The sequence below is a fragment of the Camellia sinensis genome, chromosome 3, assembly GCF_055761805.1.
Source record: "Camellia sinensis isolate YWXY chromosome 3, ASM5576180v1, whole genome shotgun sequence".
Lineage (NCBI taxonomy): Eukaryota > Viridiplantae > Streptophyta > Magnoliopsida > Ericales > Theaceae > Camellia > Camellia sinensis.
Genome location: NC_138963.1, coordinates 219,886,813 through 220,000,484, shown reverse-complemented (window position 1 = coordinate 220,000,484; position 113,672 = coordinate 219,886,813). Strand labels below are relative to the sequence as shown.

The 113,672-nt window shown below is 39.0% G+C and overlaps 1 protein-coding gene and 1 pseudogene across 1 annotated transcript; both read left to right on the top strand.

Moving 5' to 3' along the window:
* Positions 1–14,546: 14,546 nt before the first annotated feature.
* On the top strand, positions 14,547–16,384 carry LOC114259634 (myb-related protein 308). The gene is made up of 2 exons (XM_028199655.2): positions 14,547–14,905; positions 15,883–16,384. Exons 1-2 carry the CDS (start codon positions 14,643–14,645, stop codon positions 16,220–16,222), a joined length of 603 nt encoding a protein of 200 aa, XP_028055456.2. The 5' UTR covers positions 14,547–14,642; the 3' UTR covers positions 16,223–16,384.
* Positions 16,385–32,684: 16,300 nt separating this feature from the next.
* Positions 32,685–101,592, top strand: LOC114290210 (myb-related protein 308-like; annotated as a pseudogene).
* Positions 101,593–113,672: the final 12,080 nt, after the last annotated feature.

The following is a 113,672-nucleotide window of genomic DNA, read 5'->3' as shown; positions in this document are numbered from 1 at the left end:
AGAAATGGCTTCTCTTCTAGGGACATTAGAGGAGATGAACATTTTTGATTTTTGAAAATTAATTTTTTGCCCAGACATAACACAGAATTCAGATAATACATCCATAATGCAAGCACAATTTCTCCTAGTAGCTCTAGCAAAAAGGATGAGATCATCAGCGAAGAACAAATGGGAAATGGGAGGGCTATCCTTGGAGGCCTTAAGACCCTTCCATTCTCCATTATCCGTCTTTGCTCTGATCATATTAGAAAGGTTTTCCATGCAAAGGACAAACAAATAGGGGGAAAGAGGGTCACCTTGACGTAAACCTCTACCCATAGATATGTTAGGGAGAGTCTCACCATTCTAAATAATAGTAGAATTGACATTAGACACACAATTCATGATAAGAGTGATCCAATCAGGATTGAGGTTCAGCTCTTTGAGGGAATGGAGGATAAAATCCCACGATAAGCGATCATAGGCCTTCTCAAGATCGATTTTAAGAACCATTCCCCCAATTTTACCTTTTTTGCCTCGAAGTGTGTGCAGGATCTCTTGAGTGATGATGATGTTATCAGTGGTAGTGCGACCAGGGATAAAGCTGCTTTGGTTTGGACTAATGAGGTTAGAGAGAAAGGGCCTAAGTCTGTTGACTATAATTTTGGTGATAGTTTTGTAAGAAACATTGCACAGACTTATAGGTCTAAATTGTTTCAAAGACTCAGGGTTTTGAATCTTAGGGATGAGAACAATCAGAGATTCATTAATCTCAGGAGGAACAGAATAATTATGGAAGCAATCTTTGATAAAATTACAGACAGAAGGGCCAATAGTGGTCCATTGGGTATGGTAAAAAACCGCTTGGAGGCCATCCTTCCCAGGGGCTTTATAGGCTTTAATGCTGCGAATGGCTTTCCAAATTTCAGAATTGCTCACAGGGGTTTGGAGAAGGTCATTATCTTCTCTAGTGAAACCAGTTTTGGCAATGTTAACCCAATTAGATAAGAAATGAGTATCCTCAAACTGAAAGAGCTTTGTAAAGTGGTCCAGAATATGAGCTTTTAGTTCATGGCAATTGGAGATCCAATTCCCAGTATCATCTTTAAGAACCTGGACTTTAAGCTTTCTCCTTTTATTAAGGGTAGAGATATGAAAGAATCTGGTATTGCTATCTCCCATAGTAAGCCAATTTGTACGGGATTTTTGGTACCACAAAAGTTCTTCTTGGAACAAGGTCGTATTAAACTGCTTAATAAGGTCCTTTTCAAGAATCTGAAGATTATGAGAAAAATGATTATTTTGGGATTTTTGAATGCCCTCAATCCGTGCAAGAAGACTTTTCTTTCTTTTAAAAATATTACCAAAAACCTCCTTGTTCCAGATTTTAACAGAATGGGTGAAATTATTGATGGCTTCAAGCAGGTTAAAATCCATGTTAAGCCAAGATTGTTTAACAACATTAGTGAAATTGTAATGACAAAGCCAAGCAGCTTCAAAACGAAACGGTCTATTTTGAGGGTTGGGGGGGTGCATACCTTGAGTGTAGACTACTAGAGGAGAATGGTCTGAATAGGTTCTTGGCAGGGTTCGCACCGTGCCTTCAGGGAATAAAGCCCGCCATTGCTCATTACTCATGGCTCTGTCTAAACGTTCCATAGTGTTAGCCATGCCTTGCCTATTGTTAGTCCAGGTAAAGCGAGGGCCAACACTCCCTAGATCAATAAGGTTACAGTTGTTGATCCTTTCAGCAAACCTTTGGGTCCTGGATAGGTTTGAGGAGGGTGTGAAGCTCCTCCTTTCACTGAGATTAGCATAGTCATTGAAATCGCCCACTACAAGCCAAGCTTTATTCATACTTGCTGCTGTGTCTTCAAGGTCTTCCCAAAGAGAATCCCTAGTAGTTGGGTTTGGGCTCGCATAAACAGCATTCAAAACCCATTCCTCATAGTCTGTTTTGTGCACTGTGGCCTGAATGTATTGATTGGAGGCTGCTGAAGCTCGAACAGTGACCTGAGTAGGATCCCAAATGATCCATATACCTCCAGCTCGACCAGATGGGTCGACAGTAGTAGACGCCGTGAAGCCCAGGTTGTTGAAGAAGCTCCCCATGGAGCTGTAGGTGACTTTTGTTTCCATGAGAATGAGTATACCAGGATTATGCAGTCGGAGAAGGTCCCGCATGTGCCTTCTAAAGGTACTATTACCCGCCCCTCGGCAGTTCCAGATCAAGATTTTTAGAGAGTCCATAGATGGCATCGGGGGGAGGGGGTCAGTAGCTAACTTGGGAAGAATGCTACGAATTCTCCGATGATCCTGGTCGACTGATCTCAGAGATGCCATCTGGATTGAGTGCACCGGAGGGCCTGGAAAGGAGCTCCAACCTGGTTCGATTCTCAATCTTAGTTGCTCTATCCACCAGATTGTGTCGACGCGGTGAATGGCTTCGGTCCCTTGATCTAATAATAGTCCCATCGTATTCCCCTTCAGGCACGGGAGGGAGAGGGATTGCTTCGTCCTCCATGATTAGAAGGTGGGTCGGGAGGTTTTCTTGCTTTAGCTTTTTCAGATCGAAGAGAAGAAGAGTGGGTAGAGGTAAGGAGGTTTGAGGGTGGTGGATGTATCTGGTCTGCACTTCTCTCTTCCATAGGGATTTCTGGAGATTGACTGAAGGCCTCTAGGGGCCTAGAAAGGGTACTTTGACAAATATTTAACATACCAATGGGGAGGATGATGATGAATTTGTTTGATAATTGATCAAAGCAAAAGTTGGAATGTATTAATATTTAATTTCCAAGGCCCTAGTAAGTGAATGGGCTTGCAATATCAGGTGAAAATAGCCCAAGAACGTATAAAATAAAAACTTTATCTATTCTTTTATATATTTTTTTGTATGTAATGTGAGAAATCCAGAAAGAAATCAAAGCCATTTGGGTATTAAACAGAAAATTCGTTCTAAGTTTTGAATTTTTTTCATGAAAACCAGTTTCTATGTTTGGACATGAGAGGAGTTCAAGCCTGACATATTTTAATAGCCTTAGTCTAAGTTTATGTGATCTCAATCAAGATTTATTAATTAACAATTAACAATATTAATTAATTACCAATTAACAACGTCAATTTCATTTGACCTATTAATTTCAAATTTTTGACAGGTTTAGTTATGCAACCATATAATATAGTAATATTTTTATGCAAGATTGTCCTTGAAGACTTTGGCTTGATCCTTGCTATTTTGGAAAAATGGTAAAAAGTTAATTTTTTAAATTTTTTAACTTTTTAAAACTTTTTTTTTTTGTATAAAAAAATAAAGAGATAATGTAATCAAAAAAACTAAAAAACTAAAAAAAAAGAGCTAAAAAGCTAATCTTCTTAAATTGTCCAATCTAAAATTAATTAATTAATTAATTAATTATATTTTATATCATTTAATTCGATAATAAAAAAGGAGGAAAAATTCCTTGGTTGGCTAAACACTTTAGGATAATTATTTGATAATCTCAGAATATGAACACGTGATATTTTATAATATTATAATTGGTAGAGAAAATGAGTAAATGAGATATTATATTGGATGATTGAAAAACATAAAAAAATATATTAAATAATAATTAATTAAAAAATATAGATACATTATCCTCTAAAAATATTGAATAATTTCCGAACACTTTATACGATATCCTGGTAGCTGGTTCTCCTGTCGCATTCAAATGTTTATCTTTTTATATATATATATATATATATATATATATGTATATCTGACCCCCAGGTATCTTTTCCCATCCACTCCATACCTTCTTCACCAACCTATATCTAGAAGCATTAAGGGTTGCATAGCGCGCGCGCGCGCACACTCTCTCTCTATATATATTAGTCGTGTGGCTCTTAAGCCTTATTTGTCATAACCTAAAAAAGTTACTATCCTATTTAAATCACATCATCTTATTTAAGTCACATTATTTTATTGTCACATTATTTCAAATCCAACCCATATTTCATAAAAAGTCAAGAAGTACACTTAATTAGATCATATCAAACAACCCCTAATTAGAATTATAAAAGTTATAAAATTTAAGAAAAATTATGCAAATAGTTTATATAGTTTACACAATATGTCAATTTAGTCCTTGTACTTTCAATTTATTTGATTTAGCCATTTAATTTAACGGATTGTGTCATTTTAATCCAATAAATAATAGTTGTTAAGTTAATTTAACGAAAAGTCAAATAATGTGTCAATTTGGTCCTTGTATTTTTCACAATGTGTCAATTTAGTCCTTGTAAAAATTGAGAAAATTGAAACTACAGGGACCAAATTGACACATCTTGTAAAGTACATGGACTAAATTGACATATTGTTTGACTTTCCGTTAAATTAACTTAACAACCGTTATTTATTGGACTAAAATGACATAATCCGTTAAATTAAGAGGCAAAATCGAGCAAATTGAAACTATAAGGACCAAATTGACACATCGTGTAAACTGCAGGGACTATTTGCATAATTTACCGTAAAATTTAATGTGAGTTTGATTTAGGTAATTATATAAGGTGAGAAGTTATAGAATTTGATCTGTGCAGTTATCAGATATATTTGACAATTTCTAACTAATTTAAGCTTTCGTTTGGGATGTGAGTTGATTTTTTAACTACTTTAGCCTGGAGTTAAAAAGTCTCGTTTCGAATAGACCTTTTAGTATTTTTAACATTTGTAAGAGAAAAAATGAAATGATTTATGGTTTGAATGTGAAATTTTATTATATTTGACTAAAATAACAAATTTTGTCCTATATGACTATTTTAGCCCAAATGGGCATGCCAAACATAGCTTGTGTAGACTTTATGTATGGTCGGTTCTAATTTTTTCGAGATCCAAAGAGAACTTTCAATACACCTTTCATATATATATTTAAAAAATAATAATAATTATGTGTCCAAAATTTTTTTATTATTTATTTTTTGATATTTGACAATCGTCGTGAAAAGGTTACTTCAATTATACATCTATTAAAATTTACTTAAATATATAATAAAGTTTACAATAAGAAAAATCATCAAAATAATCTAAACTGAAATATCAAATTAAAAAAAAAAACTGCAACAAAAATCACTTAAATAGCATTCTTCTTGCATTTTTAGTTATAAAATTACTAATCTAATTCGCATAATCCAACTTGTAAGGTAAATCATTTTCGATGAAAAAAATTGCTAATCCATTTAATATTTCATTTTATATAGTTGAGCAAATTTAAGATTTAATCAACTTTATTTTAAAAAGAGCAACGGTAAGTAACGTAGTCAATCGTATTCTATACATAATATGTAGTCAATCGTATTTTATACATAATTTATACATTTAAAAAATAATCATTCAATAATTTCAAACAATTCACCACATCAATAAATTTTTTGGCTTCTTTCGATAAAAACGACTATTTGTTAGTTTTAATAATTTACCACATCAACCATCTATTAATTTTAAATCATAATTGGATTTTGTTAAGACACTTTAAATTTCAATGAGATTTTTTTTATAGACTAATATAATAATTAACAAAATTTTAGAGTCTTTTTTTAGTCAATTTTTCAAGACCCAAAGCGCCAACTTTCCCCGTTTATGCCCAAAGCCGACCTTGACTTTATGTAATGACATGGGTAAGCCCATAAAGATTATAGCCCACCATTTAGGGCCCAATACATAACTCAAATACTAAAGCCCAGTATTGCTGAAGCCCCACGTAGCAATAAGAACCAATGGCGGCAAGACACATAGCAAGAGAAGGGTAAGCCACATAAGCAAACAAAGATTTGCAAAGTTATTGCCACTGCACATCGTCATTAATAAAGCCCCTTACAACATTTATTGCGATAACCCCTCTCCGTCGAGACAGAACGCCTTCACCATAAACAAGGTAATCTAGAGCATAAACTTTCGGCCAAGGTGACAGGTCGGAAGGGACAACGAAATGATTACCGGAGGATATAAGCAGATGTCGAAGACAAGAAGAAGGTTAAGCTTTTCTATCTCTAATTCATCTCTACATGCCGCTTCTCTCTCTAACTTGCTCGTCGGAGGGTTCGCTGGGGGACTCTCCGTTCCCTGTTGAACTCGTGTGTAGGTCTTCTAGTGGGCTTGATCATTTGCACACCGGTTTGGGAAGCGTGGATCAGCCGATCCGTTCCATCTGGAACCCGCCGTATTAGCAGTTGGCGCCGTCTGTGGAAAGGTTTTTGTTCCGCGTGCCAGTTGTGCTCATTGTCGTCGGAGACCCTCTCCCAATAACCCTCTCCTACCACATGTGAAGGTGGATGGTCACAACTAGATCCATGGCTTCTCACCCCAATGTCCCCAATCATCAAGCCGACCCTCCCAATCCAAATAACCCACCACAGCATTTCACCGAGCTCACCAACAGGATTAACCGCTTGGCCGAGCAAAACCAAGCCCTGATTAATGCTCTACTCCAAAGAAACCTTTCTATGCCTCCTCCACCACCTCCAGATATTCCACCCAACCAAGAACGAGCCTCGAGCCATACTATCCTGTAACCTAACCCACCCAACTTGGAATGCTTGCGAGCTTCCCTCCCGGATATAAACCTGCCACCCCGGGCTCCGCATCCATCGGCCTCGGTACTAACCCCTGAGGGAGAAGCCAGTAGCGTCCAGCCCCCGCTCCCCTCTGGTGGTGACAACATTCCTCTCTGGGATGCAGAACTTCGAGCCATGAAGCTCCAGCTCCAAGGAGTCATGTAAAACATACAGCATAAACCATCCACCACGGTCAACTCACCGTTCGTTGCCTCCATCCGGGACAAACCTTTACCCCCCAAGTTCAAAATGCCCACCATCGACTCTTTCGACGATACAACGGACCCAATCGATCATTTGGAAACCTATAGAACCCTCATGATCGTCTATGCATTCCCCGACAAGATCATGTGTCGGGGTTTCCCCGTAACACTCAAAGGGTCGGCTCGACTCTGGTTTAGTCAACTATCAGCAGATTCTGTCTCCACTTTTCAGCACCTCAGTGACTCCTTCCTCAGCCATTTCATTGGAGCCCAGTGTCAACGACGTCCAATAACCCAACTCCTCAATATCCGTCAGATCGATGGGGAGTCGCTGCGCAGTTTCGTTACCCGCTTCAACACCGAAGCCTTGCAGGTAGCGGAAAACGATGACAAGGTCATCCTTACGGCTTTCATGGCCGGTCTGCGATCATCTGATTTCCTTTTTTTCTTTTCAAAAAATCCCCTGACCTCCATGGCAATCCTACTCTCTAAAGTCCAAAAATACATTAATGCCGAAGATTCCATAGCCGCCCGACAAGACCCAATTGCCAAAAACCCGACCTCCAGAGAGAAGAGAAAGGACTCAGAAACCAAAAATACCCAGTACACTCACCAAACACCTCAGTACAATGACCGACCACCCCGAGCCGACCGGTCGACACCAGCTCGACCGCCCGGTCGGTTCGAGCGGTATACACCCCTCAATTCCCCCATGGAACAAGTCCTCAATCAGATTCAGTGGGACTACCCTCTAAAATGGCCCCAACCATCACAGACTCCTTCCAATCGGAGAGACCAGTCCAAATATTGCCGCTTTCACCAGGACCACGGCCATAATACCGAGGAGTGTGTTAACCTCAAAGATCAGGTTGAGGGCTTGATTCGTCAAGGACGTCTCAGTCGATTCACAGATACTCGCCCTCAGCAGAGGCAACGGACTGAACCCATCAGAAACAACCGCCGGCGCACCCCTCCCCGACAACCAGCACAACCTAACCAATGTCATGATCGCCCTCCCCAACAACCTTGGGCACAAGGCAACCCCGCCCCACCTATTGGAGAAATCAAAGTTATTTTCGGTGGGTTTGCTTGTGGAGGACCATCCCGCTCGGCTCAGCGGGCAGAACTCAAAAAAATAAGGCAGGGTTCAGACAAAGAAGTTGCCACATTGGACTGACCCTCCAAACAGCCCAGGCAGTGGACCGAGCCTATCACCTTTACGGACGCCGACTGCACAGGCATCCGTTACCCCCATGACAACCTTCTCGTCATTTTCGCACTCCTCTCCAATTACAAGGTCGGGAAAGAAAGTTTGTCCCCTCTCCAAACCCCATTGGTCGGCTTTACGGGTGGTCGGGTGACCTCTATCGGCTCCATCTATCTTCCCATCACAATCGGTGAATACCCGCGGCAGACCACAAAGTTACTCACATTCCTTGTTGTCAACTGCCCCTCTGCCTACAATATCATCCTTGGCCGCACCGCCCTAAATTCCTTCCAAGTTATCACATCCACTTTCCATCTTGCCATCAAGTTCCCCACCGATCTTGGAGTCGGCACAGTGAGGGGAGAGCAGACCATGGCCCGAGAGTGTTATGTCGCCTCACTTAAAGAAGTCAAGCTTAAGGAGGCCATGATCATTGAAGGATTCGACGTCAGAGACGAGGACGAGCTGGTCAGAGGGGAACCAGTGGAAAAACTCGTCGAGGTCCTCATCGATCCCACTAACCCGGCAAAAATTGCCAAGATCTGCAGCCAACTATCCTCCTAGGCCAAGACCGACCTCACCGCCCTCCTTATTGAGCACAACGATGTATTTGTCTGGACCTACACCGACATGCCAGGTATTGACCCCTCCTTCATCACCCACCGTCTCAGCATCGAGCCCCATTCCTGACCCATCCGCCAGAAACAACACATCTTTCACTCGGAGCGCAATAACCTTATTGCTTCTGAAGTAGATAAGCTTCTTAAGGCACAATTTATCACAAATGTGGACTATCCCAGATGGCTGTCGAATGTGGTCCTGGTTCGTAAAAACAATGGTAAATGACGACTCTATGTCGACTACTCCGACGTCAACCGAGCTTGCCCCAAAGACAGCTACCCTCTTCCTCGCATAGATTTGCTGGTAGACGCGATGGCCGGCCATCAAATGCTCAGCTTCATGGATGCCTTCTCTGGGTACAACCAAATTCTGATGCACCCGTCTGACCAGGAACACACCTCCTTCATCACCGACCGGGGAACCTACCATTACCGTGTGATGCCATTTGGGTTGAAAAATGCTGGAGCCACTTACCAACGGTTGGTCAATGCCGTCTTTTATCACCAGATAGGCCGGAACATGGAGGTATATGTCGACGACATGCTAGTCAAAAGAAAGCTCTCCACTGATCATCTCGCCGACCTGCTGGAGACCTTCACTACCCTACGAAAGCATCAAATAAAGCTCAACCCGGGAAAATGCGCCTTCGGCGTAGGATCTGGAAAGTTCTTGGGTTTCATGGTCAGTCAGCGGGGCATCGAAGCTAACCCCGAGAAGATCAAGGCCCTAATTGAAATGCAGTCACCTAGAACGGTTAAGGAGGTTCAGAGACTTACTAGTCGAGTTGCTGCCCTCAACCGCTTCATTTCCCGCGCAACGGACAAGTGCCTCCCCTTTTTCAAAGTTCTTCGGCAAACTTTTGAGTGGACGGCAGAATCTGAAGAGGCTTTTTAGCAGTTGAAATAGTGCATGGCCAACCCTCCCTTACTTTCTTAGGCAATCACAGGCGAACCCCTCTTTCTCTATTTAGCCGTGTCAAACACCGCAATTAGTGCATCATTTATCAGGGAAGACAGCTCTGTCCAACGACCGGTCTACTACATCAGTCGGGCTCTCAGGGGAGCAGAACAGAACTACCCATTGCTCGAAAAAATGGCCTTAGCCTTGGTCATAGCCTCAAGACGACTCCGACCTTACTTCCAGGCCCACTCCATTATCGTCCTCACCGACCAACCGTTGAAGAAAATCATGCAACAACCAGAGTTGTCCGGCTGACTTATGTAATGGTCAGTCGAACTCAACTAGTTTGATATCTCCTATAGACCTCGAACGGCGATCAAAGGGCAGGCTGTCGCCGATTTTATCTTGGAATTCACTAATCCCATTTCGACCACGGCCCCACCACCTCCTCAACCCCAGACTGAGGCAGAAGACCCCTATTCTTGGACCCTTAACGTTGACGGATCATTCCGCAAAGAAGGCAGTGGGGCTAGTCTCATCCTTACCGCCCTCGAGGGCGATTATTTCAAATGTGCTCTCCGATTCTTGTTCAATGTAAGCAATAATGAGGCCGAATAAAAGGCATTGATAGCAGGTCTCCGCCTAGCCAAAAACATCGGTGTCAGCCATATTCGGGTGTTCAACGATTCCCAGCTTATTGTCGGACAAATCACGGGGGAATTCGATGCCAAGGAAGACACAATGCGGGCAAAAAAAAAAACAAACAAACAACCAAAACTCTAAGTACAAATTTTGTTCACACCAACTATTCCTCTTCACTCGAGACGAGGTCTTCTTCTTCAATACCCTCGTCTAAGGGGGTTTGGGCCACGTCGTCTTCATTAATCTTTACACTGCTGAAGTCTAAGCCTGGGAACAGCTCTTCTGCTTTACGCTTAAACATCTTCCAGCCACTGTCCCAGAACTCAGCCATCCCGTGTTTGTAGAAGTCCGACCACTGGAAGCTCTGGATTACTTCTTCTTCACTCCTGCTCCCAACGGTCAAGCCCGACTGGCCAGGCCCCCTAGACGCCTCTCTTGCCAAGTTACTGGCGATCGCAGCATCGATCGCCATTTGGAAGTCAGCAGACCCCTTGAACTGCTCTACTGCTGCGACGCACAAGTCGGGGTATGCTGCCCTCTCAGAGGCTGACTTGGTCTTCTCTTCCTCCAACTCTTTCTCTAACCCTGCCTTCTCCTCCATCGACTTGGCCCGCTCGTCCGCCAACGTCCTCTCCAGCCCAGCAATCTTCAGATCTAACTCTTCTTTTTCTTTGATTGACTGAGCGCGAAGATCTTCGTTGCTGGACATGGCCTCATCTCACCGTTCGTTGGTGACAATGCAGGCTGCTTGGGCCTCTTCTAGCTCTTCTGCTCGTTCCCCAATTAGAACTCAAGTGACACCACCTTGCGGCGTTCCGCCTCCAGCTCCAACTTGGTCGCAAGCAGTTCAGCATTAGCTCGATCGGCTGAGTATCCCTGCACCATCGCCAACACTTGCATCTTCTTGGCCTTTTGGGCCTCTTCCAACCCCCTAGCGCACACACTTCACGTGGTCTTCCTCCATCTAGCAGTTTCTCTCCTCAAACTTTCAAGTTGGGCCTTCGCCCCCTCCAACTTTACCTTCAGTGGCCCCACTTCGCCTTTGACAGCCGCCGCCTTTCTCAATAGGGCTCCTGCTAAGGCAGTGGCCTCCATTTGGGTGGAACACAGACCCCTTAGCAGCTCAGCCTCAGTAAAACAGGCCACCGAGCTTACGGCCGCTTCTTCCACTACCCCCAAAAGGCAATCTGCAACTGTCCTGGCTGGCCCTTCTTCTCTCTTCAGTCGCCCAAACGCTGCTGGCGCATGGTAGATGGCAGTCTTCAGCCTGACCCCCTCTCCTTGGGGCGCAGACACCCTCTTGGGCTGCTGTTCCACCCCCTCCTCAAGGCTAGATGACCCACTCTCTACTTGCATCTTGGGGCCCATGGCACTCATGGGCTCTTCTCATCCTTAGCCCCCTTGGCCAGTTGCCCCACTCTCCATCCCCTTTGTTTTCTCCAACCCCACTTCGGAGGTCTTCTCCGCCGTCACCTCCTTGCTTCTCTTCAGGGCTGGCCCCTCCTCCCTCACCCTTACCCTCATCTTTTTCTTTGCCACAGCCTCCACCTCCTTATTGGTCCTTCCCTTCAAAGGATCAATTGGGGGCGGTCGTGGCTCAAATTCACCAAAGTCCTTCTCCCCCAGCTGTTTGGGGCGCGGTCGGATCCTCTCCCTTGCGATTGGCTTCGGCGGCCGGTCTGCCTGTGACTCTTTGAATTTACTGGCCTTGGCGAGAATGGTCCTATCCTCCGCCTTTTGCGCCTTCCTTTTCGCCTCTAATTTCACCGGTTCCAGGTCTCCATCGGTCGGCTGAGGGCCCAACTTTGCGACAAATAAAGCTGACGGCTGAACGATCTTGTCCTATTTGGCGCCCTCCTTCTCCCTCTATGCCATCACCTTCTTCACCCTCTCCTCAGCTGCTGCCCCCAACTTTGGCTCCACAGACTTGGTGGGCACTCTCCACACCGTGCACACTCAAACTCCTCCGTTTGCGGAAACGTAGAACCACCGCGGCCTTCACCCGTTTATTGATGATGACAAACCCGCCACCAGGCCCCTCCCTGCCGCCGCCTGCAAAGTGACCCAAGTTTCTTGCTGTCCCGAGGCCTTGTAGCATGCAAAAAACTCATCCACTGTCATAGCCGCCCCCTCATTCGCCCTCGGCCACGCGCTTGTACAGGCAGGTACAATCTTCCACTCGTTGGGCATTAGTTGATCCGGCGCCACTTCCAACCGGTTTAGGACATCCACTACCACCTGCGAAAGCGGCAACCTCAACCCTCCCTTCAATGCCTTCTCGTAGAGGGCAAACTCTCTCGGTCGGGCGTCGGATGGCCTCTCCTTCGTTGTCAGCAGCTTTAACTCTATTTCTGCGGGAATCTGGTATTTCTCGCGTATACTTACCAACTCCTCCGCGGTAATGGTCGACTTATCGACTTTTGTATGACAGTGATCTGGCTCAACCTGGCTGATTGGCTGCGCAGCCACTATCATTGTGGACGAATGAGGTCACCCCACCGGCTCCCCCTCACTTCCCACTCGCCTCTCCGTCCGGTATTGTTCTGCCAAATCCACCGCATCGTCGCCGTCCAATGGATCGACCCTTGCGTTTGTTGCTTCCTCTTAGGCCATCTCTCTCGTATGTCTGTGAATAGCTTCAGATGCTGGTGCGAGATAGTTCACGAAGTGTTACAGGGGTGTATCACTAGCGACGGAGGAGTTTACACTTGGAATATTTTGGTTGTTTGCAAAAAGATACGTGAAACGGATAATACCAAAAGCCCAAGGTTTGCCTATATTTCAAGGTTCACAATTAAATTTTGCCAGTTTGAAATTTTTCAAAAAAAATCCGCCAAAACTGTCTTTTCGACACCCTATAATGACCTATCGCTTCACTTCTTGCCCAACGCCTAACCTTCCCCACTATAGGATCCTGCCACGTGTACGACCACGATTCACTACCCCCCACCTACCTTGTCTTTTCCACTTCAAATCACCACGTGCCCCGCCGTCCCCCGAGCCCCGCGCACCACCGCCCACCCTTCGCAGTCAGCCCTCCTCCTGGTCGGTCCCTCCGCTCGCCCACCTTTTGCGGTCGGCCCTCCTCATGGTCGGTCACTCCTCTCGGTCGGCCTTTACCCTGCCGGTCTCTCATAACCCTCGTTTTCTTCATTAAAGCTGCACTTGGGAATGAGAGACTACTGACATGGTTAAGCCCATAAAGATTATAGCCCACCATTTAGGGCCCAATACATAACTCAAAAACTAAAGCCCAGCATTGCTGAAGCCCCACGTAGCAATAAGAACCAATGACAGCAAGACACATGGCAAGAGAAGGGCAAGCCACATAAGCAGACAAAGATCTACAAAGTTATTGCCACTGCATATCGCCATTAATAAAGGCCCTTACAGCATTTATTGCGATAATCTTTCTCCGTCGAGACAGAACGCCTTCACCACGAACAAGGTAAGCTAGAGCATAGACTTTCAGCCAAGGTGACAGGTCGGAAGGGACAACGAAATGATTACCGGAGGATATAAGTAGACGTCGAAAATAAGAAGAAGGTTAAGCTTTTCTATCTCTAATTCATCTCTACATTCTGCTTCTCTCTCTAACTTGCTCGTCGGAGGGTTCGCTGAGGGACTCCCCATTCCCCGTTGAACTCGTGTGCAGGTCTTTTAGTGGGCTTGATCATTTGGACACCGGTTTGGGAAACGTGGATCAGCCGACCCGTTCCATCTGGAACCCGCCGTATCAACATGTAATATAATAGATATATATAAATAAATTTCAAATAAAATTTTAATACATAAAACTCATTTAAAATAATGCGAGAGTGATATTTCTACTACTATGAGCCCTAATGATGCATGTTTTGGCTTGTATTGAAAGCGCATAATTCTCTGTCAAAATTTTGTATACAAATTCCGTTTCTATAGCATCAACTGTATATCTAAATGCTAGGTGCTTAGATTAAACACTTAAAAAATATTCACAATTTGAATATATAATATAAGCTTAAATTTGATATAACGTGAGTTATAATTAAAAAATTTAATATGTAAATTTTAAATTTTAATATCTTTTTGATATGAAATATTAGTTAATTTTGATTACTAAACAAACTAATAACTAATAGGATATCTAGCATTTCTCTCTCTATATATATTATAGTTTAAATAATAGTATTAATATTTGCGATACAATCATATATCGATTGATAGTAAACCGTATCAATAAATTAATATCAAAAGTTCAAAAGTTTGATATCATATAGTGGTCATTATAGACAATATCAACCAATATATCAATATCAGAAATTCAAAAAGCTAGATGCATATAAATTGATATTTAAAATTAATATATATTTATATATATGTTCAGTGCACCAAACTCCACTACAACAACTAACAACAACAACAAGAAGAAGCAAAAAATAATAATATGCAAGTGAGAGTGATTGGTGAAGTTGCAGTAGTAGTGTGTGACAGACTAAACTTATCATTCATTCATATCCATGGGGAGGTCTCCTTGCTGTGAGAAAGCTCACACAAACAAAGGAGCTTGGACCAAAGAAGAAGATGAGAGACTTATTTCCTACATCGGAGCTCACGGTGAGGGCTGCTGGAGATCCCTTCCGAAAGCTGCCGGTCTCCTCAGATGTGGGAAAAGTTGCAGACTGAGGTGGATCAATTATCTCCGCCCAGACCTCAAGCGCGGTCATTTTACTCCTGAAGAAGATGAACTCATAATCAACCTCCATAGCCTTCTTGGTAACAAGTATGAAACCTCCCCAACTCTTTGTTCACTTTACTTGATTAACTAATACTTTCTCTTTACTACCCAAGTTTTCTAGATGGGAAGTTGTTCAATTTGTTTATTTTTTAATCTATGTCACACTAGTATTAATTGAACTAATAACGTTTAAAACTAGAATTGCCTGTTCTTATACATATTAATTTATTGAAACGAGTGATACCTTACTCAAACTTAACATTAAGATATTATTTTATTTTGTTAATTGGGGGTGTTGGGGAAGCAACTTTTTTGGCTTTTATTTTTTTTTACTAAAATAGCATTAAAAGACAACATAAGCTAAAATAATCAATAAGACAAAATGTCACATCAAATCCATAATTATTTTACTTTTTATCTCACAAACATCACATCTAATTACAAAAAAATCCAACTATCTTTCCAAACACAAAAATTTTAACCTCCTAAAATAGTCAAAAACTAAAATAACCTACTAAATAACAACTTTCCAAACACTCACAAAGTCATTTTTTAGCTATCTAAGTAAAAAATATTTAGTTATTTATTTCGACTGATGTAAATGACAAAAGGCAAGAAAAAAAAAAATCAATATTTTTAGTAGAATCTATAATATTTGACAAATGCTAAAAAAATCACATTACATATATATATATATATATATATTTGTGAATATTTTTATTTATTTTTAATTTTATTTTTGAGGTCCTTAATTGTAATTTGAAATGAACTAAAAAGAAATTCAAAATTCTACCTGAACTTTTCCAATAACAAAAAAGGCGTTTGTTAAATTTAAAAAAAAAAAAAAAATGGATGTTTGTCAAACCCTCTATTTTTTGAACTTTGGAATGTACTCAAACTCAGATTGTTTACATTTACCAAGTTGATTTCAAACGATCTTTTAAATGGTGGAACACTAGTTGAACTCAAGTAATTCCGTTTACAGTTGTGATTTTTGTGCTTATGTATGTATGCATGTATAGGTGGTCTCTGATAGCTGGGAAGTTAGCAGGAAGAACTGATAATGAAATAAAGAATTACTGGAACACCCATTTGAGAAAAAAGCTACTGAGCAGAGGGATTGATCCAGTCACACATCGGCCACTGAATGAGCCAACAACCACAACAACCTCAACCTCTAATTCTACAACACTAATATTTTCTGCTGTCGAAGATAAAAAGGAGGGGGAGGAGAATTATGAGGTAATAATTGGGTGCCAAGAACAGAAAAACACAAGCCAAGAACAATGTCCTCCTCAATTAAATCTCGAGCTTCGCATTAGCTTGCCTTCCCACCATCCACCACCACAGCTTCCATCATAGAGCATAGGGAAGAGTCTTTGTTTCAGTTGCAGATTGGGTTTATTCAACAATAAACAGTGCACTTGTTGTATTAACAGATATGATTTGGTTAGCCTAAACACTGGTGTTGTGGATTATGTAAACTTTTCTCAACAATGAAATTACTCTTTTTTTTTTTTTTTTTTTTTTTTTGAAGTATTTCTATAATGACCATATATTTTTACTATCTTATCTTATCGTCAGCACTGTGTTAGAGATATATATTAGTTGTGAAATCCATTACATTAATATCGTGACGTGACTCATTGGAGATATTTAAATTTGATCATTGTTTGCAGAATTGAAAATGTAACAAACTTAGAAAAAATGTCTAAAAATAAAATATAGTGTGTAGATTCAAACTATAGGGACCAAATTGACATATCGTGTAAACTTCAGGGACTATTTGCATAATTTACCCTAAAATTTAATGTGAGTTTGATTTAAGTAATTATATAAGGTGAGAAGTTATAGAATTTGATTTGTGCAGTTATCAGATATATTTGACAATTTCTACTAATTTAAGTTTTCGTTCGGGATGTGAGTTGATTTTTTAACTATTTTAACCTGGAGCTAAAAAGTCTTGTTTCGGATAGACTTTTTAGTATTTTTGACATTTGTAAGAGAAAAAATGAAATGATTATGGTTTGAATGTGAAATTTTATCATATTTGGCTAAAATAACAAATTTTGTCCTATATGACTATTTTAGCCCAAATGGGCATGCCAAACATAGCTTGTGTAGACTTTATGTAGGGTCGGCTCTAATTTTTTCGAGATCCAAAGAGAACTTTCAATACACCTTTCATATATATATTTAAAAAATAATAATAATTATGTGTCCAATTTTTTTTATTTTTTTTTATTTTTTGATATTTGACGGTTGTCGTGAAAAGCTTACTTCAATTATACATCTATTAAAATTTACTTAAACATATAATAAAGTTTACAATAAGAAAAATGATCAAAATAATCTAAACTGAAATATCAAATTAAAAAAAAAAAAAAAACTGCAACAAAAATCACTTAAATAGCATTCTTCTTGCATTTTTAGTTGTAAAATTACTAATCTAGTTCGCATAATCCAACTTGTAAGCTAAATCATTTTCGATGAAAAAAATTGCCACTACAACAAAAACATACTTTAGTGGTACTATACAAGTGACATATTTTTAGAAAATACCACAAAAAATGATATTTAGTGGCACGTTTTTGAAAAATGCCACAAAACGACAAATATAAAAGGCTCTAGTGACATTTCAATGAACAAGTGTCACAAAACTATAACAAAAACATACTTTAGTGGCACTACACTAGTGACATATTTTTAGAAAATGCCACAAAAATGATATTTAGTGGCACGTTTTTGAAAAATACCACAAAACGACAAACATAAAAGGCTCTAGTGACATTTCAATGAACAACTGTCACAACACTACAACAAAAATATATTTTAGTGACACCATACTAGTGGCATGTTCTGAAAAAATGTCACAAAAAGAATATTTGGTGGCATTTTTTAGAAAAATGTCATAGAGCCACAAACATACAAGGCTCTAGTGGCATTTCAGTTAAAAAAAGTGTCACTTCACTACAACAAAAATGTCACTACAAAAACTTTTTATGAATATTTGCAATGGCATTTTTAAAAAAATGTCAGGACACTAAGTAAGTGCAAATTATTTTTTATGGCACTTAGGTGAAAAATGTCATAAACAAATATCTTATAGCATTTTGAGAAATGCCACTAAGTCAAAAATTTTTCAAGCTTATAATGACATTTTTGAAAAAATAAAAAATGCCAATATATTTTCTAAATTTTTAAAATGCAATAAATGATTAAAAATAAAAGAATTAAACTCAATATACACTACAGGAAAAAGCATATTTGGCGACTAAATTTCCTGACCAAAATAGCATTAGTTGCCAAAAGTAAAGCTTTTTGGCGGCTAAACAATTTTAGTAGCCAAAAGTCTACTATTGGCGACTAAAACTAAGTTTGGTCGCTGATTATATGGGTTTTAGTGACTAAAAAATCTTTAGTAGCCAAAAGTCTACAATTGGCGACTAAAAATAAGTTTGGTCGCTGATTATATGGGTTTTACCGACTAAAAAAATTTTAGTAGCCAAAAGTAAAGCTTTTTGGTGCAAAAAAAAAAAATTTGTAGCCAAAAGTCTACAATTGGCAACTAAAAAATAAGTTTAGTCGCCAAAAGTGGTCATTTTTAGCGCGGAAGACCTAAAATCCTAAGGCGGGAATAAAATTTTTTGGTGACCAAAATTTTGGTAGCTGAAAGTGCATCTTCGGCGACCAAATCCGATTTTGGTCGGCAAAAGTTAAGTTTTTTAGCAACTAAAAAATAATTAGTAGCCAAAAGTATAGAATTTTTAGTCGCCAAAAGTGATTTTTTTTTTTATTTTGATAGTAAATAGTTTATTTTACATAAATTATATTCAATAAAATAATTATGTTTATACATATACTTTTATATTAATATGGATGTATGTACTATATAAATAATATATGTTGTATATATAATCATGTGGTGCTATAAGGTTTATGGTGCGGAAGGTTGGCGGTTCGAGTCTTCGCAGGAGCGGATCAAATTGTTCTACAACGAATTATGAGAGGGTAATTTTTGGGAAAATTGGGCCGAACTTCGGGTTTGGTTTTGAGGCCCAAAACGCAGTGGACTAGGTAAAAAGGCCATACAGAATACTCCGGCCCAGAAGGGCAAAATTACTCCGGCCTTGGGAAGACAAAGCTACTTCGGCCCAAGAAGACGAAATTACTCCGGTTCAAGAAGAGACCGTTACTTCAGCCCGAGGAAGAGTAAAATTACTCCGGTCTGGAGGCAATTCACAGTTAGGCCGGTCTCAGAGTTAGTCCGGTCGCAGTATGTTCTAAGAAGGCCGGTGTCGGAATTAGTCCGGTCGTGACTTATATTGGTTAGGTCGGTCCGAACTTGTTACTTGGAAGTTTGATCTAAGCGCATCAAGGTCGAACAGGGCAGCCGAAGTAAAGAGTTGGAGGAGAAGACCGAGCTAAGGATAGTTCGGCCTTCTGTGGCTCGGTATAGCCAAGTTTACTTCGGTCAAAAGGAAGTTCGGCCGTAAAGAAAACCATCCCACTTGGTTTGAGCAGTGGGGGAGGGTGTAAAAGGATAAGCATTATCCTTAGGAGATTGAATCCTAGGAGGACTCTGTATGGAGAAATACAAGTCCTACTAGGATTGTGCCATATGAAACTTATAAAAGCTCACAAACATCACTTTGGAGGAGGTAATTGAACACAATCTTTTTGAGAACTTAGAGCTTTGTCTATTTGTCAAGTTTTCTGACTTAGGCATCGGAGAGGTTTCCGGCACACACCCGCCGGCTAGCTCACGTTTGTGTTTTCAGGTGACAAAGCGACGTCGTACGGAGGAGCGTGGACTTGGTCAACAGGATTATACGAGGAGAATTATTTCCTCCCCGTACAATTGGCGCCGTCTGTGGGAACAACAGACAAGAACAAAAACCTCTTGACTAAGCTTCTCCTTTTCTCATTCAATGGCACACATTGAAGACTTGCCGCAGTCCGCCGTCGACGGACTAACTCCAGAAGGGGGCGCAAGGCGTGAAGGATTACCTGCCGTCCCTCCCATGGCGGACTTGGAGCCCCAACAACATAATTCCAGGAGGAGTGGCAGGGGAAGGCGGAATGGCAGCCCTCGTCACTCTCAAAGTCCCGACAGGCAAAGGAGGAGGATTGATCCTCAAGCCCTGGAAGATCGCGTAAAGGAACAAGATGAACTAATTCGAAGGATGGCGGCGGACATGGAGACTTTAAAACGCCAGATGAAGACTAAAGATGTGGCGACAGGAGAGGGGCACAAGCACAAGACGCCCCCTCGCCACTCAGAAAGTCGTAGTAGGAATACTACACCCTCCCAAGGAGAGAGCAGAAGCCTCAGGACGGGCGACACTCACTCCTTATCTTCAAGAACTCGTCACTCCAGGTCTGAGAGGACGAGATCCGAAAAATCATACACTGAAGGAAGCACGTATTGGCCTTCACATTCACACCAAACCAGATCCAGACAAACCGAGCTACCCAGGTCATCCGACTTACGAACCGTGCTAGAAGAAAAAGCACGATGCAAGGAGGATGCCAGGGCAAGGGATCCACACCGAGTTTCGGCCTTACAACGGTTGGCTCCTCGGACGCACGGAAGCGTCGAGGTTGGAATGCCAATACCGCGACCGGCCTACGAACCAACAGACAAGGCATTGGCAAGACTACAGACTTCGCCGTTTGTCCCAGCAATCGAAAACGCTCCCCTACCATCAGGCTTCCTTCAGCCGAAGTTCAATACATATGAAGGGAAGACGGATCCGTATTCTCACCTGAGCCACTTTCGCCAAGTCATGGCTGTGTACAGGCGAAACGAGGCCCTAATGTGCATACTCTTCCCATCAAGTCTGGGCGACTTAGGCTTGACTTGGTTCGAAAAACTCCCAGAGGGCAGCATAGCCTCCTGGGCCCAATTGGCAGAAGCGTTCGTAACAAGGTTTCGGACAAATACTAAAACACCGGTGGAGATAGACCAGTTACTCTCCATCGACATGGGTGAGAAAGAAACCCTCAGATCTTACAACAGTCGCTACTGGGAGACATTCAACCAGATTGGAGACTGCCCCACCAATCTGGCCATTGCGCAATATAAAAGAGGCCTACCAGTAGGAAATCGACTAAGAGATTCGATCACCATGACACCACCCCTCACCATGGAGGCCCTGATGGAAAGAGTGCATCAGCACATCAGGGTAGAAGAGGATGGCGCGCGTGCTAAAACAAGATCAAACACGACCGCAGCACCAGAAAAGAAAACCCCTGCCAAGGTCAACACGGTTGACCGAAGTAACAAAAACGGGCGTGGCAGACAAGATAACGGAGAAGACCCAGACAAAAGATGGTTAAGAATCCGCACTGCCATAACAACGGTGTTCAAAAAACCAATATATCGGATTCTGAGCGAAATCAAAGACAAGCCTTTTGTCAAGTGGCCAGCCAAGCTAGGAGAAGGTCAGAAGAATTACGACGACAGATCACGGTGCACCTTCCACAAAGAAAAGGGGCACCGAACTGAGAATTGCACGCCACTAAGACAGCACTTGGAAGAATTGGTGGCAGCAGGCCACTTGGATGAATACATTGAAGGAGGAGTACAGCCGGCCCCCCAAGATCATAATGACCATCCCAATGGAATGCCAAACGATGCACCACCTCAAGGCATTATCAATGTAATTCATGGAGTTTTTGAACCTGAGCGCGTATGCGAGCTTAGAGGTTCGATCAAGAAGGCTGAGCACTTTAGGGAAATATTGAGTGCCCAACCTGCCATCAAGAAGGGGAGGACAGAGGCAACAAACGTCATGACCTTTTCAGATAAGGACTTAGAACGAATTTACTGCCCCCATAATGATGCCCTGGTTGTCACTCTCCGAGTCAAGGATTTTGACGTCAAGCGGATTCTGATTGACCAGGGTAGTTCATGTGAGATCATGTATTACGACACATTCAAACAACTAAAGCTGCAAGACAAAGACTTGGCACCCGCAGTTTCTCCCCTGATTGGATTCAACTCCATGCCTGAGTGGCCTGTCGGCAAAATAATCCTTCCAGTCAGAGCAGGAAGTGTATCCAAACAGGTGGAGTTCTGGGTATTGAAGGTCCCCTCCACCTACAACATCATCCTGGGCAGAACATGGCTGCATGCCATGCGTTCAGTAGCGTCATCATACCATCAGGTAATGCGGTTCCCCAATGACGCCGGTATAATTGAAGAAGTCTATGGCGATCAGATCATGTCAAAACAGTGCTTCGCCACAGCAAATGGAAGCCGAGCTGCCAAAGGATACGTTCATTCGGTGGAAGAACCAGAGAGTAATGAACTATTCGCGGACGTCGGCAAAAAGGCTGATCAGAAAGCGGTGGAAGACTTGGTGGAGGTAAAAATAGATGAGAAGAACCCGGATAAGTTCTTCTTGCTTGGCTCATCATTGTCCAGCGCTGAGAGATTAGAGGTCATGGAATTCTTGACCTCTAATATCGAAGTGTTTGCCTGGACACCGTACGACATGCCAGGCATTGATCCAAACTTCATCAGTCACCAACTCAATGTCCACCCATCCGCCAGACCAGTCATTCAACGCACACGTAGATCGGCGCTCCACCACGCCGAAATAGTGGCAGAAGAGGTAGGCAACCTGTTGGAGGCAGGAGCGATAAGGGAAGTGCACTACCCAAAATGGATCTCCAACACCGTCGTAGTGCCAAAAAAGAATGGTAAATGGCGTGTCTGCGTCGACTACAAAACAGTCAACAAAGCGTGCCCAAAAGATAGCTTCCCTCTACCAAGGATAGATCAACTGGTGGACTTAACAGCAGGACATAACCGACTTAGCTTTTTGGATGCATACAGAGGCTACCACCAGATCGCCATGCACGAACCAGACCAAGAGGTCACTTCCTTCACAACACCAAGGGGGTTATATTGCTACAAGGTCATGCCCTTTGGCCTAAAGAACGCAGGGGCGACATTCCAAAGGATGGTCACCAAGATGTTTGAACCATTGTTAGGCAGAACAATGGAGGCATACATCGACGACATGGTGGTCAAAAGCAAGGATGAGAATGACCATCTGAAAGACTTAGGCGAGATGTTCCAGATCCTGAAGAAACACAAGCTACGCCTCAATGCGTCCAAATGCGCATTCGGAGTTGGATCTGGCAAATTCTTGGGCTTCCTGGTGACCAACCGAGGTATAGAAGCCGACCCCTCTCAGATCAAAGCGATCCAGGAGTTGGAGAGACCAAACTCAGTCAAAGAAGTGCAGCATCTTACTGGTATGGCGGCTGCACTCAACCGGTTCATAAGCAGATCGTCGGACAGACTACGACCGTTCTTCCAAGCTTTAAAGGCCAAGTTTGAGTGGGATGAAGAATGCGACCGAGCTCTGGAAAGCTTAAAGGAATACATGTCTTCCCCACCACTTCTTGTTACTCCAGTACCTGGTGAAGAACTCTTTTTGTACCTAGCAGTCTCTCAACACGCAGTCAGCGCAGTGTTGGTTCGTGCAGAAGGAATACAACACTTGCCCATCTTTTATGTCAGCAAGACATTATTGGGAGCCGAAACAAGGTACTTACCATTGGAGAAACTAGCATTAGCATTAATGATGGCATCCAGGAAATTGGCGCACTACTTTCATGCCCACACCATAGTCGTCCTCACGGCCTTTCCCTTAAAAGCTCTGTTTGAAAGGGCGAACTTCAGTGGGCGAATTTTGAAATGGGCAGTAGAGTTGGGACAATTCGATATCAAGTTCCAACCGAAGACCGCAATAAAAGCTCAATCTTTGGCAGACTTCGTCGCAGAGTTTACTCCTGGAAGTCATCATATCTGCCCAGTCGACCTGACTGACTCAACCGAACTAGGGACGGAAGTTGACGCCGGAATAGCACAACCCCTAGTGAAAGATAGTCCATCAACCGAACTAAGGACGGAAGTTGACGCCGGAATAGCGCAACCCCTAGTGGAAAGTAGTCCATCAAGCACAAAGGCAGACCACATTAAGGACGACAAGGAGGAGCCAAACGAAGGCTCACCAGCACTTCAAACAGAGGACGAAGGGCAGACAGCCAATATGGACTTTGAAGAAAACACCATCCTTGACCCCACGGCATCATCTGACCCTTCCACATGCTGGAAACTATTTGTTGGAGAGATGTGGAAGCTCTTTGTGGATGGAGCATCCAACCGACATGGTGCAGGGCTTGGCATAGTCCTCATCTCTCCAGACGGCCTGGTTATAGAGCAAGCAATCAACCTTGGCTTCCCAGCATCCAACAATGAAGCAGAGTATGAGGCGCTTATCGCAGGACTCAAGTCAGCACACTTCATGAAAGCAGCCGAACTAATGGTATACAGTGACTCTCTGCTGGTGGTAAACCAAATTTCGGGCGAATACGAAGCAAAGGACGACAGAATGGCCAAGTACCAAGAGTTAGTCAGAACAGAGATCAAGAAGTTTGATGTGGTAAGGATAGAACAAATTGGCAGGGAGGAAAACAGCCGAGCGGACGAGCTAGCAGGCCTGGCCTCAATGGCAGATACATCGATCCCTCATCCATTACTCATCGACTTCTTACCAAGACCAAGTATAGAAGACCCCGAAGCAGAAGAAGTATATTGCACTGAATTAGGCCCTTCATGGATGGATCCCATCATCCTGTTCCTAAAAGACGGCATCCTACCAGCAGAGAAAAAAGAAGCCAACAAAATAAGGGCAAAGTCGCAGCGATTTTGGCTATCTCCATCCTTGGCATTATACAAGAAGTCATTCTCTGGGCCTTACCTCAAGTGCGTTCATCCCAGCAAAGTAGAAGCCTTCCTGTTCGAAATACATGAAGGGGTATGTGGAAGTCATCAAGGGGGAAGGTCGCTCGCCTACAGGGCTATTTCGCAAGGATATTGGTGGCCATATATGCAAGCAGACTCAGAAAAATATGTGAAGAAGTGTGAAAAATGCCAGAAATTCGCGCACCAAATACATCAACCAGCAAGAGAACTCCTACCCTTAACTAGCCCATGGCCTTTCGCAATGTGGGGCTTGGACATAGTAGGACCACTTCCAACAACGCCCGGTGGCAGAAAATTCTTTCTCGCAGCAACAGACTACTTCACAAAGTGGGTGGAAGCAGAAGCATTGGCGTCAATCAAAGAGAAGGATGTGAAGAAGTTTGTTTGGCAGAATATTATCACTCGGTTTGGCATACCAAAAGCACTGATCTCAGACAATGGAACTCAGTTCGACGGCAGGATCTTTAGAAGCTTTTGTGAAGAGTACAAGATAGAGTTCTACAATTCCACACCGGCATATCCCCAAGCAAATGGGCAAGCAGAAGCATCAAATAAAGTCGTCTTGGATGGACTAAAGAAAAGGCTAGAGAAGGCAAAAGGCAAATGGGCAGATGAACTTCCTCATGTTTTATGGGCCTACCGCACCACACCTCGGCGATCAACAGGAGAAACACCATTCTCCTTAGCATATGGAATGGAAGCAGTGATCCCACTAGAAGTTGGCCTCCCCACAATTCGAAGCGAAAATTTTGATCCAGACTTAAATGGAGAAGCCATAGCCTTAGAACTCAACCTTGCAGAAGAAAGAAGAGAAAAAGCATTGGTCCACATCGCCTCATACCAACGAGAGTTAATCAAAAAATACAGCAAAAAGGTTCATCCAAGACAATTCAAAATTGGCGATTGGGTACTGCGCAAAGTAATGGGAAACACCTTGGTCCCAGGAGACGGCAAGTTAGGCCCAAATTGGGAAGGTCCTTATAAGGTGATTGGGTTAGCAGGCAAAGGGGCATACCACCTAGAAGACAAGGATGGCAAGGCAATCCCTAGGCCATGGAATACGGCCAATCTCAAGATATTTTACTTTTAGCTTTTATCCTTCAAACATTATGTAATTTTCTCTTCCTTCAATAAAATGAGATTCTTTTTAGCACAGATTACTCTTTGTAAAAGTTAGCTAGACTTGAGTATATTGCAAGCATTCCATTCTAAGTTAGCCAGAAAAACAAACTTAGAGGTTGGCTGGATTAAACCAACACCCTTCCTAAGCCCAGGATAAGGATCCAGGCTGCAGGACATTCGGTCGGAATAACCAAACACTCGAAGTTAGCTGGAAAAACTAACTTCAATTGTTGGCTGGAATAAACCAACACTTGTTACTCTTCAGCCGAAGTAAGTGTAAGGCTGAAGAGTGGTTGGCTGGAATAAACCAACACTTGTTACTCTTCAGCCGAAGTAAGTGTAAGGCTGAAGAGTGGTTGGCTGGAATAAACCAACACCTGTTACTCTTCAGCCGAAGTAAGTGTAAGGCTGAAGAGTGGTTGGCTGGAATAAACCAACACCTGTTACTCTTCAGCCGAAGTAAGTGTAAGGCGGAAGAGTGGTTGGCTGGAATAAACCAACACTTGTTACTCTTCAGCCGAAGTAAGTGCAAGGCTGAAGAGTGGTTGGCTGAAATAAACCAACTCTTGTTACTCTTCAGCCAAAGTAAGTGTATGGCTGAAGAATGGTTGGCTGGAATAAACCAACTCTTGTTACTCTTCAGCCGAAGTGTAAGACTGAAGGGTGGTTGGCCGGAATAAACCAACTCTTGTTTCTCTTCAGCCGAAGTAAGTATAAGGCTGAAGAGTGATTGGCTGGATTAAACCAACAATTAATACTCCTTAGCCGAAGTAATTATGTCGGCTAAAAGAGTGGTTGGCTGGTAAGTATAGTTTAACCAACCAAAAACCGAAATAACACTTGGCGTAATAGAAGACATTACAAACACAAGCATACACACAATAACCGGAATAAGAGACGTAAAATTTTTCATTCAAAGAGAAGTCATTACAAGGGAGCTTAATTCGGTTACAAAGGAGAAAAAGTAAAAAATCAAGAGAAAAGTTCATCAATTTCAGCGTCGAGAACCGCATCAGTGTCAGCTGGAAGACCGGTCTCTGGCGGCAGGACTCCTTCAGTCACAACAGTAGTATCGACCGGAGCCGCAGCTTCACTTGGCTGTGCAATAGTCAGATCTTCCACTCTGGACTCGGGCCGATCTATCTGATCCACATTCACAACCGAAGTATCTCCATGGGCAGAGTCTTCATCAGAATCTTCATCATCTGAGCCCTCAAGGAACTGCTGTTGCATGGCCGTGACATATTCCATCAAGGAGTTCGGTATGAAGTAGGCTGGAGGGTTGAAAACCTCGGTCTGAGGATCATGACCGAGCTTCTCAACGGCTCCCCTCCAGCCGCACTTAAAGAAGAGATCCTTGGCAGCATTGCATTGTAGGGCGTAAGCATCCTCTGCCCTCTTGAAACCCTGCTTGTCAGCCTCTTTTACCTTCTCCTTTATTTCGGCATCCTTCTTTCGTTCAAGTTTTAGCAACTCGCGCAAATACTTGTCCTTCAGAATTATGGCAGTCTTTTGTTTTTCAGCTTCGGCCGAACTAACCATTCCGGTCAGTCGGCCGACCTCACCCCGGAGTTCGGCCAGTTCCTTGCGAGCTTCTTCTAGTTCGGCCGATTTCGCCTCTGCCTCGGCCGCTGCTTGCCTAGTCACTTTCCTCAGCTCCAATACTTTCCTGTGGGTGATTTGGTTTTTCTGGATGGCCTGACAAAGCAACAACCTCAATTTAGCCGAAGAAAAAGTTGAGTAGAAAAACAGAAATACGACCGAAGTTACTTACCAGAATCATTGATTTAGTGGCTGACCGGATGGACTTCAGCTCGGTGGTTAACTGTTTCTGGTGGTGTTCCATGTCTTTGGGCAGACACACGCTCTTGGCCAGGTTGATGGCCAACAGGTGGTCTTTCTCAGCAACGACCGAGTCTGTGTCTAGAATGACTCGGTCGTTGAAAGTTAGTTTCGGTGCCCAGCAGCCGATAGTTCGGTCGGAAGACTCCGGTTGGGGGCTCGGTGGTAAGCTCGGCTGAATAGGAGTTTCTTCATCAATCAGAACTCGTTCGGGTTCGGAAGTTCGGGCACGTTTGGTTCGGCGGGAAGAGGATGGCTGTTGGGAAGGAAGGGCGACAACAGCAGGTTGCGGTTGGCTGGGAGGCGCCACTTCGGGCCTAGCTGTTTCGGTTAGAAGGGCCCTGACCCTGCTCTTTTTCGCCATCTCTTCTTCTGCGGTTAGAGGGACAAGTCTTATCTCGGGCAAAGTTGGGTCCGGTTCCGGTGCCTCTTCAAGAAGGAAGTCAGTCACCTTTGCTTTCCGTCGACCGCTGTAACGGTAGGTCGGTTCGAAATTTAGAAGCTTGGCCCAATCCCTTTCTTTAACTCGAAAAGCGGCTCGCAAGACTCCGAGGTTAGGATAGCTATACAGGGAATGGAGATGGGCAAAATCTGCAAAAAAGAGAGAAATGTTAGTTCGGCTAACAGACTAAACAACCGAGATAACTTACAAAGTAGAAGACCGAAGTAAAATTACCAGGCTCTCCCATTTTCCAATTTATGGGTCGGCCAGGAATTTGAGCTCGAAAATCCTCAAAGTTCCCAGAGACCCAAAAGAAATCGTCATCGTTAAGATCTTTGTCCGGAGTGTGCTTGATTATCTTCTCTCGGCGGCGGCGAATTCTAAGGTAGTAAACCCACCCAGCATTCTTTGAGCCGATAGAGTATTGATGAAAGATCTCGGCTAGACCAAGATTCAGTCCGGTTTGGTGGTTTAATGCGGTTATCCCCATTATAATACGGTATGTATTGGTGGATAGTTGGGTGGGACATAACCTAGTCTGTCTAAGAAATTCGCAGATTAGCGGTTGGACAGGAAACCGTAGTCCGGTCTCTATTATGGATTGAAGGGTAAAAGGCACAAAGCCTTCATTGTTCCAGGGGGTAGCATCTTTTTTGGCCAATACCAGTTGGACATCATCAGGAATCTGGTAGTCCTGCCTAAATTCGGCCATACCACCAGGGGTTTCGACTAAATATCTATACTTACCCATTTGTTGTATAAATTACGAATAAATTATTTCGGTACAAAAATTGGGCTCAGTAGCTCGGTTGAGCACACGCAGGAGTGTCTGGGCAACCTAAGTCTGCAAGGTAGAAAACAAAGGGGTTAAGCACAGATCGATTGGACCGCGCTACAAATTATAAGCAAGATATACAAATCCTACTTCGGCTTAGTGGGCTGGTTCTACCTCGGCTCTTCAGAATGTTTGTCAGCACGGTTTTGAGCACATTAGACCGGTTTAACGTCTAGGGGCAGCTTTCTAAGTTCGGTCTAAAAAACTAAGAAAGCTGGTCTAGTCCCAAGGCCTAAAACGGTTACAGTATGAGGAAAATTACTTCGGTTGAGCTCTTAGGGGCGGCTTTCTGAGTTCGGTATAAGAACTGAGAAAGCCGGCTTGGGCCCAAAATCCAAGCTCGGTTATAGACCGAAGTACCTAGTTCGGTATGAGCAAGCTTGTTCGGTGATCCTATCTTGGCTAGAGTGGGTCAAAAGAAACTACTGATATTCCTACAAGTTCTAGTCCGGTTATGTTCTGAATCTATTCACATACATGACACAAACAGTATCCAAGTTCGGTCGGGACGTGATTCTGGATCAAAATCGAAATTTTTTCTCTAGGGTATATGACATACACATACAAGTTCTACTGGTTTCTTCATAGAAAGTACTAAAGCAAATTAGAGATAGAAGAAAAATGTTTTGCAAAAACAAGCAGAGCATGGAAAACGAAATATGAAAGCAAAACAAAGGAAAGGAAAAAGGATTGCTTACCAGGAAAAGATGAAGCAGAGGACAGGAGCAACGGAACCAACGAAGAACACAGATTCAGGAGGCTCAGAGGCTGGAGAAGCAGAGGCACAGAGAGAGAAGAAGATGAAAACAACAGAGTAAATGATTCCAGAATCGAAAGGGCTGTTTTGTGTAAAGGGGAGAGAGAAAAAGGCGGCAAAAAGGAGCGGGAACAGTACAAAAATTCTGAAGGACGGCGTGACAGTTGGCCACAGCTTATCAGAGCTAGCCACGTGTCACTGGAATTGGAAGCGTTACAGTCGCTGTGATTGAAGAGACGTTTTGACCGGACATAGTGATACCCGAGGTAAACTTAGCTCGGCTGGAAAGGCTGAAGGGTTTTTAGCTCGGCTGGAAAGGCTAAAAGTTTTTTTTTAGCTCGACTGAAAAAGCATGACAAACTCTAGTTCGGCCAGAAGGCTGGTAATCCCAATCATGTTGCACAGATGGAATTAAGGGGCAATTGAGAGGGTAATTTTTTGGAAAATTGGGCCGAACTTCGGGTTTGGTTTTGAGGCCCAAAACGCAGTGGACTAGGTAAAAAGGCCATACAGAATACTCCGGCCCAGAAGGGCAAAATTACTCCGGCCTTGGGAAGACAAAGCTACTTCGGCCCAAGAAGACGAAATTACTCCGGCTCAAGAAGAGACCGTTACTTCAGCCCGAGGAAGAGTAAAATTACTCCGGTCTGGAGGCAATTCACAGTTAGGCCGGTCTCAGAGTTAGTCCGGTCGCAGTATGTTCTAAGAAGGCCGGTGTCGGAATTAGTCCGGTCGTGACTTATATTGGTTAGGTCGGTCCGAACTTGTTACTTGGAAGTTTGATCTAAGCGCATCAAGGTCGAACAGGGCAGCCGAAGTAAAGAGTTGGAGGAGAAGACCGAGCTAAGGATAGTTCGGCCTTCTGTGGCTCGGTATAGCCAAGTTTACTTCGGTCAAAAGGAAGTTCGGCCGTAAAGAAAACCATCCCACTTGGTTTGAGCAGTGGGGGAGGGTGTAAAAGGATAAGCATTATCCTTAGGAGATTGAATCCTAGGAGGACTCTGTATGGAGAAATACAAGTCCTACTAGGATTGTGCCATATGAAACTTATAAAAGCTCACAAACATCACTTTGGAGGAGGTAATTGAACACAATCTTTTTGAGAACTTAGAGCTTTGTCTATTTGTCAAGTTTTCTGACTTAGGCATCGGAGAGGTTTCCGGCACACACCCGCCGGCTAGCTCACGTTTGTGTTTTCAGGTGACAAAGCGACGTCGTACGGAGGAGCGTGGACTTGGTCAACAGGATTATACGAGGAGAATTATTTCCTCCCCGTACAGTCATGAATGACACTTGATAGCGTCACGAATAGTGCCTACCATGACATTAAAGTGTCACTGAAAGGTTTTAGTCTTGATGGTGTAATGACACTTACAAGTGTCACTAACTCTTTTTTTAATGGCGCTTGATAGTGCCACAAATAATATCTACCATGACATTAAAATGTCATTGAAAGTTTCAGCCATGATGGTGCAGTGACACTTGCAAGTATCTACCGTGGCACCGATAGAAGTGGCACTTGTTCAAAATGCCACAAGACCAAAAAATGTCATTAGAAGAATAGTTTTGTGGCACTTTCAAATGTCACTAAACTAAGAAAATGTTATAGTGTGCTAATCCATTTAATATTTCATTTTATATAGTTGAGCAAATTTAAGATTTAATCAACTTTATTTTAAAAAGAGCAACTGTAAGTGATGTAGTCAATCGTATTTTATACATAATTTATACATTTAAAAAATAATCATTCAATAATTTCAAAAAATTCATCGCATCAATAAATTTTTTGGCTTCTTTTGATAAAAAAACAACTATTTGTTAGTTTTAATAATTTACCACATCGACCATCTATTAGTTTTAAATCATAATTAGATTTTGTTAAAACTCTTTAAATTTCAGTGAGATTTTTTTTATAAACTAATATAATATTTAACAAAATTTTAGAGTCTTTTTTTTTTTTTCTGTCAATTTTTCAAGACCCAAAGCACCAGCTTTGCCCGTTTATGCCCAAAGCCGACCTTGACTTTATGTAATATAACAGATATATATAAATAAATTCCAAATAAAATTTTTATACATAAAACTCATTTAAAATAATGCGAGAGTGATATTTCTACTACTATGAGCCCTAATGATGCATGTTTTGGCTGGTATTGAAAGCGCATAATTCTCTGTAAAAATTTTGTATACAAATTCCGTTTCTATAGCATCAACTGTATATCTAAATGCTAGGTGCTTAGATTAAACACTTAATATGTAAATTTTAAATTTTAATATCTTTTTGATATGTAATATTAGTTAATTTTGATTCCAAAACAAACTAATAACTAATAGGATATCTAGCATTTCTCTCTCTCTCTCTCTCTCTCTCTATATATATATATATATATATATATTATGGTTTAAATAATAGTATTAATATTTGCGATACAATCATATATCGATTGATAGTAAACCGTATCAATATATTAATATCAAAAGTTCAAAAGTTTGATATCATAATATAAGCTTAAATTTGATATAACGTGAGTTATAATCAAAAAATTTAATATGTAAATTTTAAATTTTAATATCTTTTTGATATGTAATATTAGTTAATTTTGATTCCTAAACAAACTAATAACTAATAGGATATCTAGCATCTCTCTCTCTCTCTCTCTCTCTCTCTCTCTCTCTCTCTCTAGTTTAAATAATAGCATTAATATTTGCGATACAATCATATATCGATTGATGGTAAACCGTATCAATATAATAATATCAAAAGTTCAAAAGTTTGATATCATATATTGGTCATTATAGACAATATCAACTAATATGTCAATATCAGAAATTCAAAAAGTTCGATGCATATAAATTGATATTTAAAATTAATATATATATATATATATATATATATATATGTTCAGTGCACCAAACTCCACTACAACAACTAACAACAACAACGAAGAAGAAGAAGAAGAAGAAGAAGATATGCAAGTGTGAGTGATTGGTGAAGTTGTAGTAGTAGTGTGTGACTAAACTTATCATTCATTCATATCCATGGGGAGGTCTCCTTGCTGTGAGAAAGCTCACACAAACAAAGGAGCTTGGACTAAAGAAGAAGATGAGAGACTCATTTCCTACATTGAAGCTCACGGTGAGGGCTGCTGGAGATCCCTTCCGAACGCTGCCGGTCTCCTCAGATATGGGAAAAGTTACAGACTGAGGTGGATCAACTATCTCCGCCCTGACCTCAAGCGCGGCCATTTTACTCCCGAAGAAGATGAACTCATTATCAACCTCCATGGCCTACTTGGTAACAAGTATGAAACCTCCCCAACTCTTTGTTCACTTTACTTGATTAACTAATATTTTCTCTTACTACCCAAGTTTTCTAGATGCGAAATTGTTCAATTTGTTTATTTTTTAGGGCGCTGTTTAAGTGTGCAACCCCCTTAAGGTTGCACACCATATGCAACCCAATTGTTAGCTGTTAGATTACAATAATTGATCAAGACCATTGAATTGTTTAATCGTGAAAAAGTTGAAACCAGGGCAACCGGTTAATGCTTGTGTTTGCATGATTGCATCTCACTCACTCTCTCTATTTCATCTCTATCTCTCTCTGTTCTCCTCTCTGTGTAAGGTTAAGTTAGTGTAACCGTTGATTTCCATTAACAGCGAGAAGCCCCTGTTGGGTTCCATTGACGAAGCTCTGTAGGGAACAGTATAACGGGTGATTTTCAACAACAACGGAACTACAAGGCTGTGTTGGTTCCATTGCTGAAGTGAAGGCGTTCTCTCCAACTAGATACGAGGTATGAAGCTGTCTCCCTCTCTCTGTCTCCCCTTCTCTCTGGCCTCTTCACTTCAGCTATTTTCCCTTAATTAAACCCCCATCCTAACTTCAACCGCTCTACGCTTCGCTCAAACGGAAACCCCTCCATTGGCAACTAACCTTTCTCTTTCTCAAACGAGTGTTTGTGTTTGTACAAACAATTAAACCGTGTGAATGTCATGTTTGTGTTTGTGTTAACATTTTTCGGTTATCAAGTAATTGTTTGTACTAATGTCATGTGCAGTATGGCCCCAGCGGAAGTTAAAAGGGAATATGATGATTATGACATTCCAAATGAAACAGATGACATTCGTTTGATCAATGAAAGTCGGGCGGAACCTTATCATGGTTGCGAAGCTGGTCCGAGCAATGAAGAAGCAACCAATATGAACGTTGAAGATGGCGGAGCCGATGTGAAAAAAGAAATGGTTGACGATGCTCATCGCAATGACATGGTTGGTGATGTTGAACGTGCTATTCTGGAACAGAAATTTGATTCGGTCGAAGATGGATGTCACGACCCAAACCGACCCCTGTAGGTTTAGCACCATAACCGGCCAGTAATCCATGGATTACCCAAGGCCTCTGAACAGATTAGCAAATAATAAGGGGCTGCGGAAGCAATAATACAAAATAGACAAGGTCCAATGAGCTGTGATAACGTACATGGGACAGAACATTTCAAAATGTATTTATATATATATAAACATGCCAGTCCTGATACACAATATTCACAAGGTATTTACAGAATGTACTTCCCAAGACCTGACTTTACAGAACAAACACAAAGACTAGCATGAATACAAAAACAGCCATGGCTTTAGACTCGATCGGAACCTCCTTGGGAGGCACAACGGTTGGCTGACAAAAACAGAACAGAAGGCCGTCAACTCTGGCCCTGGTCACATGCCGGCTCACCTACATACATAATATAAACTGTGAGCGAAGCCCAGTGAATAATAATAGAGTAAAGGGTTTCAATGAATGAGTTCGTACAGATTCAGAAATCATAATTCAGTTCATATCAAAATCATAGTTTATCTAGATCATATACAGACAGAAATCATAAGTCATGATTAAGTTTACGTGATACATCCATTAGCATTAACAGAATAGAACAGAAAAGAATGTATACACGTGAGGTCATGAATAACCAGTTCCATAAGGAACCTCTAGGTCTGGGCAACAGAACAGAACAGAAGCTGAGCCCCCGTGACAAGGCCTCCGGTACGGGCAATAGAGTGCAGACAGAAATAAGTTCCATAAAGGAACCTCCGATACCGGGTAACAGCTAACAGATATCACATGATGCTAAGGATGTCACGAATACATATCAGAAATTGAACAATCATTCATTGTACAGAACATATCATTTCGGAAAACAGATCATGTTTTATCACACAGAAAGTAGATACAGTTTGAACATAACTTTACTAAATTATTACTCACAGTTGGCCTTGAAACAGACAGACGGAGCAGATTGATCACACAACACGTGGCACGTGACCTACATAACACATAACGGACACACACTTGAAACACATATTCTAATTGCACAAAACTTATGTCGTTGGTTCTTAGTGTGTTTCTAACCTTAAATCCTCACTATAGAGTCTTAAACATGGCCTAGGAATGCCTAGGATAGAATGAGGATGGAAAGATACCTTGGAAAACATTTTTCAAAACTTACTGAAAATAGGGGTCTCGCTCGAGCGTGGCTTTCTTCGCTCGAGCGAGCTTACCAAAACAGAGGGGTTGCTCGAGCGTAGAATCCTTCGCTCAAGCTGTCTATAAAATGCAAAAGTACTGGTTGTTGAAATTTTACGCTCGATATCCGCTCGATGCTTGCTCGAGCGTGAGACATAGCTCTTCGCTTGAGCGTAGGTCTCGTTGCTCGAGCGTGCGTCTACGTGCACCAAAAACCTGAGAGCTTGCAATTTACGCTTGAGCCACCATTCCATCGCTCGAGCGGAGCTCTGAACAAGCGATGGTCGCTCGAGCGTGGAATTCTTCGCTCGAGCGAGGAAGCCAAATTCTGGAATTTCCAGATTTGCCTCCCAAGCTCAAACCAAGCATTCAACACCTCAAAACTCGACCTCTTGGGCCCATTTTCTGGAAAACACTTGTAAACTCATAGTATAAGATGTTTCAAAGATCAATTTGTAAAATCAAAGTCCAATGGTGAGTCAATTAAACACAATTTCAAATAAAACTTCAAGAATAGCACTTAAATGTTCATGCATGAATTCTCATGACTTCTAATGCTCCAAAGCATGATCCAAAGCAAGATTAAGCTCAAGAATAGGATGAATTCATGGACTATAACAAAAATGTGGACATGCATGTGGAAATTCATGAAGAACAACTCCAAAATCCAAGAATATGTGCATGCATGCATGAACTTACTCTCAAATCCAACTCTTTAAACCGATTCTAGACTTTAACTCTAATCTTCCATGAACCATGCAAGAATTAATCTTAAATTCACAATTGAAAGGGAAATCTCCTACTTTAAACCTTGAATTCCAAGTCTAGGAGCTCAAATTTGCAAACTACTCTTCAATTCTTCCAATTCTCCAAGGAATTTTGTTGAAACCAAAGTTTCTCCTATCTCTAGCTCTCTCTCTCTCACCCACGGTTTTGGTCAAGAAATGGATGATAGATCAAGTCTCCAAAGGTTTCATGAAGTGGCCCACTAATGGCAATAAGGTAATTAACTTGAACTAATGTAATTTAGCTTATTTAATCCAATTTAATCATACCAAATCAAATTTCAACTAAATTTCCATAAAATCACATTAATTCTAATTAACACAAAACACTAATCAGTTTCGGATTCGACCGCCGATAAGGCCTTCAATTTGCAATTTAAAACATAAAACATGAATAGATCATTTTATGGCAAACAGATAAAAACACAAAGATAATGCAATACATATGCAATTTAATTCTGGATTCCTTCTAAATTACTATTAAGCATAAATAATCATGGTTTAGCATTAATCGGAGGTCGGGGTTATTACAATGAAGAAGCTTTCTACAATGCGTATGCTAAAGCCAAGGGATTTAGTATATGAAAATCTAGATTTAACACAAATAAAGAGGGAAAGGTCATTAGTAGGCTGTGGTTGTGTTCAAGGGAAGGTCAGAGATTACCAAAATACTTGGATCGTGTTGCTGAGAAGAGTAAAGCTCCCAAGGCACAAACAAGAGTAGGTTGCAAAGTCCAATTTCGTATACGGTACGATGCAAATGCTGGTGAAGGGGAAATGTATGTTGTGACTCACTTCGTCGCAGACCACAACCATAAATTGGCAGAACAAAGCTCAAGCAATGGCTATGCGCAACGTCGGTATGAAGACTAGCCAAATCATGGACTATATGGTAAATCAATTCGGGTCTTATGAGAATGTTGGTTTCATCCATACGGATCTGCACAACCATATTTAAGCCGAACGTAGAGCAGAAGTTGAGAATGGTGATGCACAGGTGCGTTGGTTTACCTATGTGCAAAACTTGATGTTGACGCACTTTTTTTTTACAAGTATGATGTGTGTAAGGATAACAAGTTACAAAATCTGTTCTGGGCAGATTCAAAATCGCGGGCTGACTATGCAAAGTTTGGTGATGTGTTGATAGTTGACTCAACTTACAGAACCAATGCATACAAGAAACCTTTTGTCGCGTTGGCTGGTGTGACTAACCACTTTAGGACCACGATATTTGCATGTGTTTTGCTAGCTAATGAGACAATTGATACATACACATGGGTTTTGGAAACATTTATAGAGGCGATGTGCAATAAAGCACCTGTGTCCGTACTGACAGATGGGGATAAGGTGATGCGATAGGCAATCAGAAGAGTATTTCCAGACGCAAGACATCGATTATATAATTGGCATCTTGGGAAAAATGCTGTTTCAAATGTTCACAAAAGTGGCTTTGCACATGCTTTCAAGTAGTGCATGGACATGGAAACGGATGAGGAAAAGTTTGAGCATGGCTGGACAAGAATGGTCGAAAAATTTGGACTTCAAACCAACAGTTGGGTGTTGGGTGTTGGGTGTTGGAGACATATGAGAAGCGTCATATATGGGCTGAGGCATATATGTGTGGACATTTCTTTGCTGAGATGAAGAGCACTCAGCACTCAGAGAGTATGAATGCTTATTTCAATCCCTTCCTCAAACCCAAATTAAAGCTATATGAATTTGTTAGGCACTATGATCGGGCTCTTGCAAGGATAAGGTATAACGAGGCTGGAGATGATGTTGAAACAAATAACACTTTTCTGGTATTGATTACTCTATTGCGAGATATAGAGAGACATGGAGCTGAGCTATTCACCTGAAATTTATTTAGAATGTTCTGCGATGAAATCTTAGAAGAGGGGAAGTTGAATGTCAAGGACATGTTCCCTTTGCCGGATGGTCGTAAATACTACTATATTCATAAATACAAGGTGAAGGATAGATCATGGATAGTAACACACAATCCAGTGAATGCTGCAATGAGATGTTCTTGCATGAAGTTTGAGTCGTTGGGGCTACCTTGCTGTCACATGATATGTGTTATGAAAGCCGAAAATTTAACGCAAATTCCCTCAACTTGTGTGTTGCATAGATGAACAAGGGCTGCAAGCAAGGATAGCCAACAATGGCCTCAACCCTCAATTGATAGGACTACAACACAGACGGCTCGGTATGGGATATTGAGTTCTTCCTACAATGAAATGTGTTTCTATGCCTCGCAATCAACGGAAGGTTTCAAAGAGGCTAGGGATGCATGTCTTCCGATGACGAGCCGAATGAAGGAGTTATATGAGAAGAATCTATACGATGGGGATGGAGACAAAGGGAAGCATTCAATCCCACGACAATTTGGAGTAGAAGATCCTGATCTTGTGAAGACAAAAGGGAACCCGGGACGGGCCTCATCCAACTATCGAAGACCAAGAAAATGTGGGAATTGCAAATGCATTGGGCACACAAAGCGAACGTGTCCTAAGGTTCGGTTTAGCCGAATAGTGGGTAGTAACTCAGATGCAGATACAACCCACATCACTGACCGTGAGTACAATGCGGAGTCATTGCCCATTCACTGCAAAACTGGGTTGGTGAATCCAAATACATCGCACATTAAGCAACGATGACTATTTTTCGATGTTTCTCCTGATTCCAAACAGCCCGTGGGCCAATACGGTAGTGTTGAAGCAGTAGTGTGCAAAAATGATTTGACCACAATTGATGAGGTGAATCAGGTAATTGTATAATTTGTATGATTTACTTATTCCCTTAATTTATTAGGTACACAGTACTAGCTATTGAAAACACATGTAAATAATGTATGTAGCTTTCATTTTGCACAGATTGTTGTACGTAATGTGTAAATAATTGGTTACGTACAATGCCAGGAAATGGCACAACGTTACTTATGTACAAGGCCACGAGTTGTAAATTTCCCATATTGTTTAGAGTGATGTTGTCATTTGTGTTTGCAGTGACTTGTCATTTTGAAAACTAATTGAAGGTGAGATATATATGGGTTGTGTGTGTATTGTTTTGGGCTGGAAATTGGCTTCTGTCTGTATTCCAAGATTCCTATTGCGGGTTGCATGTTTCTGTTCCATATTTGGTTGGATCTAACTGAAGTTTTTGCGGTGTGGTTTATAAACTAATGATGTGTTTGGCTTCGTATTGATTTGTTATGACTTGTTTCTGTAAATTAGTATTATATTTCGAGTAAAATACGAATTTTGTCCATGTGGTTTTGCAAAATTACATCCCAACACATGCATTTTGTATATAATCCAAGTGGCAGTTAATTTTTGGTGTTACTTGGAGAAAGTAGCCCAACGAACTTGTTTACTTTATCTCCATGCCGATTGCTACTATATGAATTACGAGTTACGAACATGAGTTGTGAAATTATTTCATGTTAACTATGAAAGTGTTGGGTTTATTGTTAGTAAAATTATGGTGGGCCTATATCGACAGCAATGAAGCAGTAATTTAAAGTTGCCAAGTTAAAGAAGAAAATCAAGCAATTGTGGTATTACTTCGAATGCCTGAAAAGGATGAAGACTTCTTTCCACGAGCTGATGGTAACAAAGTAAACAAGTAAAATGAACTTTCTGATATGAGCTGATGGTAACAAATCATAGAAGATAAACCTTTGCTGATTTGAGGTTGAAATTACCAAAGTTCACCGAGTGACAAAGTACAAATGAGAAGGGAAAAAACTACTCAGAAGTTACAATGTAGAAAGTAAGTTGTGTTGTTGTTCATGTCCTCTCTCTCTACAAACCTTCTGCCCTTTATAGCTCTTATTTCCCACGATCCCATGATCTATCGAATTTGCAACTGCTTCGGTGCAACTTCTGTAACTGCACAGTCATGTCTATGTCTAGAAACCACATAAAACCTTCACTTTTACCTGTCGAAGTGCATATCATTGAAGTTGTCACCTGTGCCCAAATCCTTTTAGCCTTTTCTCGACAGATATAGACTCCCAATTCGTTCATGTTTCCTCTTGGAGGCTGGCCACTAAATCCATGAGCACTGCCAGTAACTGCTCCATCGTGTAAGTCAGGTGGCATGCAGGATGCAATGTTAGTTGATAACCCTTGTCTTCAGGTGGACTTGCCATGTGTCCTCAATTGAATGGAGCAGCTGTTGGCAGGATGTGGGAAAAATAGGTGCAAAGAGGAATTTTTTAAAAATAACCAATCATAATTTAGCTGAAAATATGAGTGAATTTTTTTTTGAAAAAGTAGTTTCCATTTTTATGATTATAAACCCGAGATGTATATTTTGTTTTCGATATAAATAAGTTGTTTATTTTGGTTACATAAAATGTAGGACAACAATTGTGTTTAAGTCATTACAATCCAGAAAAAAGGTTATTTCAAATATTAACAAGTTTAGCGACATTGAATATATTTTGATTACAGGGAAAATTCAATATTTGGCAGAGTTTGATGATTCAAAGTCAAGGGCAGTTACAGTGAGTGGCCAAGTGTTGTGGTTCAGTGGCCCAGTTTGCAAGGATTGTGGTTGTGTTTAGTGGACAATATTCTATTGATTTTTGTCTCATAATGATGAGGGACATGCCCCACAATGGTGAAAAGGGAGGTCGACAGGGAAGAGTCATTTTTTGGCAGAGGGGACTTGAAGATTCGAAGTCAGGGGGCAGTTACAGTGGCAGTTATGGTGTAGACGTGTGAGATCATGCAATGATGGGCCACAAAAACAACATAAAGATATCAAAACCAACGATCTCCTTTCGAGGCTTTCTAAGTACACTAAACCTCCACTTCTATCTGTCGATCTCCCTTTTCTTCTGTTTATTTCATGGCCACTAACTGTTTGAAACTTCTGTCGACAGATTAAGGCTCATGCTTTGTCTCATGCTTCCTCCTAAAAGTGTGCCCACTAACTCCATGACTGGTGCTAAAATCTTCCCCCATTACTTCTAGGTGACCCACATGCAGAGAACCCACTTTCAACTGGTGGACATTCCTTCAGACTTGGCCACGTGTCCTCCATTAAGTGGATCATCTGTCGACAGAGACTGGCAAAAGTTGGTGCAAACAATGGCCTCTTTGTTCAAGTTAAATATCATATGAATTAACCTTGGAGAAGTGATTGAGACCCCCTCCAATCACCACCTCCGCCACCCCCCACACATACGTGGGGGCTGGTGATTGGAGGAAAAGGAAAAATAAAAAAAAACTGGCCAATCAAGAAAATAGGGGTCATGGGGTGCCCCCCTTGTGGGTGTCCAAGTCATATGATATTTAACTTGAACAACGGGGCCATTGTTTGGGCATCAATTTGTACTTAACCCAAAGAATTATTCCCCTGAGGCCAAAAGACAAGTCCAATACCAAATTTCTTAATGCGGGCCCAAAACAAACATAAACTACTGCCCAATATAAGAGCATTTAAATATACTGGCCCCATCATAAGCTATAAAAGACCCACCTTTTCAACTTCAAACCACTTCATTTCCCTCTAATTCGAACTCCTCAGACTGTACTCCTTCTTCTTAAGCATTGCCGTTCAAAACCACAGCACCACAAAACCCTAAGCTATGGCGCCCAAAAAATCTCAACCATCTCCATCTGAGGAGAACAATAAAGACCTACTCCGCTTCCCAGACCGTATCAGAGCACGTATCGCTCCTCTAAAATTAGGTATTACCCTATTGCCCAGCACAAGCTCTATCGCTACCTTCACGTCTTACGTCCCAAACGAGCCAGCTCCATACTATCCCCTTGGTAATGGTAAGAACCTTCTTCTCAACCAACCTGGACTTAAGTGGACTAACTGGAATGTCAGCAAAAACCCACTCAGATCGTGGAGGTCACCAGAATCTGTTTGGCGAAGCAGGGCCAGGAGAATTGAAGGTCATGACGCTGAAGTATGGAAGCAACAGGGCATTAGTGAACCAATTAGACTGTCGACTAAAAATTATGACATGGACAAAGGGCTGATTGCTGCTGCTACATGCTTTTGGTCGCAATCTTGTAACTCCCTACTCTTCAATTTTGGTATGATGTCCCCTACCATCTTAGATGTAGCTCACTTGACTGATCTCCCAATCTTGGGCAATCCAATTCATGCTCTCATTGAGCCTTCAAAAGTGACCTTTACGTTAAACACTGACATGTGCTATACAAATTTCGCCAAAAAATACAAAGGCAAGCCTGGTTCCGCTGTCAAGGACAAAGAAAGAATTGTTTTTTACTTACTTTGGCTTTGTGAGTTTGTTTTTTGTGTCCCTGGGTACAAGATCACGAAGGAATACCTCCCCCTTGCCTTGTGTATGCAAGATGGCCAATCTATGGCTTTATCCCCTTATCTTCTTGCCACCCTTTACAAGGCCCTATTTTCCTTTGTCGACAAGAAGATTTCTGGCAACTGTGGTGGCCCCTTCTGGCTCTTCCAGGCCTGGTTGTATGCCTATTTCCCTGAGGCACGACCCCCACCAGCTAACACCTTGAAACCAATTTTCCACTCCTATGCTGAGTAATTGCTCACTTATAACAGCCAACCCATCCTCACTTTCAGAAATCATATTACCATGTTTTATAACATTCCTTCGAAGAGACCTTCCAACTTGTACATGCCATTTCAAAACTTTCAATTGTCCTCTAGTAGACTTCGCTTCCTCTTCATAGACCCTTGTGATTTAGACAATGAGCAAGTCCAAGAACAAAATGAGACTTGGAGACACATTCTCACCTCTAGACATGTCTTGGTTGGCTGTTCCATATCCTCCACCAAGATGTCCAACTATAATTTTGAGACATACTGTCACAATCAATGGTCCAGGCAATTAGGTCTTTCCCAGGGTATCCCTTATCCTTATTTCCACCCAACCATCCATGAGGAAATTGGGTCCAAAATCTACTTCAAAGATCCTAGGCAAGCTGAATCCATTCTGACAGAGAACACAAAACTTTTCCAAGATTTTGGCCCCTTCTTCAAACCTGCTTCAGACTGCTCCACTGCTTTTGACCATTAGTGGGGACTTATGACGGCCATTGTTTTCTACAAGCCATTTGAAGCCTGCCTTCACGATACTTGTATTGATAATCAGGGCCTTATATCCTCGCCTTCCAACCTTAAGGCTGCAGGTATCCTTCCTTCATATACTTCATATCCTTGACTGTCTCATGCCCCCTTTTTTTTTTTTTCCTCTACAACACTAACTTGTTTGACCTTTGACAGCCAAAATTGGGCCTGCTGCTGAACCATTGGTTAGGGACCAACATAAAGGCAAGGCTCTAATGGATCTAAGTACTCAGACAAACACCCCCTTCAGTTTCGAAATTAATAAGAGACTCTTTGGCAGCCTTGCAGACACAAGCACAAAGAGGAACCACCACCCGTACCCCTATCGAGACAGAGGTCCCGGCGAAGAAGAGAGAAGAGCCTTCCACTGCTCCTACTATAAGAACAGACCTAAGTGATTGGGATATCCCTCTCAGCCAAATAGTTGGCCAAACAACATCAAATTCTTCAGGGCAGCTCTACTAAGTATGCCTTCACTTTTCATATTTACATCATCTCAATTTCCATTCACGCCCGACTGATCACTTACTTTCGTGGAGAGAAAAAGAAGAAGATTACTCTTTACTGCTGCTGATGATGAGGATCCTTCCACTTCTCCTCAACATATTCATCCAATTCCTAGTCCCATCAGTAATGTACCCAGAAAACCCACTCTACAACCAACTCCTCCACCACCACCTGAAGCATCTCAACAAACTTCATTACAACCTGCTTCACAGTTTTCGCCACACCAATCTACACAATCTGCATCACAACATCCTTCCACTTCTCCTCAATACATTCATCTAATTCCTAGTTCCATCACCAATGTACCCAGCGAATCCACTGTAGAACCAACTCCACCACCACCTGAAGCATCTCATCAAACTTCATTACAACCTCCTTCACAGTCTTCGCCACAGCAATCTACACAATTTGCATCACAACATCCTTCCACTTCTCCTCAACACATTCATCAAATTCCTACTCCCATCACCAATCTACCCAGAGAACCCACTGTAGAACCAACTCCACCACCACCTGAAGCATCTCAACAAACTTCCTTACAACCTCCTTCACAGTCTTCGCCACAGCAATTTACACAATCTACATCACAACATCCTTCCACTTCTCCTCAACACATTCATCCAATTCCTAGTCCCATCACCAATGTACCCAGAGAACCCACTATGGAACCAACTCCACCATCACCTCAAGCATCTCAACAAACTTCATTACAACCTCCTTCTCATTCTTCGCCATAGCAATCTACACAATCTGCATCACAACATCCTTCACAGCTAGAACCTCCTCCTATTGCTCTCAAGGATGTCACAGCTGGGGCTCTCCTGATGGAGGTTGATTACCTAGGGGGCACTGAGCCTATTATTGTCCCTTCTGTCTTTAGCTCTCAACCATCACCATCCAACTCCTCAAATTCCCAAACTTCAAACAAAGAATCAAAGAGGATTGATTTTGACATTTCAATTAACAACCAATCCTCTCCAACAGATGAAAATACAAAATCTCCTCAACCAGAAGTTCACAACAACCAAGGTAAATAGAAATACAAATGTGACTGTTCATTTGAAAAGAAAAAAAAAACTTCTCTTTAAGTAACTGCTCTTCTTCTCCAATTTACAGGGACGGACATAATACATGACTCATCTCCACGACCAATGTCTGAGAAAGAACTTGAAGGTCCTCATGACTTTTCCCTCTTACCAGAACCAGAAAAAGAGCCTGAAGGCGCTGATGCTGCCATTTCATCAGTACCCGAAACAACTCCTCCTCCTACCACAACCACAGCCGAACAAGGCCAACTGTCTGCGCGCACTTTATCAGGACAAGTACTACCATTTCCAATCTCATCCTATTTACTCTTTATTACTTGCAAGCATATATCCTCACCAAACTATTAATGTTCACAGGCCATCGTTCCATCTTAGGATATTTGGGCCGAACTTTCTATTCTTCAACAATATCTAGACGAAATATTCCCATTGCCTCAAAGACTACATCTCATTCATGCTGAAACTTAACAAACCTTAACCACCTTCATCAACCTCATTAACACCCCAGTTAAAGAAATCATTCTCCACAAACTTGATGAAACCTTGGCCTGTCTTTCTGCTGTTCTAAACCTCTCTCCTAATCCTTTCAACCCCATTCAACTAAAGCAATTGGCCAAGATTATCACGTAATGGCCAACCCTTTCACAGATGGTTCAGACTTGCTCGAAGGATATTTAAACCAAAAAAGATTTCCTAAACGAAGCCCACACCATATCTACTTCACTCAAACTCAGCCAGCAAACCTCTGCAGCCATTCTTGAGCAACACTCAGCACTTGAACTTGAGGAAACCAAACTCATGGTAGAACTTGCCTCTATCCGGCAAAAAAAAGGCTCATCTGTAGCAGCAACATGACCAGCTTAATCAAGAAGCAAGGATGATGCTCTCCCAAATTAGACATCGTCCTGCATCAATTTAGACAACTAAGGCTGAATTGGACCAAGCCCAAGCCATGCTGGCAGATACTCAATCAGAATGGGGGTGTTCTAGCCATTCTCTTCCCCAAATCCTAGACTAGTTTATATATGTATTCTTTTGTATTGCACAAAATGCGTGTTATCTTTCAGACCATTGTGTAGACTTGTTTATTAATGAATATCAATACTCTATTTTTGAATGGTCTGTTGTATGGTTTTTTATTTTGTTGTGCAATTTTTCTCCCTTTGCACATTGTTATGAAGTAATCAACTCCCCTTCAAAGTTTCCCACTTGATTGGATAATACTTCTTCACATATTTTCCGTTTATATGTCTTCTATGTGGTTGCCCTTCCAAGGATTGGTTTATGTAAAGGATGTCATACTTCTACACACCAGTATATCTGTCATGTACAGAGGTTGAGTATTTTTATTTAGTATCAAAGTCTGCATGTTTAGTGTGTAAAGTCAGTCAGCCAAATATTTTTGAAAATATGTCATCTACAATACACAACCGACGTAAAACACTTACTTACAGACCGATATACTGGAAACAACTAGGCAGTATGCCTCCCGTCTTTGTTTACTTGCCGCTGTCCGTTAGTCAATTGAACCGCAACCAAGTTTATTGGATGGAACATTTAACAAATGAGGCAACTTGAGAGTTGGAAGGAAGGTCGACAAGGTACATTTAATATTTGGCAGAGTTGGAAGATTTGTATCGTTCAAACCGTATCTTGTGAAAATCGTATCGTTCAAACCCACGATGTTCTTCTGTTTTGTATGGCAGATATTCAACTTGTACGTTCCATCAATGTTTCATGGCATCAAACCATGTCCAAGCAAGATCCTTTTGTGGTTCTTTGAAGGCCAACTTGTTAAAGGGAAGCAAAATCAGTTCTTTTCTTATGTATCGGAACATTGAGGTTACCATCATCGTAAGCAGAGTCTTCCGAGTTCCATCATTGGCGTGACACACGATTATATGGGCACCATTAAGTTCAACATGCTTTAAGCAGGTGCCCACTTTCGCACTCACAATTAGCTGACGATATAAATATTGCACTCAATCAAACATATTCCAGTTTCGTGTTTTGTTTTCAAATCGGTTCCTAGTCGTACATGTATAGTCATCCATGTACACGTACTGTACTATTAAAACAACGTGTATCGTTGTTTCGTAATTGAATTGTCCATGCAGTGGCTTCTACACGCAGTTCACCCGTGGCAGGACTTTTAGGTCCTCTCATCAGGTGCATGTTCTTTATTCGAATCAGTATCCAAGTTCTACTTGTCAGGCATGTCAATCAATTTGAATCAGTTGGCTAGCAACTTTGGTTTAATTGTTTACTTGAAATTGTTCTCGATTTTCTGTCCATTCGTAATAACCATGATTTATAGTCAGACTTGACCATGAAATGTTATATTTCTTCAAAGTTGTAATACCAAACTCTTTTACGTGCTTTAAGTTGGGATTGATTAGGAATTGGTGTTATGTTATTGTTTGCAGTTTAAAATTTGTATTTGTTTGTGCCTGTCGACACGTGGATCAACCACAACATGACATGTGCCGAAGTCAATGTCAGAGTCCATCAGTTACACATATGAAAGGGGTTTAGTTTAACTGCACGTGAGGGCCCACATGGTGCACCAGTTACGAGGATATTGCATGGACTAACTGGGTGGATTGCAGAAACGGTCATTGGAAAAATACAGAGCTTGACCTGTCGATGTGAAGCCCACAATGTGCAAGGATAGTTGGAAACATAATACTAAGGTGGTTCGACAGGAGAATTACAGCAGTTTGTTGACCACATGAATTCCTATCGACAGGTGGACCCCTGTTGGTGCATTATAGTCACTGCTATTTGTTTGTTCTGTGGGATTTTTTTTGCTTTGTTTTGGACAAAGTTATGGCATTAAAAAAAAGCGAACAAACATAATTCATGTGGTAAAAGCTAGCAAACATTACTACTTTCAACTAACATTGTTTGTTGGACAAATATCACATTGCATTGGACAAACATTACTATATTCATTTGGACAAATATCACATTGCATTGTTTATTCTGTACCCATAATTCCACTGATCGATGGAGTTACGACATCCAACTTATGCACAATTTCGTAAGTACGTATAGGCCATGATAAAAGCGAACAAACATTACTACTTTTCGTCGTTTGTTCCAGTCCCAAACATCGGAATTATGTGTACAATCAATATGCGTGGGAAATTAGTATTATCACAGCTGCGACCTAAAAAGTTGTCACGACAAGCTGATGCAGTAATCCAGTTGTGGTTAACTTTTCGAAATTACTCTCGTACTGGTAGGCCATGATAAAATTGCTGCCCTATTTGTTGTAATTGTAATCAATCACATGCAGGAAAGATACTCGCCGATCTTTGAATTATTCACATCCATAACGAAGTCAAGCACCAACTTCCGACGCACAGAAGGATGAAACTATGTAGAGAAAGCGAATAACAGAAATCAGGTACAGTTACAGCGGTAGGAAATAAACGGATTTATTTCGCAATTGGAAATGAAGCGGTAGAATGTACCTTGTGTGGACCGCTGGGTATATAGGCCGCTGCATGTACTTGATCACAAACATCCCACAGTCGAAAGCGCTACAAATGAAATGTAACATTCAGTTTCTCATAAATATAAGCAGGTTCGTTAAATGAGTCATTCAGGAGTCAACTAAATGTGATGTAGGGTTTGTGGATTACTCGTCCAGCTGTTGTAATGGCCTTTTTCTAACATGCGGACGTCAAAGGTACGCACGTCTACAACATATTCATTTCCAAACTGTAGTTGCAGTAAGGCATGCATTGTTTGAACCTGTTGCAGAAGGAGATGGTTAGTTTATGTGAAGGATGTGACAGTGTGGAAGTAGATTTGTGAAATTCAGCACGACATACCAACATTTTTGCTGCGTTCAGCTTGTTGGAATCCAGTGTGGCGGATGCCAATGAGTCAAATAAGTATGCCACACAGTCTACCATATCTATTTTTAGGCATAACCAATGTACTCCTCTATAATTGAAAGGTATGTAAATCTACACATAAACACAAGTGAAGACATTGTTTAGAGGGCATGCGAACATGTTTGCACTTTCATATTTACATTGACTTTCATGTAAATGGGATTGACATTCATGTAAATGGGATCGACATTCATATTACCGACATTCATATTAAATCTACTCGCTTCAATGGGATGGACATTCATATTACCTTCTGACATGCATCAAGCACACCAGTATATCTGTTATGTCCAAAATATGATTTGACGATATTTTCATGGTTCAGAGGTTGAGTTTTTTGATTTAGTATCAAAGTCTACATGTTTGGTGTGTAAAGTTCAGTCAGCCAAAGTTTTCTGAAAATATGTCTTATACAATACACAACCGACCTAAAACACTTATTTACCGACAAATATACTGGAAAGAACCACGCAGTATGCCTCATGTCTTTGTGTACTTGCTGTTGTCCGTTAGTCAATTGAACTGGGACCAAGTTGATTGGCTGGAACATTGTAACAGATGAGGCAACTTGCGAAACAAGGTTTGCAATTTGTTTAAATCTAATACGAAATAACAATGTCCCTACATGGAAATGTCCATCATGCAAATATAGTGGAAATAACATTGTTAGATGCCACGACTTACAGTGTCAGATAGCCATGCCCCTGGTTTAAGCGTGCGCATGTCACGTCGGGTAGCACATTCGCAAGGCATTTCATGAATATTCATAGACACGACAATGTCCCTACATTAAACATATTCATGAACCAGTAAGAAGTAACCTACAGCCTAGTAAAACTTAAACGTATCTGGCTTAATTCTACAACATAAGATTAGTTTTTTCTGTTATAGAACTATGGCAGATATTCCTGATTCTACTACTCTCCAATCCAATTAAGATTAGTTTTAAGTTTTTCAAAAAGAAAAATAAAAGAAAAAGTTTTAGATATTACAACTTATGACATGTCCAATAGCATTTGCTAAAATAATATGTGAAAATTTAAGTGCTAATTTACAGGTGAGCAAGTAAAAAAAAATACATGTATTTTACAAACTAGACCCAACAATATCCCAAAATGATCAAAATGGCAAATGTAAGTAGACTAGAAGAAAATAGCTAGGGAAAATTGCACTTCAGTATAAGTTTTCAAAAAAATTTGCAAATCATTAGTAAACTTTATTAATTTTCATAATTAAAATTATAAAGTTTTCCATGAATTTGTAAATATTTTGTGAAAATATCAGTGATTTGCAATTTTCCCGATAGCTATATGTGTGCAGGATAAGACCAAGAGAAGAAAACTTCAGACAAGAAATTTAGCCAGTGATCTTTCCCTAGGCCACTGCATTAAATTCAAAGAAAATCCTACATACGACATGCATAAACCCATCACACGAAAATCAAAATCATACATAATGAAAAATTAAAGAACTAATAGCTACAAAAATCAAATAAACATAACACGACAAATGAAAATTGTGGAATTCAAACTTATTTCACAAATACTACGAAACAGGTTAATTGCGAGTACTAAACTCATCCGTACCTTTCATTTTTTCTGTCGTCAAGTACAGAGTCAACAACTTTGTGTTCGGCCGCTGATAAAACCTCTATGCTCTCCAGTATCATCAAGTCCTTCTATCAACATAAACAATCAAGTAACATCAACTCCTCCTATTAATATAAACAATTAACTAACTGAACACAGTTCAGAAAATAAATTTACAAAATACATAACACATCCTTATGCATCTAAAATTGGTGAAGCGATGTCTAATCTCTGAATGGAACCGCTTCTCCAACCTGTGCAGTTTGGACAGGACTTTGTCCGAAATCTGTAAAACAATTGTACAACATTTGTTAGTGCAAACTTGCACTAGAATGACAACTATTAAAATACAACACAAATAATGGTTCAATTATGATCAGTAATGCTGTCGGCATCAATTGGTAATGAAACACACGAAAGGTGAAGTGATGTGGCGACTTGGGAATTTTTCTGCAGTAAGTCGAGTACTTATTTTGCTATTGTTGCACGAATGCATATCCCCTATGTTTGTGGCTTCAACACCTCTTCCTCTTCCTCTACCTCTTCCTCTTCCTCTTCCTCTTCCCTTTCCTCTGCCTGTTACTATTTGTCCCGCTCCCAATGTTTGGGCAAACTTACCAGCAGAAGGATGTACATTGTCTGCTTCTCCTCGCATTGGAGGCAAGGTTTGTAAATCATCAAAGGAAGATAAACTCTCTTTTGCAACGTTCTTGATGGCCAGAAACTGAACCGAAAGAGATTTGCTTTCTTCACTTACGCATGTGTCCTCCAAGGCAAGGCCACAGTTGTTGTGCGTGTCCCCAACTTCTTGGACGGTACGCAATTGTTCAACGTGCATATTAATTATCTCATTAGGCAACATTCCATTCACATTATTGTCCTCCCAATCCACCCTCTGTAAATCTTGGAGATTACCCTTTATTGGGCTACCATAATAATTTGGGAAGACCACGCCGCAGTCATGCAACTCAACTCCCACGCCAGGGTGAACACCCTTTTCCTCTACGCGAGGCAATTGTGCTGTTTCCGATAAACCTTCCAGCACTTGCTGCATCATTTGCGTCATTTCAGCAATATGTGTCTGTTCATTAAACTGTTGTTTCCCAGACAATATAGCTGCAACTAGTTCATTTAGCATTCCTTTCAGTTCACCAATGCTGGAGGATATGTTAATATTATAATTTCTTTCAGTCGACTCCACCTAATCACACAAACACATACATTAACTTACTACGATATTTCATCTTCAAGTAACCTCTGTGAACTGTGTGAAGCATGTGTACTGATTGCTTTTGTTTACCTTTGCATTGTCAACAACTTCCTTCCCTCAGAAATTAAGCAACATGTCCCTTATTTCTGCATTGCTGTGAAGCACTTGCTTCATGGTTTCCTTCAGTTCACCAATGTCAGACTCAACCTTGCTCCAACGAACTTCATCAATCTGTGGTTCCTGTTTGTTATTGACATGGTGTGCATCGATTGCGTCATCAATGTCATTGCTTTTCTCTATTGTTGGATGAAACTCCACTTAACATAGTTGTGAAATCGAGATTCAAATCATGAATGAAAATGGTAATGTACTGAATCGTTAATCGATCTCAACTGTGAATCGTAAAGTTTCGGTCGGCTTTCTTAAGTTGCACACAACGTATCTGTACACACTTACATATTAAATATATCTAATAAAAATTAATTACTCCATTTGTCTGAAATGAACAAAAATTTTGTTGTAAATGATACTCATCTGGTGTGGATAAAAACTTCACAGTCGATCCCATGTTTACCACTTGACCTTTTCTCATTTAGATAAACAAAGACAAACTTTCAATTACAAACTAACTAACAATAACTGAACGACAATGTTTTGACCTTTTTACAAGGTTAAAAAAACCAAAATCTTCAAGCTTGTCCAAAAATCTGACTTCAGGGCTTAACCAAAATTCATTTGATAAACGGAAGTAGTACATAAAATTGAATTTGTAAAGCTACAATATTGTCCAGATGGAAACTACATGTTTTTCCTGCAAAAGTTCGAGTATTTGAGAGTAAATAGGGAGGAAGAAAGTGAAAATATGGCATACGCTAAGCATAAATTCCAAAATACCTTAAAAAGGGCGTGTCAGCCCTTATTGAACAATAAAAAACCTAAATGTAGTCTTCTAGCCTAACATCAATTTTACCAAGCTGAATGGATTGACGATTCACCAATTCAGCTCGCCGATTCAGCTATGATGCACAGCTTTTTCTGATTCACAGAACCAGTTCAAATCGATTTAAATCATATGTTTAGAATCATGAATCGTATGATTCGAAAAACAAACCCATCTAGTCATAGGAACACAAATTTAGTTTGTCACTGTTTCCATAACACAGATGGGGCAATACTGTCAAATGTGTACAACGAATGGGTTGATTACCTTATGTTGCTCCAACATTTGCTTCCTTCCCAAACGTCGCCGTGCCTCCCATATTTTGGCATCACTCCAATCATTTAGCCGAGGGATGGAGCGTGTAGTAGCCGATGTACTTTTATAGAGAGGGGCAACATGATCCAAGTAAAATAGCTACGTTATAAGGGGAAAAGATATTTAGTATACAGTTTCGAGCAAAATAATTTGTACTCATTAACAATGCATACAACTTACAACACAATCATATCAATGTGTTTATGTGTCTCGATGGCAGAATCCCCATGCACTTTTCCGGTTAAAAAGATAAGCTCTTTCTGGTTACAAAAATGTGGCCCGCACAAGTATATTTGTCATGTTGTTCAATAACAGGTAAGTTTGTATTTCACAACGACTGCCATTTTGTTGAACCATATGCACAGCAATGGATGAAATATGTAATCGGCATGGTACAAACAAACAACGGTCGATTATGTTACCATTAGAAGGAAAACATATCCAGTTGCCTCGCACTGACCTTTCATCTTATGCTTCTGAACACCTTTGACAAGGAATTGCAGTGTCAACTTTGCCCAATTACATGCCCGCATACCGGTCACGTCCTTCACGGCATCAACGAACGACAAGCTCAAGGCGGTCATTGTGGTAGGACACAACATGGCGCCTAACACGTATAGCGCAAACTTCCGCCAAAACTCATCGTCCTCACCATCACTCTCAGTCAGATAAACTCTCAACTAGTTTAAAGGAATGACTCCCTTAACAGCTCCAACCTTTTTGTAGATATTAGGATATGCATCTATTGAACCAGTGAACTGCACGTCGTCACCTTCTGACCGTATACCCAATAAGACATGCACTTCCTCACAGGTGAGCCTTAGGTGACGACCATGAACAGGTGTCGGGATCGAAGTTCTGTACCAACCATTGGCACAAGTTGTGATCTATACGGGTGCACTTTAACCCGAGGAGGCCACCGAACCCAATATCAATGATTGCCTACTTCTGTGCTTCGTTACACCGGTTCACGATATCAACAATTGACTTCAATGATATGCGAACTTGCATTTTACTCTGCAATGTTATTAACGTGAACATTAATACAAAAATTTAACCAACATTGTGTCGATAGCAGGTTCTCCCCAAATGCAGTTATGAAAACATTAATTATGTAAGTACCATTGCAGATTTCTTTCTAACTTCTTCGCCCAGTTCCTTGGCACTTGCCTTAGCCATGCCCTAAAACCTCTTTTTCTCATCACAGGGGAGTTCCTTCCACCTTTCCCCAATATCCTTTCTGCTCTGTAAGTGTTACACCAACGTGACGCACATACAGGACAAACAAGAATTGTAAGTCCGAAATAATTGTCACCACAAGTTGTATCACTCGCAATCTGTGCACATTTTGTGGTATTTACATATGATTGCACATACAAATTACTATTTCGCACATATTTGAAATAAAAACGAACATGGACTTTTACAAATAATCGGAGTTTATAAGAACATGCAATATGGCATCTACGACTGCTGGAAATCGCTGAATGCGACACAATAGAAGCACGACTGGTGTGCGTATGGAATAGAAGTCCATACTTTGCTATCACAGCAGTCACGTGTTTCCATCACTGTACTCTACTTAGTACATGTCTGCACACTAACCATTTTTGCTCCGCTTCTTGTCTTTCCTTGAATTGTTGTCGGCTGCAACCATTGTGAATTTCGGCATAAGTATATGTTAGATATGAATGGATATATATACATTTATGTATACAAATCGCAACCATTGACATTTAGGGACCAATTTGTGACACAAACAAATTTGGTTTCCTTTGTGACACAAACAAATTTGGTCCTAACTACATAACAATGCATCAGTAATGTCCAATGTTATTGCTAAAAATATAATAACCACATGATTTCTGCAACAACAATTAGGTTTGTAAGAAATTATTTTGGCCCTTATTTTTTGTCTCTAAAATCTTAATTTTTTGTGAGTACAAAGTGAAATTTGCACAGGCGCAAACTGTGAGTACAAAATATGTAATGCACAATTGTGCAAATTACTGTCAGCCGTTTCTGGCGAGAGGGATTCGTACTGTGCGCTACTTTAAAGGACATGAATCGAACCTATAAAAAATAAATGGTCCAACTGGCCGCTTTCGACGAGGGGGCTCGGTAATGTCAACCGTTTTGATTCGTGAACCTTCGCCACTTGGCTTTAATGTTTTCCTTTTCCTGTAACAAATATCAGCATAAATGAAATTTTATTGAAGGCCAAATTACATCGGTGGTATATATGTTTTGTGCATTCTGTCATCTTCGTCGGTTAACTTTAAAGGCAGTCAATATTGCCTTGTCATTTCAAAAGTTGTGCCATTTTCGTGAAATTGGTAATGTCGTTTTTCGTTGTGACCGAAAATTATTAACTGAAGTGGTTTAGTATAACTCAGTCAGTTATGAATTTCACAATTTCTCTCCGCAAAATACGCGACATGTGCCGTATGTGCACATATTCTGCTAAGAAATGAACAGAGTTTTAATCCATTACACGAAATTCATGGTGCAATCTGAGGCTATCACAAATGTGTGAAACTCAAATCGCACAACCTCCTGATTACAGTACATACCACCACAATATGTCCCACACGAACACACCGTGGAATTTAGTACGTACAGGAAACATATCCTTGCAAACCTAATCGTATGAAATAGTGAGCGACATAAACTCACACTTGCTTCGCATTGTCTGACATATCACCCATATCCAATTACGATAATTCATGCAAAGAATTTCATGCAATATTGATAAGGATGCAGAAAGAACATTACTCACAATTTGTAGAAAACGAAATTCACTTTTAACAACTTACAATGAACGGACCATTCAGTCGTACGTACATTGTATGAGTTGTACTTTTTGTTTATTGTTCAAGTATGATATGTTGTCGTTAATTTATGCACCTATTGCATGCCACTGTTTTACGGAAATGAATTGGCCATATGTTGTACTCGTTTTGTGGTAATCTCATGTAAATAGTAATGACCACTTCAATGCTTGCATATATAATGGTCAAGCTTTATTTGAGCAAGTGCGGCATAAATTAAAGATTGAACTCATTACTAGAGGTACGTTGGCGTTACAATGTTTTCCCGTAGACCCAATTTGTCAGCCTAATTTGGGGCCCCAGGCAGTGGCGTTATAGTCTTTGGGTTGGCTACTTGCCAGTAGGTAATCATTCTTTTTGTCAGCAAACTAGAGCACCATCCACTACATCTCCCCTGTGACGAATATTGTCGTTACAACGAACAATAAAAATTGAAGTAATAAAGCACTTGTATAAAATCTTAATAGTGGCCACGTACGGCCACTGTAATGCAAAATGATATGAGGTCAATCCACGAATAACATGCATACTTCCCCAAATTTGACACATTTTCGGACAAGAGTTATGATATACAAGTTCACAAACAAGTGCAGAAAGGTTGTAGTTCCTGTTAATAATTGTTCACGACATAGACAGAGTTATCCAAAAAAGTTAGGGGCACGTGACCCCCCCTGGGCCGGTCGTGCCTCCGTGGCTGGACGTAGTCTATCTGGGTTAGTGCATCAGGTTAGTTAGTAACACCAAAAACTGCATCAACCAACACCAATACAGGAAATTGGCATGACATTACACTTATAAAGAACTAGAAATGCAACAAGTATGCAAGCAAAACAGCATAACATGACTACAACTTCGTTTGCACCGATGAGAATAGCCAGTCATTTGGTACCACCTTCGCGAAGGCTTTTGGACAAACGACCAACAGGAAATCTTGCAAGGAAGCCAAAAACAAACAAACAATACGCACACTTTAAACAGGGCCATATCGGACATTCAACCCAAGAGCACCCATATGCAACTTACATTTATGCAGAGAAATAAAAAAATCGGCTACACTACTCAACCATGACCGTTCATGCAGCAGTTATAATCACTATAGAACTCGTCAATGGAAATATCAATTTGTCACCCGTGTAGTTTGTATACCTAATCGTACGTATGGTTTCAATGGCCTAATGATGAGCAGTTTAATAGTTGAGAAAAAAATACGTCGTGCGAGTGGAACATAGCAGGTCATAATAATAATGTGCTCTGAAAGAACAAATAGACAGACTCACACATTCTCGAGAAAATGGTGAGTGTTACCGTCAGTGAGCTAGCGCAATCGAATTGGAGAGACAGAGAGACAAAGAGAGAGTGTGTGTTATTGGAGATAGACAGCAAAACCGAAATGGAGAGAGAATGAGGGACAACAAAGTGGCCGAAATTGTATGTGGAAAATGGAAATGAGTTGGTGAGATTAGAAAGGCTACGGCCTGTGGGTCATCATGAAAAGTACTGCCTCTATGGGATTTCATAGGCTTTGTCTGCCAACTTTGGTTTTTGTTCCAAATTTGGGAGGGAAACGAAAACGTACGATGGAAACATCCGTGACATTACATATTAAATATTTGGGATGATCCAACTAAGTGTACTTTTTGACTTTTTATAAAATATGGGTTCGGTTTGGATTAGGTTTGAAGTGATGTGTTAGAGAAGTGATGTGACTTAAATAAGATGATGCGATTTAAATAAAAGTAGTGACTTTTTGACTCTTTGACTTTTTTTAAACATGCCAAAGCAGCCCTAAGGTGGTTATCCAGTCCGTCCAACCAAACATTGAATTCACTACAAATACTCCAATCTATGCATCTAATTCGATAAGTAAACAAACATACGATACAAATACACCCGAACCGACTGGTCGACGGACAATGTATCGCACGACTAACAGTCTGGTGGATTATAATCCCCGCTTATGCAGTCCAAACAAAGAGGGCAAATTGTGTAACGCCCCAACTTCTAGGCCGTTAATAAATCAATTCAACCTCAAATTTAAAATTCTAACAAATTAATAACATCAAAAATATAAATTGGCTCCAAAATAATTACACAAATGTCTATAATTTATAACTTATACAAATCTCCAAAAAATAATATATAGTGGTCGACCCAAAAATCTCCAACTCAATAATTCTGTAAATGCTTCAACTCCAATCGCCACTAGATTTGCTCCACACCTGAAAAATAAATTAATTCGGGAAGTATACAATACAACAGGAATAACAAGGCTCGGACAGAGAAAAAATCAACAGGGATCCAACAATTACACAACCGATTAGATTCTATAATCAAGCAGTTTACCCAAATTGCACAAACATGTCAACTCGACAGATGATAATTTATCCAGGACCAAATACTCAGTCTTACTCGATACATGACCAGTGACCGGCCTCACCCACCTCACCCAAGCACAACCGCTTATCTGGGCTATTAGTCCAAGCTATTGGCAAGGTCTACTCGATCCATGTACGGAGTATTTCCACGTCATTTAGCCAGACAAATCAATACTGACTACACAGAACAACTTAATGAAATTTATCAAATGACTAGAGTAATCAAATGAATCAACAACGAATAATTCCACAGAATTTACCAAACGATTAGAATAATCAAGAGGAATACAAATTTACGGTAATTAAAATAAACTCTTTGCAAAGAGATTTAGAGAAACATATTGTATACCATCCGAATTACCTTAAATCAATCTCCTCCGTCGCCAACACTCGAATCTCGATATTGCTCCATGGATCTCCAAAGTCTAAGGCATAAGGTATGTAAGGTTTCACAAAATCAACAACTCTCCTCCTTTGTGAAAATGCTTACTCTCATTTTAAACATTCTTAATCTAAACTCTAAATCTATATAACAAATGGATAGAGATATGGAAAGAACCATAGAAAGAAGTTGAGAGGTGAGCTCAATTTATAGACAAGGATACTTGGGACAAAAGAAAAGGAAAAATAATAAAATAAAGTTTACTTGGTGGGCAAGAAAGGGGTTTACTTGGGGAAAAACAAAAGAAACTTCCTTGGAGAGAAAGTAACTTGGAGAGAAAGGAAACTAAAATAAATAAATAAAAGTCATGAATAATGATAATAATGAAATAGAGATAAAAAGAGATAAAACAAATAGAAAAAATGAGTTAGGTTCTCATCTAAAAATTTTACCACCAAACAATCACCAATATCTCTAATTAAAATATTAATACCTCAAAAATACCACAAACTGTGTGAATGATGATACAATGAATGGATTAAGGGGTGTATTAAGATCTGTGTCTAACAGAAATTGTAAATATATATATATATATATATATATATGTAATAAACAAAGTAAATAATTAATTTCAATTAAAAAAATTGCAGGCGGCAAAAATTTGCGACCAAGTACAAAAAGCCCCAAAAAAAAGAAATTGTAGTTCAACGACCCTTAAAGAAATTGTCGTAGTGGACGTCCGGCGGGACTCTCGGCCAGATGTCCGGGAGGGCTTTTGCCGAGCATTTTCCTGTCTCTCCCCCAGCGGTTAAAATGGTAGCTGCTATTAATAGACAATCTAACATTGCACACTAATTATGGTCAGTAACGTTGCCCTTAGCCACTGCACTGCATCACCAAACAAGAAAGTTTGTTGGCCAAAAATTAACAGCTGACAGTAACAAATACAGTAACACATCCATTGTGGATGTAACTAGACTATTAGTGATAGAATTATAGCAACATACTTCTTCACAGTAATAAGTAGTGGATTAGTAATAGTTAATTTTGTTTTCACGGATAGGAGTTAGAGGCACCACGTCATAATGTACAAAAACAATTACTTTCATATACCTATTATTATACTATTAACTTCGGTTATTACACATATTATTAGGGTTGTTGGTGTTTTGTAGTGCTTGTTGGCTTGTTAAGGTAAAATTGTTACATGCGAAACGAGCCGTAAATTTTTTTCGTTCAGGACTGGACATATTGATCGCATAAGTACAAACAAACTGAGACAGCAAATTAATTACTAAGGAAGTACAGTAAGTACATTACATAAGATAACAAGGGCCAAACCAACAAATCTACTTGTATATCGAAGGGATTGGTTTTCTAATACCATCTCTCATGGGGGACTACTAATCCCATTTGTGAAGGGTGTCATAATCCCAACGTATTTCGAATACACAAATATTGGGCATTGCATTGGACAGCGCTGTTCGGCCCGTGGGGGCCATCACAGGTCCTGTTTTGATAATCTGAATCGTTATATGTGTACAGCTCGTCGAGTACTATATACCTATGAAAAATCACATTGATCGGATATTGATAGCTATCTGATCGGAGTAGTTTTCTTTCAACCGTTAACTATAACACCATCCATTCTTTTTATACAAAACTGATTTGATCATATAATTAGCGATATCTGATCAACATGATTTTTAATAGACATATAGTACTTGACGAGTTCTACACATTAAACGGTTAAGATTATCAAAAAGGGACCTGTGATAAGCTTCCATGGACCGAACAACACTGTCCTGTGTAATTTTATTGTGCACCCATGTGTAATTTGTACCGGGACAAACCAATCACTGTGTCATACATTATGACTTGTAATTTGCATCAATAAATTTATGTTTTTTATATTTTTAATTTGTGTATAGTGGTAACTTTTTAACTTTTTCAGTAACTTTTTTGACTTTTTGTCTTCTTAAAGACATGCCAAACCAGTCCTAAACCATGACAATATTACTTGTAGTCCTATCACTGCCAGTCCCCTGACTAATAATTCCCTCAGTAACAATCCCACCCCTTATAGTTACCTGTACTAATATTGCCCTCTCGCTACAACATTTGTTGTCGGTTCAATGTTCTCTCGCTACCTACATCATGACTAAAGTGGAGACTGGCCTTGTTTGGGAACATGTTGATTTAGTAATTTTTTGGCTTTTTGGCTAGAATATGAGCTAGAAAAAACTAGTATGTTTGGGAAGACTTTTTGGCTTTTTTACGAAAAAATGTGCAAAAAGTAGAGAGAAAAGATAATCTTTGACTTTTTGTATGAGTTGTTGACTTTTTGATTTTTTTAGTGATTTTTTAGCTTTTTGACTAAAAATTAAAATAAAGAAATTAAAATTTTCGTTTTCCCGCTCTGCTATACAGAGTATACATCTCAATCTCAATCTCACTCTCACTCTCACTCTCACTCTCCCTCACTCTCACACTCACTCCTCCTCCACCAAACCCAGCCTGACCGGCGACCACTCCCGACGGCGACCCACTCGTAAACCCAACCCACCGCTATAGCCCTCACTTTCTCTACTTTGCAAACCATAGCTCCACCGCGACCACCATCGGCTGGAGCGAAGGAATTTGTTGAGGAGAACGTGGATTTTCAAGCCATAGTTGAACCAGGTTCGTCCTTGAAACACTGAAATCAAAAAGTTAGGGTTGTGATTAACAAAATAGATTTGAAATTTGAAAATTAGGGCTTCCAAAACTAGGGCTTTCAAAATTACTATTATGCAGATTGATAAATGGTATGATTGATAAATGTGGAACATATTGTGAGGAACATATATGCATTTACCTTTTAGAATTAAAGTATAATTTTTGCAAAACGTAGTATGATTATGCAAAAAGTGATCAAACATAAAATGAAAGGATCACATCTTTGCAGAACATAGTATGATTATGCAGATTGATAATTAGTATGATTTGTTGATAAATAATATGATTATGCAGATTGATAATAGAAAAAGGCTAAAAAGTTATCACAAATGCATATAGTTGTGTAATTTTCAATGTCTGATTGATAATTGAATTTTGGTGTATTTGTTATCAATCACACATGATTTATTATAATAAACTGCCATCAACTAATATGTTATCTGGGTGAATTGAATTAACTATTATTAACATTGATAACTATTATCAAACTGAACTGAAATGTTCATAACTATTACTGATTTGTTGATAACTATTTCAGTGTGCTTTGTTGAAAATCACATGTGTGACTTGTTGATAACTATTTCAGTTTGATAACTATTAGTTAAATCACACTCTCCAACAATCTGCGCATAATCATTTCACTTTAGTATGATTTGTTGATAATAGTTGTGTAACATGTGTGATTGACAATTGAATTGACATTGAACTGATATGTTTGTAAAATTGTCATGTTTGTTCAATTTGAAAATGCTATGTGTGTAACATGTGTGTAATTAATCACAAATGCTATGTTTGAAACTGAAGAAAATGACTGACATTGAACTGTCATGTTTGTTCAAATGCTATTAACAGTTTAGTCTGTGTAACCTCTGTTCAAATGCTATTAAACATGGCAGTTTGAATAAATAGATGTTTTCAGTAAAGACACACTCTGCTATTAACCCCATCAAACACAAGCATAGCACAACACTACAAATTTCTCATATATGCAAATTTAAAAAATGGCTTCTTCTTCTAAAAATAGCAACATAAGATTACAACCGAGGCTGTGCAATTATGGAATAACCGCTGCCATATATATTGTAAGAACCAATGAGAATGGAAATCAATGGCGTTTGTTCTTTGTTTGCCCATCAAAATATGTAAGTATGTATTGAAAATTTTAATCCTTTAGTAGTCACATTAATATTTGTCGTATTTAACTAACTAATTGTCATGCATTATAGAGTACCATTCTTATTCCCCATTGCAATTACTTCAAGTTCGTGGATGAAGATGATGAAGACGTTACGCCCAAAATCCGTTCCAACACTAGAGCTTGTGATGCTATAACAGTAGAAGACTTTAACGATGTAAGGACGAGGCTTGATGACTTGGAAAATAACCATGGTCGAAGGCTTGAAAGGATAGAAAACAATATTAAAGCGATGGTGTATTTCATTATATTTTCTATCATTTTGTACTTGATCATGTTTGTACTTTATTGTATTTTGAAAAATTGAATGGAAGTTTGTACCAGTTTTGGTTGTATTGTACTTCATGATGTAACTAATGTTTATGGAATGAATTTTATTATAATATAACTTATGTAACGTACTTAATAGCTTTGTGGAATGAATTTTATTATGGAATGAATGTATGGAATGGATTTTATAAGTTATTGTGATGTAACTTATAATTTTATTATGGAATGAATTTTGAGAAACATTGGTCTCATTGTTAGAGCTTTGTGGATGGTATTTGGCAGATCTGTGGATGAATTTTGTGGATGCTATGTAGATGAATTTTGTGGATGCTTTGTAGATGAATGAATTTTGTGGATGCTTTGTCACTTATCTGTAGCCTATTATTTGTTGCAGGTTCTGTTATCTGGGTGAATGAATTTTGGTTGTAATGAACAACTTTTGTTATCTGTTGTAGGTTTGTTTGTAATAAACAGATTTGGCAGATCTGTTATCTGTCAACTAGTATCTGTTTGTCACTTATCTGTGGCCTCAACTATCATTTGTTAGCAAGTTTAAAGCAGATTTGGCAGATCTGGTTTTTGATGCTTTGGTTCTGTTAGCAAGTAGAAAATTGCATATGTATTTCATCAAATTGCATCTGTAGTGCATCAAAATTGCATCTGTATTGCATCAAAATTGCATATGTTATCTGTTGTAGATCTGTTTGGCAGATGTGTTGCAAATCTGTGGCTACTATTTGGCAGATCTGTGGCTGCTATTTGGCATCTAAACAAAATTGAACATCACCTAAGCCCAAGCCATGCTCACAGATGCTCAATCAGAATGGGGTCTTCTAGTTTCTAGCCATTCTCTTCCTCATATCCTAAACTAGTGTATATATTTATTTTTTTGTATTGCACAGAATGCGTGGTACATTTCTTCACCATTGTGCTGACTTCTTTATTAATGAATATCAATACTCTATTTCTGAATGGTCTATTATATATTTTTTTGTTTGAAGAGGAGTTGATTAGTTCATAACAATGCACAATAGGAGAAAAATTGCTAATGCACAGGTTGACCCCACGGGGTATGCTTCCATACAACTGTTGTGTTTGAAAAAATAAAACATTTGTGCCCATATTGATGTTAGAGTGTATGAGACCATTGGCTGGTCGTGCACAATTTTTTTTTGCAATTACAACTTGTGATTCCATTTAATGATTCTGACAATTAAACCTTATTGTCCATATTCAGCTATTCACAAAACATGAAGTAATCAATAAAAGATAGGTTAATGATAGCTTCTGATATCGATTAATGATATTACAAAAAAAATTACATTGTCATCGTACCAACAAAAATCATAAGACAGCTTTCAGTCGATGACGGTGACCCAAAAAAATACCTTCAACAAAGCGGAAATGATGAAGACATTAACTCATACACTGTTGAAATGGTTAGTAGAGTTTAACGGTTTGTTAGTTTCTAAGTCATATTTTTTCGCACCCCGACGGCATCTTACAACACTACGCTTACTATGTCATACACATGTCCAGGTCTCCTAATCCTCGCTCAAATCAACAACCTCGGAGTCTAAGTAATCTGAAAGGTCAGGGTCCGACACCAGTGCACGATCCTCTATTATAGCCTTGATCGCAGATGCCGGGTTCGATCCATGTATCTTCGACTTTGCCTTTGCGTCCTCTATGCGTGAGTGCCTAACGAGTCGATGAGTCATTTGATCAATCTCACTTTGCATGCCTAACTTGGGACTCGCTGACATGAGGGAATTGTCGTTGCATTTCAACCGATCGGGCTTTAGTAACCTTGAAAAAAACACATCGACAGTGGTGTTCACATTGAACTCGTTTGGCAAACAGTGAAATTGGAATTCCAAAATACTTCTCCAGGCTAGCATCTTGTACTGGGGTGCAATTGTAATCTCGTAGAGGTTCAAAACTCCACAGTGGGAACCCTGTTTCAAAAAAACGTCGATCACCGAAGGAATCGATATACCCACCTGCATAATCCAATTCTGGTGACTTCGATCGGGAGCTGTCAGCCCTTGCAAGTGATTGTCCACGACCACATTTACCGTGGTGTGCATCCATAGGTGTGACGGTTCTTGATTGAGTCTAGCTTTGTTTTCGTAGGTTCACGAAGAATATATGGACGCAAAAACAAACCCAAATGCAAAGGAAACAACACTGGTTGCAAACTTGAATAGTGGTTGGTTGTAAATGTTAAATTACCTTAAACCCATAGTCATTAATGCGTTGGTGGTAGGTTTAAAGATGTGAACACAGTTATTGTTGTTTGGTGGAAACACTTACCCAAACTGAGTAAAATCAAATTAATTAATTTGAATATTTCATTTAATAGGTTCGGTGTAGTTGGAAAGGCATATGTATCTGATAAAAGGAATTTTGTTAAGCTTTATGGATGAGTAGACATGTAATTGGGTTGGGGTAGACCAAAAGTTGGGTTAGGGCACAAATACAAATGACGAATGTGAATATATGATAAACTTTGGGTGTGGAAATCAATGACAGTGGGATAGTACTGATGGAAGGTACAATGCATGTGTGTTGGAAATGCCAAATAATGGACGATCAAGGGTACTGAACGGATGACTTGGTGTATGTAAGAAGGAACAAATTTTTGCAAGATGTATTCGGCCAATTTGAGAAATTAATACAATGTATGTCACAATGCATGAGGTCTTCTCAAAACATACAAGTCATGTACCATATCTTATAAATACTTACAGCATAGTGTTGTGTAATATTATGAATCTATACATTTCTTTTAAAAGTAGTAAGTAAAATAAACCATACACATATTCCTACAAAATGTCTGATTCGAACAAGATTGAAGCTATTGTTGAAGCTCATGTTGCTCCTGTATTGCAGCAGTTGCAAGATATCTATGAAAGACTAAATGAAGTGGACATACGGTTGTCAAGTTTGGAGTGGCAAGTCGGCGCTATGAAGCAAAACGTTGATTGGCTGACCGATGAGAAATTGGCAGCAAACGAAGCGAACTCTGATAAGACAATGGATGAGGACAGTCAATCAGACAATACGGACAACTCTTCAGAAGACGCTGCTGATGATGCAACAGATATGTAGATTTGTTTTTTTTTTTTTTTTGACCTTCCCTGTAAAACGTTGCATTTTTTGTTTTGGCTGGAGTCATATGTGCTAATGGGCTGATATATAACTTACCTACAAAGAGTATTGAGTTTTCATTCATAATGTGGTTGGTTTTATTTTTGAAAATTAATTTTTCCTTTTTTGTAATTAAATTATAAATTCATGTCGTTAACAAATAAAAAATACAACTAAGACAGCAGCCAGTAAAAAAATTTCATTATAAATTCATTTTGTAATTATATTAGTTTTTATTTATTTTTAAAAATTTCAAATTGTTTTTTTATTGCAGTTGCGATATCAAAGTTATGCTGACAAATTGGGCAGCAAGTACATTCCTCCAAATATGAGTAAAAAAAACAGCCGTAAATTATATTTGTCAGTCACATTCATCCGAACAAGAAACATGCGTGAACAAAATAGTACTAAGGCAGCAGCCACATCGACATGTTTGATCCATGTTTACATTTGACTTGCACTTTGCAGTTTGTCCATCTTTACATCGTCCAGCAAAAACAATACTGGGGAGCCATAATTAACATCCATATTGAAATCAAAGAATAAAAAATTAGTGAAGTCCTGTTGCCACCCAAATTACTACCCAAATTACTAGCGTACTGGCAGCCCATTCCCAGCACTGGCCTAGCTTGTGGCATTACTGATATGAAGGCACTCCCGGTACTCTGCGATTTTTGCATTATTGACATCCATAACGATGTCAACCAACAACTGATGACGCACAGAGGGATGGAACTTTGTATAGAAAGATCATAAGACAAATCAGTTAAAATTGCAGGACATACAAGAAAGGATTTGATTGACAAATGGAAATGAAGCGGTAGAATGTACCTTGTGTGGACCAGGGCTTAAATCAGGCCGCTACATGAATTTGATGACGAACATCCCACAGTTAAACGTGCTACAAAAATAATTTCACATTAAATTTATCATCAATGTCAGTAGGTTCGTTAAGTCAGTCATGAAGCATACACATTAATGTGAGGAAGGGGTTATGGATTACTCGTCTAGTTGTTGTACTGGCCTCTCTGTAGACGTCCCCGAACGTCCCGGGAGGATGAATCCCGTTCTATTCGTTTTGGGCTCACTACAGTTCGGACTCTCAAATTGTCACGGTTCTTAATCTGAACCAAAGAGTCCAAATTCGAAAAATCGTTTTGGAAAACAGATTTTTAGAAAAGAAGTGCCAAACATGGACTGCTTTGCCAGATACAAAGTCGCCACCTAAATATTTTATTTTTGGGAAATTTAGGAAAATCCTAACTCGTTTGCCTAAGGCCACGGGTCCGTCATCACCAAAGTTGCCTCAGCTCGGGAAATTGGGTATGATTGGGGAAGGTCAGCTATGAGCACCCCCTCTCGCCCGATCCAAAGATCAGCCTCTACTAACCATGATATCTTGTTTTGAAAACATTATGCGTTCTTATTCCGGTTATTAGCCTAGATTTACTATGTTATGCGCACAGCAAACAAGTATAGACTAGATCACCTAATTCAGAACAAAGCATTGCGCATCCGTTTGTTTAGAAATGGTTTGAAGTTTGCTACTCGCGAGTAGGCTAAAACACGGATTCCAATGGGTTGTTCCAATTCAAGCAATCTAACCTTCACCCACAGGCATTCAGGCAGTTATATCACATAAGAAATCTAGCCACATGGTAAGCATGCTGTCATGTTAACATTCACACTCGTGCGAGATGCTAAAGCACAAAATACTTACAGTGTACTCCAAGCTAAAACAAAGAACTCGTTAGCAATCAATGTATGATCCGAGTCCATGTTTAGTGCCTAATGCAACGCATACAGAATGCAATTAGGATATGCTCGGCTAATCCTAGGATGGCGTGTGAAATGCAACCATTTGATGCACATATTCAAGTTTAGATTTGAAATACTATGCAGTTAGTATGATGCGCCGAGCTCGATGCATGCAATACTGATGAATGATGCACGCATGCATAGCATAAGGATGCTAAATTAAATATGTCCTAGTACTAACCATCAAAGCAGATAAGTAAAAGGGAGAAAGAAGTAGGAGTTGGAAGACATGCACACACGCACCCACACTTATTACAATTTGCCCTCGCTCGGAGGGACCGAAAGAATAATACAGATTTAACTAACCTACAAGCTAATTAAATATTACAGACCAATTAAACTAGTTAAGCAAATTAACTAATCTAATAAAACAGTAAACAGCCTCGGGAAGAGGGCCCAATGCAATGCGTGCTCGGCTCCGCTCGGAAGTCCACTGCTATGCACAAGTTGCCTTTGTCCACACTGTTTTCCTTCTCTAATCATTGCAAAATTCCCAAGATGCACTCTATGAACCCTGTGGGATACCACTGGCCAAGGGAAATGGTCACCGGCCAAAGGAAATGATCACCGGCCACTGGTTAAGCTATCGGCCACCAATTGTTGGTCAGTCAGCACTAAAGATGGCCGGCTGGCCAAATCTTCCTGCAGAATCCTATTTTGACAACAGTAGAGGGCAAAACAAGGCATGGCAATGCATTCCAAGCAAATGTGTGCACCAACACATCCCTTATCATGTTTATGACTCAAAGGGACATGGTTCTCGGTTCTCGGACAACCAATCGCGTATTTCGATGCGTGATGGCCCAAGAAACCAAGTTATGCACTTTGATTTCAAATGAAATGCACATAAACAAGCAAGGAGCTCAACCTTTGTCATACTCAATTCAAGAGGCTAAGCATGCATGTCAATGCAACGCAACCTAGACATATGAGCTAGTATGCAACATGAGCAATGCGAACAAGCATACAAGGCATGTGGCAATCATGCTAACCCATAAGTATGCCAAATACAATGGGGATGTTCAAGCATGCAAGCAAGCATGTGACTTCATTCAATCATGCCACGACACATGGAGCAAACATGTTAGACAACCTAAACATGTGACAACACACAAGTATGCAACAACACACAAGGTGAGCATGCAACAACATGCGAACTATGGACTTAAACTAATTTGGGCATCTCTATACTAAGCCCAAAACAGTGGCCAATATGCTCAAGAATGAAGGCAAAATGACATGCAAACATGCATGCACACAAGGACCAACACTTAGGCATATAGAAACAACTCTCAAGCACACTTAAGAGGATGCAAACATGGACAAATGGCATGCATTATAAGCTCTGAAAGTCATGTTAGAGAAGGTGCCAAACAAATCTACAATGCAAGCTAGGCATGCCACCAAGCCCAAGGACTTAAACCATGGCCATATGACATATAAAGCAAATGACCAAAATGAACTAAAACAGTCCTAAATTATGCAAAAGTAAGCCCCAAAAATCACTTAGATGGCACCTAAAGGATCTAATCCTAGAGGCGTACACAATGGCACAAACATGGAGCAAGAAACACCAACCTTTTAAAGCATGAAAGGGGCATCAAATGCAAGCATACGAGCATATCATAAGGACTGAAATGACATGACAAGTGGTTCCAAACCACTAAAATGATGCAAGGATGGCATGCTAGAGGGGTCAATGCTTAAGGCATACAAGAGAGGTTACATGGTAGCTATACAAAGCAAAGCATGGACAACCCAAATGACCAAAAACAGGCCTTCAGCATATGCTAAAACAAGTATAAAAGCTTCACAAAGCTAAGCCAAAAGCATGCTAGAAACAAGGCTCAAAGCACAAGGCATGTTAAGGCAATTCATGGCATTATAAGACATGTATGCTAAGCAAGCATGGTGTACCTAAACCAACTCACAACAATGCTATATCATGGCAAGATAAGCATAAAAAAACAGTTAAGGCATGGCCAACATACACTTAAACAAGGTGCTCACTAATGAGGCTTAAATGGCCATTATTGAAGACAACAAGGAGGGGAGGTGGCCCTCTCCTTCTTAGGACCTTAAACCACCATCCTCACCACTGAAATCCCTCAAGATTTTGGTGGTGAGGAGGCCCAAACAAGGTGGTCCTGGAGCTCACCAAAGTAGCACAAAATGGGGGCCAAACAAGGCCTAAGAGGGGTCAAACAACCCCAAAGCTCAAAACACTCTTAAACAACTATTTAGAGCATGAAAAAATAAGACTTTTATATGTTATACACAAAGTCTAAAAATAGTTTCAAGATAGGTGAAAAAGCTATGCAAAAATGGGGAAAAATGAGTAAGTTCTTACCCTTGTTGACCCTCTTCAAGAATGATGCTCCAGCAGCTTCTTCAAGCTCAAAACCACTCAAAAACACCAAGAACAGCCTTCTAGTCCCTCAGCAACCAAGAGAAGGTGTAGGACTAGGTATTTGTGTGCAATAGTAAGACTAAACACACACACAAGGCAAAAAGAGAGAGAGATATAGAGATGGAATAGATACAAACTCAAACCCTAATCTCAGAGCTCTTCTGAAAATTTTGTAACCCTAATGGAGGGAGAAGAGCCTCCTTCTTATAGACAATCCCTCTTGTAAAGCTTTCCAAACAAACTAGTCAAGATGGAGATCCCTCCATACACGTGTATGGAGGAGAGCAAAGTGTATGCCAGCTAGAACAGCTGGCATAAAAAATATCTGCAAAAGCAGATGAACAGTGGTCGGCCAGCCAAAAATGCAATTTGACCAAAATAGGTGGCTGGTCGACCATCCAGAGTGTCGGTCGACCAAACATTGGGCCGATGGCAACAAAACACAGCCGGTGGCCTCAAGCCATTCTGTGCCCTCCAAAGCAAAAACACAAGTGTTTGGTGCAAACCCACACACAAAACAGTCGAGTCGAGAGATCCTGAGGCAAGGTGCGTAGCTGAGACCTCCAGGAACTCAAGACGAACACAAACAAGGATGATCACCGAGTGTTCAAACGGTGACGTCCAAGTCTTGAGGACGGTCAAAAATGGGGTGTCTACACTCTCATCTAACATGCGAAGGTGGAAGCTACGCACGTCTGTAACATAATTATTTCCAAAGTGTAGTTGCAACAAGTCGTACATAGTTTGAACCTATTCCACAAGGTTGAAGTTGGTTTATGTAAAGGATGTTCAAGTTTGTTGTAGTGTTGAGAAATGCACTAGAAGGACATACCAAAATTTGTGCCGCATTTAGCTTCTTTTTGTTCGGTCGGTTGGATGGGAACGAGTCAAATAGGTAGGCTATACGGTCCACCATATCAATTTTAACGCACAACCAATGCATTCCTCTGTAATTGAAAGGCATGTAAATCTACACGCAAACACAAGTGCAGACCTTGTTTAGAGGCCATGTAAACATGTAATGGCTTTCATATTTTCGTTTTAATATAACGGGATGAACATTGATGTTACCCTCTAGCATGTATCAATCGCACTAGTGTATCTGTCATGTCCGAAAAATGATGTGACGATGTTTTCATGGTGCAGAAGTTGCGTATCTTTATTTAGAATCAAAGTCTGCATGTGTAATGCATAAAGGTCATTGATGGAAACATTTGTCAAAATATGTCATACACAAAACACAACCTAGCTTTAAACACTTACTTACCGACAGATATATGGGAAAAAACCAATCAGTATGCCTCTCGTCATTGTGTAAATTCCTCTGTCGATTAGTCAATTGCACCACCACCAAGTTGATTGGCTGGAACATCGTATGTAAGACACAAGGCAAGTTGATTAGAAAGGTTTCTAAGTTCTTCAAATGAAAAACGCAGATTCATATGTGCGCAGCCAACACTTACAATGTCGGATAGCCACGACCCTGGTTTGAGCGTGCACATGTCACACTAGGTACAAACTTCACATGCCCGTCCATGAAGATTCATGGAAACAACAATGTCCCTACAAGCAATAATGATCCTTAGAACGATAGTTATTTCACAGTGGACTGTCATTTAAAATTTGTAAGTACTAAATGAATCAATACATTTAATTTTTGCTATCGTCAAATACATAGTCGAGAAGTTTTTGTTCCTCCACCGATAATAACCCTTCACTGTCTAACATCCTCAACGAGTCCTACAAAAATAAACAGCCAACTAACACTACACATTTCATAAAAAAAAATTGAAGCTTACATTACAAGGTTGGTAGTCATAAAAAAAGAACGTGAAATGATGTATAAACTGTGAACCTCAAAGTTTTCCCAACTTATGATGTTTGGTGTGGAGTTTGTTAGAAATGTGTACAAACATATGCCAGCAGTCATAATTGCAAACATGCAATTGTTTGACAACTAGTACAATACAACACAGATGATTGTAAAATTAGTGGTTCACATTATTGATGTGGGCATGAATTGGTTATTCAGAACTTGTGGGGCATTAAAGGCAGTATTTGTACCTTGTTCACCTTATTCACATCATTAACATCCACAGGTGAACTGATATTGTCAACTCCACTATTTGTTTTGCTATCGATGCACAATTGCATATCCCCGACCTCAGTGGCTTGAACTCCACTTCCTCGCATTTTTACTTTTCCTTTTCCTTTTCCATTTCCTCTTCCTCTTCCTCTTCCTCTTTCTCTTCCTCTTCCTCTTCCCTTTCCTCTGCCTCTAACGATTCCAGTTACTCCTAATGGTTGGCCAGGCTTAGTAAGAGAAGTATGCACATCGCACGCTACGTTCTTGACGCCCACTGACTGAAGGTCAGGAGTGTATTTATCTTCAGTTTCGTATGTTTCCCCCGACTGAAGGCCTCCCTTCTTCTGGTTGTCCCCACCTTCTATGATGTTTAGGTTGTGCCCATCATGGAAATGACTTTTGTCCCTTGCCAAGGTTCCCTTCACATTCTGTTGTTGGTGATCCACCCCTTGTACATCTGAAATATTACACTCCATTAGGTTAACTTCGTCAGATGGTTTGACCACGCCATCGTCATGTGCCTCGACTCCAACAGCAGGGTCTACACCCTGTTTGTCCACGCCTACCGGTTGTGGTCTAGAGAATATACCTTCGATGAGGTAGTGTAGCATTTGCTTCAGTTCACCTAAATTGGTTTGTTCAGTGAACGGTTCGTTGCAGCCCAAACTGAAACGTTGAAGCAGTTACTTCAGCATTTCCTTCAGTTCAGCAACATAGGAGGAGAGGTTAATGATACACATATCATTTCCTTCCACCTAATCATACAAACACATTCGTGAACTTAGTCTTATAAATCATCTTCAAATAATGTGGCTCAACTGTGTCAAAATTGCGTAATGATTGGATAGATTACCTTGTCATTGTTAGCAACTTGCTTGCCTTGGAAATGTCGCAACATCTCCATTAAATCTGTTTGGTTCTGGAGAACTTGCTTCATCATTTCCTTCAGTTCGCGAATGTTGGACTCTAAATTGCTCATACAGACTTCATTGTACTGTCCTTTTTGTTGGTTATCAACATGGCGTGCATCCATGTCAGCATCATCGGCGTCGCTTTTATCATTACTGTAATCAAACTCCACTTAATCATAGAAAAGTATAAATGAAGTCTGACATTGTATGTTGAAGACAAGTGGGTCGATGGTGTGAAATGTGCACAGTGGTTGGAGTGCTTACCGCAATTGGTGGGAAATTTTTCTTTCTTCTGATACGTCGCAACGTCTCCCATATTTGGGTATCACCCCAATCATGAAGCCGAGGCGTGGACCGCGTTGTAGCCGACGTACTTGTGGAGCTCAAACAAACACAATCAAGGTACAATAGATGTGGACATTAAGGGGCACACCATAATTAATTTATTCTTCCCACAAAAATCAACTATATTCAGTAACAATGACATTCATTTTTGTCAATTTTGCAGCGGAACGTATATAGAATACCGATTTTGTTTACGATGCTGTCAACTTTATAAGCACATATCATGCAATGTTTTTTGAAAAAAAAAATGTACAGCAAACCAAGGACTTTATTGATGAAACCAAGAAAAAAAAAGTTATGTACATGTTTGTATATATGAATGGCTGCAACCCAAAAGACCTTTTCCAAAATCAATACGTTTGGTTTGGTAATGGTCCTATCAAGGTTTCTTCTGTATATTCTTCTTCAACTCTGCCTACAAATGTGTATAATATTTCCTGTGTCAGTTCTGTGTCGAATTGATTATTCCAAACCGAAGAAGATCAATCAATTATGTTCCCCTCTTCGCAACGTAAGCAAATTGGTTCCTCCATTGAGGTCTGTGATACTTTTTGCCCTGTACTCTTTGTTCTTAAATTCATGACGGTAGTGGCAGAAAATATATTTCTGCGAGTACCATACTTGGTCAGGAAGAGTGTTATTTGTCGTACTCACAAAGCAGGTAACATTGTATGTCCCAATCAAGGCCAATTTGTTGAACCATGACAATGCATAAAACATATGAACGGGGGAATGGAATAAACAATCGAGTTATTGGCATACCATTAGCAGGAAAACACATCCAATTGCACCGCGATGACCTTTACGCTTATACTTGCGAACACTGTTGTGAAGGAATTGCAGTATCAACTTTGCCCAATTAGAAGCTCATACACCATTCACGTCCTTCACGGCATGAACGAACAATGGCTTCAAGGCGGTCATTGTGGTAGGACACAACATGGCCCCCAAGACGTATAGCGCAAATTTCCTCCGAAACTCGTTCTCCGCACCATCAGTCTCGGTTAGACAAAGTCTCAACTTGTTCAAAGGAATGACTCCGTTAACAACTCCAACCTCATCGTAGATATTGGGATATGCTTCTAATGACCCAGCCAACTGCACGCCATCGCTTTCACACCATATTCCCAATAAAACATTAACTGCCTTACAGGTGAACCTGAGTTGGCGACTATGAACATTCAATGAACTACTGTCATGATCGAAGTTCTGTACCAACCATGCACACAAGTCATGATCTATACGTGTACACTTCATCCCCAGGAGGCCAGCAAACCCAATGTCAATGACTGCCTGCTTTTGTGCTTCGTTGAACCAGTTAACTAGCTCAACAATTGACTTCAATGATATGTGAAGTTGTCTTTTACCCTGCACATTTTTTACCCTTAAATTAATACAAAAATATAACCAACAATGTCAGCAAAGCAGGACCTAGCCAAATGCATTTACAAAAACATGAAGTACGTAATTACCTTTTCAGACTTCGGTGCACATGGTACTACTTTGGCATGTTCCTCGGCGCTCGCCTTAGCCATTTCCGCAAACCTCTTTTTCTCATCAGAGTGGAGTGCCTTCCACCTTTCCCCAAGCTCCTTTCTACTCTTTAAACACGAAAGCAACAGACGCACAAGACAAGTAACAACTATGAGTCCAAAATAACTGTAACTACAACTTTATACCAAACGCAATCCGCGTGCATTGTTGGTAATTAAATAAGATTGCAAATACAAATAACAGTTGCAGGAAAAACTCAGCAACAAAACGTAGCTGGACTTTTACAATGAATTGAAATTTACGAAAACAATAGGAATGTGACATTATTACATGCTACAATTCTACAAACGTGAAACAATCACAAGCCCAGTACGACCATTCAATACAACGTGTGGATAGCAACCCAGCCATGTGTTTCCATCATAGTGTATTATAGAGAATACAGATTTCGACACTCACCATTTTTCGTCGAGTGTTATCTAGCCCTTGTATTTCCTTCAATTATTGCTGGCTACATGCAAGCATCGTGAAGTTTATCATCACTAAATCTTAAATATGAATACATATATATATATATATATATGCAAGTATTTATGTCAAGCTGGCCCCGAAATCCGCATAACACACCTTTCGTACATCCAGGACTGAATCGACACAAATTTAAACATTTTCTGACATGCGGAACGAAACCAATTTCAAACATCACAAATTGAACTTCGACAAGGGGCATAGTTTCACTACAAAAAATGTAATTCCAGAATGTCAAAATGAACAACTAGTACCTGTAACAAATGAATGGTGCAACTGGCCGTTTTCGACAAGAGCCAGCAATAGTGTTAGACATTTGGATATGTTGTTCGGCAATTGTCTTCAATCTTTTCCTTCCCCTTTATGAAAAAGCAAATCATACAAATTAGATTGAAGGGAAAATTACAGGGGTGGTGTACACATTTTGTCGTTGTCTAATTTGAATCGATGCACTTTAAACTCCTTAAATTCTGACACTCCAGTTTAAATTTCCTGGACAATTTTGGTCAAATTGCTAATGCCGTTTGTGATTTTTATAACAAATATTGTAATGTCAATTGATTGAGATTATGTAAGTTGAGTAAAATTATAAGTTGACTACAACAAAAAGTACAGTTGTCACGTATATGCATATTTTCTGATAGAAAACAGTGAAGAGTTGTAATTAAATGGACGTAATTGAAACAAAAGTTCACAATTGATGATGCAAAGCGAGACCATTCAAAATTTGTGCAAAAAAAATGATACAAAGACAAAAGTACATGGGCTGCTGTAAGAATTGATCCCAAAAAAAATTCAGCGTATTCCTTGGTGATGGATTTCGTTTGTTTACAAACATATGTATGAAACCAACTGGTAACAAGTCTTGAAAGAGAAAACTAACATTATTGGTGCGAGGTGACCAATATCCATCAGATGTAATGATGACAATTCCTACAAATTATTCCAATCAATATTTACAAGAACACAAACAAACGGCTTCAACATGTGGCTGTTAACCTGAAAATTTTGCGTAAACACAAACAACAAAACGCATAATTTCCCAACACATGTACAGATTTTGAAATGGTCAAAAGAAAGGACACACATCGAAATTTTGCATTTAGTTCACACAGCTTACAATTGAAATAATTATGTGTACAACCGATAAATGCATAATTTCTCAAAAATTGAAGAGCAAGGACTACATTTTGTTTTTTCACTTAGGGCTGAAGGACTACACGCACATACTTTTATGAAGGCCCGACTACAAAGGACAAGGAAGCAACTGAACTATTTCATGACGGAGTTAAACAATCTGGACAGGATTCTGCTGTCACTGAAATTGGTGTTCATCCCAGGTACAAAAACCAGATGAAACCCCATCAAGTTGAAGGCTTCAATTTCCTACTGAACAACGTGGTTGCAGAGAATCGAGGTGGCTGCATCCTGGCCTACGCTCCAGGCTCTCGAAAAACTTTACGGAGTTTTCTGGCCAAGTATCCCCATGCTAGACCACTGGTGGTGCTGCCAAGAGGCATTTTGGCTACATGAAAGAAAGAGTTCTTCACATGGCAAGTTGAGAACATTCCGCTATATGACGTCTACTATGTAAAAGCGGATAATTGAGCACAGCACCTTTGGGTGCTCAGACAGTGAGCAGATCAGAGAAGAATACTTTTCCGGCCGTACAAGCAAGTTTCTTCAATTGTACGTGACAATGAAACAAACAAGACTACCGCTGCTTGCCAACAAATATTACTAACGTACCCATCCATTCTCATTATGGACGAAGGTCATACTCCCACAAATGAAAGTACGCATTTCATGAACTCGCTCAATAAAGTCCAGACAGCCCGCAACTCCTGAATGGCAGCTACCTTTCTCTTCAAATGTAACTGCTATTCAACAGAAAAATGATAATTTCAAGAGAAAGGTAATCGTCATTCATGAGTTGTGTGCAATGACAGGCAAGGTTCTCCATTTCTATGAATGAGATTTTCTTCATGAATTGCCTGGGCTTGTTGACTTTTCTGCATTTCTTCACCTCAGCCCTACAACAGTGCGTGAAGTTGAAGACCTGAACAACTTAGTTAAGAAGTTCAACATCACCTGGGATGGGAGCACACTCTATGTGCACGCACAGTTGAGATCTCTCCTAAAGAGTTCACCTACAGACATCTCAACCACAGAAAGAGAGGGCATTGACGATGCCCGGATGGACCACATCTTAGAAAAGTTGGATATTAGAGAAGAACTGAAGGCAAACTTCTTCCTTAATTTGTTAGGCTTGTGCGAATCAGGTGGGGAGAAGGTTTTGGTTTTCAGCCATTGTCTCCAGCCGCTTAAGTTGTTAGTAAGGCTAGCCATGAAAGTGAAAGGTTCGACTCTGGGAAAAGAATTGGGTGTGGAGAACGAATAGCTCTCTACAAAATTTGAAAATCATCATCCTCATTTCAACTATTTCAATTGTCTTTCCTATGTTTTTAAGTTCAATACCGTCAACTATGCATGGACTTCAGCACTGAAACAAACAGTTGTTTCCTGTGTTACACGGACTCGGGTACGGGTGTCGGGTGCAGGTATGTATGTACAGGTCGGACTCATTAAATCTTACATTCAACGGTACGTAGTCTCGGGAAAAAATATCATATTTTTAATCTAATATGTGACATAATATGGTACTATATGTAACTTACAGTGTCAAAATGACATTTATAGTAATTTGACAATAATTTGCACATATAATAATTGTGTTATATACAATTATATAAGAAGTATCCATTGAAAAGTATCTGACACATATCCCATACCCTTATCCGACTCTCAGGTGTCCGACACGGGTATTTGATCTATTTTGAAGAGTCCGTGTAACACAGATTGTTTCTAAACATAAGTTCTAGCAATATAAAATCACCGAGTACTACAAAATTGAAAGCAGAATTCAACCGAGTGTGTTAGCCGTTGCTGAATCAAGATTAGTCATTATTTGTTTATCGAGTTTCTTCTTTTTTTTCTTTTTTGGGTACTCTAAAAAAAATTATTTTTCCCATGCTAATATTACACAAAAAAAAAAATTTAAGTCTTTTTTGGTTATATATAACCTAACAAGTTGACCATGTAAATGCAGAACACCTTTTATGCTTGTTGCTAACTACGATGATACCTATGTTTAACTTGCAGCACTGATAGCAGCGGGAAGACTTCCTATTCGAAAAGGAGAAAATACAAAAATCGAGTACAGAACAGTTCTTATTGGGTCGATTTCAGGTAGCAGAGGGAAGAGTTCCTATTCGAATAGCACAAAATACCAAAATGGAGTACAGAACAGTTCCTATTGGGTTGATTTCGGGTTGGGTGTGAAGGTATATGCAAATGAAAGAAGACAAACAAGGAGATAGAGAAAGAGAGAGCACGAAATAAAAGAAATACCAACCAGAGGAGACAAATCGACGGTGGTGCTCGATTAACCCTTGTGGTTGTGCTCCAGCGACAAAAATCAACTTCAAAAAAGAATTTATGCATCCACTTCCATGGTTAGCCTTCCCAACAACTTAAATGATTGATGTTCGCCAAACTCAAGTAAATAAGCTTGTTCTTTCACTATGATTTTTGCCCTCAAATATTTTTCTCTGTAAAACCCAACAGCTACGGGGAAATGGAACAACGGAGAGACGGGGAGAGAGAAAGACAAACAAAGAGAGAGGGTCCGAGATGGAAGAAAGACGGACGGGCCGAGGGAACTTACACCTTTTATGAAAACTTACGGCATTTTTGAAAATTTTATACTTTTTCTGACAACTTACACCTTTTTCTGACTTCACTTACACCTTTTTATGAAAAGTTACATCATTTATAAATTAATTTTGTTCATAAAAGTTACACCTTTTCTTGGAACTTACACTTTTGGTAAAAAAAAAACTTACACATTCTCTGAAGTCCCTTAAAGCTTTTGTGGAAAAACATACGCCTTTCATGAAAACATGACTTACACGTTTTGTGAAAAAACATACACCTTTTCAGAAAATTTACACATTTTGTGAAAGAAATTTTTTCATACAATTTACACATTTTTAAAACATTCACTTTTTCTGAAAACTTATACGTTGTAGTGAAATTACTTACACCATTCCTCAAAAGTTATACCTTTTGTAAAATATTTTATTTCAAAAATTTACACCTTTTGTTTGAACTTACACATTTTCTGAAAACGCAACTTACACCTTTTGCCAATTTACTTACATCTTTTGTGGAAAAACTTACACCATTTCTCAAAAATTACACCTTCTGTGAAATACTTTGTTTCCAAAAATATACATCTTTTGTTCAAACATACACCTTTTCTTAAATCTTATGCCTTTTGCTAAAAATAGTTACACCTTCTCTAAAAAGTTACTTCTTTTGTGAAATAAACTTTGCATAAAATTTACACATTTTGTGAATCGAAGACTTAGACTATTTTTGAAATCATTTACACCTTCTGTGAAAAACATAAACCTTTTTTGAAAAGTTACACCTTTTGTAAAATAAAATTTTTCATAAAATTTACACCTTTTGCTAAACACATACACCTTTTCTAAAAGTTTACACCTTTTGGTGTAAATACTTACACATTTTTCTGCAAAGTTACTTCATTTGTGAGTTAATATTTTTCATAAAATTTACACCTTCTATTGGAAGTCACACATTTTCTGAAAACAAAATTTACACCTTCTGTGACATTACTTGCATATTTTGTGAAAACATTTACACGTTTTTTGAAAATTTACACCTTTTATGGAAAATTTACTTTCATAAAATTTATACATTTTGTGAATCCTTACACCTTGTCTGAAAGTTTAAACCTTTTAGTGGAAGTACTTACACCATTTCTGAAAATGTGTAAATATTTTCCCCAAAAGGTGTACACTTTCAGAAAAAAAAAAAAAAAAAAATGTAAGTTTTTTACAAAATGTGTAAACTTTATGAAAACATATTTTCATAAAAGGTGTAAATTTTCAAAAATCGTGTAACTGTTTCCTCAAAAGATGTAAGTTATGTCACAAAATGTGTAACTTTTGTTTTCAGAAAAGGTGTAAGTCATAATAAAAGGTATTTCACAATAGGAGTAACTTCTCAGAACATGTGTAAGTTTTTAACAAAAGGTGAAAACTTTTCCATAAAAGGTGGAAATTTTCAAAAAAGATGTAACTGTTTTCACAAAGGATGTAAGTTATGTCACAAAAGGTGTAACTTTTGTTTTCATAAAAGGTGTAAATTTCATTGAAAAAAAAAGTTCACAAAAAGAGTACATTTTCAAAAAAGGTGTAAGTATTTCCACCAAAAGGGGTAAATTTTCAGAAAATGTGTAAGTTTTTAATAAAAGGTGTAGACTTTTTGAAAACATATTTTCATAAAAGGTGTAAATTTTCAAAAAGGTATAACTATTTTCACAAAAGATGGATGTTATGTCACAAATGGTGTAACTTTTGCTTTCAGAAAATGTGTAAGTTCTAATAAGAGGTGTAAATTTTATGGAAAAAAATTATTTCATAAATGGAGTAACTTTTCAGACAACGTGTAAGTATTTCCAACAAAAGGTGTACACTTCAATAAAAGGCGTAAACTTTAAGAAAATGTGTAAGTTTTTAACAAAAGGTGTATTTTTTATGAAAGGTAGTTTTCCATAAAATGTGTAAATTATTTGACAAAAGGTGTATGTTGTTTGACAAAAGGTGTTTGTTCTGTTTTCAAAATGGTGTAACTTCAAATAAAAGGTGTAAATTTTTGTAATGAAATCACCTTACAAAAGGGGTAACTTTCCCGAAAAGATGTAAGTATTTGAATGAAAATGTGTAAATTTTCAAAATAAATTGTTTCACAAAAACTGTAACCTTCCAAAAAGAGTGTAAGTGTTTTCACAAAAGATGAAATTAACTTCACAAAAGGTGTAAGTTCTGTTTTTTCGCAGAACGAGTAAGTTGCTAAAATCCAATCAAACTGTATTTGTGTTGTTCATGGCAATGTGTGAGAGAATGAGCGTTTGGGAGGGCTTCGACTAGCGAGTCTGGATCCAAATCCAACCAAATATGTCCATGTAAAAGAGAACTTGTTTTTAAAATAGACGAAGTGGGGGAGAGAGACGGACCGATATCGACAGGCAAAGACCGAGATAGACACAGTTCGACAGAGAGAGACGGACCAAGATCGACACAGACAAACCAAGATCGATACAGACAGAGATCGGCAGACAGAGAGAGAGAGAGACCGACATCGACAGAGAAGAGCCCGAGATCGACAAAAAGAGACCAAGATCGATAGAGACAGAAAAAACTTTTGATTTGCACCAGTGGCGGTGGCGGTGGCAATGTCAGTCGGCGGTGGCAACGGTGGCCCGCGACTGTTTGGTGGTCAGTAGTGATAAAATTTTCAATGTATTAGTCGTCGATAAAATTTAGACCTTCTTTGGGAACTTATATCTTTTGTAAATACGAAACTTGCAGCTTAATTCTCTTTCACAAAGTTTACACATATTCCTAAATTTTACACATTTTCTAAAAATTTACACCTTTTCGTGGAAATATTTACAACTTTTTTGAAAAATTACACATTTTGTGGAAAAACCTTTTTCATAAAATTTGCACATATTATTTGAACTTACACTTTTAGTGAAAACAAAATTTGTAGAAAGTTATTCACAAAAACAGTAACCATTCAGAAAAGGTTTAAGTTTTTAACAAAAGGTATAAATTTTATGCAAATATTTTTTCCATGAAAGGTGTATATTTTCAAAAACTTGTCGATGGTTTCACAAAAGATGTAAGTTATGTCACAAATGGTGTAAGTTTTGTTTTCACAAAAGGTGTAAGTTTCCATTAAAAATGTAAATTTTATGAAAAATATAATTTTACAGAAGGTGTAACTTTAAGAATTTCCCCTAAAGGTGTAAACTTTATTCAAACAGATTTCCATACAAGATGTAAACATTTTCAGAAAAGATGTAAGTTATCTCACAAAAGGTGTAACTTTTAATAGAAGGTGTAAATTTCCTGCAAAAAATTGTTTTACAATCAGAGTAGCCTTGCAGAAAAGGTGTAAACTTTCAGCAGAGGTGTAAGTTCTTGACAAATAGTGTAAACTTTATGAAAACATATTCTTCATAGAAGGTGTAACTTTTCATAAAACGTGTAAATGTTTGCAAAAATATGTAAGTTATGTAACAAAATGTTGGTTTTGTTTTCAGAAAAGGTGTAAGTTCCAATAAAAGGTATAAATTTGATGAAAAAATAATTTTACAAAAGAAGTAACTTTTCAGAAAACGTGTAAGTATTTCCCCCAATGGTGTAAACTTTCAGCAAAGGTGTAAGTTTTTAACAAAAGATGTAAACTTTATTCAAAAATATTTTCCATAAGAGGTGTAAATATTTTTACAAAAGATTTAAGTTATGTCACAAAAGGTGTAAATTCTAACAAAAGGTGTAAATTTTCTATTTCACAAAAAGGTGTCCACTAAGAGGTGTAAAGTTTATGCAAAACATATTTTCCATAGAAGGTGTAAATTTTTTCACACAAGATGTAAGTTATTTGACAAAAACTGTAAGTTCTATTCTCAGAAAATGTGTAACTTCCAATAAAAGGTGTAAATTTTTTTAATAAAATTGTTTACAAAAGTAGTAACCTTTCACAAAAGGTGTAAGTATTTCAACGAAAATGTGTAAATTTTACAAAATAAATTATTTCACAAATGTGTAACCTTCCACAAATAGTGTAAGTGTTTTCACAAGAGATGTAAGTAACCTCGCAAAAGGTGTGAGTTCCGTTTTTTTAGAAAACGTGTAAGTTCCTAAAATCCAATCAAATTGTATTTGTCTTGTTCAAATAATGACAATGTCAGAGAGAAGCGGCGTTTCAGAGGGCTTGGTCTTTCTCTCAGTAGAAGTCTGTTTCAGAGAAGACCAGTTTGGGAGGGCTTGGAATACCGACTCCAAGTCCAAATCCAACCAAGTATGTCAATGTTAAACAGAACCATTTTTAATATAGAGGAAGGGACAAAGAGAGAGACAGACCGAGATCGACAGACAAAGAGACCGAGATGGACCATCAACAGAGACAGCCAGACCGAGATTGACAGAGAAGAGACCGAGATCAACAGAGACAGACCAAGATCGCTGGAGACAGACCGAAATAGACAGGGATCGACAGAGAGAGACCAAGATCGATAGAGAGAGAGAGAGAAAAAAAACCTTTGATTTGCGTCAGTGGCGGTGGCGGTGGCCGTAGCGGTCGCCGTGGCGGTGGAGATGTCAGACGGCGGTAAGCACCAGAGGCCACCGACACTTGGGTGGTCAGCGGGGGTCAGGATTGGTGGTGACTATTTTGTGTGCATGTGAGAGAGAACAGAGAAATGGACGGTGGGAAACAGAGAAGAGAGAGGTCGATCTTAAACAGCGCCCTAAGATTTTCAACCTTTAGCGACTAAACTGTTATTTGTCGATAAAATTTACACTAAACTAAATTTTACACCCTTTTTCTGAAACGTTACACATTTTCTGAAAAATTTCTAAACTTATACCTTTTCGGCAAAATACTTACACCATTTTCTGAAAGTTTACACCAATTTCTGAAAGTTTATACCTTTTCATCAAAACACTTATACCATTTGAAATTATTAATATATTATATTATTTAATTAATTTACCTGCCAAGCGACCCGTTTAGCATGTCACCAATGTGTAAACTTTCAAAAAATATCCTATAAGAGAACATATAAAAGGTGTAAATGCAAAATACTAAGGGTGTAAATGCCTTGCATACCATATACAAAGCACACCGAAAAAAAGCCCTATTTTTTAATCTATGTAACACTAGTATTAATTGAACTAATGACGTTTAAAACTAGAATAACCTGTTCTTATATATATTAGTTTATTGAAACGGGTGATATGTTTTTACTTAACATTAAAATACTATTTTATTTTGTTAATAAAGTCATTTTTTAGCTATCTAAGAGCATCTCCAACCGTGAATCAAAAATTTCACCAATTCTGAGTTCAAAAATGGCCATTTCCTGAATTTGATACTTCAGGCTCCAACGGTTCACCTTCACCAAATCTATCCCGGGACAACCGGGTGGTCGACCGGCCGGTTGACCGGCCGGTTGACCGGTTAGGCCAAAAATTTTTTTTTTTTTTTTTTTTTTTGCGAATTGTCTGAACTTTTTTTGAACTTTCTGAACTTTTTTCGGGACAACCGGGGTGGTCGACCGGCCGGTCAACCGGCCGGTTGACCGGTTAGGCAAAAAAAATTTTTTTTTTTTTTTTTAACGGTTTGAACTATTTTTTCTGAACTGTTTGAATCTTTTACTGGTTGACCGGTTGGTCAACCGGCCGGGCAACCGGTTGGTCGACCGGTGTAGCATTTTCAACGGTCAGTAACAGTGATTTGGTAAAATCTGTGTCTTGATCTCAGTTTGATGTCTTGTTTGCTAAATTCTCATTTTGGTATGACTTTGGTGCAACCGTTGGAGCGTGAAAAAGTGGGTTTTTCATCAAAATTTAAATCTGATGCTGGGTTTGGTTCAGCGTTGGAGATGGTCTAAGTAAAAATATTTAGTTATTTGTTTCGGCTGATTTAAATGACAAAAAAAAAAAGTCAATATTTGTAGTAAAATCTATCATGTTTGACAAAAGCTAAAAAAATCACATTAAATATATATATATATATATATATATTTGTGAATTTTTGTTTTTATTTTTATTTTTATTTTTGAGGTCCTTGTAATTTGGAATGAACTAAAAAGAAATTCAAAATTCTACCTGAACTTTTCCAATAATAAAAAAGGCGTTTGTTAAAAAAAAATAAATAAAATGGGCGTTTGTCAAACCCTCAGTTTTTTGAACTTCGGAATGTACTCAAACTCAGATTATTTACATTTACCAAGTTGATTTCAAACGATCTTTCAAATGGTGAAACACTAGTTGAACTCAAGTAATTCCGTTTACAGTTGTGATTTTTGTGCTTATGTATGTATGTATGTATGTATGTATGTATGTATAGGTGGTCTCTGATAGCTGGGAAGTTAGCAGGAAGAACTGATAATGAAATAAAGAATTACTGGAACACCCATTTGAGAAAAAAGCTACTGAGCAGAGGGATTGATCCAGTCACACATCGGCCACTGAATGAGCCAACAACCACAACAACCACAACCTCTAATTCTACAACACTAATATTTTTCTGCTGTCGAAGATAAAAAGGAGGGGGAGGAGAATTATGAGGTAATAATTGGGTGTCAAGAACAGAAAAACACAAGCCAGGAACAATGTCCTCCTCAATTAAATCTCGAGCTTCGCATTAGCTTGCCTTCCCACCATCCACCACCACAGCTTCCATCAAAGAGAATAGGGAAGAGTCTTTGTTTCAGTTGCAGATTGGGTTTATTCAACAATAATGAGTGCACTTCTTGTATTAACAGAGATGATTTGGTTAGCCTAAACACTGGTGTTGTGGATTATGTAAACTTTTCTCAACAATGAAATTACTCTTCTTCTTTTTTTTTCTTTTTTTTGAAATATTTCTATAATGACCATATATTTTTACTATTTTATCTTGTTGTCAGCACTGTGTTAGAGATATATATTGGTTGTGAAATCTATTACATTAATATCATGGTGTGACTCATTGGAGATATTTAAATTTGATCAATGTTCGGAGAATTGAAAATGTAACAAACTTAGAAAAAATGTCTAAAAATAAAATATAGGGTGTAGATTCAAGTATAATGTGGAGCAAGTTACACTCAAAATGAATATAATTTATTTTTTTTATTTTTCAAACATTTTTTTATGCATTTTTTTTTAAGTTTATAGCATTGTTGTTATAGAATTAATGTGGAGGTGGGAATAGAATATATTGACAATAGTGCTACTAAACACTATTTTTAATGAAGGGGTATAATATTTTTTTTAGAATGTATTGACAATAGTGCGACTAAACATTATTTTTTTAGTCTACAACTCTTCTCTATTGTTGATGACATGAGATGAGGATGAATTCAAAGATATGACATAAGATGAGGGTATAAATTGATCTTCCCATTTTTTAGTAAATACTTTCCATTTTTACCACAAATTTGATAATTTATATGATTACTGATCTACTCCTCGAGTTTATTAGGGAAAAAAAACACTGTTAGTAATGGGCGCCCATGTGGCATGACCATTAAATTTGATTTTGAATCCTTATCCAAATAGGTTTTGATTTTGAAATCAAACCTATTTAGGATAACCACTCTTGAAACAGACGTTATCAGTTTGAACTGATATAGATAGATATAATATATATTAGATATTATCTGTATCTTAACTGATATGGATAGATATTATAATATATTAAATATTTGTTATATGGTTATGGGTAATCCAAGAGAAACAACGTTGAGTCTGTTTCAACCCATATTCTGACTCTCTCCCAAGAAACAACGATCAAGTCAGTTGCACTGTGGTTTGTGTGGGTGATATTCACCATTGTAATATCACCCCACTGCTGGGATTGATTGATCTGATTCTGGAAGCACGTGATTTATCCACGAGGTTCTATCATCAAAAGGTATGATCTGATGATTTTATTCCGCTGCATATTCTGTATGTTTACGAGTTGACATTGGTATCAGAGCCTTAGATGGATATTTTCGTGTTTCTATTTTTACATGTGTATATATACATGTATATGCATGAATATTAATGGAGGAGGAAGATGAAGTGCACGGTTTTCTTTTTTGCATTTTAACTCCATTTAGATTGAGAGAGTGATATACCTCAATTTTATGTTGCTTAAATGTTACTTTTAATGCCATAAATGATTTTATTTTGGAAAAAGGAGTCCGGCAGTAAAAAAATCGGAACTGTCAGTACCCTGGAAGGCGGCGCGTGGCCTTCACGCGCCACCACGCCGAAGCCACGCGCGCCCACGCGCGCCCACGCGCCTACACGCGCCGGATGCCATGCTGACGCGCCTGCACGCGCCATCACGCGCGCGTCGGCGGTGCTGTCCGCGCACGCGCGCCGCGTGCTGGAGCCGCGCGCCGAGCCGAGGCTGAGCCGCGCGCCGAGCCGAGGCTGAGCCGCGCGCCGAGCCGATCCTTGAGCCGACTTGCGCTGAGCGGCGCCGAGCCGAGCCGAGCCGTTTTTCCGCGCTGGCTTGGCTCTAAGCCTCTGTTTGTTTGTTTTTTAATTCTGAATTGCGTTAATTGGCCATAATGTATTCGTTATAGCTTTGTTTTAAGCATGGTTGATACCGTTAGACTCAGAATTAATTTTTCTACATTCTGTAAAATTTTGAAAATTTTATGAAAATAAAAAATATTTTTCCTGTGTTAATAATGCATTTTTTTTGCTTTAAAATGCATCTGGTGTTGCATGATTAATTTTCTGGGGTTGAAATTTTTATTGTGGACTTCTGAAATGTTTTAATATCTACTGGTAATATTGTCTCATTTTATCAGTTTCTGGATTTTTTATTTCTAATTTTATGTGTATTTATTAGTCATTTAAAATTCCAGAATATTTCAGAAAAATTTCAGAAGATTTCAGAACAATGTACATTTTAATTATGGCATAATCTGAATATTGTTTCTGTTTACTAGTTTCTGGATTTTTTGTTTCTAATTTTATGTGTGTTTAATTAGTTATTTAAAATTCCAGAAAATACCAGAAAATTTCAGGATGATGTACTTTCTGTTATGGCATAATTTAAATATTGGATACAGCATATTTTTTTTTTTTTTGGGTTTGTAATATGTTGTAATTAGAAGAGCATGTTTATTTATTTATTTATTAGAATTCCATTATTAAATAAATATAGCATGAGTTATTTGTAGATTTACATTAAAATGCTATTGTATGGAATTTATCATGCTTTGTATATGCCATAGTCAGTGGGAGGTTATTCGGTTGAGAGAAATCTTTGTAGATTAACTCCCGAAAACTAATATTTTGCGCATAAATTAAACTAAATTTTGGATAATTGTCACTTGTGGCGCAAGAGATGATTACGAGCATAGCGGATTTTCGATCTTGCGACTTGTGTAATATTGTCACTATTTAATTTAGATTTTTGCGGCAAAATTATATTATGCTAATCAAATTAATCCCAATGCGAATTTCTCTCTAAATTGATTTAGCTTATGAAAGTTAATTTGGTTGACCTAAACTTAGTAGAGATGTTCAAATGTGAACAAACTAATCCCATTCTTTAGATGAGCAAAAGTCTTGGAGACTTTAGGTCAAACCTTAATTGAGCCAAAGTAAGGAAACATGACTCAAAGTCGTCGCGTTTTTGTTGCCTTGTTTGGCACAATAAAAACTAATGTGTGCGCTATAGTTAGCGGCACGCTACATAGTTTTGGTTGGCAAGTTTTGGAGTTATGAAATTAGTAAGCCCTCAATAGATCTGTATATGATCTTGACTAATGAGTTGCGCGGATTGACTTTGTAATTTGACTTGTAAATAATGTTACATCATTGGATGAAGTAACATTCAAGAGTCACGTCATCCAAGAAATGCGAGCTTAAATAAATTAGTCATTAAGTGTAAGACGAGTAGCCAGTATGAGCAGTGTTTTGCTCTCTACCCAATTATTGGGAGTGGATTGAGCGAAATTTCATGCACTATAATAGTGTGCGTTGAAATATCACGTGAAGTTAAAAGATTAGCGCTTAGAAGCTGCAAAATCTATTAACACTGAGTGAAAAGATTAGCGCTTAGTGGCTGCAAAATCTATTAGCATTGCCAACTTGTCTAAGTGTGGACACTTACTGTTTCCACACTTGAGTGTGAAACATGGATGAGGTGCTTCTTTGTGTGATTCCTTTACTAGGCTAACGTTTTGAATAACATTTACCACTAAGCGCAAACGTTGCAGCATAGTAATGAAAAGGTTAAGGCTGACAAGGTTGTTATGACTCTAAGAATTTAACGCATCGCTTGTAAGAGCATTGTGTTGAATTAGACTCTTTAGCCTAATTCGCGCTTAAGTTACTTCAGGAGCTATCATAGTTGATAGCTTATTCTCTCCTTCTTGTGGATAGTAGAATTAATTGCAAGTAACTATGAAGCGAGAAATAGAGATGGCAACAGGAGTATCGTCATCTTTCAACTAGATGTATTAAAGTGTATGGAGAATAAAATTGACTTGAAGGTGCAGGGGATTAGCACTTACTAGTTAAATTTGCGACTTAGGCGCAGTTGATATCTCCATGACATCCTTTTTATGATCTAGTGAATATGACTTAGTCGTGAGTCATTACCTAGTTGGGCCTAAACCTTTAAAACTTGTCTTCGAGAACTCACACATTAAGATGATTGGAATTAGTTTATGACATTGGTCATGAACCAGTGGCTTATTATACTTAATCACATTAATGAGATGATGACACGATGGTTTGAGTAGGCCTTCTCGGGCCCACTCGCTTATGACATCCTGTTCTCATGTGAATGTGTAACTTTGTTCGCAATGGGTGCGCACAAGTAAGTAGGAAAGCCGCAGAAGGTCATTTGTTTTGGCGCATTTAGTCCACTATGGTATTTTGTGACTAGATATGTGTGAGGGTATGATAGCTAAGCCTCAATCTCGACACATTTATAGATTACGATACGCATCTGAGTCAAGACTATTTGATCTCCCATAAGTCAAAAATTTTTGAGATGATTTTTGACATTGCACATATAAGGTCGAGATCAATTAGATAAGAGTTTTTTGTGCTTTTAGTTTTGACCAAGGTGGCGAGTATCTATTTGAGTTATTTTTTCAGAAAAACTCTGTGAAGAGAGATGGATGCTTAGAACATTGATTATTCCTAGTACTCAACAACACACTGGTGTAGTAGAGATAAGGAATTAAATATTGTTAATGTTAGGTAGATAATGGCGCAAAATGTTTCCCAATTGGGAATTGCACTAGTTTGTTGCCTATATCCCTAACTAAGTGCCCTCCATATCAGTTTTTTACACTCCATTTTGAGTAATGGGTTAGCAGAGAGCCATCTATGGGCGATCTGTAACCATTAAGCAGCTTATCTTTATTCTACTTCTCATAAGATTGCGAAGTTAAGACCTAGGGTTCTATAGCGCATTATTGTATGCTGTCTTGTAAACACAAAGGGTCGTGTGGCGCATTATTGTATGCGGTCATGCAAACCCTCCGGGTCATGTGCATATAGGTAAGCAGCTTTGTGGTAGTGTAACTAAGTCACATAAAGTTTTATTAGTAAAGGTGACGTGAATAGAGTTTTCGGAACTCTATAAGATGGAGAATTCCAAGCATAGCGCTCTATGTAGCCTAGTTGAGAATGGAAAGAAATTTCCAATATCCTAGGGACAGTGGGAGCGATGTGTCTACTAATGGATTACTCCATTAGAGAAGAATACTCTACATTCTTAGTTGCGTGGTAGCAAATGTGAAAATTTTCCACGTCATCACTGGGTGATTGAGAGGGAAACATTCATGATTGCTCCGCAAGATGATAAAGAGCCTAGGATAATGCCTAAGGCTCTAGTCCCCTATTTTTTGAAAGTGGATCAATGTTGCGCAGTTTAAGACAAAGTCTTTGAGGATTAACCATTTTTTATAATTTGGTTGACTTTCTATTATGACGCAAAACTGTTATAAAGTTATGCGTAATTTGGATAGTCATTGTTGAGGCATAAGGCTCGCTAGATACCGAATGGTCGCACCATTGAGGAAAGTGTAGACCATGAGAAGACTTCCTCCTGGGGAGTGAGGTTATTTTGACTTGGGCTATAATTGACATAAGTTCGGAACATTGATTTGTGGACATTGTGACCTGATTTCTCATTAGAGAATTGGATAAGTAGATCCGTAGGGATTTACCTTCTGCTTTTATGGTGAAAAGTTAGGAGCGCAAAAAGGTTGCTGGTTCCAATAAATCTTTTACAGCCTAAAGCAGTTATCCAAACAGTGGTTCTTAGATTTCGTCAAGCCATGATAGGGCAACGATGATCGATGAAGACCACTGAGGCATGATCAATGGTCCAAAAGAAGTTTTTCCTTACTTAGTCATTATGAGCCAGGAATTTATAAGGTAGTCGCCATCTAGGGTGGGCAGTCCTCTATTTTAGATATGATGGACATGGGTGATGTAATTTATATGCTCGGATGTACGATCCTTAGGGATTGTTTTAGGAAAATTCTCGGTTTGTCTTCGATGACTTACATAGAGAATATCCTAGAATGATTCTAGATGCAAAATTGCAAATCCATTGACTTACCTATCGGTAAAAGCCAGAGCCTTAGCTATTGAGTGAATCATCAGATTGTCTTTGGGAGAAACAGATGACCTATATTCCTTGATCTTTTCTTTGTTGTGGGAGCCTAAAGTACGCTATGTGGGCGTATTCGGCATGATAAGTGTTATCTTTGATAAATGGTTAACTGAGTTGTTCAGACATTGACCTTGCTCATTAGACTGTGGATAAAATGCTTTATTAGAAGCATATTAATTTGCTCCTTGTAAAATTCAATGCGCTAGTTGGGCGCATCTGCGCTAGTTGGGCGCATTAAGAATGAACGCAAATTGGTCACCAAAAATATCTTTAGAGAGGTTATTGCGCAAGAGGTAGTGATCTTAAATCATTTCATGTGAGGCGCACATGGTGGATTCCGTTGTATATACTTATCGCAAGAGGTGCTGATAAGGCTTATGTTTGGAATCTATAATTGCGCAAGCTGTGGTCATTTTTTTTAAGATCGATCACTTATTTTGAGATGATGGGATGTTGACACTATTACGGTTTGTGTCATAATGATTAGCAAATGATGATGTCAGCAGGCAAGATTGGCTCACTCACACGAGCAATCGCCCTTGACGCTTGGGAGCGAGCAAGGATGAGACTGGTGGTTTATTTTTATTCGGAGCCAAGAGAGGCTTAAATCATCCACTATGTATGTCGCCTTGGTTATAACCAAGATGAGGTCGTGTTAAGGACCAAACATGGATGTTAGTACCCACTTTCCATGTTGTGCCTGTTATGATTAGCCAGATGCGAGATCTCATTTGGCGCCTAGAAGGCGAGCAAATAGAGAATTCGGGTTAAGCGCTAGAAAGCGACTAGACTAATATCTGTACGGTGTATCGAGTATGACGTCACTCTTTATGGAAGAGTTACTCCACCGTAGCATGTATTCATACTATATGTGCTTGGCGACCGAGTAATGAGGTGAGAGAATGGATCCCTGCTTCCTCACCGTGTGAGTCTTACGTGTCATTATTGATATGACTTTCATTTATGTACCCTTTTGTGACTTTTGACTATGTCATAAGGTAAGGGGTTGATGTTCTGCTACTTTGGTATGTTGCCTGCGGTCATGCATGATTCGGCCTTAAGGGACATCACTGGGAAAGCGGTCAATCCTAAACTAAATGGCATGAGTGCAAAGGGAAGATCATCTAGTATTACACCACTGTTGTATATTCACTGCCGGCAACTCACATCGCTCTGTATGAGAGTCGAATTGAGTGTGAATATATTGCAAGAATTGAGAGGGTCAAACATGCTCTTTTTGAGGGATTAGAGATGTTTTTTGGACCGGTGTAATTAGATGGGTCTGGGGTATATGAGACACTATTTTTTTTCTTTTTGGGTTGATGTCTCTATGCTGGCTCATTTTGAGTTTCTAGTATAGAGCTCCCACATGCAGGTGTTCTCAGCAGTCGCACGGTGCAGTGGCTAGTATGAGATTGTTCGTTTTTTGGGGAGATTGAAATAGAGATGTGGCAGTGTCATGCCAACTCATGTGCGAGTGGGAGATGTTAGTAATGGGCGCCCATGTGGCATGACCATTAAATTTGATTTTGAATCCTTATCCAAATAGGTTTTGATTTTGAAATCAAACCTATTTAGGATAACCACTCTTGAAACAGACGTTATCAGTTTGAACTGATATAGATAGATATAATATATATTAGATATTATCTGTATCTTAACTGATATGGATAGATATTATAATATATTAAATATTTGTTATATGGTTATGGGTAATCCAAGAGAAACAACGTTGAGTCTGTTTCAACCCATATTCTGACTCTCTCCCAAGAAACAACGATCAAGTCAGTTGCACTGTGGTTTGTGTGGGTGATATTCACCATTGTAATATCACCCCACTGCTGGGATTGATTGATCTGATTCTGGAAGCACGTGATTTATCCACGAGGTTCTATCATCAAAAGGTATGATCTGATGATTTTATTCCGCTGCATATTCTGTATGTTTACGAGTTGACAAACACAAAGCAAAGAAAAAAGGAAAAAAAAAATATTCATAATATCCTTATTTTATACATAAATCTATAAGAAAAGAAAAAAATTTGCTTCAACAAATTAGGGAATATTGTGAGACAAAAAAGTAAGATCAAAAGAAATTTTCCATCACTATGCACCATGTTAAAATAAACAACAATGCTAGGTAGCTCAAAATTTTGTGGTTCAAATGGCTCAAATCACTTAAAACGATGTCGTTTTGACAAATTTTGAGTGTAAAACGACGTTATTTTGACAAATTTAAGCCATTTAAACCACAAAATTTTGAGCTGCCAAACATTTTCTTAAAATAAATTTGCCGCATGATATAATAAACTTCAGTCTTGAACTTTATCAATTGGTATGCACTATGGAAAGTAGGTCAAAATACCTGATAAAAGAATTATAAATTTACTAAAATGCTAAATATTTTTATTTCTAAGGCAAATAGAATACAAGCATATAATAAAATACAAAAAAAAAAAAAAAAGAAAAAAAGAGAGTGGTCATGAATATAAAACAGCTCCTATTGAATGGCGGTGGATGTCAGTTAATGGTGCCTCTTTCTCTTCATAATGGTTGAGAGATATTCCCTTTTAATCGCATACGATTGCAACCTGTTTGAATAGACATGTTTTTGTGACTCTATTAGATTGTGGTATTTTTATTATTCAATGGTGTTAATTACCCATTTTTATGAGGTGGAATGTGTAGTCCGCTTCACACATATATATATATATATATATGTATGTTTTTTAAATATATATATTATGTGTATTTGGATTTTTTATAATTGAATCTAAAACATTATAACAAATTATTAGTTGTAACCAAATATAAGCTATAACGGAATATTATTTTAGTGGTAACAAAATTAATTACAAATTACAATGAAATTCTCATTAGATAAGAACTTCCAAAAATAGGGAGGAGCACCACAAAAGTAATTAGCAGTATGTGCCAAACAATATATATATATATATATATATATATGGCACCGTTTGAAAAGTAGTTTTGTGGGCTTTTTGACTATTTTAGTCACAAAAAATAAAATAAACTATTTTAGTCGCAACAAACAAAACATCACATCCAACCTATAATCATTACACTCTTTTCTCATAAAAAAAATCAAAAAAGTCAAAAAGTCAAAAAACTCTTCTCAAACCAAATTTTTAGCCAAAGCTAAAATAGTCAAAAAATTCAAAAAGTCAACCCACTTCCCAAACCAATCCTATATATATATATATATGATTGAAATTTATTTAGAATTGATTTACATATGTACATTATTTAATTAGGAAGAAATTACACTTTAGTTGATGTTTGAAAAATTATTTTCAAATTAACAATAAATGTTAAAAAAATAAAATTATAATTTTTTTTAAAAAAAAATTGTAATCAATTTTTACACTGACAAATTAGTTACTTACCGTCCTCTAGAAGGACGACGTATGCCATCCCCTACCAAACAGATATCGGTGCTATTTGGTACGGCGATTATTATTATTTATTTTAATTTGAAAATTTATATCAAATTATTTAATGTAATTTTGGTTTATAGTTTATTAAGTAGAAATAATTTAAATAAATTAAAAAATTGATTATTTAAAAATTAAGAAAAAAATACTTTTAATTTCTGCTTTCTAATTATCAATTTTTAATTTAAGAAAAATTCTACCAAATAAGGTCATTGATTGACTAGAGACGATATAGATTAAAAATATATATATTTTTATATGTAAAATTATTTTAAGATATTTAGGTGGCGTTTGGTAACACTTACGTTTTCTGGTTTCTGTTTATATTTACAAAAATTTTAAAAATTTAAATAAAAACTTTTTTGGTAAAATTTTTGATTTATAAATCAATGGTCTCAGTTTATAAATTTGGCCAAAAAATGAAAACACAAAAAATGTGTTTCCATTTTGAGTTTTCAGTTTTTTTTTTTTTTTACCACCCAACACTAGCCACCACCCGCCACCATTTTCCACCATCGTCTTCCGCCACCACCACCCACCACCACTTGTCACCACCACTCACCACCCACCTGCCACCACCCGTCAACACCACCCACTCGCCATCACCATCCACCCCTTGCCACCACCACCACCACCACCACCATCACCCACCTACCATCCACCCGTCACCACCCACCACCCGCCACTACCATCTACCGCTCGCCACCACCACCACCCGCCACCTACTTGTGGCACTCACCACCCACCAGCCACCCACCACCACCAGCCACCTGCCACTCACCCGCCACCACCCACCACCACTACCACCACCACTCACTCGCTACCACCTACCACCCGCCACCGTCACCCACCCACCCACCACCACCCGCTACCCGCCGCCGTCGCCGCCACCACCACCACCACCCGCCACCGTTACCCACCCACCCACCACCCACTCGCCACCACCCGCCACCGTCACCCACCTACCCACCCACCACCACCACCACCACCCGCCATCTACCACCCACCTGCCACCACCACCTACCACCCGTCACCACCACCACCACCACCCGCCACCGTCACCCACCCACCCACCCACCCACTACCCCCACCACCCACCACCACCAGCTACCCACCACCCACCGTCATCACTTTCCACCACCGTCTTCCGCCGTCACTTGCTACCACTTGCCATTTCTCACTCTTTTTTATATTTTTAAATTTTTTTAAACATTTTGTCAATTACCAAACGCGTTTGTAGTTTATGTTTTTCAAAAAATAAACAAAAATCAGTTTATAAAATTTTTGTAAATATAAACTGAAAATGTAAACGTTACCAAACACACCCTTAGGGTTCCTTTGGGAAGAAGGTTGGATTGAGTTTGGTTTAGGGCTATTTTAACCCAAAAAAAAAAAAAAATAGATTTTTAGTCTAATAAAACAAAACATTACATCTAACTTATAATCATTACATTTTTTCTCTTACAAAAAATTTAAAAAGTCAAAAAATCATTCCCAAACAAAACTTTTTAATCTCAGACTAAAATAATCAAAAAAACTAAAAAACTAACTCACTTTCCAAATAAACTCTTAAATTGAAAATATTGAAAATATTAAAAAATAAAAAATATTTTTAAATTAAATTTTTATTAATATTACTATGCCACCATTATAACTGCTACCCCCACCACAATCACCTCGTCGCTTCTAACACTGCCATTAATTCATTTCAATCAAAAATATATTATTTTACAAATATATATATTTGCATCTAATTTTTTTAATTATAAAAAAATTGGAGCGTCGTGACATAAGACAGGACCTTGTTTGGCCAAGGTTTTTTTTATTTTTTATTGCTTTTTAGGTTAAAATTTACACAAAAAAATAAATAAATAAAATAAAATAAGTTAAAATAATTAATAAAATAAAATATCATATTAAATTCATAATTATTTTATTTTATTCTCACAAATATCACATCTAACTAAAAAAATTTAATCTTCTTCTCAAATATAAATATTTTAACCTATTAAAATAGTTAAAAATTAAAATAATTTATTAAAATAACCAACTTCTCAAATGAAACTAAGGAGATGCAACTTCTCCAAAAGTTTGAAATTAAAAAAAAAAATTAAAAAACTTTTTAAGATATGCATCCTATTATTAAAAATAATTTTATATGTATTAATTAATATATTAACGAAAAATATGATATAATTTTAAATTTTTTTAATATTTATAATTTATATAATAAATAAAATTATAATATTAAAATAATAACATTAATATATAATAATTAATATATTAATTAATACGTGTACCACTGCCGTATTACCAAACCATTGTTCGAAGCCCATTTAAGAGCAAGCAGCTTCATGATATTTTATTGGGCTCCGACATTAATAATGCATACGAGTCAGGGCCTGCAACAGAAATTGGACCTTACCACACAAATTGGAGTGGAATGGATATATAACATCGAAATGCCGGCTTTTGCAGTGCAGTGGTCTCGTCTCGTCCAGCAGATAGATAGATAGGACATATATCATGTCATTCATCATTTGACGTAAGAAAAAAAATTAAGAGGACTAATCACTTTGCTTAGTTAGATTTTTTTTAAAATATTTCTCAGAAAGTTTTATTTTTTTAATTTTTATGTTTTTTTATTTTTATTAAATTTTTTTAATATTTTAAATAATTTTTTTAATTTTTAAATACACTTAATATAAATATACTTAAAAAATAAAAAATTTATAAAAAAAATCTTTTAAAAATTCACTAAATATAAGTCTCGTGTTATGTAATATAATGTTTTGATCTTGTTTTTCTTTTTGTTTTTTTTGTCATTAATATTTTTTTAAATCTCTTAAATTAGAAGAATGTATGATTTTTAAACGTAGCAGTCACAGTATGCTGTTTTCGAATATTCTCTACGCATTCATTTTCTTCTTTTTCCAAATTCATTTTTTTGTTTTTTTGTTTTTTTTCATGGAAAAATAAGACAAAAAAGTAAAAAACATTTAAGAAGTTGAAAATAAACTAACAAATGAAATTATCAAAATAACATATTATGTGTGTGAGTAAACCAACAAAAAAAAGCAAAATTGCACGATAATAATATGGTTAATTTATAATTTTACCAATGTGATATTATTAAAATAATTTTTAAAAAATTAAAAAAAAAATTACTTATTTTTATCTTTTCAAATGATTTTGTAAATAAGCCAAAAAATAAAAAACCAAAAAAAGCTTTTTATTTTTATTTTTCCAAAACAAGCCAAAGTTAAGATCTAGAAGGGACCCATAATTTTTATCGGGTCTTTTGCCTCGTTTTGGAACATGTTATTTTAATAATTTTTAATTTTTTACGAAAAGTTGTGTAACAAAATAGAGAGAGTAATGTGACAATTTATAATAATTTTTTTGATTTTTTTAGCTAAAATAGAAGGCTGTCAAACGAGGCCTTAGATTTTGAATCAGAATGGATTGTGTGGTGGATATTAAAATTGTGTATTGGAAGGTTCATGTGTGCGATGAATTTGAATCACATATTGATATTTTTGAATAAATTCTAAGTATATTATTCTGAATTTATATTATTACTGTAAGATCTAACACGCATGTCAGCTTAGTCAGCTAAAAGTTATGAGGTTAATTACATCGAAAAATAATAGAGACACTAAGAGATTTATCAACAAATACAGTTTATTTGACATCTCCTAAATAAGTATACTTATGTAGATAAATATACTTATTTGGATCACATTCACCTTGTTTGTTTCTACTTTTCAAAAAACACTTTTTCAGAAAATTCTACTTTCTTATTTTTTGTGTTTTTTTGTTTTTCCTAAATTTTTTTAATATTTTAAGTAATTTTTTTACTTTTTAGATACACCTAACATAAATACACCTAAAAAGTAAAAAAATTATAAAAAAAACTTTTAAAAATTCACTAAATACCAAAAATACAAAAAAAAAAAATACAAGAATTTAGTACATTTTTTATATTTTTATGTATTTATTAATTTTTAAAATATTTTTTGCACAAATTTTTTACTTTTTAGATACATCTAAGTAAGGTGTATCTAAAAAAATATTAAAAAAATTGTTTAAAATTTAAAAAATATTCACTAAAAACAAAAAAAACACGAAAACTAAAAATATCAACTTTTAAAAAATTTAATCCAGAAGACTCAAACCAAACACACTGATTATTTTTCTATTTTTTTGCATATCTTCCTGTAAAAAATTAAAAAATACATCTATTTAGATCATCCCAAACAACTATTTATCAAATGCACTACAGGAAATTACACATTCAGTGACTAAAAATGCTGACTAAAAAAATTTAGTCGCCAAAGATAGCCACTTTAGCTACGAAAGAAAAATTGGCCGGCAAAGGCACAATCATCAGCTAAATTATTTCTCTTGCTTTTGGCAACTAATTGAGTTTTAGTCGTTGAAATTACGACTTTGGGAGACTATTATTTTTTAGTCCCTAAATGTACAATCTTTAGCTACTAAGAATAATTTAGTCGGTATTTATTTTATTTTTGGCAACTAATTGCATTTTAGTCATTAAAACTAGGATTTTGGGCGCCTTTAAAAAAATTGAGTCCCTAAAATAATTAATTTGTTGCTACTAAACATAATTTAGTCGGTATTTCTCTTACTTTTAGCGACTAAAATTTAGACAGCAATTGTAATTCAATTTTTGGAGGTAAGATTTCTAATTTTGGAGGGATTCCTGAACAAATTAGCCATTAAATTTTGAGTTCGTCGGGGAAAACGGGTCTTTTTATTATTGGCGACTAATAGAAAATTGTCGGGAATAAGTCCAAGGTCCATTACACTAACGCACGATTCTGTGTGACTCTTCTCTCTCACGTTTTTGTGTCTATTCTCTCTTACGCCTCACGCCTCTCGCCTTTCGCCGCTGTGCCTCTTCTTTCTCACACCTCACGCCACACGCCTCTGCCCTCCTCTCTGTTATTGTAGCACCATTGCAAGGGTTAGCACCACTGTCGCTTTGTCTCGAGTAGGTATGTTCTCTATTTCACCCTGTGTGTGTGTGTGTGCGCGCGCGCGCGCGTGTGTCTCTCTATCTCCCTCTCTATGTCTTCTTCCATTCGCATATACCAAATCGACCCATCTTGCTTGAGTGGTGCTTGGACTGCTCTTTGGATTTCACCGTTTGTATAACCTTATATAGTTAGAACGATGCTTCTAGCCATGCTTGTTCCTACTCTTTGGATTTTTACCATTTGAACACCATTACAACAATCCAAGTTCTACATCTATTTTTCCTTGTTTAAGCCCTCAAACACACTGATGGGATTACAAATATCAAATAGCGTACATTTACATGAGTTTTTGTGAAATAGTTTACATTTACATGAATACAAATAGTCATTCTTACATGATGCATTACCTAGTAAATTATTTTTTTAATTGAAATTGTTAGATAAAATTGAAATACTTTATGGTTTATTTTATTCTTCTGGACCTTATTTAGGGTTAAACAATTGGAATGAATAATTATGCCTCTTTTTGGATTGCTGACTGTTTGATATATGACAAAGTTTAAATAGAGCTTGGATTTGTTTAATGCTGGGTTGAGGTTTCATCATGGTATTGCTGTTAAAATTTTGAAGGTGTCTACAGACACATCACGCCCAACACATTGTAGGTGGAAAAAGTCAAGAATAGATCTGCAAATTTTACTTAGGATAAGAATTGATATAGAACATATTAGGAAATTTGGCAATCTGTTATCTGCAACTGGAATTGTGATGGGTTTAGATGAAGGAGCCCTTAGTGTTAGGATTGTTTAAGGTAGAGGAAATGCTCTAGGGTTTCTAGAGGGAAGACAGACTAAGTTGGTTAGGTTTTGAAAGTGAATAATTGTTGGAAGGGTTTAAGGTTGGTTTAGGATAATATGAATTTTTTTTGGATTGAAATTGTGACTCTTTTAAAGCTATGAATAACATCCTAATGAATAGTGTGTTGTGAAGGAGAAGAAGAAAAATCAAAAGAGGAAGATGCTAGCTATTCCATTAAGAATACCTTAAGAATTACTTTATTAAAGTAAGGAAGGGTACATAAGCATCACACAAAGCTTTAATGTGCTTAGCCATTCTCCTGCAAATCTCTAACACCACGGGTCAGTACATTCTACATTTATTAACTCAACCCAAGTTCTATTAGGCCTTTCTCTATTTCTTTTATTGTCCGCATTGTCGATCAAACTACTAATCTTTGTTAATCTATGATTCACGTAACCATATCATCTCAAACGACTTCAATTCATCTTGTCTTCAATTGATGCCATTTCTAACTTTTTTTCTTAATGGATTCATTTTATATTTTATCTTTCTTGTAAAAAGGAGGATGGAATTTAGAGCAATAAAAGACATATCTTAGCAACCTGTCACCATCACCAATAGTGTTTCACCTTCAACCATCATTCTTTACTGCCATCATTTTTCACTGCCAAAAATTTGTTTATGTAATTATTATTTTTAGAAACAGTCAAAAGCTGGTAAGAGAAACAGGAGGCAGTTGTCGTACAATCATACCAATGGATCTTGCTCAGTTCCTATTGCAATGGCTATTATGGTAAGATTTATTTTATTTAAAAGTAAATCCATTAGTTTTATTTGGTTATGAATAATATGTTGTAATTTTTTTTTGATTCTTATTTGAATCTAACAGGTAGCTAAAAATGGGGACTTAGATTTTCCTAAGTTTTATGAGGACTGCCACACGTTCAAGAAGACGAACGACTAGATCCATCCGAAATATGGTAAGCTACATGTAAGTATGTAACTGTGGGGGCATATTTTTCTAGATAACAATACGTGGCCAAGGTGACACCGAAGTGTTAGCTGAGGTGCCACGTGTCTTGGTCATGGCGCCGATGTGATCTCGGCTAGGCCGAGGTTATCTGCGGAGATACCGGAATCTGAGATGAACAGATAAGGGACAAGAGTCCTGGAATGGGGAAGGACCTCAGTCTGGATAAAAGATAAGTCTCTTAGGGAGTTTATCTCTATCTGGTTGGAAGTCCAGGATGTGCATTCAGCCAAAATCCATTGAAGCTAGGCTTCTGCAGGGATCAGGTTTGTGCTGCCTATAAAAGTAAGGCACCCTCGTGGGTCTAAGGTACGCTTTTTGTATTCTGGCTTATGAGTTAAGCATTGTTTGCAATCTTTGAGAGATAACTGAGTGTTGACTTGATCGTCAGAGTGCCCTCAGGTGGACGAACCATCGCCAGAGTCTTATCTTTCTATGATAGGTTGTTCGGGCGTAATCTATTATGCCTGTGCTCTTCTGCTGAGTTCCTGTTTGGCAGTGTGGTCAGAAATCAGCACCCACAATTTGGCATCGTCTGTGGGAAACGTAAGAAGAATAGATAGCCAACGATGAGCAGAAAAAAAGAATTGGGGGAGACATCCCTAATGGGAGTGATAAAAACGTTGAACCTAATGTAGAGGAGGACAACTATAACGAAGAACCTCGGGATAAGAATCCCGGAGAAAAAGACATCGGCTAAGAGGGAGACTGTTACGACCCAAACCCGTCCCTATGAGTTTAGCATCGTAACCGGCCAGGAATCCTTGGATTACCAAAGGCCTCTTGACAGATTAGCGAATAATTAGGGGTTGCGGAAGCAAATATACAAAAATATACGAGGTCCAATGAGCTGTGACGACATACATAGGACAGAATAGCTTAAAACTTTTATAGACTTACAAGTGAAGTCACATGATATAATATTTACATATCACACTTAGGCGTTCATGCCAAAATCTTGCCCATAACTTAACAACAAACATAGTCTAATACGATTACAAAAATATCCACAAAGCTTGACTTCATCCGAAACCTCCTCGCGAGGCGCAAAGGCTGGCTGACAAAAACTGAAACATAGGCCGTCAACTCAGGGCCTGGTCACGTTCCTGCTCACCTACATACATAATATAAACAGTGAGCTGAAACCCAGTGAATAATAACAAAGAAAAGACTTTAATGAATGATGCCCATAACATAATTCAAACCTCATAGCGATTCGAAATCATAATCAGATGGTGGAAACAAAATCATAATCTTATCCTTATTCAAATCATGTGTGGTACATCCATTAGCATAAACATGTCTCTATGGTCAAGCATATCAAGTTCCATAAAGGAATCTCTGGTACCGGGTAACATATCTCATACATCGGCCACGGTATTATTTCCCCTGGGCGAGGGCCTGGGCCACGGTATTATCCCCCGGGCTAGGGACTCATGACCATAAGCCACAGTATTATGTCTCCTGGGCGAGGGCCTCTGCTAAGGATACCACAATTACGTTTCAAAGAAAATTGGACAATCATTCATTCATACAAAATATAGCATTTCAGAAAAATGATCATTCCATACCATCGAAAAATAATTAAAGTTAAATATAACTTTACAGAGTTATTACTCACAGATAACCGGTGGCTCCAAATAGACGAGTAGAGTAGGCAAATCACTTATCCTGAGGCGTATGACCTACATAACATGATAGATACATACGTTGAATACACACGCTTGGATTGAACATAGCTTACTGCAGACACCCCATTTTTTACCGCCCTTAAGACTTGGGCATTATTGATGGTTTACTTGGTGTTGAAAACTGTGCAGTGTAAAGGTTCGGTTTCTTCAGCGAGAGGAGAGTCAAATCCCAACCTTACACCCCTTTTGGACTAAAATAATCTTGATCAAAAGATTTTAGACCTCGAAATCCTCTCTTTCAAAATGTTTTGGAATTAAAATTCCTATGATGTTCCGAGGCTCGCATTTCGTTAAATGTTACGCTTTTCGGTAAACCGAGCAAGGACAAAGTGGAAATAAATGAAAAAGAGATAAAATCTCTGAAAAATATTTCAAAACACCTTGTTTAGGGGTTGGAGTTGAATAAAATGAGAAAGGAGAGAAGAAAACTAGTTTGGGAGAAGTTCGGCATCAATCCGGTTGGATCGAAACTGCTCGGCTTCACCAAAACAGGCATAACTTTTTGCACAGTTGGAATTTTGATGCAAGGCTAGCACCATTGGAAAGATAACTTCTGGGGCTTCAATTTGGAGACCTGGACGACCATTTTTGGCCTTTCCAGCCACTGGCCGACCACTTTCTCTTCCGACAGCCTAGAAAAAGTAGCTGGCCGACCACTTAACTGGTCGGCAACTTTCCTTCAGCTTTCTGAAGATATTTTCCTCTAACTGGCACAGCTAGAGGGCACCAGAGCCATCCTCTATACACGTGTATGGAGGGATTGCCTTGGCCCTTAGCTTCTTGGAGAAGCTTTGCCTTTTGTTCTCTATAAGAGGGAGGCTCCTCCTCCCTCCTCTAGGTTTAGAAAAAATCACCTTTGAGTGATACATATAGTCTTGTATCTATATTTCCTTGTTGCTTCATTTTTGTGCTTCAAAAGTGTAGTTTTGTCTTAGTTTAACACACAAACACACACTCAAACACCATCCTTGGGTTGCTGAGGTGCTAAGAGGTTGTCTTTGGTGTTCTTGGACTAGTTTAAGCTCAAAGAACTTGCTGGAGTTATAGTTGTAAAGAAGGTCTTCAAGGGTGAGTTTCTAACCCTTAAAACTCCAATTCTTGCATAAGCTTTTGAGCCTTCTCACGTACTGTTTTAAGCCTGACTCATAACTAGAAAAACTTCTGTTTTTGCATGTTTAAAAAGTTTATTTAAGGTCACTTTTTCGTTGGGGCTGATCTACCCCCTCTTAGGCCTTTATTTGAGCCATCCCTTTAGGCTCTTGTTATAGCCTTTGCATGACCTTTCTATCACTGAAATCTAAAGGATTTTCAGTGGTGGAAAGGTAGTTTTGGAGTCCTAAATAGGAGAGGGTCATCCCCTCTCCTTGTATTGTGGTTACTAGCTTCATATGCCTCATGTTTGAGCACCTTTGTTACGCTTGTGTTAGCTTGTTCTTAGCTAGTATTTGTGGTTATTTTGCTGAGGCATGTCACTGTTTTTACTTGCTTTGGTCACTCCATGCATAGTTAATACACTTGCAGTGTAAATCTCTTAAACTAGCTTTGTATGCTTCATGAAGTAGCATGTCATTATAGCTTGGTTTAAGTCCATTTCAACATGTATTTGGTGTTGTTTTACCATGTCATACCTCTATTGGGGTTTGGTTTGGTTAGCCTTTGCATGCTCCATGCACTTGTAGTGCATTTCCATGAAATAGCCTAACATGCATCATGCTTTGACATGTCATTTTAGCATGCTTTTGGCTTAGCCCTAAGAAGACTTTATTCATATTTTAGCATGTTTAAGGTCTAATTTGTGTTGTCTTGGTCATGCATGACTTGCTTTGTATAGTTATGGTTCAATCTAGCTTGTTAGCTTTGTGCATCAAGTCCACTAGCATGCATTACTTGGACTATTTGAATGATTTGGCATCATTTATTATGTGATTTCAGTCCATGTTTCATGCCCATGCACTTGCATTTTTTGCTCTTTCAATGCGTTGGAGGGTTTGCCCCTTTATGCCTTAACATGAACCATTGCGTATGCCTTCATGCCTAAGCTTGCAAGCTATCATTTCGATGTGTTTTGGGGGTTATTATGCCATGATATAACTTTGATTTTTGTTGCTTAAGTCATCACATGCTTGGTCTTAATAGGTGTTGTGTAATCCGCCTTATTTGCCATGTATGCATCATGTCTTATGCCCTTCATGATAGCTTATTTTGGGTTCCTTCCATGCATGTTTTAGACTCATTTTAACATGTTCTAGGACTGTTTTGGGTCACCTTGGTCACATGCTTCATGTTTTGTATAGTTGTAGTACAAGTGCCCTTGCTTGCTTCAAGCTTTGAGTACCATTGCATGCTTCATTTGTGTCGTGTACATGATTTAGCATTACTTAACATGACATTTCAGAGCATATAGACTTGCCATGTTCTCACTTCATTCACTCTTTGAGTGCCTCTAAGGGTTGTGCATTTGTTGCCTAGTTTATGGCTTAGCTTGTATGCTTGCATGCCTAGGTATTTGAGCCCTCATCTCAGCATGTTTAGGTCCTTGTTTTGACCTAATCAAGTTCTGTCCATGGTTGGTTCATGCATTTGTGCCATGTATTGCATGTCCCTAGAGTAATCCTCCTTGTTAGCTTTCATGCTTTAGGACCATTGCATGCTTTACTTGCTTTGTTTGAATGATTTGACATCATTTCTTACCTCATTTCAATGCACTTAGTGTTGTCACACTTGCACATTTGTCACTCTTTGAGCACTCTTGAGAGTTGTGCTCTTAGGCCTCTTTGATAGGCCATTACATTGTATATGCATACCTTGCTTTTTGTGCCTTAATTTCATCACTAATGGCCACTAATTTAGGCATGACTGAGGTCTACCCCTGTTGGTTTAAGTCCATTGATTATGCCATATATATTGCATTGAGTATGCCATATTGTTTCATTGCATTAGGTATGCCATCTTACATTGCATTGTGCATGCCATGTGGTTATTTGTATTGCGTATGCCAAGTTGTTCCTTGCATTGAGTATGCATGTCCCTAACATTGCTAAGTTGCCCTTGTAGCATTGCATTGTGCATGCATGTGTTAGCATTGTTTGCATGTCATTTGCATTGGTAGTTTGATCATGTTGTATTGCATGTTGTTGCATGCCTGTCCCTTGCATTGTGTATGCCATGTAGTAGCATTATGCATGCCATGTTATATGTTACATTGTGTTTGGAATAGGTGTTAGCCCAAACACGGGAAAAGAGGGACATTTCATACTTGAAGTGATGAAACGTGTCTTAATTCCCAGTCGCTGACGCTCTTGATCTAGCATGATAGAGTTTTAGGCCTTATGTGTTTACTTGTGCATTCATTTCATATTGAATTGTGCAACTTCGCCTCTCGGCCATCATGCATTGAAATGCACGATTGGTGGCCCGAGGGTCGAGAACCTACCCTCCCTTGAGTTCATGACATGATAGGGAGAGTGGATGTGCACACATATCTTGCAAATACATTGCCATTGCAGCAAATTGCAGTTCAGCAGCAACAACTGGCCAGCCAGCTAGAAAAACTAGCAGGCCGATCACTTTTTTGGTTTTTCAACAACCAAAAGTGGTCGGCAGGTGTCTGGAGAGACCAAAAGTGGTCGGCCACCCTCCCACAGGTTTCCCTAGGTGAAGTTTCATCTTTCTGGAGCTTGGTGCAGAGTTTTGAGGACAGATGAAAACAGAGGCAAATCGGGACATCGCATTGGATTTCCAAACGAGGCAACCGGGCTTGCATGCATTCCTCTCCCTCTGAGGCTCCTGATTTACTGTTTTCCTTAGCTATCATGCTTAGATAGCTCACTTTTGGTTTGGTTTGTACTTTAATTAGTTAATACGTTAGCTATTCAATTCGTTCTGTAATAATTAGTCAACTAAGATTAGTTAATTATTTTATTGTGTAATAATTAGTTTAATTAGCTTAGATTAGCTAGTTTGCTTCTTATTCGGTCCCTCTTTCAAGAAGGCGCATTATTGTAATAAGCGTACGTGTGTGTGATGCATGTCTTCCAACCTCCATTTCTTTCTCCCTTTTACTTAACCGCTTACGATGGTTAGTTTTAGGGTATATTTCATTTAGCATACCTTATGTTCACATGCGTGCATCCATTCATCTGTCTTGCATGCACCGGGCTCGGCGCATCATACTAACTGCATTGTATTTCAATTCCAATTTGAATACATGTACCAAGTTGCATTTCACATGACATTCTACAATAGCAGAGCCTATTTTAGTTGCATTCTCACATGTGTTGCATTAACCATCTTAACATGAACTAGGATCATGCATGATTTCTAACTAGTTCTTTGTTTTGGCTCGGAGTACACTGTGAGTGTTTACGCTTTAGCATACTGCATGTGTGTTAATGTTGCCATGAGAGCATACTTGCCATGAGGCTAACTGCTTAGTTGATTACTGCCTGAATGCATATGGGTGAAGATTGGATTACTTGAATTGGAACAATTCATTGAAATTCGCATTTTAGCCTACTTGTGAGTAGCAAACTCCAAACCGTTTTCATATGAATATGCAATGTTTTGTTCCAAATTAGGCGATCTAGTCTATACTTGTTTGCTGTGCGCATCACATAGTAAGATTAGCTAATTAACCGGAATAAGAACACATGTGTTTTCAAAAATAAGATATCATTCTTAGTACAGGCCGATCTTTGATCGGGTGAGCGGGGGTGCTCATTAAATGACCTTCCCCAATTGTACCCAAGTTCCCAAACCGAGGCAACTTTAGTGATGCCGGACACGTGACCTTAGGCATGAGTCAAGGTTTCCTATATTCCCCCAAAATAAAATATTTAGGTGGCGACTCTGTATCTAGCAAAACAGTCCATCTTTGGCATTTCTTTATAAAAATTAATTTTCCAAAACGATTTGCCGAATTTGGACTCTTTGGTGATTTATCGGTCTCACATTGCACATTGTGAGATTAGATTCAGAACCGTGACATTTGAGTCCGAACTGTAGTAAGCCCAATGGACAAAATGGAATCCCGCGCCATTTTTGCGCGCGGGGCGCCTGGACGTTCGAGGCGAGTCCACACTTACTCGTGTGTTTCTAGCCTTTAACCCCATTATGGTGTCTTAATCATGGCCTAGGAATGTCTAGGATGGAATGAGGATACCGAAATGCATTTGAAAACATTTTTCAAAACTTGCTGAAAACAGGGTCCACCCTCGAGCGTGGCTTTCCTTGCTCGAGCGAACATACAAAAAGTGAGGCTTCATTCGAGCGTGACTCCCCTCGCTCGAGCGGACTACAAACTTTGAAAAAGTACTGGTTGTTTGAATTTCACGCTCGACGAACACTCGATATCTGCTCGAGCGTGAGACTCAAACTCTCGCTCAAGCGTGACTTCTGTTACTCGAGCATGCTGCAAAACACATGAACTTTTGGGTACATGCATTTCACACTCGAGCGTATCTCAGGTCGCTCGAGCGGAAGTGCACGCACTCAGAGTGCTCGCTCGAGAATGAATGCAAAATCTGGAATTTCAAGATTCGATCTCCAAGCTTCAAACCCAAACCAAACACTTCAAAACTCAATATTTTGGGCCAAAATTCTGCAAAACATTTAGAAACTCACAAAACCTCATGACTTGAAGATCATTTCATGAAATCATAGCCCAAGGGCATGCTAATTATACAAAATTTCAACTTAAACTTTATGAATGTTCCAGAACATAACATGCATGAATTCTCTTGTACTCACTCACTTCAAAACATGATTAAATTTGGCAAATTGATAGAAAACATGATGAATTCCCAAAATTTAAGTGAGATGAACACTTGCATGAAAGAATCCTGTGAAATCATGCTCAATTTGTGAAGAAGTGAACATGTATGTGAGAATTCTCATGAAATCAACCTCAAACTCCATGATATGGACATGCATGTATGAATTGACTTAGCTTCCTTAAATTCTAGCCCAAAACCCTCATGAATTCACCTATTTCACAATTAAAATGGTGGACTCATACCTTAAGTCTTGAATTCTCAAGTGTGGTGGCTTAATCCTCCACGCCCTCTTCAATTTCCTCTAGATCTCAAGCAAATCTCTTGGATTGAGTTCAATTTCTCTCCTCTCCCTCTCCCTCACGTTTGGTTCAAGAATGAGAAAAAAACAAGAGTGTCAAAACATGTAATAAGGTGTAGAAGTGGTCTTGCATAAACCCACTTAGTGGCATTTAAGTAATTGATCCAAATTAAGCTAAGTATTATTAATTAATCTAATTTAATCGTTCCAAACTGAATTTTAATTAAACCTACTATAAAATCCTATAAATCCTAATTAACATATAAATCAAGTCAATTTCTGAATCGGATGCCGATAAAGCTTTCAATTCGCAATCAAAAGAAAACATGAACAGATCTTTTCTACGTTAAACAGATATAGACACAAATAATGTAACACACATATGCAATTTAATTCAGAGTTTCTCCTTAATTACTGATTAGACATAATTAATCATGGATTAACGTTAATCAAGGATCGGGGTTGTTACAGAGACGTACCGAAGAAAGCATGTCAGGGCGAGTATTACAACGAAAGCGTCCTCCAGGTATAGAAAGATAGATGCCTGAGGAGGATGACGAGATGAATGTGATGGCAAACAAATTGGCAAACTTGTAATCGGTTGTCAATTTCATGATGCAAAACAATGTCATGCAGCCACCATTTCCATTAGAGGACGCGCCGATTCCAACAGCCAAAAACGATGCCCAGAAAGGGGGGCAGAAAGCAATCCCCACTGTCTCTCAGCATGACAGGGTGAGGGAGCATTCGCATCAGCCGTCACGGGAGGTTGGGCAAGGAGAATCAATGAGATGAGAGTCTCAGAAGACACATCGTGCCAAAGAAACCTACGCCAAAGAACATCGACATGTTCAAGCGAAGGAGCTTTGCTTTGACATGATGAATGGAGGGAGGTCCAAGAGGACTCATAACAACACCGGGAGTAGCGCACCAAAAAGACTGAAATCCGTTGACAGCCGAGCTCCTAGACGGACTAAGGAGGATTTGAGGGACTACCTTCAGAGGAAGCGACAAGATGCCGAGGTCACGTCCCCGGTCAAGCCAAGAACACCGCTCGCAGTAGAATTGGACAAGTTTGAGGCCCCGAAGAGGTTCCACATGCGGAGATGTCAGATATACAACGGTAAGTCTGATCCTGATTTTCACATCGGCTTGTATTTGAACTCAATAGCACTGTATACTAGGAACGAGTCGTTGCTCTACAAGGTGTTCTCCTCATCCTTTGGGGAAATCGCATCAAATTGGTTTCACAAGTTGCCGAAAAGAACTATGAAAAGTTGGAAAGGCCTGGCCGAGATGTTTATGACCAGGTTTGTTACAAACAAAATACAGCCATTAAGGGTAAACTCCCTGATGGCTTTGAGAATTGGCGAGGATGAAAGCCTCAGAGCTTATGCCAAAAGGTACTATGAGGTGTTTAACTGAATACCAGGGTGCAACCAAGAGGTAGCGGTCGTATCTTTTAAGAACGGTTGAACGATGACTGTCTGCTTCGAAAGTCATTGGCAAAGAGATTGCCAAAAAGCATGGAGGAACTTATGGCCAAGATTAAGAAATATGCAAGAGCAGAGGAAGACACGCTAGGAACGAAGGCGTCAAAACAAGAAAAGAGGAACGGATCGCTGAAACAAGGCCGAGGTAATACAAACTTTAATAGACAAGAAACGGGACTAAGGACTGCACAGGCAGTCACCACAGTGTTCCGGATCTCGATTTACAAAGTCCTGGAAAGAATCAGGAACCAGTCTTACTATAGAGCAGCAGAGAAAATTCCTGGGAAATTTATGGGAAAAAGCTTTGAGAAGCACGGTGCCTACCACAATGAGGATGGACATCTGACTCAGGGGTGCAAAGCCCTAAAAATATATTTTGAAGATCTGGTAAGACAAGGTCACTTAAGGAACCTAGTAGATGAGGCCAAAACAAGGGAAGAGCAAGTAAGGTTGCCCAGGCACCAGTAGCACCACAACCGTAAGCAAACGGACCTCGAGTGATCAATGTGATTCACTCAAAGATCAATGAGAATGAGATGCGTGGAGAGACTCAGAGGGTGAAACACTTACAGCACATGCATCAGGTCCAACAAAAGAGGCCTAGGGCAAACGAGTACCAGGGGCCAATGGTGTCCTTTATTGAAGCCGACCTAGACATGGTGCAGCATCCACACAACGATGCTCTGGTAATATCCCTCAAGATTGGAGAGTACCAGGTAAAGTACATTTTGGTTGACCAAGGCAGCTCTTGTGACATCATGTACGTCAAATGTTTCAAGGAGCTCGGCCTTCACCAAGATGATCTGGAGCAGTCCAACAATCCAATGGTCGGGTTTAATGGAACGCCGACGTGGACCTTAGGTGCAATAAATTTGGAGGTGCAGGCAAGCACCAGGAAGGTGAACACAGAGTTTACAGTCATTGACACCACATCCCCTTACAATGTTATCTTGGGAAGGCCATGGTTGCATACAATAAGGGTTGTTCCCTCAACACTGCACCAGCTGTTGCGGTTCCCAACAGAGCATGGAATTGCGGAGGTCAAACTAGATCAGGTGCAGGTAAAGAATTGCTCCATAACAGCAATGAAATCCACCTGTAACGTACGAGAGGCAGAGACAGTAGAGATCGAGGACGAGGACATGGAGGTCCTTGATGACGTCGGCTAAGAGCCTACGACAAAAGCGAGGAAGCCTTGAAGAAAATTCTTATCCAACAAGGGAATGAAGAGCGCTTCTTCCTCATCGGCTCAGGCATGGCCGAGAAAGAGGAAAGGGAAAGAGGAAAGGGAAATAGAAACGTTCTTGTGAGCAAACATAGAGGTGTTTGCTTGGACGCCATACGAGATGCCTAGTATAGACCTCGAGGTTACATGCCACAGACTGAACGTAGACAGATCGGCAAAACCTGTCATCCAGCGAGCAAGGAGGCCGACGTTGGTCTATGTGGAAGCAATAGAAGAGGAAATGGACAAACTGTTAGAAGCCAGAGCCATCTGAAAAGTAAACTACCCTACTTGGCTGTCCAATACTGTGGTTGTGAAAAAGAAGAATGGGAAGTGGAGAGTCTGCGTGGACTTCACTAGCCTGAATAAGGCTTGTCCCAAAGATAGTTTCCCACTCCCCAAGATCGATCAATTAGTGGATGCCACTTCAGGACAAGGAAAGATGAGCTTCCTGGACGCATATAGAGGGTACCATCAGATAGCATTGTACCCCCTGATGAAAAGAATACTGCATTTATCACCCCAAAAGGGCTGTATTGCTACAGAGTGATGCCTTTCAGGTTTAAAAAATGCAGAAGCAACATACCAAAGGTTAGTAACCAAGATGTTCAAACATCAGATTGGCAAAACGGTGGAAGTATACATCGACGACATGGTCGTGAAGACTAAGGAACCTAAGGATCATCTGGCCGACTTGAAGGTAATCTTTGACATCCTAAAAACATATCAGCTCTGACTCATTGCTTCAAAATGTGCATTTGGAGTTGGGTCTGGTAAGTTCTTGGGGTACTTGGTTACCAGAAGGGGCATTGAGGCAAGCCTAGATCAAATTAAGGCCATCCTAGATTTGAAAAGCCTAGAGTCAGCAAAACAAGTGCAAATGTTGACAGGAAAGGCCGCATCCCTGAACAGACTCATAAGTAGAAGTTCGGATAAGTGTAAACCATTTTTCAGTCTGTTAAAAAAGGCCACAGACTTCTTATGGACAGAAGAATGTGAAGTCGCCTTGGCCGACTTGAAAAGATACCTGACCACAACTCCAGTTCTCTCAAATCCAGTACCTGGAGAGGAGCTATTCTTGTAGTTGGCGGTTTCAAAGCATGTAGTAAGTGCAGTAATAATTAGAGAAGAGAAGGGAGAACAAATGGTAGTATACTATGTGAGTAAAACCCCAGAGGGTGCAGAGACCAGGTATTTACCCCTGGAGAAATTAACATTGGCCTTAATGATGGCCTCCAAGAAGTTAAACTATTATTTTCAAGCCCACAAAATTGTGGTATTGACTGAGCACCCATTGAAGTCCCTGCTACAGCAGGGAGATCTAACAGGCAGGGTGGCCAGATGGGCAATGGTATTGGGCCAATGCGATTTAGAGTTCAGACCCAGAACAGCAATCAAAGGCCAGGTTCTGGCCAACTTCATGGCCGAGTTCACACCTGGTGCCATCCTACGTCGGGCTCCGGTGAACCGCGGCTTAGGATCCAAAAGAATAAGAAGAAACCCAGTTGGGAATGAAAAACCAGATAGTAGAGC

Coding starts and splice junctions, on each gene's coding strand:
- LOC114259634 (XM_028199655.2), top strand. CDS start 14,643: ATGGGGAGGTCTCCTTGCTGTGAGAAAGCTCACACAAACAAAGGAGCT. Junction 14,906..15,882: donor CATAGCCTTCTTGGTAACAA/GTATGAAACCTC, acceptor ATGCATGTATAG/GTGGTCTCTGATAGCTGGGA.